Consider the following 138,593-nt stretch of genomic DNA (forward strand, 5'->3'; position numbering starts at 1 on the left):
GAATGCTATCCATGGGCGGCCAACCACCCAGTTGTCTCCAAATATGAAAAAATTAGAGTGTCAAGTGGACCTCCCAGAATTCAGACCCAAGATGGTACAGATGGAGATCCACAATTCATTCATGGATCATTCTGGAGTCTGAACACCAGTTACTTTCTCTCAAAAGAAACCCATCGTGTTTTGTTTTGTTTTGTTTTTTCTTTTCTTTCAGTTTCTTTTAATCTCTAATCCAATTTATTGGGGTTAAAATTTATTTTCTAACTTTGTTTTGGATTCAGAACAACTATATTCATGGTCTCTCCCAATTTTGAATTTGTTAGTTTTAATGAGGCACAGAAAATGATAGACTTTAGATGGAAGTGTCTTCAATTTTCACTTCAATATAGTCTCATGGGAAACAGAAGGCAGACGTTAGTGTATGGACTGGCAGTGAGATAAAACAGAAAAAAGTGCAGCGTGAAGGGGACAGAAAATAGTTAAGATTTAAGAATCAAGTTAATGTTCCTATCTTGGCTTTTCTTTGGATTTTTATAACCTAGGAGTTTCAGTGGCTGCATTTCCTGGCATAAAGGTATGGACACAGACTTTGGAGTTACACACTCCTGGGTTCAAATCTGGGTTTTGACATTTATTGGCTGATGAGTCTCGGGCAAGTTATTTATTCTCTTCTGGGTTTTTATTTCTTCACTAGTAATGGTGGATCATTTATTTGTAGGTGGTTTCTACTATTAAATGAATACTTGGCACAGCGCTTGGCATTTATGAGGTGCTCAGGAAGTGGTAGATCCTATTGTTTTAATCTCTCATGTTATTGTAACTTGTATCTCCCTAGGCATGTAATGTGTTTTGCATATAGTAGGTACTCTACAAATGTTTGATGAATCTCTACTTTGGACGGATAGGCAAGCTGGGCTTTCTCTATCCTGAAGGCACTCCTGGTAGGAAAATCTCCACTTCCCACTGTAGGTCGAAAAATCTGTTCTTCTGTGGGAACAACTTGAGCATTCTTATTTGGCTTCCTCTTAGTCTTAGACTTGTTCACCTTCAAAACGTTTAGCAGTTAGTACAATATACAGCAAGGAGGCCCCCCTTCCTCCCAGCAGAAAGTTACAGCAAAGGAAGTCTACAAAAACAACCAAGGGTGTTAAATTACTCATGTTTATTTATAACAGACCTTCAGCCAGTACAGTACAAAACTTACAGTAGTATATCTCCGTTACACAAATATTTACTTACAATATATTACATATACAAAATGCTTTGCAATAAGTCTCAAAAGCTAGTTTAACTCCCCTTGAGAAAGGAGAAAAACTCTTTAAAAAAGGGGGTTGGAGGAAACCAAAGGAAGAGGAGGAGGTGAAAGGGTAAGGTCCAAGGAGACACCAAGCATAGGCTACAAATGAAACCCTGGGAGAGAAAGAGAAGAGAGGTGGTATTGCACTTGCTTCTGTGTTTTATTTTTTTTTTTCTTTTTGTTCTTCATAACTTCTGATTAAAAATATATATAATATATATATATATTATGTACACAAAGAAAGAAGCTGCTGGAAGTATTACAAAATCCCATCCACAGCTTGGACACTGACACAAAAAAACAAAGGTCTGGAAAAGTGTCTATTTAGAAACTTTTTGTGTGTGGTGTTGGTTTTGAATATCAGTATAAAAGGAAAACACCTCTTTTCTCCATGTGGGTTTCAATGTGGGTTTTTTTTTCTTTTTCTTTACTTTTTTTTTTTTTTTTTTTTATGCAAAAGGAGCTGGGAGAGAGCATGAGGATGTTTGAGGTTCCAGAGTTGGAAGGCTCTGGAAAGTAGGATTTTGTACCTAAGACCCTGGTTAAAGTGCAGTGATGGTCTGGAGAGAGACAGAGTGCCCTTCTCTCCCCTCCTTAGCACCTGGTCTTGCCCTTCCAGTCTCTGCTCTCATGGGCTCAGAGTATAGCCTCAGAGCATAGTCCTTCATGTTCCAGGAGGTTACAGGTGCCAGAGCTGACTGGGGGAGGGGATGGGGGCACCCTAAGGCTCTGATACCTCAGAAGGGACTAGTCCTTATGAGGTGTCACCAAGTACACAGCAGACGCAGAAGAGGTGGTGAGGGGTAAGTTTAACAGGAAGGGGCTCAATAACCAGAACAGTTGAGGAGAACCCTAGATATTAATCTCAGCTCTGCTGCCATCCTGAAACAAGGAGCCAGTTCCCTAGGGTGCTGTTGAGAAGACTCTCCCCTTATCTAGAGACCACTCTCCTTCCAGTTAACTCCCCCATCCTCTGCCCTTGGCAGCATCTGTTTATTGCTACATTGGGAGGAACAATCAACCCACAATGCCCCTTCCTGACAATCTGGTTCTCTCAGGGAGACTACATAATGGGGGAGAAAAAGGAGGAAAAAGAGGAGAAGTTTTTCTAGGGTCTCCCTTCCCATAAGAGGGTAAGGTAGACTCTTCTTAGAGCCCTTTGGAGCCCCAATCCCAGGGTCTGTTCCTTAGCCAACCCTTCACCATCCCCCTAAATTATCCCTGATAGGGAGTGAGAAAAGTAGGAGGCAAAAGAGCCAATAAGGAAAGGACATATGGAAAGAAAGATGGAAGGGAAGAGAAAAGGAGAGAGAGAGAGGACCAAGGGTTACAACTTGTGAGGTGTTGTGTTTGGTTTTTACTTTCTTTTTTTTCTTTTTTTCTTTAAATATAGAAAAACAGCCTTTGGTTTGAATCTCAAGGAAGCAGAGAATGGGATAGCTGTGGCCTGGGGGCAGAAAACGCTTGTAGAAAGAGACCTCCACTTGCAGTAGAGCTATCTCCTCCTGCCCCCTTCTCACTAACTAGGTTACCCAAAAAGCCAGGGGGTCTCTGCTGTAGCCAGGAGGAGAGTGCCCCCTCCTGCCCTACATCTGGGAACTGAGTATAGAAGGGGGCAGTAAAGGATGACCCCCAGTTCAGTTGTGCCCATCCCATTCTTGCCGGGACAAGAATGGAATAAGGTGAGGGGCAAATGCCCTTCCTCATCCTGGGATAATTTTTTGGTTATACTGAAAATTAGAAGAGAGAAAAGAGACACCCTTTTCTCCCTGCCACTGATCTTAAGAACAGGGCCCAGAAGCCTGGGAATGAGGGTGAATCTTGCAGGGGGTTGCGGGGAGAAGAAGAAGGCAGCATGACTGAGGGGTTGAGATGCCCCTTGTCATCAGGCAGCAACCCACTAGTTTCTCATAGGACAAGGACTGTAGGAGCCCCTGAGAGCCTAGGAAGGTCACTAGAGTGAAGAAGTTTAGAGGTGGAAGAGAAAGAGAAGAATTTTAAACCACCCCCTTCCCATGCCCTGGTTCCCAATTAGGCACCTGTGGCTCCCAACGTGTCAGAGACAGGATTGCAGACCTAGCCTTGGCCCCTGAGAATATAAAATTGGGGCACTCCAAGGAGAGAAAAACCACCACTGAGTAGACGAGGAGGTTGAAGAGAGTAGCTGTGTTGGGGGTTGTTTGAGGAGAGAAGAGATAGATCACATCCCAGAGGGAGATTCCCGAATGTGGGCTTTGGGGAACTCACGTTACTAGGGGAACATCAAGAGGACCCTCAGTCCCACAGTGCCTGGGGAGAATTTCTTCAGCCCCTCCTACTTCCAAATGAGGAAAGCTTCATTTTTTCAAGCATAGTGCAAGCTGCCTAAAGTGAGAGGGCACAAGAGGTATGGAGTACCAGGTTGGAGGGTCCCAGAGAGGAGATATAATGCCACAGAGCAAACGGAGGGCCAGAGGGAGCTATCAGCATCAAAACTGAAGAATCAGATAAAGCAAAAGGTGAGGAATTAACACAAGAAGCTCAGAACTCTTAGGACTAAGAGGAGCTTCCTGCCCCTAGGGCTGTTAGAGAAAGCTGGATCAAAGAAAAAAAAATGAGGTCTAAAGTGGAAAGGGACTGTGGGCAGGAGGGTGGGGGAAGTGGCAAGCGACTGATACAAGTTAAGAGAAAAAAGCAAAAGAAACATCCACAAATTGTATTAATAAATAACTCTGAATATGCTGGGATGAGAGGAAAAGAGGAAAAGGAGAAATGTAAGCAAAAAAGCCTGTTTCATCACAATGCTTAAATCAGTCAGGGTAGAGGAGAATAGGTGAAGAGGGGTCAGGGTCAAGTATGAAGTCAGGTAGCCAGTGGTGGGGGCTACCGAGCAAAACTCCTTGGGATGTAGTGGGGACAGAGCTAGACTCGTGTAGGCAGGGCAGTGGAGTGGCGGACTGAGGGGAGGGCAGCAGGTGGCTAGCCCACCTTGTGCTCCCCCCGGACAATGTGAGAAGAGAATTCGTACCGGTCCTGGCTGTGGTAACCACAGATGTTACACTCGAAAGGGTCTCTGAAGCCATGGCAGCCCATGTGGATGGTGAACATGACATGGTCCAGAAAAAGGATTCGGCAGTGCTCACACTTGAAGGCTTTCACGGGCTCACCACTCTCGCCCACCACCCGGAGCACTTCCTTGGAGGGGCCTGGGGTGCCCCGTAGTAACCCCTCCTGTGGCTTGGGGTCCTCTTTGGCGTAGGCAGGACTGGGCCGGCCCACCACAATGGTGGGAGGTGGCTGGGGTGGGGGACCCTGAGGGAGGGATACCACCCCCCCAACCCGATCTTCGTGGTTGCTCTCTGTATCTGTGGAGTCTTGGCAGCCATTGCTGGGGGATGCCCCAGGGTCGGTCAGGGGGCCTCGGGCCCGGTAGAGGAGGGGACCTCCATCGGCCAGGTCCTCGGGTCCCTCACCTGCTTCTCGGGACCCTGGAAGCTCCAGTCGGCCGGGGAGGGGCTGCATCTGGGTGTAGACAGAGCTGATGACGGGTGTGAGTTCTGAGATGCAATTGGTAGGTGGAAGGCGGAGGGGACGCAGATGCTCTGCCCCCACAAAGGCCAGAGAACCTCCAAAGCCAGGCTCCAGGCCATGATGTGCTACCAACTCCACATCCTTCTCATAGCCACCCGAGTTCACATCATAGGGGATGTCTGAGAGGCTGAAACGCATCTGCTTTTCACCTGTGGAGAAGAGGACCTCAGCAGAGCTGGGTTTGGAGAATTCCCAAGCTCCTCCAGGATTACTTCTTTGTTTTCTTACCATGGGGATGGCTGTAATATTATTTACCACCCCTCATTTACTTCCCTCAAGGTCAGGTCCTCTTTGGGGCCACTCCCCAACTCCAGGCTATAATCTTAGGGAAGGACTCAGTCCCAGCCCACTGATCTTTAAAACTTCCTTCATTACTCTTTATAAAGCTAGAGAGTGAACAATCAAGGCCAGATGGGTGGACCCCACACTCACACCTCCTCCCTCTGACACTAAGAGTCATTCTCTCAGTTCCCACAGGCTGAAGTCCTTGCTATTCTCAGAACCTGTAAGAACCTGAGCTCCCTGACCCCTTCCTCTTACAACTACCACAAGACCCCTCAACACTGACCCCTCTCCACCCTCCTGAGGTACCTTCTCCCTCTTCACTCCCCTCCTGTTCTCTGGGGATGTTTTCTGAGCACCAGAGACTACCAGACCACTTTTCCAAATCAAATCTCCAGACCTAGCTGGTCAAATGGCTACCAGAGCTCAGATTTAGATGAGCTGTGGCTTAAAGCTGATGTCTTCTCTCCAACAGGATTCTTACCTACGAACTTCTGGGGGGTGGAACGCTTGCGTTTGGTGAGGCTGTTGGCCAGCCGATCAATGAAGGTTGGCCGCTCAGAGGATGAGTGCAACATGGAGTCTGGCACCATCTCCAGGTCACGTATCTCATCACCTGGGGAGAAGGAGGTGGAGATAAGTAATAGCTGAATGGGGGTAGCATTAGCCCAGCAGCCTTTGCCTGGAGAAAATCAGCAGGTCGGTAGCCAAGGAAGGTCATACCCGATACCTGGAAAACTAGGTTCTGCTCACTCCCCGCCCATCCAGAGCTCATCCTAGCAACATTTCAAGTAACTTGAGGACAATTATGTACATGTGACCCTTGATTTTATACTTCCTTGTGTTTTCTCTCTCCCATTACACTGAGGACATAGATCAAATCCTCTCTGACCCCTGGATCTCCCTGCAGCACCTACCACAGGGCTTTGCACCGACTGGAGGGCTTGGCAGATTTACTGAGGTAACTGTCCTTTTTCCACAGATCGCATCCCTTTGTGAAGAGGGGGTAGATGCTGGAATCATCCTGGTCCTGCACTCCCTCTGACCCAGCCCTCAACTCCCCCACAGGCCTGCCTACAGCCCTACCTGCTTGGCCAGCCAGAGCTTGGGCTTCAGTGCTGAGACTCTGTAGGTAGTTGTGGCACCGCTCTTTGTGCTCCTCCAGGGTACTCTGCTGTTTGTAGCTCCGGCCACAGTAGTTACACTTGTAGGGCTTGCCCACCGTGGGAGAGGAGACTGTGGAGGAGACGGGAGACGGATGGCATGAGTTACTTCTCCCTGTACCCTGGCTCTACAAAACCATCCAGGAGCAAAGGCTCATGGGCTTGAGGAGGAAGGGATGTCGCTCAGGTGAGTTCGGCTTGTCTTTCCTTCCCTGACTCCAGCTGCAAGCATGGACAGATAACCGAACTGTGGAGAAGAGGGCCAGTGCGCAGCTATGGGAGGACAGAGGGGAGCCAGGGCATATAGCTTTGGACTGCTGGTGGGCCTCACAATGGCCAAACTGCTGCTAAAAACGGAAGGGAGGACCCAGGGACTTTGTAGGGGATCGTCCCTGGCAGGCAGGCTGGCCCCACCCCAGGGTCTCAGATTCTGGGGCCCAGACTGTGGTTTAACCTTTCCATGTGGCAAGCGGGTGTAAGTGCTGTTTATCAGACAAGGGGATTTTTTGCTTATGAGTTATCTGCTTCGGTTTGAGGGAAATTGGTGACCTGGGGTGACAGAAATGAGAGCCCTTAGATCTGTCAATGGGGGGAGGGACAGTTCTCACTGACCTTTACTTATACTTTTACCTCCATCCTTAGCCTAGTTTTACTGCTTTTCTTCCTTTCTTTCTTCCTCCCTCCCCCCCACCCTCCCTTTCCCCCTCTCTTTCTTTCTTCCTCCCTCCCTCCCTTCCTCTCTCCCTCTCTCTCTCTCCCTCTCTTTCTTTCTTCCTTTCAGATTTTATTTTTAAGTAATCTGGGGCTAGAACTTACAGCCCCAAGATCAAGAGTCACATGCTTCACCAGCTGAGCCAGCCAGGCACCTCTACTGCTTATTTTTCTGTCCCTCTACACTGAGATACCAAGAGAGCCCCAGAACAACTATCACTGATAGAGAAATTCCGAGAAGAGAAAAAGAATAAAAGGACAGAGAGGAGAATAAAGGAGATGAGTAAAAGGAACAGAAACAACAACTTTGAGGGCCTTTAAAATTTTTTTAAAAATAAAGAACAAGTTATAAAGATTTTTTCTGGGGTGTCTGGCTGGCTTAGTTGGGAGAGCATGCGACCCTTCATCTCAGTGTTGTGAGTTCAAGCCCCATGGTGACTGTACAGATTACTTAAAGAAAAAAAAGAAGATTTTGTTTCTACTGAAGAAGTCAGGAAAACTGAGATGGACACTTCATTTAAAGACAACTTTTGAGAGATGATATTTGTGACAGGAGAAGGAAAGTGAGAGAAACAAGGTACTGTATATTTTATTTTATGTATCTTGCTACTATTGAGCAGGAAGATAGGAGGTGTCTCCAGGAGGCTGGTAATACTAGCCGCGCGGCCCTTACACACACACACTCACACACACACACACACACACACACACACACACACACACACCCCCATAAACTGGGCCTTGATTCAATCAGTCTAATGCCATTTTGACCTTTCTCTGTAAATCCTAGTATTTGGGAGATGAGGTGAATGCCATGGTCCCTGTCCACTCAAGACTTTGGGGGAAATGGTTTAACATCTGGGAGAGGAGCCCCTTTTTTCATTATAGTGTGGGTTATAACAGAAAGCATATCACAGAGATGGGACCCAGTGGTATACCTGCGTCTAATTCTGTCCCTAATAAGTCTCCTACAGAACAACATCCAAAATTTACCCAGCTGGCCTCATTGCTATTGGTTCAAGAATTCTAGGGAGAAGCCATCCTTGTTCCAAACCAGCAGGGGGAGCCGCCCCTTTTCTGAGGAAAAGGAGTAGGATTCTTTGACATAGAACATTTATAGGGGTCCAGGAAGGCTGCAGGATAGCTCTGTGACCAGCAAATCTTTTTTTTTCTTCCTTTCTTTCTCCCCCAGAGTTTCAGTATCCTTGTCAGCAAAACAAGGATAATGCCATCTACCTTAGAGGCGTTATGAGGATCACATGAAAAAACAAGCAAAATGCTTTGTGGATTATAAAGCCTGAATCAACGATGACCTTTCTCCCTGTTTCTCTACTCACCTCCAAGGTGAGAGAACCTAGAACACGGTAGGTGGCTGGGAAAAGGGTGATGAGGTGATTGCTCTGTCCCCTTACATCCTGGCCTGAGAGAGTTTGGGAAAAGAGAAAAACAGCAAGGAACATTTCCAAGGACAAATCCTACTAATTTTTTCCCTCTGCCCTTCTTCCAGCCTTTCCCCACTCTTGAGCTCCTCCTTCCTGCCAGCGTGACTCCCGGCCTCTTCACAAGGCCAAGTCAAAAACTTAAAATTTAGTAAGATGCTTCAAAAGTGCTATCTGTGCAGCTGATTCAGACAGATGTTGACTCAAACAGTCTTGGCTGGGGTAGGAAACCCGGGTAGTCTGGTTCGCTGGCACTGATCCAAACACTACCCTCTAGACACCCTCATGACTTGTTCTTGCCTCTGGGAAGGTGACAACCTCTTGGGATGGGGAACAGAGGTTTTTCCTAGGCTACCTTTCTCCCAGTTTGGAGGACCATGGCTATTTTCAGGAACCAGTAGGAAGTAAAGGAGAGGACAGAGAGTGGTTGTCCGAGACGTCTGGTATTCTGGAGGGAGGTGATGATGGTGATGAGTGTGGGGCCTCGAGCACAGGGGAGTATGAGGAAGGGTTTTCCTGATGCTTAGAATTATGTGTGTGTGGGGGGGTGACAAGGCACAGATGGTTCTGGCATTAGCACGAAACTTTAAAAAACAAAGGGCGAGTGACTGTTAAGAGCCAAGAAAATCACCCCTGCTCCTTTTGCTCCAAGTCACAGTGTGGCAGATGTAAAATACCTCACCAAAGAGTCCCCCAAATTCCCCATGGGGCCCTGCTGCCCAGACGAGGGGTGAGAGAGGCAGGGCCCTATCTGCTCTGTGAGTGCTCTGCCCTCCTCAGTGACAGACACTGTAACTCCCCAAATGTCAGAGAGGTCACTGAGCTCTATTTTCTGGGTGTACTGAGGTCCCACTCTTCCTTCCCCCTAAATAGGTAACTGACCCGAGTGTGTGCGGAGGTGGCCAGTGAGAGCATCGCGCCGGCGGCAGGCGTAGTTACAGAAGGGACATTTGAAAGGCTTCTCCCCAGAGTGAAGTTTGATGTGGCGCAGCAGGTTCCCCTTCTGGGTGAAGGAGGCGCCACACTGGTTGCAGTGGAAGGGCCTTTCACCTGCAAGAGAAAGAACAGATCTCTGAGGACTGCATGTGAGGAATTTTGAAGGCTGAACCTCTTCTGTCACCCTCTGCCCCACCCTGCCTAAGGGACGATGCTCAGAACAATTACTGAGAGGCAGAGCTGTGGCACGCACAGGAAATTCCTGCTTTCTAAAGATTCCCTTGGGAAGAGACTTACCCTGGGAAGGTGTGGATCAGGATGAATGGCAGGGCAAAGGGCACCAGGCCTGGAACTCTGGGCCAAAAGATCATTAACCCAAAACCGAGCCTTATAAGACCCACTCTGCCCCTGGAGCCCAAAGGCTGAGAAAGCTGAGAAGAGGCTTTTGTTTTCCTTTTCTTTGTTTGTGTATGTTTGTTTGTCTAAATCAACAGGGCCCAAACAGGGTCCTACCCCTGTTGGGCTGTAGGATTCATCCTGAGGCTACATCTACCTCTCCCTCACCTCCTGAGAAAAATACCAGTTTTTCTTTATAACAACAGCTGATGAGAGTGCCAAAGAAGTACAGTGTGGAGGGAATCCAAACGCCATCCCCCCTTTCTTTCATTGGCTAGAAAATGTGCTGGGAGAGACTCTTCCCTTTCTGAGGCTGTCCCACTGCATTGTGGGCCTCTGCTTTTCCAGCCTACCCTGGGAGCTCCTCCTCAACCCCCTGGCTTACTCACCCGTGTGGCTGCGCTTATGCACCATGAGCACATTGGGTCCGATACAGACCATGCCGCAGACATCACATTTGAGCTTGCCATTGGGCAGCCGGATGCCCCCGGGGGAGTGAGGCTCTGGCCCACTTCCATCACAGTAGCCCAGGGGCTCTGACAACGAGTCTTCCACGATCACACTGTCGTCCTTTTCTAGGAGCCGCTCATCTGGCCCCAGCAGTCTGCTCGACTCCTCATCGCTGTACATCTCCACCTTGATGGAGTTGGCTGAAGGGTGGGATGGTGTTTAGGACAGAGACAGGCAAAGGGGGGAACCTGCCCGCAGACCAGAATGTCACTCCCAATGTCCAGAAGGCTTTCTCCCGGCCCTGAGACACGTGGGCTTTAAAAGTGGCCAATACCCTCGGTATCCTCGGTGGTGATACGGCACTCCTGCTGGGACCTGAAACAACCTTTTCCTCCTATCTCACCACCCAGGCAAATAGGCTTCAAGAGAAAGAAGTTGGGGTACACTGGATGTCTTCTGTCCCACTGGGGAGAGGAGGAGGCTAAGGAGAGCCTTTTTCTCCACTCTCTTGTCATAAAGAAAGACGTCTGGCTTGGCCCTGGGCAGGAAGCCAGCAAGTAACAGTGGCGGGAAAATGGTCCTAGGAAGACCAAAGAGATGGCAGGCTAAAGAGAGAGCAAAACTGGAAGACAGACATGGCTCACATTATCCTCCCTCCCCATAAGAGTGAACCCCCTCTACTCCCCTCCATTAAAATCTGGAGAGGGGGATGAAGGAGGGAGGAGCCACTGAGGAGTAAGCTTTGGCTCTAGCTCTGACCTACATTCCTGGCTATTCCAACCATTTAGAGAATGTCACAGATCTAGGGCCAGCTAGAAGAGGCAGTAATGGGGACCCTGTCCGGGCAGGAGAATGGGGGTGGGGCTGGGTTGGTGGTGATGAGAAGATCCCTCTCATCTCTATTTCCTGACTGACTCTAGCTTGTGACCATTCCTATGTCCTTGCTTCTCCAACTCCAGGGTTTCTCTTTGGAGACTTTAGCTTAATCCCACCCGTGCTTCTTTTAATTCTACCCTTGTCTGGCAGAGACCATTCACTCTCCTTCCAGAAGTCAGAAGGACCCTAGATGCTGAACTCCTTAGTGTTTTAGAGGCTGTATGCAGGAAACCAGAGGGAGGCAGCAATGGGGAAATGGCTGCCAGTGGAGGGTGAACTGAGGGCCAAACACAAACAGGGTGCCTAGTGCCAGGGCAGGGCAGGAGATTGCACTTACCACTGAGTGAGCGGCTGGGAGAAGAGTGCTGGCTGTTGGGGGTGCTCACCGAGGGCCCCACCGGGGCCCCAAGGAACTCCTTCTCCAGAGATGAGTCCCCGCTACCTTGGAGGAGAGAATAAGAGGACAGGTGAAGCTGCAGCCGGGCCTTTTACTGTCCATTGCCTCACCTTTTCAAAATTCTGTTATGCTTTGCAAACACTCATCTTGTAGCCATGTACAAGGCAGTGTTATACGTTCAGCACCATACCTTGTGATGAAGTTTTGGGGTGATGGTGGGGTGGTCCAGAGCTGACGGCCAAGAAAGAATTCTTGAAGACGTCTTTGGTGCAAAAAGGTGATTTTATGAAAGCACGGGGACAGGACCCGTGGGCAGGAAGAGCTGCACTGGGGTTGCTACGGGTAACTGATTATATACCCTCAGATTGGGAGGGGGTTAGGGACAGAGTAAGTCTCCAAGGAATTTTGGAAGCAAGCTTTCCAGGACTTCAAGGGGCCAGCTACTGTTAGGAAAATGCCATTTATTACCATTTAGTAAAATCTCAGTCATGAGACCCTTCAGATGTATATCAGAGGACCATAAGCTTGGGGTATGATTGCCAGCATATATCTTGGGGGAGTTGAGATAAAGGAAGTTTCCAAAGGAATTTTTATATGTTAAAGTAGACTTACAGGATCCTGGGGGTTGGGATAATGTTAAGCTAAGATTCTCTTTTGCCCATAGCAAAGTGTCATCATCGAGGCAGCTGAGCTCTAGAGGAAGGTCACTCTGCCTGTTTCAAGGACTTGTCAATGGGCTGTAGGCAGTAAGGGAGTTTAATTTTTCATTTGCCTTTGTTTCCCACATCACCATGGTAAGCACTTAAGCCCCTTTCCTTTGTTCTTGGGTAGCCAGGAGTGTCTGAGGAATAGCACATATATTCCACCTGGGGTGGGGGGGAGTGGCCCAGGAGGCTAGCTTGTACTTTGTCCTCAGCTTAACTTATGCTCCCTCATCACCTTGTGCCCTTGTCAGCCTGGTGCCCAGTGCTGACTTCTGCAAGCTCAGTAGCTGCATCTTGTTCACTCTACCTTTTTCTAGGCCTGAGGGGAAGAGCATCACTGCCTGACATCTACAGGAAGGAAGGCTGAGGCTGGGCAGGCCAGGGTGGAGAGGAAAATGGGGGCCTCAAAAGGGAGGTGGTTCAGGACAGATGCTCTTCCCTATTGTTCCTCTCCGGAGCCCCCAGCACCAGGTTTGGGATCTGTAGGAAGGGCAGCTGGAATTGTCCCTGAGTCTAATTATAATAAAAGTGATCATAATGACAGCTGCTAACACTTATTGAGTGTTATTGAGTGCTTATTTTGTGCCAGGTATTGTTCTGTGCACTTTATGTGAACAACCCTGTTGAAGCAGGTGCCAATATTGTCTTAATTTTTCAGATGAGAAAACTGAGGCCCAAAAGAGGCTGTGTTTCTTGTCCAAGGTGACATAGCTGGTAGTGGTGGAACCCGGATGGAACATAAACAGTAAGCACTCATGTCCTTAGCCACCGTCTACACAGCCAGTTGAGAGTCATTGTTTCAGCAGAGGAGAGTTGGGCCCATTAGATCTTCTCTTCTGAAATCAGTAAAAATTTGACTACTCTAGAAAGCCTCCAATCTGATATGATTCCAAATACCTAAATACTACTTGATGTTCCCTTGACAGTGACATAAGTTTATTCTCAATATATTCATTGTTAACTTGTTGATAAATTGCTTTGTAAAAATGAGTTTTGAGAGTCTGGTTATGTCTTTAAAAAATAGTTAACATATCTGAAGATATGAATCATGTCTTTAAAAAAAAAAAAATCCCTCCTCCCCGCAATCTTTTGCACAAATTTATAGGTAAAAAAATCCACAAAAACAAATAAACAAAAATAACATACAAGTAGGTAAACATACACAGAAACACAGACATATACCACACATGTAGATACACATAAAGAGAACATACCTACGGGGGTAAACACACCCATAGCCTTCTACATTATCTGCTAACATGAACATGCATGGATGCGTACACACAAGCCTAAATACGGAAGAGAGAGAGAGAGAGAGAGAGAGAGAGAGAGAGAGAGAGACAAACCCTAAAATTCATCCCTAAAGTCCACCTATTAGTACTTTACCCAATTTCCCAGCTATGTACATACTTACTTTCACAAAATAAAGATTCCATTATAAAATGGTTGGAGTCTTGGGACTGAGGCAAGAAATCCGGAACACACCCTCCTGAGGGATCCCTCTCCAGCTTGGTCAGTGGGAAGAAAACAACCACTCAGGACTTTGGGACCATTTCCCATTCATATCCTCTTCTAAAAGTCCCATTTCCCCCATTCTATCCCATCAAAGCCTGAGGAAAATTTGTTCACTATCTATAGAAAATGCCTTATGGCATTTTCAGTTTTCCCAGCTGGGGCTCTTTAGATGAACCATGGTTATCTAGAAAAGTTGCCCAAGTCAGAACCACACGCATATCATCAAAGTGAGCATCTCAGGAGTTGTGGGTTGAGATGTGTAGACTCAGACCCAGTTTTACAATACGTCCTTTAACACAGTGTAGGGTTTACTATGGTTAAAAGGGCTAAAAGGAGTGTCTCCTTGTTCCTTTTCAGACATTAGTGCTAACTTGCCCTAAATCACTTGATATTTGTAATGGGGGAAGAACTGAGCTCTGGGCCCTGGTACTGAGCCCTGGACCCTAAAACAATGAGTGAACTTGCTGGAAATCCATCTCTAGTCCCAGCCTACTGGGCTTGATATATGGGGAAAATATGCTTAAAGGAATATTTAGGGACATTAAGAGGAAAATATCCTTTGTCCCTTCCTTATTAAGGCCTGGGAACAGGAGGAAGAGTAGGTGCCTCCACAGTCACACCGTTAGTCTGGGTGGGTCTTAGATGCCATTGCCCTCCCTAGGATAAAGGTAAGAGGGAAAACAGGTTCAAGTCTACTTTTGTGGCACTAATACATAAAAATGAATCTGTTTTAGGGGTCAGAAAGTCTTTATGGGGACCCTGGGATTTTGAGTTCTAGCCGGAGGGTGAAGGGGACTAGAGTCAGATTTAGGAAGTTCAGCAGTTCCTCTGTCAGTCCCAGAAACCCCAGTGAGGGAACTTCAAATGCCTGGGACTCCCAAGAAACCCCAGACTGTCAAAGCCAAGAATTAAGGCCACTCTCAGGTCTCAGATAAATTTTCTTGGTCAAAGTCATCATAGATTGGCTGAACCCCCAGAGGGCAAAGCCAAATCATGAGGTTGACATCAGAGGAACAAGGAGGCGGGTATGGGGCAGAAAAACAGGAGGGAGAGAGAGGAAATGGGGCAAGGTCCCACCAGCTAAATGTGTTTCACATGCTGAAGGAGACAAGCCCTCCACTCCTGCTGCCCTTCCTCGATCCCTTCAAAGAGTGGTTGCCTCTAGGGAACAGCCATGAGGTCTAAGAACCTCCACACTTATCAGCAAGGAATCTTATCCTAACTGCTTTCCCTGTCTTGACCATGGGCTCCAGGGTGGCAGGATGCTAGCCTGCTAGCAGGGAACAGTGGGTACAGGAGCAAAGAAAGACGCCCATCCCCAGCTCTATTGTGGGGAAGAGGCTGAGGGCCCTCGGATCTCTGTTCGAGGCTGAGGCTTCTGCTGCCAAGGCTCCTCTTTACCTAGATTCTATTACCCATTCCCACCCAGGCCTGTCTCGGCATTTCACCCAGGGCAGCTCTACATCTGTCCCCAAGGCCTAATCAAGATGTCACCACAATCTCCCACTGTCCAAGTCGCAGTCTTTGCTTAGCAACACCAAACACCCTTCCCATCCTCCGCAAGTGTAAGGAGGAACGCCCCCTCCCCCGCCACACACACACACACACACACACACACACACACACAGCCCCCATCCTTTCCCTCTCCTCAGGCTTGGGAGTTGTTACTGAATTGGCTCCCTAGCCCCGGCACCCCCCTTCCCCCTCCACTAGCCACCTTCTGCCTGAACTTACATTATCCTTCCCTTGCCGGTGAGACCCTGGGGTGCGAACGCGGCCGCCGCCTTGGAAACGGCGAGGGAGTGCGGGTGGTGTGTGCATGTCTGCGTCTCGGTGGCAGGCAGGGGTGAGCCCAGCCACTCACCTTCCAGGAAGCGTGGATTCCTGGAAGTGAGGGGAACCGCCGTCATTTCGCAGGCAGCGGCACGGTGAGCAGGGGCCCACGGCTGCAGCCAACAAGAAGAGCTCAGCCCAGGGTGTATGTGTGTGAGTGTGTGTGTGTGTGTGTGTGTGTGTGTGTGTGTGAGAGAGAGAGAGAGAGAGAGAGAGAGAGGGAGAGAGGGAGAGAGGGAGAGAGAGAGCAAGCGAGAGCACGCTTGGATGTGCTTGGGGAGGGGGCTGGAGAGAATGTATATGTGTGTCTGGTGGGGGGGATGCTAGGCTACAGCATCCCTTTCCCAAGCCAGTAAAGGGGTGGGGGTGGGGGGTGTGCACAGGGAGGGGGAGGCAGATGCCGTTGCCCTCGTGCCCAGCAGACAAAGAGGAACTGCACAACAAATGCCTGAGAGAGGCAAGAGTGTGTGCAAAAGAGAGAGAGAGAGAGATGGATGGGCCCTCAGGGTGGGAGGGAGAAAGGGGGGCCCCCAGGGAAGGCCCAATCCTCTGCCAGCTGGGGAAGCCAAGGCCCCAGAGGTCATGGGGCCCAGGACATGGGGCAGCTTCAAGGCTCTCAGATCGTCAGAAAGCCCCTCCCCCCACTAAACTCAGGCACTCAGATTCCCTCCTTTCCCTCCTCCTCCAGGAGGGAGGTTGCTCTTTAGATCTGGGGACTGACAGCCCCCTCCTTCCCAGCAGCGAGAAGGCCCAGCAGTCTGGTCTCAGGCTAGTGTTGCTCTGTGGCCCTGAGGCTTTTCAGATCCCAGGCAAAATCCTGGTATCTTCTCCCCACCTCCACTCCCCTCCCTCCTGTGCCCCTGGGGCCTGGGCGGCCGACAGCCCTGGATGAATCCGCCTTCTATCAAGACAAGGCCTCTGCTCCCTTCCCTTCCAGAGGAGCTGCTCACTGACGTGCTGACCTACTTTGGAGACTAGATTTTCTGATTCCAAGAATTTGGGGGTGGGAGGAGCTGTGAAACTTTGGGCTGCCTACCCCTGGATCCCTTTCGAAGGTTCCCTTAAACAGTTCACAGTCCCAGAAAACTTGTGAAAAGCACTGCTCAGTCAATTAATTGCATGAGCTGGGTTTGAGCAACTCAGTTTCCCCTGAAAGACAGGGAATGGAGGTGGGGAGAAAATCTGTGTGGTAAGTTAGTGGATCCCTTCTCTTCCCTCTCTCCCTCAGGAGGGACTGACCTGCACCTTTAGAAAGAGACAAAGGGAGAAAAGATGCATTTTCTGAATCAGGATCTGTGAGGTGGGAAAATCTCTTTAAAGAACAGGAGAGATACTCCCTTCATCAAGTGGCCAGGTGAGGGAAGGCCACCTGGTATGAAGACAGAAGAGCTGTGATGACCTTGAAGGGCCAAAGTGTGCTTTAGGAGGGGTCTACACAGCAGCCTTTCCCACTGCTTGCATATTGGCCCAGGAGAGATGGGTCATTTAGAGACTCTCAGATGCCCCTCAAATGGACTGTCTCAGCCATACCCATTCCTGCGGGGGCTACTTTTCAGAACTAATGTTAGCCCTGGCTTTCCCTTTTCCTTCTCTTTAATGTGGCTGCTGGCACCTAGAATTCTCGAAACACAGATGAGGGGTTTCTGGCCTCTACTTCCATTCAAAAACTATGCTGTGCAGAGGCTTCTCTTGTCTAGGAAATGTCAACCCGCTGAAAGCGGGGAAAATTTGGTTTCATAGCACAGTGAAGCAACCACCCTAGGGGCTTTCCTCTAATATCCAGCATTCTCCAGAGACAGAGCTCCATGGGATATTTCCCCAGCCACATTCTCAGTTTCTCATTTACCTACATTAGGGCAGGGACTGGTTTTTATCTGAGTGTTCCCCAGCAATAAAACAGCGTCCTGAGTGTGGTTGTTGTTCAGTAGTGGTTTTCTGAGTAGGCCTAACTGAGCAGGAGATAGAAGGACTGGGTGGTTCCTCAGAAGGGCCATGATTTTAGTTCCAACAAAATCTCTTTCAATTAAATCAGTCCACTTGATCCCTGTCACTGTGTCCAGCGTGTGGCAGGTATCGAATGCCTTAATCCATTCCAACTCCTTCCCCCTTAAATAAGAAAGGGGTCAGAGTCAGTGTCTTACCTTATGTTACCCACGTGCTGCCAATGACTCTTCTATGTGTGTCTGACCCACCTAGCTATCATCTTTGAATGTACCCATAATTCCATTGGTCCCACTTCAGGGTATAAAAAATAAAATGCTATGGGTCATTTCTACAATGGTGCTTGGATTTCTGATGGGCATACTCATCATGTCAAAACCCAAATCTGGCTCCCCTTATCTCTTATAATCATTCCCTGCCCTGACATTCTAATGATCCAAAAAAGGAGTCCTTGCGTCTTAGAGACAAACTCTGTCTTAGGCCCTTTTCTGCACCTTCAGAGAGAGGGCCAGAAAAATTCTGCATTTTTTTTTTCACCTTGTTGTTAAACTCTGAGAGGACCCTGATTACTCTCATATCTCTAGAAGCCGTTTGTAGTATAAGCAGTGATCTCTTCTGCCTCAGTAAGAGTATTTGGCAGGTATGAAAAGCCATAGCATGTTATGACCATGACAAAGGACTGGGGGAAATGAGAAGTGGGCTCTATATCGCTCCTTCAAAGGCTCTTCGTTGTTGGCCCACTGGCTGAATTCAGCCCATAGATAAGTTTGGCTTGCTCCATGGAACATTTTTTTAAAATATTGAGTCATTATTCTAAAATGGAGACATTTCACATAAAATATGGATTTCTGAATTCTGTTGAAAAATTGGAAGTTTTGGCCACACCAGATACACATTCTGGCATGGCAGTGACTGGTGGACACCGAGGAGCAGTTGCTCCTTGAGGTAGGACATGTGTTCTCTGTCCATGACAGTCCCCACATTCTCTTCGGCTCATTATCCCAACCCAGTTCACTCATTTACATACCCAACTGGCTCCTGCAGGCCTTTGAGGCTTGAAACGCTGCTCCACTGTCTACCTGGCTGGGATAGAATATCCTGTTTGGCTGGTGACCTCAGAGAACAGGAGAAGGAATCACATCTTCCTTCAATCTCTTTACTTTTAAATCATTCCTCTCTATTAGTCTCCACTCGTATTCCCCTCCTATTCCCTTCCCCTACCCTTATCCTCCAAGAAGTCTGGGAAGAGAATCACTATTTAGGGAATGTAAAATGACCAAAATAGATGCACACTACCAAGCAAACCAAGCATGAGTGGCAGCTCTGTGACGACTGGGGCACTCAGAGGTCCTGTGCTAGGCTGAAGGCTCTCCACTCTGCTCCACAGGCGAGTGTCTGCTCCCAGCCCCTTACAAACAGAATGCACAAGAGGGCATACCAGACATATAGGAGCGGCCATTGCAGTCTTCTATATCCATCTTAGAGTCTGCTGAAAGAGAAAATATCTGCTATCAGAAGCCAGATCTGGGAAGGGAGGAGGTTTCTAACATTCTGGAATTAGCAAGTGTGCTCTGACCCTATCCTAAAGATGAAAAACCTCATACTTTGTCCTGATGAGAAAGACAATGTACCCTGACTTACAGACCCCAGGGTCTTGTCCAACCCACAACTTCTACAGGCTTCCCCGGCCTCCGAAGTGGAAACAATGTCTTACTCCAGAGTGGTCCTGGTTGTGTGGTTTTGAGAGTAGACCCCTCCTCCTGTAGGTGGAGCTGATGCTGTGGGAAAGGAGACAGGTTACAGCCCAGCTTTCTGGAGGCACAGAAACCAGCTCCATAGAAGCTCTGTACCTTAAGGATGGGGTAGTAATAAAAGGAAGAAACAGGATTCTGTCTCAGGGGATTCTTTTTGTTGGGGGGGCGGTATGTGGGGGAGTGTGGGGGACAGGAAGGTAAATATGGAGGAGAGCAGCCCACCTCAGGTTCAGTGGAGTCCACTACTGAAGGTATAATAAACAAATTAAATCTTCAAGTGGCTTCTCCCCATATTCTTGTCACTTACGTTGCTATGTTTTATTTATTTATTTATTTTTTAGGGTGGGAACCCTGAATTTAAAATGCAGGTTAGTCTATTTGACAGAAGCAAGCAGTAATTGGCAGTGAGTATTAAACAAATCAAGAACTGAGAACAATTAAAAGTGATAATTTGTTGCAATGAATTCTCTCTTTAGGAGCCTGTGGGAGGAAGAAAAAAAAAATCTCTTTGGTAGAAATTTACATACCTCCAAAATTGATTTCACCAGTCACCTAATGAAAAATAAATACTCCAGGGGCAGATTTGAGGGCGCAAGAGTGGGGAAAGGAAACAGTTGGAGCTGCCACCAGGATTCCTGTCTCTTTGAAGGATCTCTCTGAGGTGGATGGATGAAAATTTGGTTTGCTTGTAATACTATACTGTTAAAGGCAAGGATTGGGGACTCTGGAGGATGCACAGGGGAAAAGTATCTATTACTCTGTCTCCCCCTTCCCCCAGGTCACTCTTGCGCCGAGAGACATCATACTCTTCTGAAAAGTCTCAAGACAAAGCCTGAAACATGGGCTTTCCTTCACTTCACAAAGCAGCTCTGCCTTAGATTTCATCAGAGAGTCCTAGTCTCACCCAGGAAACCTGGGTGTGGAAGAAAAATTTATCTAAATTTATTTTCAGTTCTTCTTTTCTTCACATCCTCCCTGAGATGGTCTCAGCTTTGGGATCAGACTGCTAGACCAAGCCACAATAATAAGTGGTTCCTTGAAGGTTCCCTTAGGGGTAATGATTAGAAGAGCCCAAGTCCACAGTGGTTAGCAAACTCATACCCCCTGGAACTAGCCATAGAACTGTGGTGGTCAGAGATTCAAAGAATGAGGAAGGGCGGTCTGGTACTCATGGGGCCCCTCTCATTTCTGAATCATTAGCTCCATAATTGCCTTTTAGGATTTTTCAAAACTACTGCAGAGCTAAGATGCCACATGTGACTTCCCTACACATACGCACTCATGCACACAAACAGAAGCAAGAATGGGCAAGATTTCCTCCATTTTCTGCTTGGAGAAACTGAGGCTCAGAGCAGTGACGTTACTTGTCTCTGGGCTCATGGTGAGACTGGAACAAAACAAAACAAAACAAAAGAACATAGGTCTCCTGAGCTGTGCTCTTCCCATTAAACCATCTTGTTTCTTTTATTTAAAAAAAAATTTTTTTAATGTTTATTTTTGAGAGAGAGAGAGAGAGAGAGAGAGAGAGAGAGAGAGAGCACAAGCAGGGGAAGGGCAGAGAGAGGGAGACACAGAATCTGAAGCAGGCTCCAGGCTCTGAGCTGTCAGCACAGAGCCCGACCCAGGGCTCGAACCCACAAACTGTGAGATCATGACCTGAGCCAAAGTCTGCCCCTTAACCGACCGAGCCACGCAGGTGCCCCACTGTCTTGTTTCTTTTGGAAAGTCAGAATACTCAAGGCCTTCATGGATCTTCTTGCTTTCCCCTGGTTCTAACATCAATTAAGGCATCTTTTCCTTTGGTATGACCTCCGTGGGAGTGGGGTCTGTTACTTAAAAAGGAGGAAAAGTAGAGCAGGCTCTACAGGGAGAAATAATGTAATGTGTGTGTGGTGTGTGTATGTGTGTGTGAGAGAGAGAGACAGAGAGAGAGAGACAGAGAGAGAGAACACGAAGGAACCAGGGGCTAGATAAGCACTAGGTAGGCAAAACAGTTGAAGCATAGCATTCAGCTAGCACTGGCTCAGGAAGTACATCTCATTCTTGGACACCTGCCCAAATGGTCCCAAAACAATTTCCAGAAGGGTCTGAAGGAGTTGTTTTCTGAGTTGGACTTTGTTCCTAGCAGTAAACTGAGCTCTTCTGCTTCTTAATTGCTCTTAACAGGTGCTCCATGACACATCTTGGGCAAAATCAGCATTTGGCTGCCTCTAACAGGTCTACATGCCAAGTTGGTAACCCTGGAAGTGAGAGGGGATCGAGATTCTGCTGTTCCCAATCTTGGTGCTCTGAGAGCCAGAAGCAAATCAGTAGATGTACTTCACTGTTTGTTCAAGTCTCCAGGCAGCACATCCCTCCCAACCTTCCCACTCCCCGCCCCTCAAAGCACCTCCTCCCCTGCCTGGCCAGGCAGGCAGATCTTAGTGTCTCCTTAGAGGAACTGGGTCAAATTAGGCACTGCCAATTGGAGACATACTGCAGGGGGAGGAGGCATAAAAAGAGAGAAGTTAGTTACACAAGACAGGTTTGGCTCAAAGATCTTGGAAAGAAACCGGCTTTATAGCAACATAGGCATCATTCAGTGATGGAGGTAGGCACATATGTACTGTAAATTCAGTTCAGTGAGCTGAATACAAAGCAACTAGAAATAGCTAGTCTCCTAATTCAAAAGGAAGCGTCTCTGTGAGGGAGGAAAGGTTGGTCATTGTAACCTCCGGAGACAAAGGTTTTCTTCCCTGTTCTTTTGAATCCACTTGGCACTGTAACAAGAGTCCTCCATGGCCCTGGCTTTCTCCCATCAACACAGTATCACATTTGAACAGGAATGGGCAGGAATGGACACTCCTTTTAGACAGAAGATTTCCCACCACACTTCCAGACAAGCACCAGGTCATGACCAATCCAAAGTCTGACTTCCAGGGGCAGGTCAGGCATCAGCTACCACCCCCAGCTTCTCATCTCCACAAAAACATCCCCACGGCTTTCACTATTGGGTGACAAAAATGTCAGAAAGTCAAGTTTTCTGTATGTGGTAGCTCTGAAAGCCTGAAATAAGATGGATATCACAAGTATTTAAAGCTCTTCAAATCCTTCAAAGAATCCTGTTTGATCCAGTGACACTCCAAAATTGGAATTTAAAATATACTCCATGTGGTCTAGGGTGTAGAAAGGTAGCAAGGAGGATATTGTTGGGAAAGAAAGTGGAGGTGGAGAGAGTGGCAAGGATTTGTGCCATCCTTTTGGTTATTGTTCCGGAACTGCAGCCGAGAATAGCAATCTTTTCTCTGGCCTCTCTTAGGACCTGGGACCTGAAGTGTAGCCCGGTGATTATTAGCAAGACAGGACTTTTCACCTGCCTGGGAGTGAGCAGTTCAGGTACTGCAAGTAAACCAAACCCACAGCATCATCCTCTCCTGTCTGTACCTCCATGAACTGAATGAAAGCGACACAAAAACATGTTGGAGTCACATAGCTGCTTCTGTGGTCTATCGGGGCTTTGCATAACTGGGGACAGGAAAAAAGTAAATGGTTGAGGGAAGAGATGGAATAAGGCATTGTCTGCAGCCTGACTACGTGCCCCTTTCCAGGAAACAGACCTTGACATTGAGCAATCTGCAGTTCTGAAATGATCTTTGGGTCAACCTAGTACTCTCTGAAGGAAACCCACCAACCTTTTCTCAGCTCATGTGTCTGTCTTTATAGCAGAAAGGTCTGACTCATTTTTTTCACCAAGCTGTAGATGATGACCTTCTGTCTACATATAAGACAGACGAAGACAGCTCAGCTTCATTATCCAAGTGCTTGGGGAGCAGTGCTGAGGGGATGAATTCCCAGGTAATCCTAGGAATGACCAGTCTCTAAAAAAAGAAGGGGTATGAGCTGGAAACACAACGTCTGGGGAGTGGGAAAATATCACCTCATTGTCTCCTTTTAGATCTCAGAAGGATGAATATTTTCTCTTGTTCTTTGCGCTTCCCTGTCCTCCCCATGTAGACTGCAGAAGAGAGAGAAGGCTAAGGTTTATAGATGGGAGGAGAAACAATCGTACCCCTCCCATGTCTCATTTTAAGACTTAAGAAACTATGGAGGGGCTAAACTAAACAGGTAAATCACTAGGTGATGCACACGAGCTGATACTCTCTGGGTTTGTGGTATACCCTGAAGTATTTGAGCCCTGTGTTTATAGAAAGGCCCCACAAAGTCACTGCTATTCAACTGTATGTTTGGGTAAAGGTGAGAAAAGTAGGCCAGCAGTGTTCGATTTGAGTTTCTTAATAATTAGTTTTGAAGCCAAAGATGCCCCTAACAAAGTTAGCTTAAGTGAAGTTTGAAATTATGTGGAAGGTTCAGTGAACTATCCTGACTGGTATAGAGTAGCAAAAAGGGGGAAGAGATGGGAACAATTGCCTTTGGTGGCAGTCCTGACCAGAAGTCTCTAATGCATGCTGATCAAAAGGGCTCACTGTTGTTTGGGCGGGACAGATATTTTCAGGCTCCTCTGCTAACAAAGAATCTTGCCCTGACAAGTAAGCCTCTCTTCTTGTGGAGGGCCTAGGGCAGGAATGTTGTAGGACCTGGGGAATCTTGCAGCTAGAATGGAGTTGAGAGATGATCTCCAATCTCTTGTTTTTTAACAGAAGAAGAAACTAAGCTGAGTCACCTATCTGGTTAGTGACAGAATTAAGACCAAATAGAACCCAGGTTATCAGTCTGGTAACCAGTCTTTCTACTACAGCCCAAAGTTAAATTTTGCCACAGTGGGAAGGTTTGGGACCACCCATGCTTACCTGCTTTCTCGGATGTTGAAATGAAAAATTTGGGGGTCTGCATCTTGTGGCTTAAATCCTTAAACTAGAAACACTGGTTTATGGATGGAAGAAAAAATAATCCTCTCCCTCCCATGTCTCTTTTTAGAGATTACGAGCCTGAGGGAAATGCCAACCGAGGCCCTTACTAGGTCTCTTTAAGGTAGAAACAGAGCTCCTTGGCTCAAGGATTACACCAGCATATGTATTCCAGCAGAGTCTACAAGGTTGATGCCACTCCCACTGGTGGGGTAGGAGGGGACAGGCCATTCATATCAGCACTATCCTTTCTTACATGCTTTTGTCAGATAAACCTTGAAATTATCTCCGTTTCCAATACAGAATCTACAACTCTTCTGAGAAGGAGGCAAATCAAACAGCTGGGAATTCAGAGCCTTCTTTAGGCAGGGTCATGACACCAACAAAGAAAGGGAGTCCCTCTGCCTGTAGCATTGTCTATACCCACAGAGCTCCACATTCTTATTTGTTCTTGTAGAGTAAAATGAGCCCAGAAATACCTGCCCTACAATAATTTGTCTTCATTTTTCCTTGGTTATTTTGTGTGTATGTTGAAGGAAAAAAGATGGCCAGTTTGGGAGAAAATAATTTCTTTGTGGATGTTAGTAGGAGGTAAAAGGTGGGATAATGTTCCTCCCACACTGGGAAGTACAAGCTGCAGATTTAAACTAGGAGAAAATAAAGAAGAAATGTTCAGTTGCATTTTCACTGGAAAAAAGTCAGGACTTCTTTCTGAGCCAAGTCCCAAAACATGCTTTGCCCTTAACCTACTAAGAGGAAGGGGATTGCCCAGAAGCTACAACTGAACTACCTGCACTCAGTGGGCAACAAAGACATTATATTCTGTGCTTGAGACATCAGCATCTATTGACTAGGGCAAGATATAATTCCGACCCTGCCAAATTGAGGGCAGCTCCCACCACCTGGGACCCACCCTAGAAGCTCCAGTGAGATCTATCCTGCTTCCCAATGGCTACACTATTTTCTTATTTTATTTTTTTAAATTTTCTCCTTTTAAGACTTTGTTTTTATCTCATGAGCCACTCTTCTGACAATTCTCATGATCCAGGGAGCTGTCTGGATTCTCTGGCTTTCGGGTGTTCAGGCAAGGCTGAAGTTCCCTACACCACAAAGCAATATTAACTGAACTACTGACAGACCAATGAGGAGATACTTCTACCAAACAAGAAGCTACAATTTCAACGATTGTTTGATTTGGACTTGTCCTGGTCTTGTCCTCAGAATCACAGTTATCTTAGGTGGAATTATTAGGTAGTCAGACACCTGTTTTTAATGCTTCCTAAGAATATCAACATGTACCTTCACACAGATAAAGTGAACAAATAGCAGTAAGGGGAAACAGCAGGCCTCAATTTTTTTTATTATACATTTTTTAAATGTTTATTTATTTTTGAGAGAGAGAGAGAGCATGAGCAGGGGAGAGCAGAGAGAGAGAGAGAGAGAGAGAGAGGGAGACAGAGAATCCAAAGCAGGCTCCAAGCTGTCAGCACAGAGCCTGATTCGGGGGTCAAACCCACAAACTGTGAGATCATGACCTGAGCCCAAGTGGGACAATTAACCAACTGAGCCACCCAGGTGCCCTGGCCTCAAATGGTCTTCTGCTTGGCCTTGATGGTGGAAGGCCTAGCGTTGATATGTGAGTGAGTCAGAAACTTTCTAAGCTCACCACTGATGCTTTAAGGGTTCAGGCGGGGTAGACTGGGAAACAGGTGGGGCTATGAAACATGTCAGTGGGGGACCTGTAAGAGTCACAACAGTTGGCAGTTTTGCTTATGAGAGAAAGGACTGAAATGAAAGAAGGTATGCAAAATTTGACACAATATAGTTGGTAATGCATCAAATCTTCCTGGAAGCAGAGTTAGTAAATTCTTGACCCTGGAGAAAGAAATGGGGTACTTTATTTCCTAAACATCTTATACCTAAAGATCTGTGTTCCATTAAAACCCAACTCATGACAGGACTCCAACTGGTCCTCATGACAGGACCGGTCACGATTAAAAAAATTTAAAAAGCGGGGCACCTGGATGGTTCAGTTGGTTAAGCAGGGGACTTTGGCTCAGGTCATGATCTTGTGGTTCATGAGTTCGAGCCCTGCATTGGGTTCTCTATTGTCAGCACAGAGCCTGACTGAGATCCTCTGTCTTGCTCTCTCTCTCAAAAATAAACATTAAAAATTTGAAAAAATTAAAAAGTAGAGAAGTCAAATGAAAATTTCAAAAGTGAGAATCTACAACTCTAGCAGACAAGGGGGAAGAAAATAACTGGGGATGGGTTGTGCGAAGAGGTACACGGAGGCCTATTTCAGTTTACAACTGCTTCCCAAAGTCTGTCTCTCCTTAGAGTCCTCAGACCCAGGGCTTCCTCTATTACATTTCTTTCTTAGGACTCATATGCAGTGAATCTCTTCCTTCCCAGCCCTGCTTCTCAGGTTCCCTAGACGTCTCACCCTACATGGTACCTTAGACCGCACTTTCCACTTGCACTCTAAGTTTCTTCTCTACTGTTTCTCTCATTCTGCTCATTGCCTCCCAGATCTTCCCACCGAGGCCTATGTCCTTCTCTCTAACCTTCTCGACAAACCGCCCCCCCCCCCCGCCCCGTCCTCTCGCTTTTTTGCCCAGGTACCCCCTCTGCTTCTCCTTTCTCACCCTCTTCTGTTCTACCCCAGCCGTACCCCACCAAGGAGCGCACCCAGCTCCTGGCTGTCTTGACCCGTCTCCCGCCTTTTTAGGACCCTTTGGCTCTCCGTTACCTTCCCCTCAACCTTGGAGCCTCGAGCCTAACTCCCCCACTAGCTGGGCCAGCTCCCTCCCCTCGGGTCACAGCCCAGGCCGCCACCCTCTTCCCGCCAGCCCCCAGTCCGGGTCTCCCCTTGCTTCACGCCCAAGCCCCTCAGGCCCCGCCCCCGGCGACCGAGGCCCCGCCCCCAGCGCTTCGCCCAAGCCCCGCCCCTCACTCACCTGAGGCAGCTCCGCGCGCGCGCAAGCTGGGGGGGGGGGGTGAGGGAGAGGGGACGGTGTTGGGGAAGAGGGGGGCGGGGCGGCGGGGGTCCCCCACTCTGGCCCGGGCGGCCCAGTGCGGGGGGAGTGGGGTCACTGAGGCGGCGGCAATCGGGCCGGACCCGGGACCCGGGCACTCAGCGGCGGCGGCGGCTCCATCTCCATCAGCGACTTCACCTGAGGAGGGACCGGCCCCCCCCAGCAACCCCCCCCACCACAGCCGTCCCCCCTCCCCCGAACAACTTCCGGTCCCACTACCAGGCGACAGGCGGCGTGGCCGAACACCGAGCGCCCCCAAGCCAGGGAGACTGCTGGGGAAAGGAAAAAGAGCTAGGGGAGAGTAGCCGAGCGCCGAAAGCTTCAAGTCGGAAAGGAGCGGTCGCGTGCGGAGGGTAACTCGATGACTGCCCCTGCATCTGCGTTTGATTTGTAAGCTAGGCGCACTTTGGATGCCCCCACCTGCCCTGGCATATCTGCCCCTAGTGCCAAGTTTTGCCCTGCCTCTGCTAAGGCAATATTGATTTTAGCTTCTTAGAATTCTTTGCTTTTCCTGCCAAGTGTTTAGAAATGGGGAGGGGCGGGAGGAGCTTAACAATGCCATTTAAAAAAATCTCTCTTGAGGGTATTCTTAGGTGAGTCACCTAAGCAACGCTACAGATACTGGCAGACCTCGGAGAAGGAAGCCCCACTTTTTGACTTCCCTACTTCCCTTTTCCCTCCCCCCCCCCCACCTTGTTTGGGATTATCTCACTACATATCCCAGTACCAGTGCACCTCCCTCCTGCAATATGCTCACGCTCCAGCCTCAAGAAGTCCCCAAAGTCATAATCTTTTCTTTTTTCAGAGTTGTGTCTTAAACAGATACTTTATTGATGTGTTTAGAAAAGTGGAACTATAAAGGGGCAGGATTGCACCTCTCACGACCCCTAGCAACCAGAAAGTCAGTAGAAAGTTGCATATACATTTTTTGTACACATATTCACACACATTCTCTGAAGACTCCCAAGAGGAAAAGCAAAATAAAGTGATGATAGACACTAGAAGTGGAGGTGGGGTAGGAGGAGAAGAGTGCTTGTTTACAGAAATTTCCCCACTTCTAGCCTCCATCTTCAACAGCTCTCAACTTCTGGCATAATAGGGATATGTAACATAGTGTCAAAGGAGAGCTGGTGTCTGGGTGGAAATGTGCAATGTGCATATCTGTGTGTGGTTTAGGAAGGCATAGTATAGGGTTGTGATCCAAGAAGTGGAGGTGGAAGGAAAGGTTTTCCTGTGGTAACAAAGCAAAAGGATGTGTGTGGAAAGGGGTTGAGATGATGATTCTGGGGAGTAGGTAATTCCATTTCACCTTCTTATGGGGCAACATGGACATGGACACGGTGCCAGGCATTGCTGAGCACACCTCGCAGGTTCCAGATTGGGGCCACGGTGTCTGGTTGCACATTGTAGCTGTCATCTACAGCTTTACAAACAATGTTCAATTCCTTTCTCCCAGCCGGCACAGGGGCTTGCAGCTGCCATAGTCGCCAGGCCCAGGCCTTTCTGGGACGCTGTTCCTCTCCATCCAGCTCTGCCACGTGCCAGGTTAGGCCCCCATCCAGAGACACATCCACCCTGACCACAGCCCTCCCACCACCACTCCATGCATAGCCCTTGATAGTCACCTCCCCTGATTGTACTGTCTCCCCATCCTTGGGTTCTGTGATGGCTGACTGGACAGGAAGTTCCTGAATAGATGGAGCTGAGTCAAAATCTACTGTGTCCCAGTCCACAGATGGAGAGAAGCCTTTATAATCCCGCCGCTGCCAGTGACTGTAACTTTCCTCTGGTTCCACACTCACTTTGCCCAGCCATTTGACATGGCGGGCACCCACCACACCAGGAACAACCACTCGCACAGGGAAGCCATGGTCACGAGGCAGAGGCTGCCCATTCATCTCGTATGCCAGCAGGACCTCAGCTTCAGGATCCATGGCCCGAGCCAGAGGGATGGATGCTCCATAGGCAGTCCCTGTGGGGTCTGAATCCAGTCCCTCAAAGCAGACGTGGGCCTCAGTTTCACAGAGTTGGTGACCAGCCTTGGCTAACACATCACAAAGGCGTGCCCCAGCCCAGCGTGCAGTGCTAATGGCCCCGATATTCCACTCCAGACCTCTCACTTCTTTGAACTGAGTCATTTCAGAGCGCCGGTTGCCAGCACACTGCAGAGTTACAGTGATCTCGTGTTTGGGGAACTTGTACAAGTCATCCAGGGATAGACACAGTGACTGACCCCCAGGTGGCCCTACTACATGCAGACGATAGGTTTCTGGGTCCAGGTTAGGTACAGGCAGATGGTTCCGGGTGAAGAAGATAGGGTTAGGTGTGATATAGTTTTCCGTCAGCAGTTCAGGGGGGGGGCTCTGCATTAAAGGGGCGCTGGCTGTTGACCTTCAGGGCTGGGTGACGTATGGGATCATCAATGTAGGGGTCAGAGGTCTTCAAGGTGGAAGGTACCTTGTCTTCAGGGCTCAGCTCCCCAATCTTGTACTGAGCCAGCATCTCACGCACATGGGGCTGGTTATGAACAGCATAGAGGGCCCAGAAGGGCTCTAGAGGACCCCCTGCTGCTAGCATCAGCTTTGATGGCCCCCCAGGGTGTAAGTCCACAAATTCTGTAACATCAAACACCTCATAGCCCAGAGTCACCCAGATCCTAGTCTCAGGGCTGCTGTGAGATCTCACTTCCTCTCTTGTGTATACGTGTGGTGACTCCTGAGTAGCCTGCAGACAACGCAGGGGTAAGGCAAAAAGAAACATAAACAGTAAGAAGGAATCACTCTTGCTTACCCTGACCCAAACCATAAAGTCATGGCCACTGTGAAAGAGAGGTAGCAGATTTCATCTTTACTCTGCATGAAGACAGTATCACCATGGGCTCTGTGGTAATAGCCTGGGTTGCCTGGGGAGCTTATTAGGGCCCCCTTGTTCTGACAGTGAAGTCCCTTTCTTCCCCACTTACCCTGCACCGGTGGTCATGATAGGCCAACACTGCACCCAGGCCTAGCAGAGTCCCCATGACTTTCCATCCCCCGGTGCTGGAGTTATCACCAGAAAAGGCAAGGCTGGGGCACTGGGGCTGAAGTGAATCATCTGTAGAGCAAGCCCGAATATAGAGCCTTGAGGGGGCTGACTTGAGTCTGGAAGAGAGAGAGGTCCTCTTAGCAGCACACTCCTGATCATAGGAAAGGGACAGTGAAGGCCTGAGGTTTACCAGGTTGGCCATTGGTTCCTTCAGTTGGGACTTAAGTTTCTCCAGGGTTGAGTGGAACAAGCAGGTGAGATATGGCTTTCCCTTTCCTCCTTAGTATCCAGTATTTCAACTATCTTATCTGGTAGATAAATGTCATAAAGATACTGGGGGTGGGGAATATGGGCTGAGACACAAGTTCTAGGATGCGATGGCCTACCTGCAGGCCTGTCGGAGATGGGGGATCACAGCCCTGTGCAGCAGCATTGTGACAGACCTGTGGGAAAAAGATTCCAGGATCAAGATAAGGAGTTCTGGGAGGGGATGATATTAGTGAAACTTGAGGAAATGAGTGGAAGGAAGACACAGAGGTCAGCAAGGTGCTCTCTGGGCAAATGAAGAGACTTTTTCTGTGGTAATGAGGCCAAAGGAAGGGACTATGTGTGGGGGGAGGTCCAAATGGGTCCTTAGAGAAAACATAAACGACTTCAAAGAGACTGTGCTGACAGGATGGAAGGGAATGGGGCAGTGGGTAGGGGGCTTCTAGAATCACCATCCTCCATTCTCTACTCTATCCACTACAGAGACCAATGTTCAGGGCCAAGGGCCTAAAGGTCAGAAGCCAAAATGTCGACTGTCCAGTTTGCTGGTTTATTATTTCCAAAGTCAGCAGAGGACAAATGAGAGGCAGACCAACTTAGGGACAAAAACATGAAAAAGGCAGTGGCAGCCTAACAGGGTGAACCAGCTCAGATTCTGGGGAGTCGAACTGTTTTGGGTTTGTGAAATGAGCCTTACCATTAACCAGCCCCATTTCCTGGGCAAAATACCAACTCACTCAGAACTTATGTCCTCATCTATGAAATGAGATCTGCCTAGCAGAGCGGCTGTGAGGAGCAAACACATAATAACATGGTTTTTGAAGGCCTTTCAGTCCCTTCCTTTCCTTCTACCAACCTTAGGAAAAAAGAAAATTGAACCTGGCTGGGAACTGGACTCCAACCTAGGGTTCTCACCCCTACCTTGTCTATGCCATTCCCGTGAACTCAGCAAATGGAGAAGTTAATGGCTTTGGTGTCAGGGAGTGGGCTAAAGAAGTAATTTTCCCCCTCTCTGCCCTGCAGCAGTTCGTTCCTCACAGCATTGAGCAGCTCACTGACCCCAGGAAGGCCAAATCCAGGAAGAGTAAGAAGAGTCCCAATTGCTGGCGAAATGCTAAAAAGGGGGGCAGGCCGAGAAACTGTGAAGGAGATAGGAACAGGAGCAGTCTGCATTTTACTCCTGGGCCATGGGATCCTCACTCTCCCTCCCACCTGCCCTCAGTCCCAGCAGCCCACTTGAACCAGATGGGAGTGGTCCAAGTAGGACTGACTTGTGGGTAAACTTGGTAAACCCAGTGTCCCAGGTTTGGGAGAAGCAGCCTTCTGCTCCAAAACAGACGCCACCTCCCTTTTGCGGGTGGTGACGCCTCACCCCCCGGGGGGCACTTTAGGTAGGAGGATATGTCCAACTCCAGAGCACAAGCACCCAGTCCAATGCCATTGCCCAGCAGCTGGCACAAGAGTGTCTCGTAGCCAACACACTGCGCTCCTAAGAGGAGCAGCGGGAGTGGAGGTGGTACTGGGTTTTTGTTCGAACCCATGGGGTTCGGAGCACCCCCGGGTCCCAAGGCCCTGGCCATCTCCCAGGTTACCAGTCGTTCCTACTCCTCCTCCTCCTCTTCCCACTCCCAGTCCCCAGCCCCCTTACCGGATTCGGGTTCGGCGTCCGGCGTCCGCAGGGTGGCTGGCTTACCCGCCCGGCTCCCAGAGACTGCTGGCGAAGGGGCGGGGCCAGCATCGTGACGTTGGGGCCGAGTGAAGGAGCACTCTCGCCTTTCTGTTCATCCCCCAGCTATTGGCTGGCCGCGCCTGCAAGCTGCTGTGCCCGCCTTCTGGAGGCGGAGGCAGGAGGGGTGCCACGAGGGCTCGGAGCTAAGACTGGCTGTTTTTTGTTTCCAATCCCTGCTCGACAAGGAATGGGACTCTCACTGTTGTCCAGAACTGGGCAGTGGAAGGTGACGAGGACTCCAAAGCTTGGGCGGAGAGGTGGGAGGTTTTGAGACGCCCCCGCACTGCCCCTACGGCTGTGACACAAGGTGCGTTCACTGAGAAGGCCTGGGAATCCAGCCGGCATTCTCCCGGCTGTGAGCTCCACCTCTACCCTGTTTTTGACAAACATCTGTGTTGCAACTAAAACAGCCCGGTTTGCCTTTTAGTGAAAACAAGGTCAAGCGCTCAATTCTCTTATATCCAAGAATAAATACAGAAACGAAGCTTAAATAGTGGTTCAAAGACTAGTTCCCTTGGACATGTCTATTTTCTTCCCAAAGTATAGAACAATACAAATACCGACTTTTTTTTTAGTTAAGCCAATTAAAAAATCATTGTCATAACTAGAACAATATTTTAATACCCCCAAGTATAAAGATTATAATCGCTCATAATCACACAGTGGAGAGCACTAAGAATACGTTTGCCATTATCCTTTCATCCTTTGGTGCAGTACTGAAAACTTACTTTGCTATTGGCTGGCTGTGAACCTGAGGCGAACGTATCCACACTGCCCTCTAGAGGCCAAAAGGTTGAACTACAACCTTACTAAGTGAAGGTCTTCATCTTTAATTTTGGAAGATCATTTCCTCTCCCTTTCTGCTCTCCTAAAGTGAACTAGAGCTTTTGTCAAGAATCATTGAGCCCTGGGGGGAGTACTAAGAGACAGAAGGAAAGGGGAATCGGCAGTGAAAAGGTGAGTTTGGCCCTGAGGGTTTTGGAAATCCCAGCTCAACCGTGTTCAATTAAATCATTGGAGAGGTCTGATGCCCAACCTATCCTACCAGCCTTGAAAATTGGGCTCAGCCCAAGAATACAGAGAAATCAGTTAGGGACTGTCTGAGACTGCAGGATAAGACTTCTCCATAATAACAGTGTCATCTTGTGTGCTCCACACATACTTTACACAATTGACCTTTGAACCTCAACTTTTCTTCATTTTACAGAAGAAGAAACTGAGGCAGAGAGCAGTTAAGTACCTAGGTCAAGGCCACAGCTGATAAGTTGGTAGATGGGATTGTAATGCCAGCTCTGTCTGGAACCAGTCCTTCTTCCTGTACTTCTGCAACCATACCTGATCTTTCTCTGTGTCATTCTCTCCCACCCACCTCCATTTAGACCGTGATGGACTGAAGGGCTTCAAGTACAGTAGCAAACAAGAACAGATCTAGGAGAAATTTTCCTGTTGGGGTGGAAATGATCAATTAAAAATACAAATTTAGTGCTTTCTTTAACCTTCTTTAGGTCACGGACCCCTCTAAGATACTAGCAAGGCAAGCAAAGCACATTTTCCCTGGAGAAATGCACATAAACTTTTGCAGAATACTTCAAAGGATTCACAAATACCTTTCCTTCCAGTCTCATCAATTGTTTGCCCAGAGGTCCACAGACCACACCCCCTACCCCACCCTGCCCAATATGTATTAAGAGGTCTATAAAAATAAGTTATGTCAGATTTGATGAGCTCTCTAGTGGCTTGGGAATAGGAGTGATTAAACAGCAATAAAGCAAATATTTTCCAAATTGGGCTATCTCACTATTCAAGAAAGATTAAAGGGAACTTATAAGGAAGTACGATGACGTAGGAGAGGGTATATTTCTGATTCACGAAAACATTGAATGCCCTTTCTTCCAAATTTCTAGTATCAAATAGCAAAAAAAAAAAAAAAAAAAGAAAAAAGAAAGAAAAAAGAAAAAAGAAGAAAAAGAAGCAACACTCCAATACACTTTTCTTTTTTGTTTTTTCCTTTTTTACTTACATTAAATACATCGGTAAATCAGCAGTCGCATTCTGTTACCACGATTGTTATGTTGGGAGAGGAAGAAAAGGGAAAAAAGGCAAATGCTTTCTTAGAAGAAAAAAAAGGACACCCCCCCACCCCCGCCTAAAAAAAAAACCAACTGATCAGAAGGGAAGAAAAAAAATGAAGAGCTGGGAAATAAAAACTAAGATCCCCAAGCCCAAGAAAGCTCAAAGGAAAGCAGAAGAACTGGTAGGAAGTAGAAGGACTGGTAGGAAGTAGAAGGAAAGCAGCAGATAGGCCTAAAAGCTAAGGCCAATCCTGTTCCTAAGGGGGCTGGGGAGGGGAGAAAAAGCCTGGAGAAATGGTTTCCCAGCCCCAAGGCAATGAACCACTTCACTCCCATTCCAGGGGGAAAGATGCACAGAGAAAAAAACAAACAAAAAAAAACCCTTCATTTCTAAGGAATTTAAGAGAGCGATCCTAGTTCTTCCACTTATAAGGATGCACTGGGTGCTTTGGGGGGCTAGTGGGTGCTGGGAAAGGAAGAGAAAAATATATGTGTTTCAGGGCCACGGGAACTAAGGCTGCCCCTGGAAAAGGAAGGGAATTGAGGCCTAAGTGGAAGAACCTAAGCTGGGTCCTTCGGAATCTCAGCTTCAAGGATTTCTCAGCTGCTCTGGGACAGAGGGCAGTCTGCAAATCAAAGGGTAGAAAGGTTCCAATCCTAGGTCACTGTGACCTTTCCTATCTTACTTCCCCCAATTTTCCCAAAATTCTGGGCTGGAACAAGGAGTTTAGAGCTCTCTCTTGCCTTGATGGCTTCACAAAGATATGCTAAAACACCGGATGAGAGAGGCCAAGAAGAGTGGCTAGAGATTTAGAAGGGACCAACATCCTCTGGTGACATGAGACAGCTGTGATGGACCTTCAGTGGCAGTTGTTCCCTGTCCACAGGAACAGGTGTTATGATTTGAGGGGCCCACAAGTAGGCCTGTGGTATTAACTTCTAGTGGTACATGGATTAAACCACTGGCTGGGGGTGAGTATGAGGGTAAGAATCGGGGGACTAAATGGAAGATACTAACAAAGGAGAAAAGAAACAGGGCCTGATTGATGGGAGGTGGAGGACAGAACAGACTGTACAATGGGAATAAAGATCATACCTATTTACAGGGAAGTAGAAAAGACACAGTAATGGTTGGATCAAATTGAATGTGAACCCTAGGAAAGGATAGAAAACTCCTCCCTCCTGCCTGACACCCCTCTTCACTCCCATACAATGGCCTAGGCTATCCCGAGACCACTCTCCAGTTGCTCAGTTAATTCCCCAGGAAAGGCAAACCTATACTTGAGAGCTAGGTTGGCAAGAATATAGGTTAAGAGTCAGAGCTGGAGGAAGCAAGCAATGGAGACTGGACTTGAGTAGCTGCCACTGGTCCTGTTCTCTACAGCCCCTCCCCAAACCTCATATATATACTACCTTGGGTTCCATTTAATTAAAAAGGTGAGAGGGCAGGTAAATCAATCAAAACCCCCATAAAACAAGTATCCCAACTGAACTACCACCAATTAAAGTGCAAACTGCAGGGGAATATAGTGGCTGGGGCTGAGGCCATCTAAAGGCCAGAGAAAAAAATGCATATGTATAAATCAGAGGATGGGATTCAGAAACTGGTCCCTCCTCTAATTAGATCACAGCAGAGCCAAAGATGCAGGCAACCAGTGAAGATTCTTTGGAGGACTCTGAGGTCCAGAGTCTCCCCCACTATGGGGGAGAAGCTACCTAAGAGGCTGGGTGAGGGGGAAATCAGGCCTTGGAACAGTTCCAGAGCCACAGGTGACACTGCATCTCCACCTCCTCTACCTCTGCCCAGTTAGCTAACAACACAACTCCCACCTGGTACCCGAGAGCTTGCCTTCCCGTTCTCATCTCTACCTAGAAACACCCTCCACAAGGCCAACTCATGGAGACTGCAGTGTTTTCAAATACGAGAAACTCCAACCAAATAAAAACAAAAAGGAAAGGTTTCCTTACTCCCTCCCGCTCTGAGCCTTACTCTCCCCCAGGGCCCTTTAATGTGACTGAACTGGAAACCTCCTTCCTCAGTTCCTGGGTTCACCACCTTCTCCATCCTGGGGAGAGGAGGAAAAGGGGATCAAGAACAGGGATTGACCAAAAGCAGAAGGGGAAGGGGCAGGAGACAAAAAAATGTTTTCTGGAAAAATGAGGAGGAGGAGGAAGAGGAAAGATAAGTAGGTCACTGTCTTGCACCTATAATACAAAGTGAAGAAAGTTTGTTTTGGAAGGTAAGTCCTGGGAGATCTGACCCCCAAGCCCCAGAGTAGGGGTAGGAGGCCAGTGGCAACAGCTGCCTGGTGTTGGTTGCTGAAGCGTTAAAAAGTGCCATGACGGAGCTGTCAGGAGGCAGCCCTTCGGAGCCAGGGCTCAGTGTGCTGTTACCGTAGGGGCTGTGTGCTGAGGGGTGGGGATGGAGGTTATTTCTTAGCTCTCGTGCTAGCTCCATACTTGTTTGCTGCTAGCCACCCCCTCAGTTGCTACAACACTGGCTCTTGTTCTGCTGGGACTGCTCATGGAGATCCACACCCCGGCTTCGGCCTGCTGCACCCCCCAGATTCTGGGGTTCACTCTTTGGCAGCTTCTTAGCTAGAGATAAAAAGAGAAGGGAAAAAAGTATGGTAGATTTTACTCATCTCTCCAAAAAGACTATTGGGTGGGGGAGTGATATGGGGAAAGGGGAAATGTGAGAGATTAAAAGAATGTTTTGAAGAGGGGAAGGTTCACTTTTGTAAACTACATTAAAGATGTGGGGGGATGGGGGCTAAAGCTGTAGCCAAAGGATGGAAGTCATAATGGAAAGTTATTTCCATACCTAGTTTTCACAGCAGGAGACACTCCCCTCTGTCTTTACAACTTGGGCTAGTGATCTTGCCAAGAGGCAAGGCAAAAAGACAGGAAGACCCCAGGCTGTTCTGACCTTACCTATTGCCAGGAAGAGGTCGTTCACGTTCATAGCTGTCTTGGCTGAAGTCTCCATAAACAATAAGCTGTTGTCATCTGCATACGCCTGGGCCTCCTGCAAGGGGTGGGTATACTGGTACTCAGAATGTAAGACAGGAACAAGTACTGTCTTTCCACTTCCATGTAGCACCAGAACTAGGTAGTATCCTAGGTTTAATTGCCCTCTGAGCCAGCTGGCTCTGGACTCATATTTTGGTGACGACTTCCTCAAGGATAACTCATGGTCTAGACCATTTAATCCAACAAGCAGATATCAGGAATCTTGATAATGAGGGAGAAGGTAAATTGGTTGGGGGCTTTTAGGTTGTGACACTTGAATAGTCCTTTACCTCAAATTCACCTGCTCCCTCTTTCCTGTTTTCACATTGATACCCCTATAGCTGGTACTCCCCTACGCCTCTGCTCTGAAGTTTTTTTCTGACTCCTCTAAAATCTCCTGGCTGTCATTAGGGTCACAGTATTGTTGTATTTAGCCTGGTGTGGAACTGGGGAATGGAGATGATAAATGTCCTCAGATGAGGTTTTCAGAGAGGGCAGGTTTGGGGACTGAAGTGCCCAAGTACAGAGGGAGGGTGTTACAGAGGGATTCTATGGGCCAACTTACTTCATACTCCACCATGCGCTTATTGGCCAGGTCAGCTTTGTTCCCCGCCAGGGCAATAACGATGCTAGGACTGGCCTGTCGCTGTAGTTCCTTTACCCATGTCTTCGCCCGGGCGAAGGTTTCCTAGGAAAACATGAGGAAGAGAAGGTAGGCTAGAATGACTGCCAATCTAGGCCCATCACCTTCTTTTTTTTTAACTTAAGATTTTATTAAGTAATTTCTACACCCAACGTGGGGCTTGAACCCACAAGCCCAAGATCAAGAGTCACATGTTCCACCGACTGAGCCAGCCAGGTGCCCCAGGCCCATCACCTTCAAAACCCTGTCTCAAAACTCACCTCTTCTAGGCAACCTTCCCTCACTGAAACCACTTGTGTCATTACCTCTGTCTTACCAGCACTTGGGAGTAGAATTTATACTCTTATTTTATTTTGCCATTTCAAGAACTTGTTTTTTCTTCCCCACCTAATTTAATTCCTATTAATAAAAGCAAGAAACTTCACAGCCCACTTACCTGATTAGTAATGTCATAAACCACAATGGCAGCTTGGGCACCTCTGTAGTACATGGGGGCCAAGCTATGGTATCGCTCCTGCCCAGCTGTGTCCCAAATCTCAAACTTGACTGTTGTGTCATCTAGACAAACAGACTGGGTGAGGAAGGCCGCTGTGGATGAGAGAATGGAGGGGAAGAAGTTGTAAGTAGGAGGATCAATGGGAAAATCCCAGCCCCCTTCATAATATCTCCATTCTCAGTCTAAGACCAGTTACCAACCAGGTCATTCAGCTAAGGAAAAGGTTTAGAGTTCCTCTCCTTATGTATAGGTCTTAGAACCAGGATTAAGACTGCCCTTGGCTAAGTCCTTCCTGCCAGAAGTTCCTCTAAGTAGTGGGGGCACATAAGCTATGAATGTTAGAGAGAGGAGCTGACACTTATCTCTCTTCTAACCAAAATAGAGGAATAAGGGATAGTGACAAAATAAGTTTCAAAGGTCACATCAATAATTAATTAGAAGATTTTAAAGACTGATGACAGATCCCACTATTAGCAATAAATTTGGCTGTTACTTTTTTATATAATCTTCTGCTGGTCCAAGAACACTGCATTTCCAAGGTTACTAGTAAAAGTAGGGAAGGTGTAACATGGGAGTTCTCATAAAAGATCTTTTACTGAATTACCGCCCTAGGGAGTAGTAGAAGGGAGAAGGTAGCAAAGGTGGGAAAGGCAGATGTCTTTTATCTTTTATATTTAGTTCCAGCCTCTTCTACAGAGCTTTTCCAAACATACATGTCTACACCTCCACCAAATTCACCCTACTTCCCATACTGATCAGTACATCTAGGGCAGGGCCCAAGCATGACAGGATAAAAATGTTCCCCAGGTGATTCTGATGTACACTTTTGATTATGAATCACTGCTTTAAGCCAACCCTGCTCAAGATGACACTCAACTAAACTTCAATTGGATTAAGAGGAAGTGAGAGGAAGAAGACAAACAGATTGAAAAAAAAATTAGTGATTTTCTTGGTGTGCAAAGGTCAACCTTTCTAATTTTCTTCTAGGAAGCAAGAAGACAAACATATCTATTTTTTGGCATTATGACAATTTTTTTTTCTTCTGTTTTATAAAGGATTTCTGTTCCAGAGAGCTAAAAACCAGCTCCACAATTAGGTCTCTAGATCTCCCTTCAAAAAAGCCTCACTACACACTGAACCTCCTCTTTCCCTGAGGTACTCACCTCCAATGGTGCTCTCCTGGTACTCATGAAACTGCCCTTTGACAAAACGTAATACCAGACTAGACTTCCCCACTGCAGATTCACCCAGCAGGACCAATTTGAACTGGCATATTTTGCTGGCCTGGGGCTGCCCATTGGGCCTGGCTGTGCTTCTGCTAGTCATGGCTAGATTATCCGAATGGGAAAGGGTGGAGGGAGGGGGGATGCCACAAAGCGGCAAAGGGGGAAGGGGGAAGGGGAGGGGACTTCAGGCTTCAACAGTCCTGCAAGAAAAAAAAAAGTGGGTAAAATTAAACACCGGGCCATTGCTGCTGCAATCAGTTTTAGAGAAAAGATAAATCTCCTAATTTCTTTGCTCCTATGAGGACTTAATAATTAAAATCAACCCCATTAACCCCATCAACCCCACGGAGAGGGTCCCAGGTAGCTGACACTCAGTGGTAAGAATGCGGAACAATAAAATAAAAATTGCATCGGAAGTGGAGTCTGCCCTACTACATAATCTCCAACTGCTAAGGGAGCTGAAATGGAGAGACTGAAAATGGTATGAAATAAGTTTATTTCCCATTACTTTTCCACCAGATCTTCAAATAGCAAATTGATCAATTTTTAGTTGGCCCGAAGAACACCCATATCTACCCACAAGTACCGTAGACCCCCAGTATCTCCTTGGTATCCCTGGTGCTGTCCTTCCCCTCACCCCCATCTTTTTTCTAGCTTTCAAAATGAGAGATGCACTCTAGGGGTGTGGGATGAGTCACCCCTCCCTAGGAGCAGAGGGGTAGCTTCTGGGTCCATATCCTTCATACACAACCAGTCTTCTTGATGTTTCTGAAACTCTAACCAGGGTCCATTTGCCAGAAAAATCTGTCCTTTATCATTTCTGGTCAAAGGTGAGTAGAGAAATAGACCATAGACAACTAACAAACCGCATTCAGCATCAACTCTTTCTTTTTGCTTCTGCCACCTCTCTGAGTCTGAGAATCTACCATGTCTAAGAATCAGTAGGCTTAACCTCTCAACTTGCAGCTGTCTTCCTGGTGCCTAGGGATTAGATTACTCTCCACACTAAATGGGCCTAACAGCTGTAGCCCTCCAAATTTGAAGCAGAGAAAGGTGTACCTTTTGACACAAGCAGGAGTCCAGAGGATGATGCAGGGATAAGTTTTCAAGTGATAAACATTTGATGAAAAGAAACTGAACCACCTTTTTTTTTTTTTAACCTCCCAAGGAGCTTGGAAAGCTGGTGGTTAAGAGGAGACAGAGACAGAAGTGGAGACTTCTGAGAGTCTAATCATCCAAGCCTGAATATATTTCATCATTCTGATTCTGAGGGGAAAGGAACTATAAGATTCAAAGGTGTTAGCATGATTAGAATATGCAAAACTTCTGTCCAAAACCTAAGCATTACTTTGGTTGTACTTTGTTCAAATTAATCTTTCTGTTCTCCAAGGCTGATTCTAATAACTCCATAAACATACTTTATGGCACGTGGGGAAACATTATTTTGTCACTATAGCAAGATGCTTTGGAGTCAAATCAGTGTTAACAATCTGTAATTCTAGTAAAGATAGAATAAAGATAGTAAAGAGAAAAATTATACAGGAGGCAGTGCAGAGGAACAAAGACTATGAAGTCTAATTCACTGGGTTTATTTTACAGTTTTGCTTACTACCTGTGAAGCTTTGGGCAGATTACTAAATCCATCTGTGCATTTCTTTCATCTGTAAAATGGGATAATAGTTTATGAGCTGCATAAAGCTGTTGTGAGGACTGAGATAACACAAATAAGTATTGACAGGGGCATCTGGGTGGCTCAGTTGGTTAAACTTCTGACTCTTTGATTTCAGCTCAGGTCATCATCTCATGGTCGTGAGATTGAGCCCTTCCTTGGGCTCCATGCTCAGTGTGGATCCTGCTTGGGATTCTTTCTCCCTCTTTCTCTGCCCCTCCCCAGCATGTGCATGTTCTCTCTCTCAAAATGAATAAACTTAAAAAATAAATATGCGGCAAAAAGTGCTTCATGAATATTAAACCACTAATCATTTTTTTTGAGTGTGCATGTGTGAGCTGGGGAGGGAGAGAGGAGAAAGAATCTCAAGCAGGCTTCACACCCAGTGTGGAGCAAAAGCTTGACATTCTATCTCTGGACCCCGAGATAATGACCTGAGCTGAAATCAAGAGTTGGATGCTTAACCGACTGAGCCATCCAGGCACTCCTCATTATTAACGACATGAAGAAATTTCTCTGAGCCTTTCCTTCCACCTTTATAAAATGGAAAAAACACCTAACTCACAGAGTAGCAATAAAGGTTAAGGAAAAGACATATTTAGCATAGTGCTAAAAAATAAGTATTGTTGGGGAGTCTGGGCAGCTCTGTCGGTTAAGCATCCAACTCCTGGTTTTGGCTTAGGTCGTGATCTCAGTCATGAAATCGCCCCCCCCCCCCCCGCTTTCTGCCCCTCTTCTGTTCGTACTCTCTCTCTCAAAATAAATAAACTTGAGGAAAAAAAGGTAAGTATTATTTAGTGGCCCTGATTTACAGAAAAGATCAATGAGAACTCCAAAAAGTCCCAAAGTAGACTAGATTAAGACAGAGGAATGTAAGAAATTACTCTGATTCTACTGGGTATTTTATATTCCCCAGGCCAGTGAGTCCTACGAATCCAGATACACACAGGCTATTTTGTGGTGTTTTCAGTGGTTCATGAGGAAATGGTAAAAATAAAGACGATATAGCAAGTTTTTCATAAAGCTAAATTTATTCAATTTAAAAGAATATTCTCTGTAACAAGACTTCTAACTTCTTACTTTCTTAGTATCAATTTCCTCTCAAAGGTAAATATGTATTATATAGAAAAACCTCTAACACCTATTGTTAAAAAGTTGTAGTACAAAACACATGGTTGGATCCTACATATGTAAAACAAAATTCTGCATATAAAACATTTTGGAAGAATACATACAAATTTGTTAACAATTTTGTTACCTCTCTCTGAGGAGAGTAGGATTGAGGAGGGTGTTATGTGAAGGACTTAAGAGTTTTTCATTCTACCAAATTCTTTTTTTTTTTTTAAGAGGAAATATATATTTTTTAATTATATTTTTAGGAAGCATTTTTTTAAAAGCTTTCTAAATAACTGTTTTAATGCTTTAAAAATATAATGGTGTTGATTGGCAATAGTAAGACTTCTAAATACCAGTATGTGGGAAAACAAAAACCCTCAAATTTAAATTAATTGGTCCACAAAATCCTAAATTCTGGGATCCAGTACTGCAAGAATCGGTATTAATTAGGTTCTTAGCCACTAGTCACAATGCTTTAGCTCTTTTTCAAACTGGGGGTTGTAAACCAATAATGACCTTGAAATCACTTGTGGATCATGATCAGTATATTAAAAAAAAAGCGGGGGGGGGGGGGGGGAGTGCCGGGGTGGTTCAGTTGGTTGAGCATCTGACTCTTGATTTTGCCTCAGGTCGTGACTTCGTGGTTCAAGAGGTTAAGCCCCATCCATGTCAGACTCTGTGCTAACAGTGTGGAGGCTGCTTGGGATTCTCTTTCTCCTCTCTCTCTCAAAATAAATAAATAAATGTTAAAAAAAAATTTTTTTAAAAGAAAAAAATAACAAGTATGTTGCAAACAAGAATCATTTTGTGAAAATGTTTCACTTTATGTACACACATTGAATTATGATGTAAAATGTTTTGTTTTATTAGGAGTCATGATTAAATTTTTTTTTTCAACGTTTATTTATTTGTGGGACAGAGAGAGACAGAGCATGAACGGGGGAGGGGCAGAGAGAGAGGGAGACACAGAATCGGAAACAGGCTCCAGGCTCTGAGCCATCAGCCCAGAGCCTGACGTGGGGCTCGAACTCACGGACCGCGAGATCGTGACCTGGCTGAAGTCGGACGCTTAACCGACTGCGCCACCCAGGCGCCCCAGGAGTCATGATTAAAAAAAAAAGTTTAAAAAACTGCTCTGGAGAGGCCTGACAAGTTAGGAGGGGTTAATAAGGATGGGAGGAAGTCTAGTCTCTCGCCAGCCTATAGGTTATGGTTACTGTTATAAAACTTCTAGATGAAATTAAGATGAGGGCTGACTATAGCTCTCCAGGGGTCAGAGGATTCTTCAACCCTGCTACTGAAGTTATGACACAATTATGAAAATGGGGAGTCAAATTAGACAGGGGCAGTCCCGTGTAATGCTGGTAACGGCTTTGGAATCAAGCAAGGTTGGGTTTTATACTCTGCTTTGCCAGTTAAAATCTACTGTGATCTTACGCTACTCCCTTTGCCTTTCTGAGCCCTGGCTTCCTTATCTATAAGGATCTTTGGGGAAGGAGGGGGTTGGAAAAAGTAGTAAAGAGTGAAATTTGAATTCACTTCCAAAGTTCTGGGTACATTTAAGAAATTCCTGGGGTGCCTGGGTGGTTTAGTCAGTTAAGCATCCAATTTCGGCTCAGGTCATGATCTCATGGTTCATGGGTTCAAGCCCTGTGTCAAGGCTCTGTGCTGACAGCTCAGAGCCTGGAGCCTGCTTCAGATTCTGTCTCCCTCTCTCTCTGACCCTCCCCTGCTTGCGCTCTGTCTCTCTCTCTCTCTCTCTCTCTCTCAAGAATAAACATTAATAATAATAATAATAATAATAATAATAATAAACATTAAAAAAAAGAAATTTCTTTCCCTTAGAGTTTCTCAGAATCTGTGAGGAATGATTTTTAAAAACATATTTATGTGGCACTTCATATACACTGTTTCATAAGAAAAGATAGGCCATCATAACTCTACACTTTAGAACAGAAAACAGATGACACAATAGGAAAAAACAGATGATAAGCTGATCAAGTTTCCTTTAGGTGACATACATATGCTATATTCTTTAAGACACAACAGGAAAAGTTACTAGATTCTTTGACTTATTTGCTCACCTTTTCTTTCTTTCCTTTTCCTTCCTTCCTTCCTTCCTTTCTTTCTTAAAGTAAGCTCTACATCCAAGATGGGTTGAACTCACAATCCCAAGATCAAGAGTTGCATGCTCTACCCGCTGAGCCAGCCAGGTGCCCCAATTATTTGCTTACATTTTCAACTATTTCAAAGCATGTGATCTAAGGGGCAGAACACTAAGCCTCAATGTTACTACTTTACAAGGAGAAAACATGGGAGTTAGAATTGACTGAATTTTCATAGGCACATGGCTCTAGGCCTGGGAAAATAGTAGTAGGGAGTAGGGGAAATGTGGAGATAGGAAACAGTCACAAGCACATTCAGGTTGCAAAACCCTTGTTACCCCCACAGACAAATCAGCAAACTTTCTTGCTACTAAGCAACCTTGGATTGTCACAGATTAGAAACTAGTGGGTTAGAAAAAACTACCTCCTACCCGATGTGTCACCTCAATAATATGTCTTACCTTCCCTGTTCACAGTAATTGATGGGCTGCCCATCACTGTGCCTTGATCTTCAACCCCAACATGTATATAAGGCTATTATGTTTTTTTATGCAATAGCTAGACTCTCAAAAGATCAGGGGTACAGATGTGAAATAATATACATAAGATTCAAATGATTCCTAGTGGTGACTTTTTTTTTCCTAAGAGTTGACAGTAGGCAAATGATCTGTTCAAAGACAAAACATAAACCACTGCCACCCAGCCAAGTGGTGTGATGATTACCTTCAAACCTGAGGCAAAAAAAAGGGAGGACAAGGAAGTTATTCTTCCCTTCAACCCTTTCAGACTGGGAGAGAAAAAATCAGATTTAACTTCCCTTAGAAGTGCAGCTCCACAAAAATGGTTTATCAAATGACCATTAACTAGGGAGGACTGAGGTTTGACCATGGCATCAGCCCACTGGGGAGGGGAAGGTGGAGGATGAAGGGGTCAGTTCATTAGTTTGGGTAGCTCCCCTAAACGCTCAGGAAAAGTATGCATAGGAAAGGTTTCTCAGTTTGCTGGTTCCAGCAGAGCAAGACTCTATTCTTCAGCCCCCCTTCCACTTGGTATCTTTGAGTGTCTGAGCCAAACACATTATGAAGCCTCTAGAAGACTATCACCTATTAACAGAGACTAACTTCCAGATACATTGCCACTGGAGTCTAGCCCACACTCAAATGTCAGTCCCATAAGGTCAGTTTGCCAGATAAGAGGCAGTCTAGAGGTCTAGTCCAGTCTCTGTATTTTACAGGTAAGGTAACTGAGGCACATAATATTAATCAACTTGCCAGGTGTTACCATACAGACAGCTATCACAAATAATATTAACTTGCCAGGTGTTATCATACAGACAGCTAAATCTCCTTTTGGTAAGTACTCCAAGTCATGTACTCTTGCTAGTAGTATACCACTATACCTCTTAAGGAAGCAGGAGATGCTAACTCTGAATTGAACCCTGAAGAGGGCACCAGGACTGGATGAAGAGCTTAGATTGGATAGTTTCTGCCTCTATTCAGTTTAGATAAGTACTTCCTTTGGGACTAAAACCAGGTAGACAGACCCAGGACTTCCCTGAGAACTAGAATCCAATTCTATATTCTTCTAACAGAATAATTCACTCATTACCATGCCTCTCTAGAAGGTGTTGACCAACCCTGCCAGGAAGGCTGAAATGGAAATAATTTAATGGAATAAATGATAGGGAAAGAGTGGTAACTTTTACAAGGGTCTGTGTGCTGGGGACTAATGTAAGAGATTTAATGATTAGGGAAGATAGGACAAAAGCCAGTGAATACCTTCAACTCTCAACTTCTTTTAGACCCCAAATTACTAAAATCTTGAACTGAGAGTTCTACTACTTGGCTCTTTCATTGTGTTGACCAATGTTAATTAATGAGTCACTGTCTTAAATGAGAGAGTCCTTCCACTTTCCCCCACTCTCCCTTCCATTTCCCTAAGAGGTAAAAAGCATACTTATCTCTTATCAGTATGGTAGTACAAACTCTATTGACCTAGGAAAGATTTGGAATGTCCTTCCCCACTTTGTGAGACCAGTAAACTCGTAATTTATCTTTTAAGGTCAAGCTTAAATGTCACCTTCTCTGTGAGACACCTTCTCACCCAGCAGAATTCATCAGTTTCCTCTGGGGTCCCCTAGAATTACGACGGTATTTCTATCACAGCATTTATTACATTATACGAGTTCATTGTGTGTGTTTGTTCTGCTGAACTATCAACCTCTCAAAAAGTGTTACTATTTTTTTTTATGTCATCTTGACTTTCCAGCACAATGCCTGGTCCCTAGTAGGTGTTCATTAAATGCTCTCTAAATTAATTAAGGCTAAAGCAGTCCTGCTTTCCTCCTTCATCTATTCTTCCCCTTTCTGTGCCACCTGGATAGCTTCTTACTCAGTTCCATTTGGGAATGTTTTTAATAGTCCTCAGAATACCAATTCTCTCCCTGGCCTCTTTGTGATCTCCCTTGGATGGAGGGCCCCCTTGAGACCCAGCCCACAAAGTACTGTTGCAACTCACATGGGCTAACTGCTTTTCCTGTCACCCGTTACTATGCTCAGATGGCCTAATCACACCCAATATGTGGCCCTCCCACCTTAACACTGAAGCAACTGTGGCTTAAAACAAGTTCCCTGAGTTTTCAGTTAATGTTAAGTGTTAAAAAAAACTTTGGGTCATTATCTCTATTAATTCCTGAACTTGAGAAACACAAGTTAAAAAAACAAAAAACAAAAAAACCCACCATCACACCACCACAGAGTTAGAGGACATTCTGAAAAGGTATCCACTGCCCCTAAACCAAAGCTACAGCCTGGCTCAGAAATCTGCATACACTTTGCCCACCTGGTTGGCTCCTTACTAAGCTCAGTTACTGTTCAATGACTAATTCTTTCCTAAAACACTCTTGGGAAGTGGGAGTGTACTGTGTAGGGTTTTAAGGTATCCTTCCTCCTTGAGGGCTGTTGCATTTCCTTATTTTGAGTTTACTGTCTTACACTTTGGTTACTTTCCAATCTGAAATGCTTTAGGATTAGGGAGCAGCCTACACACTTGCTTCTCCTAACTTATATATCCTCAGAAGTCAAATTCGTATCAATGCATACAAACAAGCAAACTACAGAAAAGCAATCCTTGCTCCTGGGCAAGGTGAGAGTTAGAAGATAGGAGGTATGACTTGAAGGACAATGGGAAAGCCCTCTTCTCCAAATACATTTTTATAATTCTGGATCTGTGTCAGATTGTTTCTTGAAGGTAGACTTGGATTAAAAAGAAGGTGGAAAAGACAAAAAAAAAAAAAAAAGTCTAGAAGAAAGGGACACGATACCACCAGAATGTAGAAAATGGCAAAGCCTGTAGAGGATTAAAACACACACATAGACACATATCCACACAATTTTCTCTAGGACTGGCTTTGCAGAAGGAAGAAAAACTCCTGGGGGACATAATTGAAGTTTCTGAGGGCACTGTACAAAGGCTGAGCACATTAGAGGGCTTCTAGAGCCAGTAAGAACAAATTCAAATAATAAGGTGGTAGTATGAAATGTCCTAGCTGTACTGAGGTTTAGAGGAAAACCAATTTCAAATCCAGAGAAACTTGAGAGCTTCTCACATCACTACAGAAAGACAGATACAGGGGCCCCTTAGGAGAGCCACTGTCTTCTTTTGGGTTAATGAAAAGATATTCAATGAATGTCTGAACACGCAGAGGCCATGAACCAGAAGACGGAGGTCTCAAATTCCTCACTTTAGCAAAGATGCCAATAATTCTCCCAAACAAAAAGATTTACCTCAATGCTTCTTTCCTGCCCATAAAAAAAGTATTGGCCATCTATTTGGGCATTTCCTAGGATAACTAATGCACAACTGGGAGATGCTGGGGATGGGAGGGGGGGGAGGTGCAGTGCTCTGTGTTTTAAGAAGGTGAGGAGGAATAACCCAAAGTATGCTCTCTGCTTGTATGAATTTGATAGAAGACAAAATGATCTGTGAAAGGAGCACAATAAATAAGAGAGTATCATTCCAGAAGAGAAAACTGGAAAGAATGAGAGACCAGAGTTTAGTGGGAACATGAAAACAGAATTGCCTTTGGTGGCACATCCCCCAAAGTAAGATTAGTCTGATCTGTTGTCTCTTATCTCTGACCTTTCTGGATAAAATGAGCGAAGTATGTATGTGAAGATTTACACTTTTTACACTTCTGTACAGCCTGAGTATTTAAAAATATGTACATATTACTTGTGTAATTAAGAAGAAATATAATCATAAAATACATTTGTATAAGAGGGTAAAAGGAGGAAGTATAAGGGAAAATCCAATAAACTCCAACTATAGGGGACTAAGGAGATCAGAAGACCATTAAAAATATATGGGGGGGTGGGGGGTGGAGAATGTGATTCCTGTGCCTTAGTAATCCATCTTTTTCTCTACTCACCCGTTCCTCATATGCCTCACTGTTTGACCCAACTTTTACCTGGGCTCCTGAAGAAGTAGACAAAGAATAGGGGTGATGCCAACCTTCTGGAATGGAATTTCTCACTCTTCCTCAAATCCCTTCCTCAGTGATATCACCTCATATTTCCAGGCTTGTTCCACCTAACCATTACCTGCCTGGGAAATACCCAAGTTGAAGTCCCATAAAAGTTTCACCAACTATGGTCAGAAGATTTGTGACTGGGGATCTCTTAAGCCCCTTTCCAGGGCGGATAATACAATCGCTGATCCCCTGCTTCTAGGTCAGAGATACTGTAACCACCATAGATCAGATTATTAAGTGAGAACAAACACCCCCCAAATCCAACTTCTTATTTCTTAGACAGCATTGCACCCTAACGCAGCTGAGGTTGGTAAGAAGAAACACAGACTGCACCTTAAACCAGTTGAAGCCAAGGAAAAGTGTAGGGAACAGTTGGAACAGCCAACAGTCACAATTTTATTTATTTTTTTTAACTTTTGTCATCATTCGCTACCCCGGGAGTACCAAAAAACTTCGAGTCACCACAACTCACCACCAAGAGGAACAAAAGAGTGGGTCCTTTCAAGACCCAGATCCTCCAGTCCACCCATGAGCATTCCCAGAAGCTCCCATAACTGATACCAGGCCCTGCTTCCACTTCTCCAACTAACTAGTCTTCTAGATTAGAAAAGCTTTCCTCCTTTGCCTCAGTTCTCCCTCAATGAACCCAAATCCCTCTCAGCTCAACTCAGAGCACCCTAGTTATTTTCATAATAGACACTTTCCCTGAAGAGAATGCCCCTTACCCAACTAAGATGCCTTCTCAGGCCCTTCCAACTAGACAGCTCGAAAGCCTCAGCCCCGGTTATCCTCGCGGCCCGGGCGTCTGGTTTGACCCCTCCGCACCTCCCGGCAAATGGGCTTACCTCACCCGTGGCCCCGTCCCTTTCCCCCAGCTCCTCCCTCCTCAGAGCTGCTCAATGAGGCCTTCCCCTGCCCTCACACAGCCCCGGGCCTCCCGCGCCGGCCCTCGGCCCCCGCAGGCCGCCAACACAACCCGGCCGCCTCCCGGCCTCACCAACTTCGGGCTCCCAGCCCGCCCGGCCCCCTCCTCAGCGCCCCCATTAGGCCTGCCGGGGCCCGGCCCCCTGCTCCCCTCTCCAGTGGGCCGCCCTGACCCCTCGCTGAGGTCCAGACCCGCCTCTGCTCTCAGGCCAGTCCGCTCTCCTCTCCTGGGCGCCTCCGCCCCTGCCCTTGTGGTCTCCATCAGCCCGGTACCTGGGGCTCCGTCTCCCCCGTCGGGCCCAAGCCTGTGTCGAACAGACAAACAGCTGCAGCTCAACCAAACCTCCTGCCCCTCCTCCTCCTCCTCCTCCTCCTCCTCCTCGCCTTGGGGTGGGGGCCCCAGCCAATAGCACGATTACCCGCCTACCACCAAGGGTGGGCGATGTGTGCACTAATCCGCCAATCCTCTGGAGAAAGGCGGGCCTCTTCCGGTGCCGTCACCAACGGGTACCAGCGAGGGACTGGACAGGCGGGGCTCCGGACCAATATAGAGAGGGAAACCTCGAAGATGGACGAGGTGTGGAGCCAGTAAAGAGCTAGCTTTCTGAGACAGGGGGCGGTTCATTGCTGACAGGCGTACATATCAACCAATAACATCTCGACGCCCTCATGACCCCGCCTTCTGACTCATAAACATCTAATCAGGTGAGTGATGGAGGCGGGTCCAAGTGAAGACTTAACCAGTACTGGGAAAATTCGGAACTTGAATGGCAGGCAAGGCGGGTTGAAAGTAGCCTTAGGAAGGCCGCTACTGACCTTCGCCCCTCCCCCCCGAATTTGGCGGGGGCTGACTCTAGCTCCCCGCCCTTTATGACAAATTGGCGGCGTAAAGAGAAATATCTCACCTAAGGACCCGGAGTCCGGGAATTAAAGTATAGCTCACGTCGGTGCGTCCTCCTTTTTGTGGGGCCCCAGAGACAGGAATTTTGCGGGTGGCTCGCGCCGGCGGTCTGAGATGTTTTTTGGTGGGGTTGAGACAGTGGCAACTCCCAGGAAGTGGTAGCTTGGGGGGACGTTAGCCCCCTTAATGATTTTTCATACAGACAATTTATATATTCTGAACTATATGTAAATGTGATTAAAGTATCTTTAGAAAACTGTGATACGCAACAAAAAGGAAAAACGACGAGGGGCGCCTGGGTGGTGCAGTCGGTTAAGCGTCCGACTTCAGCCAGGTCACGATCTCGCGGTCCGTGAGTTCGAGCCCCACGTCAGGCTCTGGGCTGATGGCTCAGAGCCTGGAGCCTGTTTCCGATTCTGTGTCTCCCTCTCTCTCTGCCCCTCCCCCGTTCATGCTCTGTCTCTCTCTGTCCCAAAAATAAATAAACGTTGAAAAAAAATAAAAAAAAAAAAAAAAAAAAAAGGAAAAACGACGAGCTTCCTGGGAAATGCAGTGTCAAGGCGAATTCCCACGGAGCCCACTTCCAACCACATTGCTGCTCCTAAGTCCCTCCTAAACCTCTGAAATCCAGGAACTGCCGCCCTGTATGTACATGTGTGTGGTAGGGGATGATTCAGGTTCGTGGGGAAAATGAAGTAGGCTTCCATTAACCCGGCCGTAAAATGGGGCAGTAATTCCCATTTTGTCCACCCTGGGCACTATCCCAATTGCATAATAGAAGCTAAACTGGGGTGATGGGGTGAGGTGGATAGCCCTGCACAGAGATTAGGAAGAGGGGAGCTCTGAAACCAACTATCACATATACACATTCATATTCTCTCTCACACATCATTCTTTGTGTAAATAAATACACCTAAGTAAAGGAGGAAAGAGATGAACTATAAAACTAGGAACTTTTGTTTTTAATGAATCACAAACTAAATTACAAATAATGTTAATAGCATGAACACTCGAAGACAAGAGGTGGGAGAAGGGAGACAAACATCAAAAAAAGAAAAAAAATACTTTCTTTAAAACATTTGCATTACAAAACCCCAAGGTGCACATGGCAACAAATCCACCCATTCCCACTTAAAAAACACTATAACCTGAAATATAAATATAATTGTTCATCCTTCTTTTAAAGAAAAAAATTTTCCCAATGCCCTCACTCAGTCACAGCCCTAAAAAAGCGTCAGCATTTTCAAAATGATGTCTAAACTCTAACTTCCACTCCTATGGGGGTAGCCTTCAGAGGAAGATGGGACCTGGCATGTGAAGAACCAAGAGTCTTAAAAGGAAGAGAAAAATTCAGACAACTTTTACTTGCCCCATAAGGCCACGGTGAAGTACAATCCCTGTCCTAGAGCCTCCCAGATACCTCTTGCCCATAGTTGGGACAGATAGAGGGACTAGGGGCAATTGTTTCTACTGCAGTCTCATCAAGACTGCAGAGACTGGGAGTCTTGAGTCTCCCAGACTGTTAGGTGAGATGAAACACTAAAATTAGGGTATAAACTGGTTGGATCTATTTTTTAACCTAATTCTTTAAAACAGGCCCCTCCCTCTGTTTTGTTTTGCTTGGTTTTCTAAAGTCCCAACTTAGGTTCTCTGCTATCAGTTGACCTTATAAACGCAGTGGCCGAGGCGAGGCTTGGGGTGTCTGTCATCCCGAACACAGGAAATAATAATTTTCAGGGCTTTCAGAGATTGGGATGGCAAGCCCTATGTGGAGGGCAGTCTTTTCTTTTCTTTTTAAATACCAGCCCTCCTCAGCAATGACTAAGAAGAGGGGGAGAGGGTGGTGGAGGGACTTAAGTGCATCTAATACTGAAGCTTCCTTTCATTTTCACCTATTTCTCTTCTCCACCCCTTATATCCTCAGAGTTGGCTGGCTAAGAGGGGGAGGTGTTAAGACAGCCAGACAAGATCAGAGGGTAAATAGCCCAGGGCCAAGGCAGATCAGGCCCCCACTGGAGGACAGGGTGAGACTGGGGTAGGACATCAGAGTCGAAGGTGGGGCACTGGCTTGGTCACATCCTGGAAGAAAGGGTGAGCCAGAGCTGCCTTTGCCGAAATCCGCTTGTTGGGGTCGTAGTGCAGCATTTGCTGGAGGGAAAGATGTATGCTGACTTCAGTGATGTGACATTGGACTAAATGGGCAGCAGGTGTTCCGAGAAATCAGGAAAGCAGAATTCCTTTTACCCAAGCAGGGTTCCCAATTCCCTCCTCCCTACATCTGAATGGGTGTGCCAACAGGGAGAGAGAAGCAGGGACTAAGGAAATGCCAAGACCCAGAGTCCAGGGTCTCATCCTTCCTACATCCTGGAAAAAAACCTGCCCTGGGGGAGTAAATGAGAGGAAATGGGTGCCCACCCCCAACTCTCACCGACAGCAAGCTCCGTCCATCTTCATCCAAGGGAGGAACAACTTTGCTAAAATCTTGCCGGGCCCACTTGGGGAAACTCGGCTTATAATCAGGCATAGAAGTAACTCCTGGCCAAACCACTTCATCTGGGGTCCCCAGAGTCCGGAAGATCCGGAAGAGTTGGTCGATTTCGGAATCTCCAGGAAATAGGGCTCGGCGGGTCACCTGAAAATGGGTAAAGAAAAAAGGCCAAGACCCGCACTGATGTCAGTCAAAGCTGCTCCCTGTGCACCGGAGGTTCCCACAGGCAGTGGAAGGTCAGGAGGGCCCCATGACTCCCTCCCCAGGGCCTTTCATGGGGTCAGTCACACAGAGCCTGAGACAATGAAGTCCCTTCATCTGTCTCCTCGCCCCCTCCTTCCTTCCCCCAACCATGCCTTTGCAGATCCCCAAGGCTGGGTAGGGCTGGGAGGGGGTGAATGTCTGGGGTGCCACTGACATGTAGCAAAGGGATCCCAAGCCACTCACGGGGTGTGGGGTAGACACTGCGGTCATCCCCCCTCCTTGTGATGCAGCCACTTCTAGATAGGAGCACAGCGGGCAGAGACTGTGTCTTCCATTTCTTCTGTGTTCCCCACAGCACCTAGCATGGTGCTGGGTACACACTAGGTGCTTAACAAATATTTTTTGATGAATTGAGAGAGGAATATGGGCAATTGTAAGGTAATGTATTGGGGGATAAATGCACATTTTATATATAGGTTAATGGTCTCCAAGCCCCCAGTTACAACCCAGATAAAGGACCATAAAACAAATTGCTGATTTGATTTGAAAACTCAGCCCACTCCACTGTTATATTAAAGAAAATGAGAGCTCCCAGAAAAGTCTGGGCCTCAGGGATCTTTCAAACTGAAAAGCCAGAGGTCGGGGAGGACATGATTTAAGCCCGCAGTTTAAATAAAAGTATGAGTAAGGTGAACATAGTTGACTTCATCATAATCCTGGAACCCTACAAGAAGGTCTACAGGCCAAATGAAGGAGGCAGTAAATTGGTACTCATTCTCCCAAGTATATGCAGACTAAAAACAGCTGCAGAAATAATTTCGCTCAATTCGGGTATAAGAGATGTGTATTGGATGCTAAGGCTGTTTGAGGATACACTAACATTGTGGTTGACATCAGGGACAACAGTCCTATCCTTTCCCCCTACCCACCTTGGTGCTACCCTAGAGAAGGAACCCTGTGATAATATAGAATGGCCATGAGTCTAGGCCAAGAAACAGTTCTGTTGTTCTTGAATGTGGGGGAGTGAGCTGGGTGGAACTCGGGCTTGCCTCCGTACCATCTCAGCAAAGATGCAGCCCAGGCTCCAGATATCTACAGCTGTGGAGTAGTACTTGCAGCCCAGAAGGATTTCAGGTGCTCGGTACCACAGGGTCACCACCTGGGGACAAGAGCAGGAAGGGGAAGGGCGGTGCGTGGGGCATGGTGATTCCCATATCTCAGCTTTTCAGTGTTACTCTGCTAACTCTCAGCCTGTTAACAAGCAGCCTCTCTCCCTCCATCTTTCCCATCTTTCTGACTTTCCCTAAGTATAGATGACTACATACAACTTCTTAGACCAGAGTTAGTCTCTGGGGACCATATTTTCTGAACCCAGAATTTACAACCTTCCTGGAAAACTTGAGAAAAGTGCTCATAATTTTAATAGTGTGCCATCCAGCTCTCCTGGCTTGGCATCTATCAAAGCCCAGTTAGCCCCACAACTGGAACTTGGTGCATACTCTAAAACCTCTTGGAGTGCCAGAGATACTTTCCGTGTAGTGAGAGAGAAACTGCTGGCCAGAGATGTTTAAAATTTTGTGAATGTTCTTGTTAACACCTCCCAGGAAGTTCAGAGAAGAAATGCAGAGAGGGTCTCACCTCATGGGTATAAGTACGAACAGGTACTCCAAAGGCTCTGGCTAGTCCAAAGTCTGCTAGCTTGATGGCCCCCTCTGCGTTGATAAGCAGATTCTGAGGTTTGAGGTCTCGGTGCAGAACCCGATGAGAATGGCAGAAGGCTAGGCCCTGGAGCAGCTGGAACAGATAGCTCTGACAAAGGAGAGAGAGAAAACTTTCTCTACCACAGTGAGCTACTAGATCTGCTCTGTGCCTGCAAAGCTCTACCAAAGCCTTTTACTATATTAGATTATAATTACATGTTTGTAAACTATATCTCCCATTGGACTATCAGTCTAGTGAAGATAAGGACCAGGTCTTCTTCTTCAGTTTTGCATCCCTTTTCCATATCCTGTACCTAATACATTGAAGGTGTTCAATAAATGTGCATTGAATAAACGTTTGTTGAGAGATTGAAAATAACTCGGGGAGTAAAGAACCCAGCCCTAAAACAGACAACAGAAACTCACTGGCTATTTCTCCTACCAAACAGGTGGAAGGGCTTCTTGGAGGAACCTACCAAGTGCCCTCAAGTCCCATTTATCTGAGTTTCATCTGACCTTCCACCTGAGCTATGAAGTTGACTCACTAGAGTTTCAACTTCTTTGATTCTCCTACCCAGCCCTAGGGTTAATAAACATAATGAGCAGTGGGAGAGCCACAAAAGAAAGGGGTGTGTGTGTTGTGTCTGTGTGTGCAGGGGGATGAGGGCTGGGAAGGAAGCCAAGATCACAAATCATCACTCAGTCTGCACAGCGTGCCTTCAGTCCCCCCAAAACATGCCCATGCTGGGGAGGAGTTAATGAGAAGGATTACCTTGATGAGGGGAAGAGGAATGCCAGTCAAAGCAGAGGCATCCATGAATTTCTTCAGATCCTGGTGCAGAAACTCAAAAACTAGGTAGAGTTTGTTTTCTGTGTGGATGACATCCAGCAGCCTAGGGAAGGGAGGTCCAGGAATGGAGGTGAGGAAGAATAATACCCAGGCTACACAGACAAGAACACCTCCTTTACTGTCAGAACACCTCCCAGATATACTTACTTGACAATGTTAGGGTGGTTAAGCTCCTTAAGCAGAGAAATCTCTCGTATAGCAGTACTGGGTACACCCTCTGTCTCACTTGGAGAGGTGGAGAAAGCAGAGATAGGAATGTGGTTACAAACACTCCTTTTCCCCCAGCTCAGTCATTCTTTTCTTCCCAATGAGACACCACCCCAGCATCCCCTAGGGAAGTGAGAGAAGAGAAAGGGTGCTGTAGGAGTTAATTCGCCTTTGGACAGGGGATATATTAAGGTCATTATTCTTCTTTTCCCAGCGGTAGGTGGGTACCTCCTGGTGGAGGTAAAGAAGAGAGAAGGAAACAGGGAAAAAAATAGGAGTAGCAGCACCCAGCCTCCCTAGAAGGGCCAGTGAGGTTCAACTGCCATTCTTTTGAAAGAGGTAGAGAATTCTAAGATGAGGGTGGGGTTGGGGCAGTCAGGAGGACTCTTCATTCAGAAAGGTGCTCTTCACTGGTTCCCACAAAACCCAACTCCACGGGGAGTCCTGGATCCCATCTCAGAGGCCTCCTTCCTCTTTCTGAGTCTTTCTGATTGCACATTTGGGGGCATCCCTCGACTTTGGGGAGGAAGTTTCCCATATAGTCTAAGTGCCCTACACTCTCCACCGGGAAACCCATCGCTGTCCTCCAACCCACCTCTCCACTTAAAAAGAAGTCCCTCCCTGCCACCTTCCGGTCCTTGGACTGCTACCCGCCTGTTGGGGTGGGGGCAGGGGGCACTCAAGGAGCTCCCGAGTTAGGAGTCCCGGGTACAGAGGCCACTCACGTGTCCAGGCGGATTTTTTTAAGCGCCACCACTTCTCCCGTCACCTTGTTTTTGGCTTTGTACACAACTCCGTACGTGCCCTCTCCGATCTTTTCCACTTTTTGGAAGTTCTCCATGAAGCGCTAGCGAGTCGGGTCAGCCCGGCCCTGGAGCGGGGGCCTGGGAAACCTGCAAAAGGCGGGCCCCGACTCTCGGGGGGTGGAGGAGGGGAAAACCGGGCCCAGCTCCGCGGCCCCAGGTCGGGATGGAACGCAGTGTATTTCTCGCTCTTGTCAATTTGTCCAACTTGAAACAATGTTGCCGCCTCCCCTCCAGTTCCCTACCGCCACCAGAGGCCCCGCCCCTCCTTCCCGCGTTTCCCTAGCTCCGCCCCCGGCCCTTCCTATTGGTTAACGTCAGAGCGGCGGGGGGCGAGCCCAGCGCGCCTAGCTGCAGCAAATGACCCCACCTCACGCAAGTTTATTAACGAGGATACTTAAGTTTCTGCCTCTGTGGGGAAGCAAAATGTCTTTTTCCAAGTACCTGATTTGGACTCGCGTTTCCTACCTGTGTCCTGAATCTGTAGGGATTTCCTGATCTCTAATTCGCCGTTTCACCACCTGTAGGGAAAATGTGTCTCTCCCTAAGATTAAATTCCACCTGGCCCAGGGAGCCTCCTTTGAAAAGCAGGAAATTGGGAGTCTCATTGTACGGGTTTTCTGGGCCCCGGAGATGCAGTTGCCTCCGCCCTCTGTCTATTCTATACTCTCTCTTTTGGGATGCAGAGTCTTTGTTTTTTTTGAAAGATTTCCTGATTTGATTAAAAAAAAACAAAAACAGATTGATTCACTCTCCTATGGTGAATCGTATGTGTTAGGTACATGTTATGCACCTGCCCTTCAGTCAATTCTTTCCCAGTCAAGAAGAGAGCGACCCAGTGAAACTAGAAACTGTGGTTGAGTAGCGGGATGTTCAGGGACCAGGATCCCTTGTCAGTTCTGCCTTTCTTCGTCCTCCTGCCCCTCCCAAGACTCCTCTGGATGGAGAGGAGGAAGGGCTATGCAAATGAGCACCCCTCTCCTATATAGGGGCTTGCCCTAGCCCCCCAGCGCCTTTGGTTGCTGGAAGAAAGAACAGGATGCATCTGGTGCTGAGAAAATGCCTTCTCCATGTGGTTATGATGAGTGCTCTTCTGGCTGTGGGGGTTACAGAAGGTGAGTGTGGGGAGTATTGCCATGAACAAGTGTGAATTTGGGGTTGCACACCTGCTCTGGTTTTTCCCCTCTTTATGGGAGATACCAGCAATATCTCAGGCTTCTCCCACCCATTTGAGTTAGTGAGGACATGGGCATCTGAGCTCCCTCCCTATGTGGAGATCTGGGACTGAGCCTGAGAATAATACCATCTGCTTGTAAGGGCACAAGGATAGTGGGTCTTTGTAGCCCTAATCCTGAGGCCCCTAGGGCAGTGAGTCCAAGTAGGGGCTTCAAAAGTGAAACGAGTGGGAGACTCTTTTAGGCAATGACTTAGGTACCTGGGATAGGGTATTTGAAGTGAGAAGTGAGAGAATGTGGTATTGGATTGAAAAAGTAAGGAGGTACCACCTCCCCTCTTTGAGATGGGGATGGGTGAACATAGCTCAGGCTTTTGTTCTGGGGCTGGAAGAGACAGGCAGAGGGGTCTCAGCTGAGCATCACATGAAAGGGCTCTGGGGGATTGGGGCCTCGTGACAGGAGCAAGGGGTGGGGGTGTGGGTGGTGAGAGGGTCTGGAATGTCCCGTGCTGCTCTGAGGAGGGAGGGTTGGGAATGAAGAAAGAATGGGGCATCTTATGATTCTCTTGCTCTAGTGGTAGGATGCTCTATGAAATGATTCCAGATCTCCCCTCCCCAAGCAGACTCAGCTAGGTATCCAGTAAACATTAGAAATGGAGCAAAGATAGTTTCTCCTGTGCTAAAATATAGATATCATGTCCCAGTCTCCCCTTTCTTTCTCTAGATCCTGGTCTCACAGACTTCTAGGAGCTTCTCCTTCATCTGACTTCCCTCATTTGTGCTGTAGTTTCAAGTCTTTTTCTTTTACTATGCTCCTAACTGTATTTTGGAAACATTCTGTTCATACTTGTCCACCTGACCCTCTTAAAAAGATTGTGCTTACTTTTTAGATATTGATTTTTTTAAATCATAAGACATGTTAGATATTCATGAAATTTTATATGAATTGGGTTTGATAATTGTGTCCAGTGTGAAATGACATTGTGCTGATTCAAGAAAATGTTCATATTTTTTTACAGATATATACTGAAATTGTAGGGTTAAAATAACAAGATGTCTGGGATTTACTTCTAAATACTTTAGCCAACAAATAAATAAACAACAATAACAAAGGATAGAAAAAGGATAGTTTTTGTATCTGGGTGAGGTATATGTAGATCCCTCATACCCCTTTTTCTCAGACCTTTCTCTTGGTCAGTTATAATAATTTTGTCTGCTTGGTCCTCACTCCCAACCTCTGCCTGCCTCTGATCCATCCTCTACATTGCTTGCTATAATGATCCTTCTAAAATACAGATCTGATCATATTAAAAAAGCTTCTGAAGGGTGAATTTTTTGGCATGGAAATTATATGTCAATGACACAAAATCTTCTGCCATGGTCTTGTCTACAGAATAAAAGCCAAACTCCTTTGCTTGGCATTCAGGGCCTCCACTTGTTTTCTTGGCCTCATCTCTTACAGTGTTCATCAACCACACTGGTAGTCCCTGTCATGCCTCATGCTAACATGCCTCCATGCATCTGCTCATGCTGGTCCTTCTGCTCAGAGTGTTCTATCCCACAGGCCAACTCGTCAAGCCGATGGTCTTTCCCAATTCACCAGAGAGGAACTAATCTTTTTCATCTGTCATTTTTTTTTTTTTAAAGGGTTTTTTTTTTTTTCAACGTTTATTTATTTTTGGGACAGAGAGAGACAGAGCATGAACGGGGGAGGGGCAGAGAGAGAGGGAGACACAGAATCGGAAACAGGCTCCAGGCTCTGAGCCATCAGCCCAGAGCCCGACGCGGGGCTCGAACTCCCGGACCGCGAGATCGTGACCTGGCTGAAGTCGGACGCTTAACCGACTGCGCCACCCAGGCGCCCCTCATCTGTCATTTTGTTGTACTTTGTGAATGTCTACAACATAGACATGTACTTTGTGAATGTCTACAACATTCACAATATGCGGGCATATTGAACAGTGCCTTCAATTATTATAATTTATGGATGTATCTATTTCCAATACTTTACCTTGAATCCCTTCAGGGTCATGTCTTGTTTGTTTTTGGTTTTGTTCTTGTTTTTTAATGTTTATTTGTTTTTGAGAGAGTGAGAGATAGAACATGAGCAGGGGAGGGGCAGAGAGAGAGGGAGACAGAATCTGAAGCGGGCTCCAGGCTCTGAACTGTCAGCACAGATCCCCACACAGGGCTTGAACTCACAAACCGTGAGATCATGACCCAAGCCAAAGTCGGATGCTTAACCGACTGAGCCACCCAGGTGCCCGTGTCTTATTCGTTCCTTAAGTCCTTTGTACCTATTACAGTGCCTGGTACGTTGTGGGTGTTTAGTAAATTAAGATGCACTTTGAATGTGAGAGTGAGTAGGGTGACATGGGACAGTGCTATTCCCTGACAAGGGACTGAGGCGTGATCCTAGGACCTTCACTGTACCTTCTTTTTAGGACCCAGAGACCAGGACTGGCTGGGTGTCTCAAGGCCGCTCACAACAAAACCCTGGAACAGGCAGCTGTATCCAGAGTGGACAGAAATCCAGGGGCCTGATTGCTGGAGAGGTGGGAACTTAGCAATTTCCAGGGAGGGCAGGGTGTGGGTAGAGGAGCAAGAACTGGGTTGAATGGAGCTTCGGAAGATAGGAAGGGGAAAGGTATAAGGGGAGAAAAAAACAAGGAGTCTCAGCTAATGCAGCTGTCCTTCCCAGGTGGCCAGGTGTCCTTGAAGGTCAGTAATGATGGCCCTACACTGGTCGGGGCAAATGCCTCCTTCTCTATCGCCCTGCACTTCCCTGAAAGCCAAAAGGTGCTGCCAGATGGGCAGGTCATCTGGGCCAACAACACCATCATCAATGGTGAGTACCTCTCTGCTCTAGGACCTTACTCTAAGGGCTCAGATTCCCTGGTGTCCCCAGTGAGCTCAAAAAGTATTCTCTTCCTTTCTACTTTTCTTAAAAAAATAAATTATATACATATTCTATAATATTTGTTGTAGAAAAAAATTTTAAACACAGATAAAGAAAAAAGAAAAAAAATACATAGCATGCAAAATTGCAGGCAGAAGACCTAGGGGACCTAGAATTTAGACAGACATGGATTTAAATTTGTAAATAATATGTGACCCTGGGCAAGTTACTTAATTGTTTTGTACTTCCATTCCCTTATCTGTAGAATGGGGATGATACCTACTTGAACAGTTGTTGTAAGGATTAAAATGTGATTGTATATAAAGAATTTAGCATAATGCCTGCCCTAGGCTAAGGCAAGGTTCAAAAAATGTTAGTTGGTGGCTCTTATTTTTGTTTTTATCCTACTAGCTAGAGCAAACCACTCTAAATATTTTGATATATGGCCTTCTAATTTCTTTCCTATGTCTGTCGTTAAGTACATATGAATCTTTAATTCCAGTTTCCATCCTTCCCGCTGCCACCCAAAAGGGTTATACCAAGGGGAATGTACTTTGTAGCTAAGGAGTATTCCCACAGCCCCTCTCTGGGAGCCATGTGAGGAGTTTTGGTGTACAGAAGGGAATGCCAGGGTTTGAGGGTGACTCTGTATTGATCTTTCAGGGAGCCAGGTGTGGGGAGGAGAGCCAGTGTATCCCCAGGTACCTGATGATACCTGCATCTTCCCTGATGGGAGGGCCTGCCCATCTGGCCCTGGGTCTCAGACACGAAGCTTTGTTTATGTCTGGAAGACCTGGGGTGAGTCATCCACACTTCGATTCACTTATTCTTACCTGATCCCCTTTTTGTTTTGCTGTGAATTTCCCTAACCTTTATTGCCCCCATGGTTCTTTCCTCTTCCACAGCACGTAGCCTGCTCCAACTCTCTCTACTATATTGTTTCTGGGGGCCCTTCCCGAATTGTTGTGCCATCCCATGGAACCCCTCATTAGGACTCCTTTCCTGACCCCTACTCAATACATCTCTCTCGACCTTCCTTCTGTACTGCCCTGTCTCTAATTCTTCCCCTCAGTTCCCTTGGATCAGTACCTCCCTGACCCTTGCTTTTCTTTTCAAAAACCTCAGGCCAGTACTGGCAAGTTCTGGGGGGCCCAGTGTCGGGACTGAGCATTGTGACAGGCAAGGCAATGCTGGGCACACATACCATGGAAGTGACTGTCTACCACCGCCGGGAGTCCCAGAGCTACGTGCCCCTTGCTCACTCCTGCTCAGCCTTCACCATTACTGGTAAGGGTTTAGGAATGGGCAAAGGAATAAGTCACAGAACAGTAAAAGATGGGGAGGGTTGGCCTGACCAGTAAGGGGAGAGGGGAAAGGGGAAATGGTATGTAACCTTAAAGGGGCAGAGCCAGGAAGACCTGGACAGAAGAAGGTGGGGCTTAGAGTCAGTGAAGGGCCAGTCAGCTTGAGTTTAGTTGGTGTGTAATGTTCCCTCGGCCCAGGTCTGGTTCTCACCTTTTCTGGCTCCTATCTCAGACCAGGTACCATTCTCTGTGAGCGTGTCCCAGCTGCAGGCCTTGGATGGAGGGAACAAGCACTTCCTGAGAAATCATCCTCTGACCTTTGCCCTCCGGCTTCATGACCCCAGTGGCTATTTGTCTGGGGCCGACCTCTCCTACACCTGGGACTTCGGAGATGATACTGGGACCCTGATCTCTCGGGCACTTGTGGTCACTCACACTTACTTAGAGTCTGGCCCAGTCACTGCCCAAGTGGTGTTACAGGCTGCGATTCCTCTCACTTCCTGTGGCTCCTCCCCAGTTCCAGTCACCACAGATGGGCATGGGCCAACAGCAGAGGCCCTTGGCACCACAGCTGGGGAAGTGCCTACTGCAGAAGTCATAGGTACTACATCTGGTCAGGTGCCAACTGCAGAACCTTCTGGAACCACAGCTGTGAAGATGCCAACCACGGAGGTCACAGGCACTACACCTGTACAGGTGCCAACTACAGAGGACATAGGTACTACAACTGAGCAGGTGCCGACCTCGGAGGTCATAGATACCACACCCGTAGAGATGCCCACTGCAGAGGCCATACGTACAACACCTGAAGTGGCAATCGCAGAGCCCTCTGGAACCACAGTTGTACAGGTAACAACTAGAGAGCTGGTGGAGCCCACAGCTGGAAAGGTACCCACCCGTGAGCCTGAGGGTCCAGATGCCCGCCCATTCGTGCCTACAGAAGGTATTACAGGTAAGAGGGTCAGTGTGAACGAGGTTCATTGAGGTGGGTTATTTGTCACTACTCTAAAGAGCTACTCTACTTACCCAGGCCCCAGATGTTACCCAATCCTTTGCTTAGCAATGGAGTTTCATCAGAGTTCTCACTGTTATTAAGCCCTCAAGTCCCTCTTAAGAACATGGAATCCATCTGGAGTTAAGAAAACCAGGGTCTGCCCCTCGGCCACTGGGAGAGAGCTTATTGCTTCTCTGTGTCTCAGGAGAGCTGTTCCCTGAGGCTTCTGCCAGGGAACAGACTGTGGTCATTTACATAGTAATTTGTATCTCTTTCTGTGCAAGTATAAATGCATAGGATTCCGTCTTAGATTCTGGCACCACTTACCACCCCTGGATTCCTTTCCCAAAGCAGGTCAACCTGAAATTGTGGTAGGAACACTGAAAAGGTAGGAATGACCTGGTGGCACGTGGAAGAGTTAACTTTTGTCGAGTGTCTAGATCAGGACCCAGCACAGTGTGGAGTATGATAAGCATTTGGGGTTTCTTAAAACTCCAGTGCTACTCCTAATTGTGTGGCTCTGGGGTGCTCGTTCCTCCTCTGGGGCTTCAGTTTCCTTATCTGTAAAATGAGATTTTCCAGGCCTTGCCTGATGCCAAGCCCGGGTGCAATAGCTCTGGCTGTACCTGGAAAAATGCTTGCGTGGCCTCTACTTCCAGGTGAGTCATTTGTCTCTTGACTTTGCCTCTTCAATCCTCTCCTGCCAGGCTCCCAGAGCCCCCTGCCGGATGGTGCAGCTACCTTAATCCTGGTAAAGCGACAAACCCCCCTGGATTGTGTGCTGTATCGATATGGCTCCTTTTCTCTCACCCTGGACATTGTCCGTGAGTCTTGACTACTTTGGGGGCTGGTGGAGGGAGGTGTGTACCGCCTAAGACTGACCAGTGGAAGCATACCTTGGAAGGAGTTACTCACCTGGACAAGAATATCCAGATCCCAGGGTTTTTATCTTGAAGGCATGAGGATGGGATTGGGGAAGTAGCCCTAGGGCTTTCCTGTCTGTGGGCCTTTGGGGAGGCCTGGTAGAGGAATCCCACATTGTACCCAGACTTAAAATCTTGCAACTTTGCAGAGGGTATTGAGAGTGCTGAGATCCTGCAGGCTGTGCCATCCAGTGAAGGAGATGCATTTGAGCTGACCGTGTCTTGCCAAGGCGGGTGAGTGTCCCACTGGTTATCCTGAGAACTCTTGGGTTGACTGTTGCCCCACTCTCTGGTGTCTAATGTTCCCTCCCAGTTGCCCTGACCTAAGCTGACACCTTTCGCAGGCTGCCCAAGGAAGCCTGTATGGACATCTCATCTCCAGGGTGCCAGCCCCCTGCCCAGCGGCTATGTCAGCCTGTGCCACCCAGCCCAGCCTGCCAGCTAGTTTTGCACCAAGCACTGAAGGGTGGCTCAGGGACCTACTGCCTCAATGTGTCTTTGGCTGATGCTAACAGCCTCGCGATGGTCAGCACGCAGCTTGTAATGCCCGGTATGTACTTGGATAAGAAGTAGGGAGAAGGGGGGAACAGGAAGAGGCTATCTGGTAGGGAGCAGACACTGACGGAAACTGTGCCTGGGATTCTGTTCATAGGTCGAGAAGCAGGCCTTGGACAGGCTCCCCTGTTCGTGGGCATCTTGCTGGTGTTGATGGCTATGGTGCTTGTATCTCTGATATATAGGTGAGGGCCCCACCATCTAGCTCACACCTCCTTATCCCTTATTACCACCACTCATTCTTCCTCAAGAGGAGAGGGAACTACCACTTTTTTTGAAGAAGCCTGGTATCCAGGAAAGAGCCCAGACTTGGAAGTTAAACAGACCCAGGCTGCAGTCTTGCTGGTGGGACCTTGGGAAAGTAGCTTAATGTCTCTGAGCCTCTGAAAAATAGGAAAACTAATACCTGCCCTATGGGGCTGTTGTCAGGATTAGAGACAATGGTGGTAAAGCACCCAGTTCTGAAGCGAGAGTGCAATAAATGATGATACTGATGACTGTTGTTATTAATAATATCAAGAGTGGAGGAAACTGGGTGAACTGAGTCCTCTACCTGTGAGAAGGGCAGATCCCCAGGCCTGGAGTGCCAAGGTCCTCAAAAGCACTTCAAGGTCCTTCAAAGCACTGAAGCTTGCAGTGTGAGAAAGGAATGGACAGAGGTTACCATAAAAACAAGATAAGATGAACCCTATTGGTGAGAAGGGGAGGGTCCTTGGGTCAAGGCCCAGTAAACTTGGGATATGGGTGTGTCCTCTTTTTTGGAGAAGCACAGGTAGGTTTCCCTTGTCCATTGCTAATCAGTTTCTTCTTTTTCTCCCAAATCAGGCGAAGACTTCTGAAGCAGGGCTCAGCCCTCCCCCTTCCCCAGCTGCCACGTGGTAGCACCCACTGGCTGCGGCTGCCCAGGGTCTTCCGCTCTTGCCCCATTGGTGAGAACAGGCCCCTCCTCAGTGGGCAGCAGCAGGTCTGAGTACTCTTATGTGATGCTGTGATTTGCCAAGGGTGGACAGCAATGCCTATCTTTTCTCAGTCCTCCCTTGGAAACTACCATTAACTGAAATAAATACTCAGAACCTGGTGCTGTTTTATGTTCTTGCTTCTGGGAGAATCTATATCATTTACAGAGTGGAGGTATACAGAAAGGAGGTGTACCATTTACTTAACAGATATCCCAGTGGGGGGAAAAAGTCATTTTATTTAGATGAGGCACTTTCAATGTATGTGTTTGTGGTGGTGGTAGTGGGGTGTGTGTGTGTGTGTGTGTGTGTGTGTGTGTGTGTGCACGCACATGTGCATGGTGAATAGTGGAAGTGGTGCAGGATAATAAATATTTTGAGGGTGAAGGAACACTCTCCTGAGCTGGCAGGAGGGTGCGGCAGCAATGTACAGAGCCTAGGAGTAGAGTCCAGGGATGAAGAGGTGGGTTCAAGGCTGGCTTGGAGGCTGAGGTGTCCCCTTCAGCACAAGAAGCCAAAGAAATTGGAGGAGCGAGGGGGTGGGCCCACAAGCATGGGCATCTGGTTCTTGTGGGTGATCTTGATCTGGAAGGGAAGGGGCATGTTCAGAGGTAGGACCTGGTTCTTTGGGGCTGGAGCAGTAGAGATTTTGGGGAAAATCTATGGAGTTCAGAGGGGTTACCAGGGTCCTAGAGAGGCCATGGCAGGAAGGCCAGGGGCTAAGAAATCAGGATTTGGGAGGAATGGTTCACAGGGGAACTTCAGACATTGGGAAAGGGTAGAGAAGCGATGGAATGGAGATTTAGGATCCATGAAGCCTGAGGGTTCAATTCTGAGCAGGCATAGGTAATACTCACTGTACAGGGTGTCTGCATCCAGGGTTCTCCATCAATTTGCATGGGAAGGGTTTTTGTGGTGCTGTGGGAGGCCAAGGCAGATTGGTGGAGATTTCTTTACCAACTGAATACCAAAACTTTCTTGGCTTGGTTTTGAGACCCTTTGTTACTGAGGAAAATCTCCTAGTACAGCTCCTCCCTACCATCCCCATGACCCTTCTGCTCTCCTGGCCCTACTCCTTCCCTCAGAGCCCCTGGCCAGAGTTTTCCTTACTGGAAGGTGATTTCAGAGCACTTGGCCAGCCGATGTCCAGCATTCTTGAGCTTGGTATAAATCTGGCCCATCTCAATTGCACCCTCCAGCCCTACCACTTCCAGCCGCTTGTCGCTTAGGTCTGGAGGTGGGAAGCAAGGAGATAAGGTTTGCAGAAGCAGGGTGCCTCCAAAGGGAGCCACACCTTCCTCTGGGTCCTGCCCACTCAGTTCCCAAGGCTGCTCCTCTCACCTGGTACACAGGTTTTCAGGATATCAGGGTCGGTGATGACTTTAGCTGCAGCGCCCAAGGCCTGGTTGATCCCATGGATATCTCCATGGGGTTTCTTCGTATCACCCCAGAGATTGGAACCACCATGCATGCTAGGGATGTTCAGCACTGCAATGCCTTCTAGGGACAGGTTGCTCAGATCCAGTGGTTTCCCACAGATCTGAGAAGGGGGAGAGCACAAATCATGGCATAATCATGGATGTGAGCCCTCCCTCCACCAGATGACAAACTGCGAAGGCCAGGAGTTGGAGGTTTACAAAGGGTGGCAGGAAATAGGCACCACCATGCATGTGCCTGGTGGCACATGCCACCTGGGAAATCGGGATTGGACAGCTGGGAGGTCAAAGTACATGTTCAAGAATAGGGGAAGTTTCTGAAGGTTCCTGTGGAGGGGGAAACAAAGTTATAAGAAGCTGAAAAGCATGTAGGATCGGGTCTCATCACACCTACCTCAACTGTTAAAGACTCCTCCAGCCTTTTGCATGTTGAGAAGATGGATTCAGAAGTGGCGAATTCGAAATACCATAGCTTGTTCTTCATTCTGTATCAGACCCAAAAGAAGGCCCAATAGGGAAAGGACAAGTTACACAAGTGTTGGCAGAAGAAGGCTAAGAGACAGGGAAAGACATCAACCTCTCAGGGAAAGGATGGCCTTGGTTGAGCAGCTTCCTAGAGGTGCCACTGCCTATCTAAGTGCTCTGAGTCAAACTTGGCCAGGAGCACCCAAGTGGTTCAGTCAATTAAGCATCCTACTTTGGCTCAGGTCATGATCTTGTGGTCCGTGAGTTTGAGCCTCACATCAGCCTCTGTGCTGACAGCTCAGAGCCTGGAGCCTGCTTCGGATTCTGTGTCTCCCTCTCTCTCTGCCCCTTCCCAACTTGCACTCTGTCTGTCTCTCTCAAAAATAAATAAACACTAAAAAATAAATTAAAAAAAAAACAAAAACAAAACCATGGAGTGCCTGGGTGGCTCAGGTGGTTAAGAGTCTGACTTTGGCTCAGGCCATGATCTTACAGTTTTCGAGTTGGAGCCCCAGGTGGGGCTCTAAGTTAGGCTCTGTGCTGAGAGCTCAGAGCCTAGAACTTGCTTCAGATTCTGTGTCTCCCTCTCTCTCTCTCCCCCTCCCCTCCCTCACGCTCTCTCTCTCCTTCAAAAATAAATAAACATTAAAAAAATTAAAAACAAAAAAAACCAAAAAAACTTGGCCATAACCTGGTCCCTGCCACTGTGGATGACCGCACCCACCCCCCTTTCCCTTACCTGCTGTTGAACTTCTCAGGATATTTCTCTCGCATGATGTGGAATCGGTGAGCAATAGAGGCATCCTGGGGGGAATTCAGGGCATGTAAGATCAGAGGCCTGCCTCTTCTCTCAGCACAGAATACTCTCTCTTTAACTTCCCCATTTGGCAGCAGTATGTCCCATGTTCTTTTCTTGCAGCTCACACCACTGTACCCCACCCCTCATTTCCCTGTGTCACAGCCCCTTTAACTTCTACCTTCTCTTTCTAACTAGCTCTGGCCTTTCCCTTCTTAACCCCTACTTCCTCCCTAGCCCCCATACCCCACTCCACTGACCACACCAATGGAGAAGTAGTTATTGATGATTTGAAAGGGGACTGGGTCACTCTTTTCTTCAGTTTGTTGAGGTATCACCTCCACGGACCACCGATCCATATGTACCACCTTACTCATCTCTAAATCCTTGAGGATCTTCCCCAAATTCTGTCCCTCATATCCTAAGGATGGGGAAGAAGATAGGTTAGTACTGAGCCCTGGGTCTCAGAGGGCCCTCTTCTTAGCTCCCAGCCCCACAACTTCCCAGAGATCCTCTGCCCTAGTTCTGCAGACCCTCCTAGCTCTAGCCAGTGAAGGGGCAGGGTGCTTGGTCAGAGCTCCCATGGGCCATTCTCTCTCTTTTTCTTTTTATGTAAGCTCTTCACCCAATGTGGGGCTCAAACTCATGACCCTAAGACCAAGAGTCGCATGCTCTATTGGCTGATCCAGCCAGATACCCCTCCCATGGACCAATCTTAAGGTCAGCCCCTTGCTGGCCCTTTTCTCCACACTGTCATGGAGAGTGAATCTTGCCAATGTATATATGCATCTAACAATAACATCAAATTAGGGGTGCCTGGGTGGCTCAGTCAGTTAAGCATCTGACTTTGGCTCAGGTCATGATCTCACCATTTGTGAGTTTGAGTCCCATGTCAGGCTATGTGCTGACAGCTCAGAGCCTGGAGCCTGCTTTGGATTTTGTGTCTCCCTGTCTCTCTGCTTCTCCCCTGCTCATGCTCTGTCTCTCTCTCTCTCTCTCAAAAATAAATAAACATTAAAAAATTAAAAAAAGCAATAACACCAAATTCATCTGAAAGATTCATAAAACAGCCAAGAAAATACAAACTTCTGGGGCTCCTGGGTGGCTCAGTCAGTTAGGTGTCCAACTTCGGCTCAGGTCATGATCTCATGGTTTGTGAGTTCGAGCCCCATGTCGGGCTCTGTGCTGACAGCTCAGAGTATGGAGCCTGCTTTGGATTCTGTGTCTCCCTCTCTCTCTGCCTCTCCCCCACTTGTACTCTGTCTCTGTCTCTCTGTCTGTCTCTCTTTCAAAAATAAAGAAAATGTAAAAAAAAAAAATAAAAAAAAAGGAAATATAAACTGCTGAAAAAGATGAGTGATGAATAAGGATTCTCTTTCTCTCTCTCATGCTTCCTTTCCCTATTCTACCAGAGAGAACACAATATGAAGCAGTGGCATTTAAACACTGTGATACTGACACAGTGAATAGAATAAAAAGTTCAATAGTAAAGAACAGAGTGTCCAGAAATAGACTCAAGTATATAAGTGAATTTAGTATATGATTACATTTCAAAGACATGGGAGAAAAGATAGACTATTCAATAAAAAAAGGTGCTGGATTGGGGCACCTGAGTGGCTCAGTCATTTGGGCATCCAACTCTTGATTTCGGCTCAGGTCATGATCTTACGGTCACAGGGTCAAGCCCTGCCTCATGCTCTGCACTGAGCTCATGCAGAGCCTGCTTGGGATTCTCTCTTTCCCTCTGCCCCTCTCCCCTGCTCTCTCTCTCTCTCTCTCTCTCTCTCTCTCTCTCTAAGATTAAAAAAAATAAGGTGCTGGATGTAGATGTCACTCTTTACACCAAAATTAATTCAAGATGGGTCAAAGAATTTATTTAAAATTTTTTATAATGTTTATGTATTTTTGAGAGAGAGAGAAAGAATGTAAGCAGAGCAGGGACAGAGAGAACAAGTGACACAGAATTTGAAGCAGGCATCAGGCTCTGAGCTGTTAGTGCAGAGCCCATGGGCTCGAACTCACCAACTGTGAGATCATGACCTGAGCCGAAGTCAGATGCTCAACCGACTGAATGACCCAGGTGCCCCAAGACAGGTCAAAGAATTTAAATGTAAAAAACAATGCCTGGGTGGCTCAGTTGGTTGAGCGTCAGACTTCAGGTCATGACAGCTCCAAGTCTGGAGTCTGCTTCAGATTCTGTATCTCCCCCTCTCTCTGCCCCTCCCCTGCTTGCACTCTGTCTCTCAAAAATGCATAAACATGAAAAAAAATTTAAATGTAAAAAAATGAAGCCGAATTTGTTCTAGCAGAAAACATGAGTGAATGTTTTTGTCCTCTTTGAGTGGAAAAGTCCTTTCTAAAGCATAATACAAAACAGGGAGCCAAAAAAGTCGAAGACTGATAAATTATATTAAAATTTAAAACTTCTGTATGGTTAAATAAACACACACCGAAAAAAAGATACAAACTGGGGAAAAATATCTACAGCACATATAACAGACTAACTTCCCCAACATTCAAAAAAAAAAACTTATAAATCACTAAATCTAAAAAGTTAGTAGAATATGGGCAAATAACACAAATAAGCCAATCACAGAAGAAATACAAATGACCAATATGCACACTAAAGGCACTCAGTATTGCTAATAATTAAAAGAAATGTAAATTAAAACAATTAGTTAACTTTTGTTGCCTATCAAATTGACAAAATGTATAGAGACTGAGAACACCAAGTGTTAATGATTATGAATAAGCCAGCACTCTTATTTGCTGTTAGTTGGAGCATAAATTGATCTTTATTTTTGGAAGGCAATTTGGCAATTTTTATCCAAATGTTATCCAATTTTATGAAAATACTTTGATGCAGCAATTTCACTTTTAGGATTTCTCTTATAGAAACAAACACACATGTGAACAGAGATGTGTGTACAAGGGTGTTTGCTGAGGTACTAAGACAGCACAAAATTGGAAACAATCTAAATGTCCTTCAGCAGGGGAAGGTTATATAAATTTTGGCAAATTCATGCCAAGAAATAATGTGTAGCCATTGAATATAAAATGTAATCTGTGTGTACTAACATGGAAAGATCCCAAGACATATTATTTAATGAAAAAAGAAGTCCCAGAACAATCTCTGTAGTATGATCCCATTTATGTTTGTTTAAAAGTTGTGTGTGTATGTGTGTATGTGCGTGTGTATGCATGCATGTAAAAACAGGAAAATGAGTGCAAGAAAAGAAACAGTGGTTATCTCTGGGGAGGCACATGGAATTTGGTGGGGAGTAGGGGGAGGAGACCTATATGTGAAAACATACATTTTACTTTTAAAGTCTTTTACAATGAGAATGTACTGATATATTATTTGTGTAACTTTTATTTTTTTGTGTGTGTTTATATATTTATTTTTGAAAGAAAAAGAGAAAAGCAGAGAGAGAGGGAGACAGAGAATCCCAAGCAGGTTCTGCACTGTCAGCTCACAGCCCCATGCGGGGCTTGAACTCACAAACTGTGAAATCATGACCTAAATTGAAATCAAGAGTCTAATGCTTAACCGACTAAGACACCCAGGTGACCCTCATTTGTGTAAGTTTTAAAAAGAAAATACTAGTAAAATGTAAAATGTTCATACTCTTTGAGCTGGCAATTCTACTTCTAGAAATATTTCCTAGAGAAATGGAATGCTACTCTGTAATAAAAAGAGTGAGGTAAACCTGACTATATTGAAATATAAGGATAACCACGATGAATGGGTTAGTTAAAACAAAGAAGAAAAACATCATCAATAGAAAGATCTTTTTAAGTACATATGAGTATGTCTGGAAAGAAAAACATGGAAGAATAGATTCCAAAACTTTAGGAAGTAGATTACAGGGAACTTTCTTGGCATGTATATCTGAAATGTTTGAATTGTTTTTTTACCACAATCATGTATTATTTTTGTAATCAGGGGAAAAAAACAATTAAAAAAAGTAAGTATCCACTTCCTCACATTCCACTGATAGTTCAGTTCACTGTAATTTGCCTTTCCCAATGCCACCCTGCTGAAACTGTTTTGGCAAAGATTGTCAATAATTCCTGCCAAAACCAACAGTATATCTTTAGTTCTCATTTTTAACTCATGAAACTCCTCACTTGGCCTCTAAAATACAATTCTCTAAGCTACAGAGGACCCTCTCTGACTGTTTCTTCTTAGTGTCTGTGGCAGGCAGAATAATGGTCCCTCAAATATGTCTGAATCCTTTTTCTTTTTTAAAGATTTTATGTATGTATATATGTATGAACATATATATGTATGAACATATATATGTATGTATGTAGTTGCTACACCCAATGTGGGGCTTAAAACTACAACCCTGAGATCAAGGTTGCATGCTTTACTGACTGAGCCAGCCAGGCGCCCCAAAGATGTCCACATTCTAATCTCTGGAATCTGTGAACATGTTGCCTTACAAAGCAAAAGAGACTTTGCCAATGGGATTAAATTAAGTTTTTTTTTTTTTTTTTTTAAGTAAGCTCTGCACCCAACATGGGGCTTAAACTCATGACCTGGAGATCAAGAGTTGCATGCTGTACCAACTGAACCACCCAGGTGCCCCTAAATTAAGGATTTTTAAATGGGGGAGATTATCCTCGATTATCTGGGCAAGACCAATATAATCACAGGGATCCTTCTAAGTGAAAGAGGAAGGCGAGAAAGAAGACTCATGGAAAGGGATGTGACAATGGAAGCAGAGGTTGGAGTGATAACGTTGCTGGTTGGAAGCCAGGCCATGAACCCAGGAATACAGGCAGCTTCTAGAAACTGGAAAAGTCAAGGCAAAGAATTCTCTCCTAGAGCTTCTAGAAAAAACACAACCTTTGCCAATCAATACCTTGATTCTAGTGCAGTGGGACCTATTTGGATTTCTGACCTCCAGAACTGTAAGATGATAAACCTGTGTTGTTTTAAGCCACTGCTCATGGTGATTTGTTGCAGCAACAATAGTACATGAACACAGACTTCTTTAATAATGCATCTTCCTCTGCTTAACTGTTAAATAGGATGTTTTACTAGGGTGTTCCATCCTTGTCCATCTTCTCTTTTCACCTCTTTCCTCAGGTAACTCATCTACTCTCAGGATGTCAATTACCTCCTAGAAACAGATGATTCTCAAATGTGTATCTTCCTAACATCTGTTTGTAACTACCCACCACACATCTCCATCTCCTCCACATGCTCCACTGACACCTCAAGTTAACGTGCCCAAACTGAATTGATCTTCCTTAAACTGGTCCTCCTCCTGTATTCTCTATGTTAAATGGCATCCCACATGCTCAGTTCACAAACCTAGAAAATGTCCTAAGACTCCTCCACAACCCATTAGTTACAAGTACTGTGGTTTCTACCTCATGAACTGCACTGCTGTTGCCTTTGCTTTGGTGTTCAGCATCTCTTGACCAGACTATTGCAATGTAGGTAATTTTTTATCCTGATTCCTTCCTCCAATCCATCCTCCACAGAGCTCCCACTGTGGTACTTCTTTCATCTCTTCTTCTTCGAGTCTTATGATTTTTTTCAATATCAACACAAATTTTCATTAGTGTGGTATTTATATCATTATTTCATGATTTAAATGAATTGCCAGAAACTTCTATGAGAGTCTCATTTGCAGAACACACAGTGAAGACCCCAAATATACAATTTCAGAGGGTCTAATATTGTAAGTAAAACCAAAGTTAGATATTGAAGATTTAAAAACTGGCTTGGGGTGCCTGGCTGGCTCAGGTGGTAGAGCGTGCAACTCTTTGTCTCGGGGTTGTAAGTTTCAGCTCTACATTGGGTGTAGAGATTGCTTAAAAATACAATCTTTAAACATAAAATAAAATAAAATATAAAATAAAATAAAAACTGGCTCCCAAAGCTGGTCATATAGTTTATATACAAGATTTAGATTATTATATACACTCAGAGAGGGGCGCCTGGCTGGCTCAGTTAGAGGGCATGCCACTCTTGGTCACGGGGTTGTGAGTTTGAGCCCCACGTTGGGTGTAGAGATTGCTTAAATAGATAAAACTTTAAAAAATAGAAATGTAAAAAACAGTATGCACTCAGAGATATTTTTACATTCTGAAATAATATTTTATATACACAGGAATTTTTATTATATAGAGAGAATGTAATTTATAGATATACCTATTTTCTCTTTGAGTTACATTTTTCATGAGTTCAAGTGTTCCCCATGGTTCAGGGTTTGCACATTCAAATGCCTCAGTGGCTAGAAAGGTAAAGTGAATGAGTGAATAGCAGGGAGCTAAAAAGTGGTGAACTGAAGAACATATGACCTCAGAAATAACCAAAGTTTAAAAAATTTAACACACTTCCAGGCAAGCTATGGAAAACAATATTAATCGTTTCTGTAGGCCATCTGCTCTCAGTCTCTGGCAGGGTAAAATTAAAAACTTCTCAGCACAGCATTCATGACCCTCCATAATCTGCACCCTATTCAACTCAGTGTTTCCCTTCCCCATTCCCCACCTTGCACTGCATGTCCCAGTCATAATCAATGACTCACACTTTCCTTGATGGAGGCACTACCATGCTATTTGGTGGCTCTTCTGGTCTTACACAACTCCTTCCACCTAGAATGCCTTTCACTGTCCTTAGCAGTCCCCTATTCCAGAATCTTCTGCATGATCTCAGAGCTGGACTCTGAATCCAATAGCCTCAAACCAAGACACCTCAAACTCAACCTGTCCCACCCTGGCCTCTTTATCTACCAATATCATCCCTCAAACTCTTTCTGTTTGAACGGAAAAAGAGACTAGAAATCAAAGACTATATTTAAGAGACTGTTGCAATTGACTTGGGAAGAAATGATTATGAATGAACGAATGACCTCTGATTAATTGGTTGATTGATTGAATGAATCATGGCCAAGTTCCCTGCTAGCTCCATCACTAAGCATCTGACTTAGCTCTTATACAATCTTTCTTATTCCCACATTGTTCTCCCCTACCTCCATATTCCTTGATTCTCTGAGTTCTAAAAGTTGGTTGGGAGAAACAGAAGGATATTTTTAGGTATACAGGGAAGGGGACTGTCACCCCTGACCCTTCTAGGTTCAGACTGTGGTCCTTGCTTCTTCCAAAGCTTTCTTCCCTTGGGACAATCCACTTTGGTAACATCCCATCTGTGCCTCTCTTCTTCCCCAACACTCTTTCTACAACAGATGCCTAGACACCTTATCCATGTGCTTTTTTCTTCCTACCCAACTCCCCCTAATTCCCGGGAAAACAATTTCTAATCACTTACCTCCTCCCCATCTTAGGCAACGAGCCAGATCATTTCCAGTGCCCAGGGGCAACACGGCAACAGGGGGCACAACTGGTAAGTTGGCTTTGTCTAGGGAGGCAGGTCAGGAGATGGATGGAGGGAGTTAGCTCTAGAAGGCTAATGCCCCGGTACCCTTCCCAGAGCCTCTCCCTGCACTGACCTATGGTCTCTAGAATCCAGCCTACTGTGCCATCTCCACCACACACCAAAATCCGGTAACCAGGAACATCTCTGAAGAATCTGAGCCTGAGATAAAAGGTAAGAGAGAAGATGAGGAAGGACAATAGGACCGAGGCTACCAACTCCTGGATGGGCAGATTACTTCTTATCTTTCATTCCTTATGACCCCCTTTCCCTTTGTCAAAAGACTTGTTTCTATTAAGGGCAGAGAAAAAATACAATGGGGAAAGTTATAGACACTCCCCAGTGGTTAGGGAGAAACTGGTACCTATTTTGTTTTTAACATTTGTTAATGTTTATTTATTTTGAGAGAGAGAGAGCAAGCCGGGGAGGAGCAGAGAGAGAGGGAGACAGAGAACCTCAAGCAGGCTCTGTTGCTGTCAGCACAAAGCCCAACATGGGGCTCAAACCCATGAACTGTGAGATCATGACCTGAGCTGAAACCAAGAGTTGGAGGCTTAACCTACTGAGCCACCTTTATGTTTTGAGAGCAGAGCAAAGATTAACCAGGGAAGTCAGAGATGGGGGATACCCAGTGATGCTAATAAAGGCAGCATTCTGAATTCTGGTTTCTTGAGGTCCCCTAGCCCTGCCCTTCCAACATGTACTCTTTTCTGCTCTCCCCCAACATACACAAGCAGACACATACAAACACTGTGATATAGCCCCTAACCTATACTCACCCTGGCTCAGGACCATCTTTTAGGAGGTTGAACACCTGTCGAGGGTTTAGTAGGTACTGGAATTTCCAAAGCACCCTGTGTGAGGGAGAATGGAAAGTTCAAGGTGGGGGATGGATATTCTGTACTCTACCCTTTTGATGTCCTCCTCAAGTACATCCCCTCCATATACACAGAATTCCCAACCTCTGTCGGTCCTCCTTCCCCATCTTAGAAGACCCAGTATATCTCTTCTCACCTCTCCCCCTGCTTCCCGCCACTCTTAGGGTTGACAAAGACCAGAAGTGGGTGGGTGTTAGAAACAGGGTCAATCTGAATTTGGGGAAAAAACAAAGATAAGGAAAACAGGATTTTGTCAGAGTTAAGATAGACCCTGGAGACAGGGGCAGAAGGCTGACATTCCCCCACAATGCTTGCCCCTCCCCTACCACGGTGGGGCTTCTGGAGAACAGGCACCATTCCCCAGGTTTCCCACTTAATTTCCTCCCATGAGGGCTCCAGCCAAGAAAAACCCACCCCCAACATGTACCCGCAGAGCCTCAAAGGTGCTCAAACTTAAATCATCTGTGGTCTTCTGGCTTGCTTTGTTAATTTTACGCTCCTGTCCAGAGGCCTAGAAAGGGAGGGAAGCAAAGGGAAGGAAAACTGGATTGTGTGTGAATCCCTAAACAGATGAGAGTCTGACTTGAATCCTAAAAGGTATAGGCTCTCTGCTCTAAACGGCATGGTATGTGTGTGTGGGGGGGGGGAGGGCTTAAATCAGGGAAGGACCCTTCCTGCCCCCTCCTAGGCACTGCCCAAGGGTCTCACCAGGACGCTGGGATAGATGGACGATGGAGGCAGGATGTGATCCCGGAGCAGCCCACAGTCACACTCATGACCCATGGTTTGCAGGCAGTCATCATGAATCTGAAAGACAAGGTGGGCATGCAGACATCATGGAGAGAACCCCAACACCTCTCAACTTGAGGGCCTAGTGCTGGAAAGAGAGCCCTTGGGAGCAAGGGCAACGGTGGCTGCCAGGAAGATGCAGTCAGGGAGGCCAGTGCAGAGAGGGCAGTTTAGGAAGGGGCCCCAAGGCATAGGCTGGAGGACAGCTCCCAAACTGACCTCTAGGTGGCACCACACACAATGCAGTCCGACCAGACTGTGGTAAATGCGGATCTTTTTCTGACAGCGGTCACATCGGCCAGACTCACAGCCTCCTCTCACCCACACATGTGATTGGACCTTGGGGAGAAAGGCAATCCCTTGTCTGAGAGAGTCTGAGCAGAGACTAGTGGAAGGGCCTGAGGGCAGCAAGTGGCCAAGGCCTAGGGCAAGGGCCAGGATGCAGGTGGTAATGGGGTGGTTATGGGATCACTCACACCAATGTCCTTCCGGGACTTGGCATAGGTGCTGACTTCACAAGGCAAGGCCTTCATGGCACACTGGTCATGAACGACGTACTTACAGACTGGGCAAGAAGGAAGAAGGTCAGAGCCTTAGCTGTAGCCCCTCCCTCTATTTCCTCCTTACCTGGGTGTAAGGCGGGATCATTCACTGAAACAAGACGTATAACCCTTGCTGTGAGACGGTGGTAGAGAATTAAAGTTTGAGGTGGGGGCTCACCTCCGAGACCCGTGCCTTTTTCCCACTCTTCCCCATAAAAGAGCAATTGCTACCACATGCCTACCCCCACTCTTTCCAAATGCCAGGAACTCAGCTGAAAGATGCAAAGGAGGCCCAGATTTAATAATAATAATAATAATAATAATAATAATAATAATAATAGCAGCTAATTTTTACTGTAGACTCAATAATATGTACACGCACCTTGTGAACTACTCTTCGTGCATCAACTTATGTAATGCTCACAATTACCTCATTTTTAGTTTAAAACCTCATTTTAAATTGAGGCTTAAAGAAGTTATGTGGCTATGTTGTACACCTTAAACTAATGTAACATTATGTGTCAACTGTATTTCAAGAAAGAAAGAAAAAGAAGGAAAGAAAGAAAGAAAGAAAGAGGAAGTGTATGGCTTTCCCACATAACTAGTCAATGTCAGAACCCAGGATTCAAACCCAGCTCTCTCTAAGTTCAAAGCACCATGTCCTGCAGATAGCCAGGGTGCCCCTCTGCTCCCACACTCCCAGGCCCCATCACTCACGGTTACAGCTCAACCCCTGTTTGCCAAGACCAATGCTTGACTCGCACAGGTTGCAGTAGACTGGTCGGGGGAACCTCTTGGGTCTCCACATGTGTTGCCCATTGTCCTTCAGAGTCTGGGAGGGCACAACAGATGTAAGGAGTGTCTAAGCCCTTAGAGGGCCAGCCTCTGGCAAACACATCCCAGAGCAGCTATCCTACCCATCCTCACAAGTCTCTCCTACTCACCATCTCCAGACCCAGTAGCACTAGCAGTGGCACGGTGGTGGCCCCAGCCCGGAGCCACTCAGCTAGGGAGACAGAGCCGCTGCCATCATAGTCAATCTCTTTCATCATCTCCTGAAGAATCTGAGCAGAGAATGGAGGGGACTTTTAGTGTGAATGGCCTCTCAGATCTGACACCTCTCGGTGCTGCCCCCTAGGCAATCCAGCCCACTGCTATCCTAGCCCAGGGAACCGAGCTGCCTGTCAGAAAAGGGGTAAGGTAGATATAGGACTCACCAGGGAATAGGCACAAGGAGGGACATTAAGGAAAAACCGCCTTACCGGCCTCAGCTCAGACACATCCCAATCCAGGTATTCAGCTACTCGCATCATCTGTATGATGATTCTGTCCACTTCCTGGGGGCCAAAAGGTAAGAGCCACAGCCATATCCCACCTCCTTACCACCATTCAACTCTTCTCTAGAAATCAGGGTTCCTGGGTTCCACCCCGAGAGCCACCTCTCATTCTCAGGTGTCTCTGCCAAGTAAACGAGTGTCTATGTGTTTTGGTATGTTTGCAAGGCAGCCCCCAATTCATGTCTCTAGCCTCTACTTTTAGGAGGCAGGAGCTGGGGACCCACTCCCAAATTTAGTCCTGGAGGATTTGACTTATCCCTCTAGCTTCCTCTGCTTCTTAAGGATCTTGGAAGAGTTGGGACAGGAGGGCACAGACAAATGGACACATACTCCCTTGGCCAGCATTCAGGTCCCCCAACTCACTGAGCTGTCCAGGATCCCATTTCTGTCCGTGTCGTACAGCTTGAAGGTGACTGTGGGGTGTTTTAGGGGGGCCAGGGTCAGTTTGTGAGGGATACCCAAAAAATTAATAACAGAATACAGGAATAATAAAGACATGGGAGAGAACTTTTAGATGAAGAGCCCAGAGCCTGGTGCTGGGACTGAGAAAGGAGACAAAAAAGGAGGGGAAACAGGCCTGGATTCCACTCTTGGTGAATCTAATTGGGGAGACAACACGCACCTCCCACAACCCAAGAACACCCCCAGGATACCCACATTAAAACATACAGGACATGGGAACTGGGATAACTATGATAGATGGCATTAGGTATAGGAGTCTGGGGGAACAGAGGAAATGGGTCCATTCTCTGGCCCCATCTTTGTCTGGCCCCATCAGCCCTTAGGAATCCTGAAAAGATAGGGGAAAGAAGGCTGGAGAACACCTCCTCTTCCCTCTCCTTTCTTCCCCTCTTCCAGTCCAGGATTACAACTCACATTCTAGCTTGTCTTCTGGCCGGCCACCCTCCAGAAGGGAAAAGTAGCAGGAGACATCACTGAGACATACCAGATCTGGTTACAGAAAGTACAGCATTTCTGAGGCTGGGGCTCTCTCCACCGTGGCTCTTCTCTTTGCCTTTGTTCCAACTCTTCCCTTTAACTTTCCTCCCTCCAGTTCCCAGACCAGCATGGCTATCCTCTACCTCTCTTCCCCAACCCTGCCCCCAACACGTGACTCAGTTCAACTCTCACCCCGACACTCATACTAATTTCAGTTTTCTTTTGGAAGCCCAGCCCTGTCCCACCTACATGATCATACCATTTTTCACAGTGTCTTCTAAACAGTGACCCGTCTTGAAGGATTCAAACAGTGCCAGACTTAGGTGATTGGGAACATTATCTGCTTCCAGATAGACTTTCAAAAATTGCTGGAATCCCTTGTACCCAATGGCCTATGATGAGAACAAGCATTACCCTAGGAAGTATGCAGGATGGGAGTTGAGGACTGAAGAATCAGGAGTAGTGAGGACAGAGACAGTAAGTTGCAGAGCCAAGAAGCATCCAAGGCAGAAATATAGTTTCTTCTCAAGGCTGAGTACTGAATCAGAATCTCTTGCTTTGTCCTATAGCAATAGCTGTAGTAACAGTGGACACAGGGGTATCTAGAGGGAGGATAGCAAGGGGTGGGCCCAGAATAATCACTGGAAATTGGGGATCCCAGTGGGATAACAAAATCAAAGATGGGAGGGGTTGGTCAAGGAGAGGATTTCCCAGATGTCACTCACATCTCCTTGGAGATATTCAGCCATTTCGCCATCCTCAAAGAGCTTTAGGACATCACTGACCTTTTGGGTGGAGTCTAGGGTGTGAAGAGGATGAAAGAAGTGCATTAGTCTGGTTTGGTTCTCCCTGCCCTCTGCCAGAGTCCCACCCAGACATCCAACAGGAAAAAAAGAGTCAAGTAAGATAAAGAAAGAAGAATTCCAAGAAGAAACACAGAAATGCACAGAGAAATACCGCGAGGATAACATTTCAGATGCTCCAGAGTGGTACCTCTCTTTACATCTTTTCTCTGAGACTTGGGGCAGGCTGTTAAGGTTCAGAGAAAGTGGGTAGAAAGCTGAGACTGCAGATGTCTCCCCATCTCTCTCTCCCCCCTTTCCCATGCCTATGGCTGGCTTTGGGCTGCTGGGGAAACTCGGGGAAGCAGGGATGTGGAGCAGGGATTCTCTGGGGTAAGTCTGCTGAACTTGAGGACTGAGAGGAAGACTCACATTCCATGTACTTCTGCAGCTGGGCAAAATCACTGGGGCTTATTTGGCCCCTCTCCTTGGCCATCTTTCTTTTATTCTGAAGGAGGGCCACAAAGATGACTTGGTAATACCTCTGCCTGGACCTCTGCTTCCAAGGGTAACTCTGGAGGGAGAAGGCAAGAGTATGTGGTGGGAAGAGCCAGCCGTCTTCGTCTTTGCTTCTGTCTGCTCCGTTCATTGTCCACTCCTACTCTTATTTCTGTTCTTTCCTTTTCTCTGAGTCCCTCCCCAGTCTCTTCCTTTCCCCGTGTACCTCTCCCATGTGTCTGTCTCTCCCTTACAGAGTCTGTCCTATGTCTCTGTTTCTCTGACTCATCTCTGACTCTTTCCCCTCCATTTCTGGATCCTTCTCCAGCTTTCTGATTTCTCCCCCAATCTGTCCCAATCCATCTCCCACTCTCCCCACCCTCCCCAACTCCCACTCCTCCACCCCCCCCCATCGCTTTCCCAGTCTATGTATGTCTCTGTGGGTGTGTCCCTGTCCCTCTCCTGTTTCTACCCTTTCTCCCACCACCCCCAGTCTTTGCAGTCCCTTCCGAGCCCGCTCCCTCTCCCATCTCGCATCCCTCAGTCCCGGCCCTTCTGCCTTTCCAGCCGGTCCCGCAGCGGCTGTGGCACGCCTCCCCGGCCACGATCCCATCTTGCTCCGCCTCCGCCTCGGGCCTCGGTCCTCAGCACTACTCAGCCGCCCACTTCCCGAACCACCCACGCCCCTCAACGACCTCTAGCGCTTTTGACGCGCGACACAGAACCAGCTCTGGCCGTGTCCCCAGCCCTGGCCCCGCCTCGCCTGAGTCCCGCAGAGCTCTATTGGGGAAGGGCGGGGACCCCAGGCTGGCGCGCGACTGGAAGGAGGTAGGAGAAGTCTCTGAACATCTATCCGTCTGGCCTCCCAGTTCTAGGAGGATTGAGCTGAGTGCAGGAGTCTCAGTTTCAGGTTTTTCCTTACACCCTGCTAGATTACCAGTGTTTAGGGAGCCCTAACTTACAGCCTTGGGACCCAGGGACCCTCACGCTGATCATGCTGACCACTGACAACAAGGGCCAAGTCGCAGAGGGCAACTTGGCTTGAAGGTTCAATAACAGTAATAACAATTATATCTTACATTAGTATAGTATAGCACTGTCTAGGAGTCAAGCAAAACTAGGGTTAGTCATATCTGGGTCCCATCCTTAGATCTGATACTGCTGTGTGATTTGGACAAATTATATCTGTAAAATGGGAAGAATGATACCTATCTGTCACAGTTGTGAGTATGAAGTTAAATCCTGTATGAAAAGTACCAGTGTAACACCTGCATATAGAAGGCCTACAAGAAATGGTAGTTCTCACTGCACTAACAATTATAATCAAATCCCATGAGATAAGAAATTACTGGCAGAGCCATTCCACACACGAAGAAACTGGAGTTTGAAGACGTTGGGACTTCCCAAGGCAGGTGGTAAGTGGAGGAGTCAAAGCTCTACCCCAAGAACCACATGATGGGGCCCCTGCCTCTCCCTGTCCTCCTCTTGTTCTACTCTCCCCTCCACATACTGCCTTCTTCTAATCTCACTGCCCTCCTTTCTGTTCCTTAAGCCAAGTTCTTCCCTGCTCAGGGCCATGAGACTTACTGTTCTCTCTGCCTAGAACATCCTTTCCCTTCTTGGCAGAGCTGACTTCTTTGCCTAAGCTGAAATGTCAGCTTCTTCAAGAGACCTTCCCTGATCATTCTCTCCTAAAGTAGCCCCCCTCCTTTGCAACAGCACTCTCCTTTGTTCCCTTCATAGTACTTATTGCACACAGAAATTATCTTGCTAATTTATTTGCTTCTTTGTTTACTGTTCGCCTTCCACAAGGGCAAGAACTTGTAAATTCCACAAGGGCAGGCACTTGTCAGTGTTGTTCACCACTATGTCCCCAATACCTTGACCGGCACTCAGCATGTTGTAGGTGCTCCATATTGGTTGTACAAATAGTAGTATAAAGTTAGGGAGCCATATGTTGGAAATGCTAGTCCAAATATGGTTAAATGGGATTCCATAGTGTCCGTCCTGACAGGGGAATATGAAACAATTTGGAACACATTTAGGAGGTGCTTGGTAGATATTTGTTAAATGAACGAATGATGCTAAAAAGCACTTATTGTGGCACTCCATCTAGGGCTCCTGCCTCCCCTTTGCCCACTTGTTTAGGGTTAGTTGGGTAAGGCTCAAGGAGGCAGTTAGGGCCTACAAGAATTTCCTTTCTGATGGTGCAAGAATCTTCTCTGCAGCCTCTGCCCTTGGGACATCTCTGCTGTCCCTTTCTATGTAGTATACCATTCCTGTTCTGAGGTTCTCTGGGAACAATAAGAAGGGAGTTCTGGGACGCTGATTTTCTGTGGAAAAGGACTCCACCCATCTGGCTCTTTTCAATGACTATAATCCAACTTCTATTGCCAACAGATCTAATGAATACATAATAGTGTTAGGGTTAATTGGGCCTGTATGGCTTAATTAGCCTCTCTGATTACCCCTGGGGATTCTTAAATGGCTCCAAGATTCTAGGAAATGAAATCTGAGAGAGAAAGTGACAAGGAGAGAGCAAAGGAGGGATGATGAACAGGAAAGAGGACATGTCTCTCTTTTCGCAATGACCCTTCCTAGCCCCCCCCCCCCCCATCTTACATGTAGTTTTTAGTACAGCTTAAGAGAATGGATGTTTTAATTATACAGGCATGGATTAGAATCCTAGCTCTTGGGTGAGTTATTTCATCTTCCTGAACCTGTTTCCTCATTGGTAAAATGGGTACATAGAGAAATCAGTCACAGCATGGAGATTAAGTAAGATAATACATGCAATATACTTAGCAAACGGCATGGCACAGAAGAAGAACTCAGTAAATGTTAGCTATTCTTGTTGTCGTTGCTGTTATTGTTGTTGTTGTAGTTATATGAGGGTGGTACACAGAAAAACACATCTGGAAATTAGGAAAAATGATGTCTTTGACACAGGAAGGCATAAATTCTAAGGACTCCCAGCAGCAGTGAAGCCCAGTTGTACACTTGCCCTTATTGTGTCATTTCAGGCACAGACATGTAGTATTAGGATACTGCACTTTGCCTTTGGGAGGGTGAGGAGGTGGCGAGAAACTAGACCATCAGGGTCCAAGGATACCTCTGGGCTGGGACCTTGGACATAAGGGCTCCTGGTATCTTTTCAGTTGTCCCCTTGACTTCCCTCACTGAAAGTTTGGCTGCCCCTGTTGCCGAATCGCAATAAAGTATAGGATCCTGGACCCTAGAGCTGGAACAAATCCAATTTTGTCCTACCTGCTCCATACTAACCCTGAGGCTATAACCTGGGCTAGTCTAGGCGAATGCCAGGGCTGGGAGGGTGGGGTCGGTCTGCTGCCCGCCTGCCAGCTCTTTGTGACTCACCCTTCCCTTCCCTCCCCTGGATTCCCTGCCCGCCCCTACCAACCTGGGGTGAGAAAGTAAGCTGACTTGGAGGCAGAGAATCCTAGAACATCTTCAGAGTTGGGAGGTACCAACTCTCACATTTTACAGAGCAAGAAACTGAGGCCCAGTCAGAGAGCCACTCTCGCAGGGACACCCAGACTCTAGACCTCCATTAAATCTCAGAGCCTCTGTTTTCTAGATCTTATTTTAAACAGTAAACACTAAAATTGCTGGTAACCAAGAGGTACATATGATTTCCAAGGCCAGTGCAAACATTTAAAATTTCCTTTTTCACTTCAACATTCATCACTCCCATTTCAAGTCATATAGATTTACCATTACTGAAGAATGAGCTATGTCCCCAGAACATTCAGGCTGACCCAGCAAGGAACCCCAAGCAGCAAGCCCAGGCCTGATTACCTAGACTTCTGAATCCCTTAACCACACCAGGGCCTGCACCCTCCTCCTCTTTCCCAGGACTGACGGAGGGTCTATTCTTTCCTGCCCATCTCTGCTACAAGTCAGTGCCCCCTGCCCCCCAAGGAATCATTTGGCTTGAAGTCCCGAAATTCGGTAAGCCTACATACATCTTGCAGATGGGAGTGTTGCCTGATTAAGGGGTGGTGTGTGTGTGTGTGTGTGTGTGTGTGTGTGTGTGTGTGTGTACACACCCGCGCGGGAGCCCGCATGTGTCAATGTGTAGTACAGGAGGAAGTTACGATGTTGGCATGGTTGGGGGATGTGGGCTCAAACGTTCTGAGGCTGAGGAGATGCCCAGTAATAATCACATTTCTTCCTCAGTGAGGTTCATTTCCCCCCATTTAAAGGTGAAAAGTGGGATTCAGATCCAGGTAGTTTCAGAAACTTCCCGGTGACAGGTGTGGAAAGGACGGGGTGGGAAGTTGGGGACCAGGAGGCCAAACAAGAATCCTTCTGCACCCATGCAGTGTTGTGAAGGTTCCAAAACGGACTTTGCTTCCATTCGGGTCCCCAGGAGCCGAGCTTCACCATCCCTCCGAATGAGCAGGAGGGATGGAGGGGAAGGTCTGGGGGAGACGCTGCCTGCGGGGCTCTGGCCCATTCTCCCGCTGCCCCCCGAGTCCTGGCGCAAACCCTTCTAGCTACCCGCTCCAGCTGTCAGGCTTCCTCCTTCTCGGCCCAGCAGCCCTACCCCAGCCCGAGCAGCGGCCCCTCCCGCGGCCCCCGCCCCCTTCTGCTCCAGTGGGAGGGAGGGAGGCGCGGGGGGTTCGCGGGGTCTCTACCTTGCCTGCGGAGGGCGCGCGGTGGGAGCTGAAGCGCGGCGCGGGAGCTGGAGCCCGAGCTGGGCTGGAGGGGACGGACCAGGCAGGCGCGGCTGCCGCGAGGCCGCCCCGTTCCTGACGACACAGCTGCCCGCCCCCGACCCCGGCCGGCCCGCCTGCGCCCAATCCCGGCGCCCCCAACTCCGGGAACTCCAGTCTGGAGACGTCCCTGTTTCCAGCTCGCCAAGCCTGATCTTCCCACCTCCCCAATATCTGTAGGGCTCTGGTCTGCGCCACTTTCTCCACATCCTGCGCTTCTCATCTTCCCGCCTCGGGACAGCTCGGTTTCTATCCATCTGCCCTTTTTTCTAATCATTCACAGCCTCTCCCCTCATCCCAACCCTGGGAGGCCAAGATAGGGGGCGGGGCCGATGATGGCACAGCTTGGCAGCGGCACACCTAGGCGACGTCTAACCCTCTCCCAGTTGCTGCCATCTGGGGGACTTCCCTTCCCGACTCTTCTCCATCCTCCATTGACCGAATTCATACTCAAAAGATCCCACAGCAGCAAGCCCAGAGTCCCAGACTCTACATCCTGACACACAAACGCCCCCCTCCTCCCATGGGCTCTGCACTGCTTAACAGTGTTTGAGGCCTACCTTTACCTCTAGTTTCCTCACCTCCCTAAAACCCAAACCCCAGATGGCTCAGACTTGTTTTCCCCAATGTAAGTACACCTCCTTGTCTCAAGACTCACGGCCTTCCCTTAATTCTGGGGTGGTTTAGGTGCAAAGAGAACTCTGGTCTGTGTCCACTCTTTCTCCATGCCCTAACCCTCCCATTTTACCTGTTGGCCCTGGCAGGTGGTGTAGAAGGCCCTGGCCAAACGTAAGGTTGAAAGAAGATCCTTTCAGCAGTTCCTGTCTGGAAACGTCTGAAGTTAAGGCTCTTAGGGCAGCATGGATGATGGTGAGGCTGGTAGTGCAAGGGAGATAGACAGAGGCCTAGGACTAACTGGTAGGAACTGGGGACCCAGGCATCCTGCTCCTTGGCCCCGCCCCAACCCAGGCTAACCCCTCCTAACCCTCATTGAAGTAGGGCACAGTAACAAGGGCTTGATTTCCTGGAATCTTTCCTTTTAACAGCTGGTGGTAGAAGAGAGGGGGAGGGGAAAGCTCTGACTGGAAGCCTGTGCGTGTGTGGTGTATATATGTTGTGTATGTGCGCGGGCGCGCGCGCGTGCGCGCGCGCACACACACACACACACACACACACACACAGTATATACATACTTTTGGTGGGGGTTGGAGAGGAGAAGGAATGAATATGAGGCCCTCTAGTGGAAACAGAGGGATCTAAGCAGTTCTTGCTTGTTTCCAGACAGGCTTGTTGGAAGAGAGTCCTCCATTTTTATCAGAAATATAGCTGCTGAGTAATAGGGTTTGGGAGTACTGTTGCATCTGAAAATCTGAGGGAGATGAAAGGGATTGGAGAAAGTCTGTCTCTCTGCTCCTGACTCCCAGTCTTAAAAAGACAAGGGGCCTGCCACTCCCCATCCTTTATCCACCCCCCCTTTTTTTTCAATATTTTATTTTTAACTAATCTCCACACCCAATGTGGGACTTGAATTTACAACCCCAAGACCAAATGTTGCATGCTCCACCCACTGAGCCAGCGAAGCACCCCTATCTCCCCTTCTTATATGACCTCTTTAGTCATAAAGAGTCAAGAGCACTTTTGAAGGCCCATTATGCACCAGGTCCTGTACTTAGTTCTGTAGGACAGCCAAAGACACAGCCCAGCTTAAGGACTGCACCAATGAGTAGCTTGGGTGTGTGTGTGTGTGTGTGTGTGTGTGTGTATGTAAAGCCTTACGACTCTAAGCCATCATAAACAAACAATATAAGAAAGCACAAGTCCCATACTACCTTTTCCAGTTTTCTGCTCCTGGACCCTTCATCTAGAAATTCTGGAATGATACCAAGCCTAAGGCACTCAGCTTTCCTTGCAAATATCACTAGCAGTGATACCATCCTACATATGACCTGTGTTTTTCATTCCATCATCCTCAGTTATGTCCTTGTTTGAAGTTAAATTGTTCCTCTAAAGACCTCTTTTTTTCTGAGACTTCAAAGTGGAGCATAGGGTGATCTCTAATAAGGAATAAAGTGAAACAGTCATACTCTAGGCTTCTTTGTGTCTTCTTTAGGATCTCTACTCCATCATACCTCGTCAGTTATTGGTGGGGATGGGAGGGGAAGAAAGGCCCAGAAACTTCTAAGGAGGAGGCGTATAATGCCTACTGTTCCAGGTGCTCATTTCTTTAACCAACCACATCATAAAAATCAGAAAGAAAGAAACCGCAATGAACAAAGGAAAAGGAAAAAACAACAGCTTTGTTCTCCCCAGGCTCTTCTTTCTCCTCTTCCTTCTTAGGGTGTATGTATGTGTGTGGGGGGGGGAGGGGGGCACATCCGGGGCCCAGGGCTGGGTCCTAGGCAGGTTTGCCCGGCAGACAACTGAGTTTCACTTCCTGTCAACCCCAGAGCTGAGGCAAGACATCAGGGGGCATGGTGGGGGTTGGGGGGGGGTTGTGCTGGGTAGTCAACTGGGGCCACTTTAGGATTCCATTCATTGAGCAGCCTACTACTACTAGTTCTAGTTCTCAGGTAGTCAGGACCAATACATCCCTCTAGTTTTTAAAGGCTTCCTCCCACATTCTCACCTCTAATAATCATTAGTAACAAGGCTAAGGACAGGATGCTGATCCTGTGAGGCTGAAGCACAATTGTTGAAAGAGAGCAGGGGTTAAGGATGGCAGCGTTACAACACCTGCAATGTTGTGTACTGAATGCAAATCAATTTTTAAAGGAGTCTCTTTGAGACCTTCTGAGTTGGGCCTCTGGTGGAAGTCAGGAAGGTGGAACATAGACTAGAAGACAAGCTGAGACCTGAGAAAACTTCAAAAGTTTCATGTCAACCCTTTAGGAAGTTCCTAGTCCGTCATTGCTCTCACTTTTTTTTCCTTTTCTCACCTTTTTTGTTTTTTAAGTAGGCACACAGCCTAGTGTTGGAGATCGTAATATTTGCCCCTCTCTACGGGTTCCAGAGGTACAGTTGGACATGAACCTAAACCAAAATGGGGGATTTGGAGGAAGGTAAAAGAGTCCATAAGGAAAGAACAGCGTGGAGAGGGCAGAGCCAACACCTGAGGAGAGGAACCTGAAGTCGGTCCCTCCCAGGCTGCAGGGGAAACGAGTTTAGCAGGATTTAGCCCTCAAGGATCAACGGCTGCTGCAAAGAACGGGGGAGGGAAAACATTTGGGTACATCTAAAGAGTAGGGAGGCAAGGGGCAGGGCAGGACTGCAAAGGGAGTGACCGTACAAGCCCGGACCATTGGCGAGTTGCCCGGGGCTTTGGATCCTCAGTGCCCAGACCTACACGAGGTTAATTAGAATATTAACTGGCTCCGCCCAGAAGCGTTCACCCTGCCCTCCGACCCTGGGGCCCAGCCTAAGGAGGCTCCCGGGGTCGAAGGCCAGAGCAAACTTGGGCCATCGTCTTTTCGCCGCCTGAATCCTCCGGGCCGCCCCAGGGGCAGGGCCAGCCAGGGCTGCCCGCCCAACCCGGCCCGCCGCCTCCTCGGTCGTGGAATTCGCCGGCAGCCCTTAGGCTGCGGGGACAGGTGACCGGACAGCAGCACCCCCTGCCTTGCACGCCCCTTTCGCGGATCTGACCCGAGGGTTGAGCTGGGTAGCCGAGGGCAATCGACACGCGATTTCGACCTCTCCACCTTCTAAGAGAGGGTCAGTTGGGGGTCTTCCATTCGTCCCTGACAAGATTGGTGCGTTACCGGAGTTTGGCCGCCCCATGTCCCGAAGCCGCTCTGGGACCTGGGTGCAGGCTAGGGCCTGAATACTCTAACTCATTTATCAGCCCCACTTTCGGGGTGCAGGTGGGCCTTGCCCCCTTTTCCCTCGAAGGTCCTGGACGGAGAGGAGCCGTGCCCCAGAACTTCTCTCGGTGCCCAGAGGACTGTTTTACACGGAGCAGACGCCCAATATTGGATTCAGTGGCAGTACTAGAGTCTGCGGCTTTTATTTTATGAAAGTCTTTAGCTTCTACTCTCTTCCTCCTCCGTTCACGAAACGGTGTACTCTCCCTTTAAGACTAAAATGGTGGCTGGCTACGATCAGGACTCCACTTCCGGTGGGGAGGGGGCGGGACCCCAGCCCGCTCACGCCGGAAGTGGTTTGCGTTTTCAAGATGGCGACTCCCTATGTAACTGACGAGACCGGCGGTGAGTGCGGGAGGCGCGGAGCCGCTTCTCCCCGGGCTCTCGGGGCAGGGGTTCGGACTTGGAAAGGGGTCTGTGCCCCGCCCATCCCGGGGCCCCTCCTTTGCCCCGCCCTCCGGACCGCCTTCCCCATTCATTCTCTCCTGTGGGGTGTCACCTGCGCCCCCTTCTGGTCTCGTGTTTGGGGGTCTCCGCTTCCGGTCACCCAAGCCCTGGGGTCCTCCAGTGCAGGTTCCTGCTCCAGGACCCTCACAGGCCCTTACCTTTTCTTCAGCAGCTGGAGATCTCGTATCTCTTTTGGCTTCTCCAGGCTTGGGAGCTCTTAACACTCTCGGTTCCCTCCAATTCCTGCTTTTCTCCTGTTCCCCTCCCCCATCTTTCAGCGGTACCTGCCTTCTGCCCTACCCCAGCCCCATTTTAATTCCTATTCTTGAAGCTGTATCTGTTGAAGACTTCCTCATTGCTTTTGTGTAGACTTCCTGCATAATGCTTTTTCCATTCTCTCCCACATCTTCATTGTTGGGTTACTGAGGTTCAGAGGTGTGAATGGAACAGTAACCTAGTATAACTTTAAACTTGAGTTTTCTTTTTGATGGCACCACCTTGCTGTACTTTTCTGGTGGTGATGGTGATAAAAGTTGAGGGATCTGAGGTGGAAGAAGGCAAACGAGGTGTCTAATGGCCTCTCAAGCCCTCTGACAAGTTCATAGAACCCACTATAAATTCTGCCTAGAGAAGAATTTCCAGCCTGGCTGATTGAGATGAAGTGTCCACTGTGTATGGAGGTTTCTGTGTTGAAAACTGAGAGTCAATATTTTCATTTTGATTTTGTCCCATCCTTATTTCCTCATCTGTAGAAACATGGGCATAGTGATATCTACCTAGTGACCATTAAATAAGGTAGCGTATGTGCAAGCAATTTATAAAATGCTGTGCAAGGCAAGGTGTTAATGTTTTTTGTAGCCTTCACTGTGTATGTGTAGTCTTCTGTAGAAGTGACACTGTGTATACTGTGGTTGGTACATACAGTCTGTTTTAAAAATGTGCCCTTTATTTGTTGCTTTGCTGCTTTCCATGTTCCTTACATCTCAGTCCACCTCTCCTATGGTATCCTATGGCAAGCCAGGTCTCTCTGCTACTTCTCCTCAGCCTCACATTTCAAAGTGGTACACAGAACTTCTGTTTTCTATTCAGTAGGTCCTTCTTCTACCAGCTCCTTTAATACGTGCTTCGAAAATATTGCTCATCGTCCACTACACTTTTCTTTATTCTTAACGATTTTCTTTAAACACGTATCTTCTGTTCTCTGTGACTATGTAGAAGAGAAGGAATCACACTGCTTTTTTTTCTTTCCCCTACTACTTCCAGATCATTGACCTACCACCGTCACTCTAATCTCTGTGAAGGTATTGCCATGCAGTTAGAGCATTGTCTCTAAAACTTCAGGGCCATCATTTATTGCCCACAAGGACCCAGACCTATTGCATCATACTTTTTTTCTCCACTGTTTCTTGCTCTTATTCTCAGTGTCTCCAGCATCTTTGAAATACTGATCTTATAGTTCCTCAGCACAAGACAGTTGACTTTCCTTTGTTTTTTTTTTTTTTCCAACGTTTTTATTTATTTTTGGGACAGAGAGAGACAGCATGAACGGGGGAGGGGCAGAGAGAGAAGGAGACACAGAATCGGAAACAGGCTCCAGGCTCCGAGCCATCAGCCCAGAGCCTGACGCGGGGCTCGAACTCATGGTCCGCGAGATCGTGACCTGGCTGAAGCCGGACGCTTAACCGACTGCGCCACCCAGGCGCCCCCCTTTGTATTTTTAAAGTAGCTACACGTCAGATCACTACAACCTGGACCTATTACGCTACTTCCCCTTCAGGTGCTCTTTATCACTTTAGCCTCCTTACTAGTTACCTTTTTCACTCCTTCCCATCCACAGATTCCACTTTTTGCCCTTCTGAGGTTCTTAACTTTTCCCATTTCATTGAGTCTACCAGTACCTTCATGACTATCTTTGATGCTGCTCTGCTAGACCTTAGTGACCAGCCACTTTGATACTATCTTCATTGTTTGCTTCATTCATTTTGATCTTCTGTATTTGGCAAGCACTTCTGTTATCTTGAATCATACTCATCACCTATTTTTTTGGCTTCCGTGTCTAGACCACCCACAGCACATGGCTAGTGAAAAAGTGGCAAAACCTGTACATTCAGTGTAATATAACTTAGTGTTAACTTCTGCCAACATCATGGCTTCTCTCAAATTCTTTTTTCTTGGTTTGCTTACATTCTACCATGGCTTTTCCCCAACCTTTTCCAGCACTCTGTGACCTCCCTTTTAATTCCCCCCTCTTGTAGCAGATGTCTTCACTTTCTATTTCATGGAAAAGTCAAGGCCTAGCCTTTGTTTCTTTCCTGTTCACAGCCCGATTTCTTGAATATCAGGTCTACCCATACTGTTTTCATTTTCTCACTCTTATTTGTCCTTTAGCTTTTTACAGTTTTGTTTCTAGCACCAACCTCTCTCCTTAGTTGCTATTTCCCTTTTCTAATAGATTGGTGAATAACTTTTATTCTTGAATATACTGTCACACCTTAAATTCAATCTGCCCAAAATCAATATCATTTTTTCCTTATTTTGTTAATGGCATCCTCGTCCTAGCCAACCCAAGATCCATTTTTTGTACCATCTCTTTTTAATTTTAAATAGACTTTATTTTTTAGAACAATTTTAGATTTATAGAAAACTTGAGAAAATGATAGACAATTCCCATATATTCAGTTTCCCTTATTATTAACATCTTACATTAGTATGGTACCATTATTGCAGTTAATGAACCAATATTGATGCCATTATTATTGACTAAAGTCCATACATCATTCAGATTTCCTTATATTTTAAAGATTTCATTTTATTTAAAAATTATTTTTATTTATTTTTCAAAAAATTTTTAACGTTTCTTTATTACTGAGAGACAGAGACAGAGCATGAGCATGGGAGGGGCAGAGAGAGGAGGAGACACAGACTTTGAAGCACGCTCCAGGCTCTGAGCACAGAGCCCGACACGGGGCTTGAACTCACAAACGGGGAGATCATGACCTGAGCCAAAGTCGGACGCTCAACTGACTGAGCCATCCAGGCGCCCCTTTTATTTTTATTTTTCTTATTTAAAAAAAATGTTTATTTTGAGAGAGAGAGTGCACCCGTGTGCACACACATGTGTGCACACATAGTGTGTGCAAGCAGGGGAGGGGCAGAGAGGGAGAGAGATGATCCCAAGCTGGCTTCACTCTGTCAGCACAGAGTTCAACACAAGGCTCTATCCAACAAACCGTGAGATCTGACCTGAGCTGAAATCAAGAGTCAGACACCTAACCGACTGAGTCACCCAGGTGTCCCTATTTATTTTTAGAGCGTGAGCTGGGGAGAGAGGCAGAGGGAAAACGAGAGAATATGAAGCAGGCTCCATCCTCAGCACGGAGCCTGATGCGGGGTTCAATCTCAGGACAGTGAGATCATGACCTGAGCTGAAGTCAAGAGTCAGATGCTTAATCGACTGAGCTAGCCAAGTGCCCCAAGATTTTATTTTTAAGTAATTTCCACACCCAACGTAGGTCTCAAACTTAACAGCTCTGAGATCAAAAGTTGCATGCTCTTCCCATTGAGCCAGCCAGGTGTCCCAGATTTCCTTAGTTTTTACCTAATTTTTTTTTTTTCTGTTCCAAGATCCCATCCTGGTTACCCTATTACTTTTAGTTCTCATGTCTCCTTAAGCTCCCATTAGCTGTGATAGTTTCTCAGATTTTCATTGTTTTTGATGAGGAATTTTGAGGAGTGCTAATCAAGTATTTTATAGGATGCCTCTCTATTGGAATTTATCTGATGTTTTTCTCATGATTAGATTGGGGTTATGTGTTTTTTGGGGATAATCACAGAGGAAAAGTGACATTTTCATCATATCAAGGGTACAATATCATAATGTTTTTACTGTTGATATTGACCATGATTGTGGTCACCTGGCTGAAGTCGTATTTGTAAGCTTTCTCCAGTATAAAGTTATCCTTTTTTCCTTCTCTTTTCCATACTATAGTCTTTAGAAGAAAGTGTCTATTCACAGCCTATACTTACGTTTCCTTCCTTAAGGATGGAGTATTTACATATGTTATTTGGAATATTTCTGCAGATTTGTCTCTTCTCCATTTATTCAGTCATTTACTTATATCAATATGGACTTTGGGTTATAATCTAATACTATTTATTTTATTGCTCTAAATGTTCCAGCTTTGGACATTGGGAGCTCTTTTAGTTGGCTCTGTGTCCCTTTGACATACCCCCACCAGTGTAGGTTTTTGTTTTTGTGTTTGTTTTTAGCTCTTCTTTACTTTCTTGTGTCTAGAATATGCTCCAGGCTCATCTTTTATCTTTCCTATCCCAGTCCTAGAATCAGACATTTCTCCAAGGAGCCCTTGTTCCTGTTACTGAAGAATAGTCTCAAGAAACCAAGATGCGAGCACTAGATATTGTTATATTTGTGGTATCATCTTTTATTCCTCTCTTGTTCCCCATCCTCCACCACATACCAATTGTCAAAATATCATTCTATTCCTACTGCTATTATCCTTATCTCATCTTCAGTACTTGTTAGGTATATGGCCTTGGGGAATTTTTTTTTTTTTTATGTTTATTATTTTTGAGAGAGAGGGGACACAGAATCCGAAGTGGGCTCCGGGCTCTGAGCTGTCAGTACAGAGCCTGATGTGGGGCTCGAATTCACGGACCACAAGATCATGACCTGAGCCGAAGTCGGACACTTAACCGACTGAGCCACCCAGGTGACCTGGCAATTTTTTTTGTAAAGAAGGTATTTTATTTATCTGTATATCTATTTGTTTTTGAGTTTATTTATTTTGAGAGAGAGAAAAAGAGAGAGGGGGTGGGGAGAGGCAGAGAGAGAGGGACTGAGGATTTGAAGCAGACTCTGCGCTGAGAGCAGAGAGCCCAATGTGGAGCTCGAACTCACGAAGTGTGAGATCATGACCTGGGTGGAAGTCTGACACTTAACCAACTGAGCCACTCAGGCACCCCAGGCCTTGGGAATTTTAAGACTTGGGAAACTAAGCCTTAGTTTTCTCATCAATGAATTCGGAGTAATGACTCCTACAACATAGGATTATTGAGAGAATTAAAATTTAAATGAAATAATGTATATGTTTGGCACATAGAAAGTACCTGGCAAATAGTTCTGTAATAATTACTGTTATATAAGGATTATTATATGGATTAGAAGAGATAAATGCAAAATATCAAGCATAGTACTTGGGTCATTCTGCCTGCCTGATCAAATTCCATTTTCCTTTATCCTGCAAATATTGCTGTGACCTCCTAAATACTTGTCCTGTCTCCAGACTCTGTTCCAGTTCATTTGGCACACTGTTGCCAGATTACTGTTCCTTAAGTATAGATTTACTTATGTAATATTTGCTCAATATAATTCATCCACCCAGAGTCTACTGTTTACTTTGGCACATATCTTTCTGATCTTTATTTTTTCTGTACATTTTTAAAACGTTTTTGAATTTGATGGTGTATACACCTACATTTTGCCTATTCATTTAACCTTATGACATAAATATTTTTTCTTGTTATTAAAAACTCTAAATATTTTTAAAAATATTGGCAGAGTTTTACTGTTTGGGCATGTACCCTCTCATGTTTCATCTGTCAGTGGACTTTTATTTTTTAATTTTTTTAAGTTTATTTATTTATTTTGAGAGAGTGGGGGAGGGGCAGAGAGAGACAGAGAGAGAGAGGGAGAGGGAGAAGGAGAATCCTAAGCAGGCTCTGTGCTGTCATCACAGAGCCTGATGCGGGACTTGAACTCACAAACTGTGAGATCATGACCTCAGCCGAGGCCACGAGTCAGACACTCAACTGACTGAGCCACCCAGGTGCCTCTGTTACTGGGCTTTTAGATTGTTTCCAGAATTTTTGTTACAAGAACTCCATGAACATTTTTGTGCATAAATTTTTGCCTGCATTTAGGTCATTTTCTTAGGATTGAGTTCCCAGAAGTAGAATTACTGGGTTGGGGGGGTTCAAACATTTATTTATTAATTCATGTTGATTGTAGCTAACTTGGAAAATGTTTTTGTAAGTAGTATAAAATAGAAGTCACATGCATGTTTGGAAATTCCAGAACCCAAAGATAACTACAGTTACACTTCTTTTTAGTTTTTCTGTCTGTGTACATATGTAGCATATCTATATTTTACATAATTGGGATCATACCAAATGGCTGTTTCCCAAAATATGATTCTCAGAATGCTTAGTAGTCTTGTGAGATGTACTGCAAAATAAGTAAACACAAAATAACAAAATAAAAATAAGGTTCCTTTGGTCAAATAAATTTGGGAAATACTGTGGATCACATTCCCATTGTGGATACTCACACGAATAAGAACACATTAACTCCTCATTTAAGTCCTGCCAATAAGAACAAATTTTCTTTTTCTTTCTTTCTTTCTTCCTTCCTTCCTTCCTTCCTTCCTTCCTTCCTTCCTTCCTTCCTTCCTCCTTCCCTCCCTCCCTCCCTCCCTCCCTCCCTTCCCTTCCTCTTTCTTTTCCTTTTCTTTCTTTCTTTCTTTCTTTCTTTCTTTCTTTCTTTCTTTCTTTCTTTTCTTTTCTTTTCTTTTCTTTTCTTTTTTCTTTTTCTTTTTTTCTTTCTTTCTTTCTAAGAGAGAGAGAGAGAGGGAGAGCACAAGCAGGGGAGGAGGGACAGAGAGAGGAAGAAAATCCCAAGCAGGTTCTTTGCTGTCAGCACAGAGCCTGACAGCTCAATCCCATGAGCTGTGGGATCGTGACCTGAGCTGAGATCAAGAGTTGATGCTTAACCAACTGAGCCACCCGGGTGTCCCCCTTTTTTTCTATGTTTAACCCAGAATTGCCCACTTATTTAACAATTTTTTTGGGTAACTCTTGTTACTATCTTATGGAAGTGTTTTCCAGAAGTGTCTTGTATAACAAAAGCTTTGGGAAATGCTGGTAAAAGATAGGATTACCTTATGTTATCTTGCTATGTTAAGCCAAATTGCTTTCTAAAGACTTTTACGACCAATAATATATGACTATGCTGGTTTAACCACATCTTTGACTGCATTGCTATTATCATCTCCAAAAATTTTACTACTTTGACAGATGAAAATTATATTTTATATTTATATTTTCTTTATTAGTATGGTTGGCCTTTTTTGTATTTTTTGTTTGTTTATAACACAGTATGCAATAACAGTGTAAAATGCACAACCTTTGGAACAAACCTACAGCCTGGGTTTGAATTCTGCAGTTTGCTGACTTTTTAACTTTGGGCAGGCTATTAAATTTCTCATCATCTCTAAAACTAGAATAATCCAGGGGCACCTGGGTGGCTCAGTCAGGTAAGCATATGACTCTTGGTTTCAGCTCAGGTCATGATCTCACAGTTTGTGAGTTCAAGCCCCACACCGAGCTCTGTGATGACAGCATGGAACCTCCTTGGGATTCTCTCCCTTTCTCTCTCTCTTTCAGAATAAATAAATAAACTTTATTAAAACTAGAATAATCCTTCATGGAGTTATGAAAGTGAAATAAGTCATGTATATAAACACAGCCCTGTCCTGAGCATTAAGGAGGCACACAATGGTAGCTGCTACTCTCTTTTTGGAATTGACTGTGAAATTCACATATGTACCATTAGCTTAGATACTACTCTTTAATATGAGCACAAACCACTTTTCAGTATAGTATCACCACATACTAGGTCTCTGCTTATAACTCCCAGTGAAACTGGACTATGTAGTATAAGGTGGAATAGTATTGTGCATTTGTGGTCTTGGACATATATTTAACTTCTTAAAGACTCTTGACCTCAGTTAGAGATGGTAATACCTACCCATTGTCTAGATTCAATAAGGTAATGTATGTAAAGTTCTTATTGCAATTATTATTATTAATAAATGCTCTTTCCTAACTGTTCTCAGCATACTGTGGGTTTTCCACTGCTATGATTTTATTTGTTGTTACTCTTAGAAGGCCCTTTCCCTTCCTTTCTCTGTCTGCAGAAATATCAGCCACTGATTTGTTACTGTTATTGTTACTACTTCTATTGTTACTACTTCTACCTAGTATTTAATGTCAAATCCCTAAGATTTTCTTGATTTTTTGTTACCTTCCCCCATCAAACAGGATGTGATTATTTATTCTCTTGAAATTTGTTACCAGTATGTATCAGTGTCTCTTAAGATACCTAAGACATTTATATTTTTGTTTTATTCTTTGTTTGCCTAACTTGCCTACCCTTCTCCTTACTTAGACTGTAAATTTCTTGAAAGTAGGGACCCTTTTACTCAATCTTGATAATCCCTGTATCACTTAGTAGGGTACTTGTGTGTCCTAGGAGGCTTCCAGTGTTTATTACATTTCATTAACTTGTACTTTTCTGAGGCTATATTCTTGGAGATAACTAGAAAGTGCAAATCGCCAACATCAGTATCTTTTTCTTCTCAGTTCTCCTTTTCCTTAATCTCTGTGCACTATTCAATACTGTTTACCACCTGCCCTTAAAACTCTTTTGGTCTTCATGGCATAACACTCTCCTGGTTCTTTTCTAGAATTATTATTTTCTGTTGCTGCTGACACCTTTTCCTTGTTGAGGAAGATGATCATGACTGTTTTTCCAGGCTCATTCCTCCAAATTGGATCTTCTTTTTCTATATTTTCTCTAGGTGTTAGAAACCACATCTAGGCGTTATAATAATTGTTGACCCTGAGATTACCCCTAGGCTCAGCTCTGTGTTGTAGATCTCCTTTCTTATTTGATTCAACACACCTTTAACAGTCACTTCCACATAACCCCTTAGAGTTCTCCCAGCAAGCCTTGCTTGCTGTCCTGTCTCTTCACTGTCTTCCTGCCACCCCTGAGAACAAGGCCCTTTACAGTTTAAGGCAACAGATTAAGGATTACCAAATAGCAAATGTGAGAAAGTAAGTTTACCAAGTTCTTATAGCAATCTCTAATCTGTAGTTTCTGACTTTCTCAAGGGGGTTACCTGAAAATCCTGATATTCTGCCCTTGTTTTTTATTTCTATGGGTAGGAATCTCCAAACCACTCCCTTCTTTTTGACTTTACCTTTGGATACCGTGAAGGCCAGAGAATGGAACCAAGAGAACATAAAATAGATGCTTCTTTGTGACAGTTGGCTGTTTGGATCGCAGGGCTTCCAGTTAGGATGGCCATTCAAGAAACTTCTGACCTGTTTTTCCTCATTTTCCATCTTTATTAATCTTGTCTTCAGCTATAATCTTTGTGCATTTTTCTTAAATATGTTTCGAGCATTGTCCTTTTCTCCTTAATTTCATGTAAGACACTGCCTGTCTAGAATTGAATTAGTTATTTTCACAAAGTTGTCATCTTCTCTGGTCTTCGTGTGTGTTTTTTTTAAATTCCAGTATAATTAACATACAGTGTTATATTAGTTTCAGGTGTTGGGGTTTCTTCATATCAGTGATTTTTATTCTCTAAATTTTGCACATTCAAGAGTGATACTGTAATTATTTATTTGTGTTCTTATTTATTACCTTTCTTCCTCACTAGAATGTATGCTACAAAAAGGCAAGACCATTTTCTTTATTCATTGTTGTATCCCTAGCTCCTGTTACAGTGCCTGGCACAACACCCAAGTGGCTCAATAAACATTTAAAATCCATGTGTGAAGAAATATTATTACCGTATGCCCTATTTACCCACAGGTATGTTGTGAAAATAAGAGCATACATGTGAAAAGCACCAGATCAAACCCATGGTGGCACTGTTTCAATTATTTCGTCTAATTCATATCTTGGCAGTCAAATCTCAACAGTCTTCAAGTCTGTTGACTTGTTCTTCACAATGAATTTCTCTTTCATTTTCCTTTCAATACCCACAGAGACCATCTAAATCAGTTTTTCTTTATTTTAGCTATTTTCATTTTTTCTACCTTTAGTTTATATTACACATTTTGAGGTTAATCTGAAAGCATTGCTTTGAGCATATCGTCTGTACTCTGTTTTTGGCCTTCAGTGCTCTTCTACGGTCTGAAGCTTAAGTCCAAACTTCAGAGAAGATTGGTTACTTTTCATATTCTGACTAATTTACTTCTAGTCTCTTTGCCCATTACATGTGCTTTTTGCCCAAAATATTCTAGGTTCTTGTTCTCTAATATGATACTTAAATTTACTTACTTATTTAAAATATTTTTTAAAGATTTTACTTATTTTTTAATATTTATCTTTAATATTTATTTTTTGAGAGAGAGAGAGAGAATACAAGTGGGGGGAGGGGCAGAGAGAGAGACGGAGAAAGAATCCCAAGTAGATTCCGCACTGTCAGTGCAAAGCCTGACATGGGGCTCAAATCCATGAACAGTGATATCATGACCTGAGCTGAAACTAAGAATTGGATGCTCAACCAACTGAGCCATCCAGGTGCCAATAAAGATTTTATTTTAATTTTTTTAAAGTTTATTTATTTTGAGAGAGCATGGGGAAAGGGTAAAGAGTAAGGGAGGGAGAGAGAGAATCCCAAGCAGGCTCTGCACTCAGTATGGAGCCTGATGTGGGGCTCGAACCTTGAGATCATGACCTGAGGTGAAGTCGGAGGCTGAACTGACTGAGCCACCCAGGGGTCCTGAAAATGTTATTTTTAAGTAATCTCTTAATCTGTACACCCAATGTGGGGCTTGAATTTACAACCCTGAGATCAAGAGTCACACGCTTTACCAACCAAGCCAGCCAGGAACCCCTATTTATTTATTAATTTGACTTAATTACAGTCTTCTATGCGCCAGGCCCTTTGCTTCAGAGATCAAAGACAAAGTCCCAGTGCTCAAGGAAGTACACAATTATGTTAAACATCAGAGCATGATAAAGGCCCAAACAGGTGTTGTATACCTGGGGTGGGAAGGAGGAACTGAATTGGAGTTTATACTTGAACTTGACCTTTAAAGACCAACAGGAATTAACTAAGATAAGAATCAAGGAAAGCCTGTTCCAGGCCAAAGGAAGCAAAAGCAAAAAGGCATAGAAAATAGAGACACAGGTCTGGTGAGATTTGTGAGTATTTCAGTCAGCTGGAGCAGATTGTGAGTGACTAGTGGCTGAGAGGATTGGCCTTTTGTGTGTAGTCCCGTCCTCCGTGTAAATACCCTGAGGACAATAGGAATCCAGAAAGAATTTTTAGCAGGGTCTTGACTAGTCTCATTTGTCCCTTTGCGTATATTGTCCCATATTCCTGAAATACTTCCCTTTCTTTTCTTGTAACCACACTCCCCACCTCCACCTGTCTAAATCCTGCTTATGTTCCAAAGATTACAACAGATCTGTGTCTTCCACAAAATCTTTATAATAATTACCAGGTCAAAAGTATTTTCACTCTCATTGTGTACCCATTCTCCAACCCATTCAGGTTTGAAACCTAAAATTTGATCTTTTTTAAAGATTTTATTAAAAATTTTTCTTTTAATGTTTTAATTTTTGAGAGCAAGAGAAAGAGACGGAGTGTGAGCGGGGGAGGGGCAGAGAGAGAGGGAGACACAGAATCTAAAGCAGGTTCCAGGCTCTGAGCTGTCGGCGCGGGGACCGAACTCGTGAACCTCGAGATCATGACTTGAGCTGAAGTTGGACGCTTAACCGACTGAGCCACCCAGGTGCCCCTAAAGATTTTATTTTTAATGGGACGCCTGGGTGGCTCAGTCGGTTAAGTGTCCAGCTCTTGGTTTTGACTCAGATCATGATCTCATGGTTCTTGAGATTGAGCCCAACGTCAGGCTCAACGCTCAGTGTGGAGCCTGCTTGGGATTCTCTCTGTGCCCCTCCCTTGCTAGTTCATGCTCTCTCTCTCTCAAACAAATATTTAAAAATATGCATAACATTTAATAATTGAAATCATAGTATATTTATTAATTTCATTATGGTTTACATTATGTCACATTACATGATTTAAAATTTTATTATCATTTTTAAGAATTATATCCTGTCTCTTTAAAGATTATTTATTTATTTATTTATTTTTTCAACGTTTATTTATTTTGGGGACAGAGAGAGACAGAGCATGAACGGGGGAGGAGCAGAGAGAGAGGGAGACACAGAATCGGAAGCAGGCTCCAGGCTCCGAGCCATCAGCCCCAGAGCCTGACGCGGGGCTCGAACTCACGGACCGCGAGATCGTGACCTGGCTGAAGTCGGGCGCTTAACCGACTGCGCCACCCAGGCGCCCCTAAAGATTATTTATTTTTAAGTAATCTGTACACTAAACGTGGGGCTCTAACTCTTGACCCTGAGATCAAGGGTTGTACACTCTACTGAATGAGCCAGCCAGGCGACCCTGTTATCATTTGCAATGGATGTGTTGTACACCATTCGTATATAACTGGACTTGAAGCTTGTTTTTAATTTTTAGCTCTTTTTAGATAATGCCATAATTTTCACTGTCAGTTCCTTTTTTTCCTTTTTGTTTTTTTTTCCTGTTGGAGGTATTTCCTTATGCTAAATTCTCAAGGTTAGAATTACTAAAATAACGTGTTGAATTATTTTTTTAAGAGGTTTTTTTTTTAATGTTTATTTTTGAGAGAGAGAGTGTGCATAAGCGAGGGAGGGGCGGAAAGAGAGGGAGACAGAGGTTGCCAAGCAGGCCCCATGCTGCCAGTACGGTCCATGGGTTTGCAGCTCAAACCCATGAACCATGAGATCACGACCTGAGCCAAAGTTGGACACTTAACAGACTGAGCCACCCAGGAGCCCCAAATTATTTTTTACTTTAACCCTTTACCCCTCTCCCATCAGCAAATTCCCAAATGTTGATTCTTTGATAATGGATTTGGCATAAGTCTCTTCCTTTCTCACTGTTTCAGCCAATTCTATCACATGCCAAGGTTATTGCACCTTTTTTCCCCCTGATTTTCCACGTCTCCAGTGTTTCCACTTTCTAATTCACCTTTTCATCCTGCCAGATTAATTGTCCTAAAACACTGCTTTGAATTCATTCATTAACAAGTATTTACTGAATGTGTGCCACCTGCCAGATATTAAACTCCTTAACTGGCGTTTCAGGGTCTGAACATTCTCCCCTCATTTACTTAAAAAAAATTAAAAAAAAGTATTTTTTTTAACGCTTGTTTATTTTTGAGACAGAGACAAAGCATGAACGGGGGAGGGTCACAGAGAGGGAGACACAGAATCTGAAACAGGCTACAGGCTCTGAGCTGTCAGCACAGAGCCCGACTCAGGACTCGAACTCACGGACCGCGAGATCATGACCTGAGCCGAAGTCGGCTGCTTAACCCAACTGAGCCACCCAGGTGCCCCCCCCCCCAAATTTTTTTTAGTGTTTATTTATTTTTGAGAGAGAGAGGGAGAGAGAGAGAGAGAGCACACATGCGAGCTGGGAATGGGCAGAGGGAGATGGAGATAAAGAATCCGAAGAAGTCTAGGCTCTGAGCTGTCAGCACAGAGCCCGATGTGGGGCTCAAACTCATAACTGTGAGATCATGACCTGAACCAAACTCTGATGCTTAACTGGAGCCACCAGGCGCCCCTCCTCTCATTTACTTTATATCAGCCCTCTCACCCACCATCTCCTGATCATGCCATTTCCATTCCCATGTGTGACATTTTGTTTTAGAATGAGCTTCTATTTAGAATTCAATCTGCCTCCTTTTTCATTTCCTTTAGTTTGACTCTTTAAAGCCCAGGTTCGGTCTCAGTCTTCCCTCCATGAAACCTCAGTTTTTTGATTCTTCAATTTATACTCTTGTGTTTAAACTGTTGGATTTAAGCAAGCAGTATCCTCAAGTGGCTCTCGTTTTATTCACCAGATAAACTTCAAATTCCTTGACCTTTTGTTTAACGCTTTCCAAGATCTGGCCCCATTTTTTAGTACCTAACATGAGCTGTCTGACTTACCTAGACTCCTCTACTTTTTATTCTTTAAATACCCCAACCCCCTTCCCACATCCATGCTTTTTTTTGCTTTTTTGTTCTTTGTCCCATCTTTTCTACCTTTCAAATCTTAACCATTTTCTTTAACAGTTTTTTTGCTTTTAGTTTAATTTTATTAATGACATTTGCATTTTGAACAGAAAGCCAATTCAGGGGTCCCTAGTTAAACATCGACTTTTGATTTCTGCTCAGGTTATGATCTCAGTTTGTGAGATCTCACAGTTTGGGTTGGGCTCTGTGCTGACAGTGCAGAGCCTGCTTGGGATTCTCTCTCTGCCTCTCCCCCAGTCCCAATAAATAAGTAAACATTAAAAAAAAAAAAAAAAAGCCAATTCATGGAACAATATATAATCTGTGTGGAAGGCCCCAGACTTAACTTTTTACTTTTCTTTTACAAATCTTTCTTTCTTTTTATAAAAGTAATGCTTAAAAAAAAAAAAAAAAAGATAATACATGAGGCATCTGACTGTCTCAGTCTGTAGAGCATGCAATTTTTGCTCTCAGGGTTGTGGGTTCAAGCCTCATGTTGGATGTGGAGCCTACTTAAGAAAAAAAAAGTAATACAAGATATGTATGTATATATAAGATTTTTAAAAACAAATTATAAAAATAAAGATATCTATAGGGGCAAAAAGTATATATCCTAATGGTTAATGGTTTCTATTACCTCTTCTTCCAGGTTATCCCTCTTAAAATAACCAGCATTAAAGGCTTGGTATCTTGGTATGTGTCCTTCCACACCTTTCTCTTTGCCCCTGTGCCCAGACTGTATGGACTACTAAGTGCTGCTCCTTTTGCCCCAACAAAATCGGGAGCATACCCTACACCAGCAGTTCTCAGAATGTCCAGGATCTCTGCGGGTTCCCTAAGACACTTTAAGGACGTCTGCAAGCATAACTGGTTTTATTATAGACTAAGGTGTTCATTGTCTTTTTTTGCTGGGTTGACATTTCCTCTGAGGGTGCAAAAGCCATGGTGGGGAAAACCGCTGGCCCCTTAGCACTAATCAAGGTGGTTGCATCAAACGACCAGTCATTGTGTTCTTTGCCGCCACATGGTTGCAGTAAATAAGGCCAGTTTCACTTAAGAATATCCTTGATTATGCAATAAGATTTGCTAATTTTATTAAAACCTGGCCCTTGAATACACCTCTTTTTACTTATTTTTTTTCCAGCTCTATTGAAATATAATTGACATATAACATTGTGTAGGTTTCAGGAGTGCAGTGTGATTTGATGCATGTATATATTGTGAAATGTTTACACAATAAGGTTAGTTAACACATCCTTCACTTCACGGAATCGCCATCCATCTTGTTGTTAAAACTGTACTCTCATAGCAACTTTCAAGAATACAATACAGTTCTGTTAATAATGGTTATCATGCTGTACTTTAGATTCCTCACAACTTAACTCATTTTGTAACTGGAAGTTACTCATCTCTTTCATGTTCTCTGTGGACTAATTGGGAAGTAAGGATGAAACACTACCGCACACTGGAGTAAGGTGGTGTCTTAAGGAAAAGCACTGGCGCAATTGTCTGCAAGTCACAAGCTAAACAGCTTCCTTTTCATGGAACACCATTTTTACTTAAAAGAACCACTGACAAACCAGTAATTCAGAACTGGGAATCTGATTGGCATTTTCCTGAAAATGAAGGAAGTGAACCCGTCATTTCAAGGAAAACAACTGACAGTATTTGTTGCCGATGGTAAAATTCAAGTCTTCAAGTAAAAATCAGAATTTTGGAAAAGTTATATTTGCCACTGCCAGCTTGGCAGCTTCCCAGTAAAGACTTTTCTGAGGATATTAGCGAATATGGTTTTTAAAAAAATATTGCATGGTGAAATGGATAATATTGCAAAATAAGAGCAGAAGGAAGATCCTGAAATAAAAAAACTTGGAGGATAACTACTCTATATGTTATCCTGCAACTTGCTTTTTCACTTAGTGTATCATGAACACCATTCAAGCCAAAGTCAATGCGTTTATTTATTTTTTATTGTGTTTTCAATGTGTATTGATAGATGCAACTATATAAAATCAGGGCATGAACATGACTTGATAAAGTAAGTAGACTTAATTTCAATTCTATAATAAGAGGGACCAATTCAGATTCTCACCATTTGTTTCACACCCACAAAACCACTTCAGGGGCATTAACGATCCGTCAAAACTGATCAGTTTTGTGCAAGTAAACCATGTTTGTTTTTTAAAGACTTGTGTACTTGCCCAGGCACAAGGATATTAAAATCTAGCACATAAAGCTCATTAATAGAGGTAGAAATACAGGCAATATACTATTACAGCAACAGCCATCATTACAGTTAAGAATTTTTCTGTAACAACCAAATGGATAATCAAATATTGCAACAACTCAAGTATTACTGAGCAAAGTGCATTTCTAGTGTTCAGTGTTGCTGTTCATTTTTTCTAACAACAGCGTATAACTGGCAGCAAAGAAAGTCAGTGCATTTATATCTGACATTCTTTTTTCATAAGAGCATGGTCTTCCATCCTGTGGATGATCCACATGTATTCGATTGTTCATTTATTGGTGGTCATTCAAGTTGCCTCAGTTTTTGCTGTTTTAAATTTTTTTTTTCAACGTTTATTTATTTTTGGGACAGAGAGAGACAGAGCATGAACGGGGGAGGGGCAGAGAGAGAGGGAGACACAGAATCGGAAACAGGCTCCAGGCTCTGAGCCATCAGCCCAGAGCCCGACGCGGGGCTCGAACTCCCGGACCGCGAGATCGTGACCTGGCTGAAGTCGGACGCTTAACCGACTGCGCCACCCAGGCGCCCCAGTTTTTGCTGTTTTAAATAATGTAGCAACAAACATCCTTTACAAATATCCTTGTGTACTGGTGCTTTTATATCTATAGTATGGATTCTTAAAAGTTGACCTGTTTTTCATGACCCATCTTAATAAAGCTTCCCCTGTCTACATCTTCTCTCGTCATTTCTCCTTGCTACGGTTCTTGTTTTTGCCCCCTTTTGGCCCCTTTTTCAGTTATTGCCTTTTGATGCCCCAATGCTATTATTGTCTTGTGTTTTTTTTTTTTTAAACTCTTCCTCTGTGCCTGTCCTCTTGCCAACTAGATTAAAAATAGAAAATAGTGTAAAAATAGAAACTCCTGAGGGCAGGGATGGTGTATTATACCTCAGTAAATAATGCGCACTCAGCTATTATGCACTCAGCTAAATGGCTGCATTTAATAGACAGATGGGTGCCCAGGGAAGCTGCATACATTCACTCATGTTTTCAAATTGGGAACTATTTGAAAGTTAGAGTAACTGTCTAACTTAATTCTCTCATTGCAGGCAAATACATTGCCTCAACACAACGACCCGACGGGACCTGGCGGAAGCAGCGGAGGGTGAAAGAAGGCTATGTGCCCCAGGAGGAGGTCCCAGTGTGCGTGGTTAGGCGTGAGGAGGGGGTATTTAATGGAATCCACAGAAAAGAAGAATCTCCTGATCCCAATATCTCATGAAATGCGAGGAGGGAGCAACTATATGAGAAAGAAGAGGAGAGGGGGCTGGGATACAGCGATGAGTGAGGGTTACAAGTGACTAGTTCTGTTCCTGTTGGCCTCTGTTTATCAGAATCTCCAAACAGCATTCAGGATATGGAACTATGAGTCCTAGAGACCTTCCCACAGCCTGCAGAACAGAAGAAAATTGGGGAGGGACCATAGGAGAGGAAGGAAGCGAGAGAATGAAAAGAGTGGATTGATTTGGAAGGTTAAGAAAAGGGCTCCAGAAGTTAGTGCTTCTTTGAAACTGATGGCATCTCTTCCCTGCAGGTATGAGAACAAGTATGTGAAGTTTTTCAAGAGTAAACCCGAACTGCCCCCAGGTCTGAGCCCCGAGGCCACTGCTCCTGCCACCCCATCCAGGCCAGAAGGTGGCGAACCAGGCCTCTCCAAGACAGCCAAACGCAACCTGAAGCGGAAGGAGAAGCGGCGGCAGCAGCAAGAGAAAGGGGAGGCAGAGGCCTTAAGCCGGACTCTCGATAAGGTGTCCCTGGGAGAGACTGCCCCACTCTCCAGCGCTCCGCAGGGCTCCCGGGCAGCCCCTGCAGCTGCCTCTGACCAGCCTGACTCAGCCGTCACCACCGAGAAGGCCAAGAAGATAAAGAACCTAAAGAAGAAGCTTCGGCAGGTGGAAGAGCTGCAGCAACGGATCCAGGCTGGGGAAATCAGCCAACCCAGCAAAGAGCAGCTGGAGAAGCTAGCGCGGAGGAGGGCGCTAGAGGAGGAGCTCGAGGACTTGGAGCTGGGCCTGTGAGGCCTTTGGGGAGCAGGGAATGGACTGCAGAAAAAACCATGGGGCTCTCTGGGGTCCTGGGGAATGTGGGCAGCAGCAGTCAGGGGGGTACCCCCTCCCTACTGACTCACTTCCACTTCTCGTGGCCCAACTCCGTCCTCCGGAGCCTAGCCTCGCCGTCATTCCTTCCCTCTTCTTCCCAACTCCTATTTTTTGGACTTTTCTCCTTCCCATTCCCAGTGTTCAAAATCTCAGTGATTACCCCAGGTACCTTTGCTGCTGATTTGGGTGTCTTGTTTAAAAGAAAATTGGGCGGGTGGGAATGTCTTAGAGAACTGAGGTTGAGGGTAGGGGGAGTACACTCAAGTCGGAGTCTTGGTTCCTGTTCACAGTGTTTATGGGTTATTTCCCCCGCCATCCCTCACCGTTTTTTTTTTTGTTGTTGTTGTTGTTTTGTTTTTTTGTTTTTTGTTTTTTGTTTTTTTTTTAAAGAACAGAATAAACTCAAGTAGACAACATGTCTGGCTTTGTCCCTCTTTCCAGCTTCCAGTAGGTGTATTATGTCCTCCAGTTTGGTACAGGATGACAAATATTGAGAGTAATATTCCTTTTTTTTTTCTTTTTCAAGTAGGCTGCATGCTCAGTGTGGAGCCCAACACCGGGCTTGAACCCACGATCCTGCGATCAAGATCAAGACCTAAACTGAGATCAAGAGTCAGATGCTCAATAACTGAGCCACCCAGGTTCCCTTCCTCCCCCCCCCCCCCCCCCCCCCCCCCCCCCCCCCATTAACTATTTTGAGAGAGGGAGAGAAAGCATTCGGGAGCATGTGAACAGGGGGAGGGGGCAGAGAGAGAGAGAGAGAGAGAGAAAATGAGAATCTCAGGCAGGCTCCATGCCCAGTGTGGAGCCCCAGGCAGGGCTCAATCTCATGAACTGTGAGATCATGACCTGAGCTGAAATCAAGAGTCAGCTGCTTAACCAGCTGAGCCACCCAGGCGCCCCCTATTCCTTTTAATTTTTAAAAATTGTGAGTGTATGACCAAATTAGTGACCCTGATTTCTGTACCTGTTTGCTCAGACTTCAGTGAATAGTAATTAGGTTATAATAAAAGGAAACTTAGAACAAATTGAATTTGACATGTTAATTTACATGTGTCATTACTATCCTGCTGCATAACAGTGGGGCCTTTGTACCTTCCTTACTGTTTCTTTCCACAAATAATCCACTTCACAGCATCACTGGGGCAGCTCTTCTGAAATTTTACTTTCTTAGATGCTACCCCAAGATGGCATTGTCTGACAAACTAATACAAGAAGAGGCATTTAGAGCTGTCACTTAATTTTTGCATATCTGATTCCCACACCCTCACCACAATCTTTCTTTCTAGCCAGCTGCTAGTGTAGAGACCAATGGAAGGGAAGTCAACTGTAATGAACTGCCTCCGTTGTTCAGAGTTTTTAGCCTGACCCATAAGGTCCCATACAATCTAGCCTCATTTTTTGCCATTCTTCAGCTCTGGTCAAAATGTGCTCCCGAGTGCACTGACTACTTTCTATTAAAAGAGCCATATTCTCTCTCAGCCTCAGAGAGGCTTTGTCCTTTCTGATCCCTCTGCTTATAATATTCTTGCTGACCCCTTCTGCCTCGTCAACTCTTAGCCTTTGAATCTCAGTGTTATCCTCTCTAGGAAGACTTCCATTAGCTTCAAATATTAATTTAGATGCCTCTCTGAACTTGCTTCCTTACTTAGGTTTGTGATGGGATTTATTATATTATGTTATGCTCGGTTCCGTGTTAGCCCTCCTCCTTGTTAGATCATTGCACTCATCCAGCCCTGGGACTGTTTATCATTGCATCACACTACCCCAAATAGTAAATTCTCAAATACTTAATGAATAAGGCCACAAGCCATGTATAGAAACAGAAGACGAGGGATAATTTGTGCCTCAAATGGCTGAGCTCATTAGTAAGGACTTGCCTGGGCACCTCAGTGTGAGACTAAAAGCCTGAGTTTCCTTCTGTAGGACCCCTGCACAATTACGAAAATTTTATAAATAAGGCTTAATTGGCTTATGTATATAGATATTTGATATTTTATAAGTTCAGATGTTTTAGAGGAATCATACTTAACTATTACTAGGGAGAGATTAAGTGCTTTGCAAAAGGATTTACCTCAGTAAATCTTTGAATTTCCTGGATCTTTATTTTATTTTTAAAATTATTTTTAAAATGTATTTCTTAATGTTTTTAATTATTTTTGAGAGAGAGCGCACAAGTGGGTTAGGGACGGGGGCGGGGGGAGGGGTGGGCAGAGGATCTGAAGTGGGCTTTGCTCTGACAGCAGCAACGATGTAGGGCTCGAACTCATGAATTGTGAGATCATGACCTGAGCCGAAGTTGGATACTTAACCAACTGAGCCACCCAGGTGCTTCTAAATTTTCTGGATCTTAAGTAGTTTTATACAAGTTTATTTTGATATTTGTTGGGCCCTGTTAGTCATTGTGCCAATCTGGAGGGATGCAATTATGAATACAGGGATGCAATTATGAGTATGTAGAACCTTCATTTAAGGAAGCTATAAGTTGTGTAAATCACTAATTGAGTACTAGGCACATTAATTAAGTGCTAGGGTAGAGGTACCAGCACTGTTTTGAGGGAGAACTAAGAGAGAAATAATTTCTTCTGATTGGAGGAATGGAAAGACTTAATGATGGCGTTGGATTTTGAAGAAGATTATGACTCATATCTCAACAAAGGCAGGTAGGGGAGAGCAACTGTGCACAAAGGCTTGGCAGCATGGAAGAGATATGGTGAATTTGGTTTCAATTCTGTAGGGGCACTTTTCCTTAGCAAAACACCAGTGTTGATATAGGATGAAAATTTACACATAGACTGGCTAGTGTTTTTCAAAATGTGAGTCATGAAATCAATTTAGAAAGTTCTGGCCAGTAGGATGTTGGGGTTTTTTTTCTTCAAGGTTTTAAGTATTTTCTGCATCAAGTATGGGCCTTGAACTTACAACCCCAAGATCAAGAGTCATATGCTCTACTGACTGAGCCAGCCAAGCACCCTACTAGTGGTGTTTCTAAGTGGAGTAGACTAGAAAATAGCAGAGACTGATGCTTAATAAGGATAAATATGTCTCATGATAATTTTGTTTCCAGTGTTGAGTGAGGATATAAAATGTATTCCTTACCTTGGTTTGCAGAAAAATACATTTGAAAGCCACTGATAAAATCAATACCAAGGGGCTGGGGCATCACACATTCTCTCTCTGGTCTCTCTCTTTGGGATGGTTGGGGTAGAAGGTTATTAGTTTAATTATTTCCCCAATGGGCCCTTATAGCTTATGGCAAAGTAAATTAGCTCCTTGCTTTTTTTATACTCTTGAAGCTATATTACTATTTATTTGGCAATTCTTTCCCCTTTGCTGATGATTCCTCCTAATGTGTAAATAGCAAAGATTCTAGAGATCTGAAAGTGAGTTAATTTAGAATTGGCCATTTACCTTCATGGTCTCAGAGCCCTTATTTTATTTTATTTTATTTTACTTTATTTTATTTTATTATTTCATTTCATTTTTATATATTTTTTCATTTTTTCTATCGTGTCATGTGATGTCATGTCATATCCTATCCTATCCTATCCTATCCTATCCTATCCTATCTTATCCTTTTATAGAAACAGAGTGCAAGTGGGGGAGAGGGGCAGAGGAAGAGAGAACGAGAATCCCAGGCAGGCTCCATGCTCAGCCCAGGGCAGGGATCCATCCCAGGATCGTGGGACCGTGACCTGAGCCAAAATAAAAGAGTTTGTGTGGCTCAAGGGGCTGAGCCACCCAGACACTCCGTGTTAGTTTCTTTTTATCCACTAGGTGGTGCTGTGAGGGGCTGGTATTTGCAAGTTAGCCTGTCTCTAGACTCCAGCTTGTTTTGAAATTAGCGGATAGGGTTACTTAATCAGAAAATCTTTTCTCTTCAAGTTCCCAGGCATTCCATCACAGGGCATATAGATCTCCCTTTCCTCTCCAACTATAACTTCCTTTTACAAATTGAGGAGGTTAGAGAATCTGGGATCAAGAAGGTAAAATTTTTTGTCAGTATTGCCATCTCTCAAAAGAGATCAGAAATGGTTTCCATTCCCCCCTAGAGATCAAAGAAGATGCTGAACTGCAGTGGAAAAAGGTGGAGGTTACACCCCAAAAAGAATAACTGGTTTATGGGGCAACAGAATTGGCTGAGAGGAGGGAAGGGAGGAGATACTAAAGGATATCTTCCTTGGGAAAGCAACAAATCGTAGAATCTGATTATATTCAGCAAACATTTTTCAAGAGCTTTCTATAGGCCAGGAGAACACGAGTTGAGTAAGTTTAAGTACCTGGGGTGCCTCGGTGGCTCAGTCAGTTAAGTGTCTGACTCTTGATTTCAGCTCAGGTCATGATCTCACAGTTTCATAAATTTGAGTCCCACATCCAGCTCTGCGCTGACCCTGCAGAGTCTGCTTGGGGTTCCCCCCCCTCCGCCCCTCCCCTCCTCATGCTCTTTCTGTCTCTCTCAAAATAAATAGATAAACTTTAAAAATTTTTATTAAAAAAATTTTTGGTACTTGCTTGGAGCGCCTCGGTCGCTTAGTCGGTTAAACAACCGACTTTGACTCAGGTCATGATCTCACAGCTCATGAATTCAAGCTCCGTGTGTTGGGCTCTGTGCTGACAGCTCAGAGCCTGGAAGGCAGCTATGCTCACCACTATACCACCAACGCTGCACAGCATACAGCTCAGAGCCTGAAGCTCCATTTGGATTCTATGTCTCCCTCTCTCTCTGCCCCACCCCCTTACGCCCTGTCTCTCTTTCTCTCAAAAATAAACATTAAAAATTAAAAAAAAAAAAAATTTAGAACCTGCTTTCTAGAAGCTCAAGGAAAAGAGGAAACACTCAACAATAATACAGTGTGATAAATAGGGGCATACACAGGGCTCTGTGGAAGCAGAGAAAGGACCCCTAAGTCAGTAGTGGTGGGGGGGGCCAGGGAGATGGTGATCAGGGAAGGTTTCCTAGAAGAGATGACACCTAGGCTTTCATTCTGGAAGGATAAATAGGAGCCTTCCAATATCCTAGAAATCCACAAGTCTCCCCTGGTGACTTCATTTACTCCTATTATTTCAACAATTACCTCTGTGCTAATAACTCTCAATGTTTCCCTAGCCCTGTCATCTCCAAAACCTGCCCATCCAGTACCTCCTATTTGAATGTTATTGTTCAAATTCAACTTGTCTAAAACAAAGCACTGAAAGAGGATCAAGGCTTTTGATTTTTATGGTAATCATATAATTTTTATCCTTATTCAATATATGGGTGGATATCACTTCCTGTATGAATTACTGCAAAAGTATACTAGCTGGTCTCCAACTTAGATCTCTCTCTACCACCCATTTCTCCAGTCTGTCCTATACACTTAGATCTTCAACAAGATTTATCTTCCCAATGTTTATGGTATTGAAAATCAACCTTTAGGGGCACCTGGGTGGCTCAGTCGGTTAAGCATCCGACTTCGGCTCAGGTCATGATCTCGAGGTCCATGAGTTCAAGCACCGCGTCAGGCTCTGGGCTGACAGCTCAGAGCCTGGAGCCTGTTTCAGATTCTGTGTCTCCCTCTCTCTCTGACCCTCCCCCGTTTATGCTGTCTCTCCCTGTCTCAAAAATAAATAAATGTTAAAAAGAAATTAAAAAAAAAAAAAGAAAAAAAAGAAAATCAACCTTTAGAGGTTCCCTTTGGTCTACCCAATGGAGACCAGGCTCCTTTATCCAATAGTCAAGTCCGTTGCCATGGTTTGAATGTGCCCCACCCCCACACCCTATTCATGTTGAAATCCTAACCCCCAAAGGTGATAGTATTAATAAGTGGGGACTTTGAGAGGTGATTAGGATTTGATAGTGGAGCCCTCCTGAGTGGGATTAATGCTTTTATTAAAGAGACCCCACAGAGCTTCCTAGACTCTTACACCACGTGAGGTTACAAGAAGTCTGTCACCTGAAGTAGGGCCTTCTCCTGGCCATGCTGGCACCCTGATCTTGGACTTCAGCCTCCAGAACTGTGAACAATAAATGTCTCTTGTTTATTAGTTACCCAGTCTGTGGTATTTTATTATAGCAGCCTGAACGGTTTAAGACAGCATTCTATGTTCTGGTCCTGAATGACTCTTCCTATTTTTATATGGTGTGATTCCCTAAAATGCCTTTTATAGACAAACTCTTCTACTCAATGTTTATTTCCCAAATATAGCTTATGCTTTTCTACCTCAGTGTCTAAGTTTATACTCTTCTCATATTTCTTGTCAAAACGCTATTTACGTTTGGAAGGGGAAGGTTTCCTAAAGATAACATCAAAGGCAGAAAACATACATGACGTGATTTATATTTTAATATGTAAAGAGCTCTTGCAAATCAACAAGAAAAGACAACCACTGTAATAGAAAAAAATGGCAAAATGCATAAAGAGACAATTTTAATTGATGTGGTTGGATTAAAATCTACCACCATGCTGTTTTATATTTGTCTTATCTATTTTTGTTCCTGTTTTCCTGCTGATCTTTGAGTATTTTTGGTATTTCATTTATCTCCTCTTATTAACTATATATATTTTTTCAATAGTTGCACTAAGGCTTACCATATGCATCTTTAACTTACCACAGACTACCTTCAAATATTATATGACTTCATGTGTAATGTAAAAACTGTACAAAAGTATACTTCCATTTTCCTTTCGCTCATCCTTTTTGTTATTGTTGTCATACGTTTTACTTCTACATATATCCCACTGTATATTATTACTATTTTTGTCTTAAAACATCAGTTATCTTCTTTTTAGATTTTATTTTATTATTTTTGTAAATGTTTATTTTTGAGAGAGAGACAGAGTGCAGGCAGGGGAGGGGCAGAGAGAGAGGGAGACACAGAATCTGAAGCAGGCTCCAGGCTCTGAGTTGTTAGCATGTGGGCTTGAACTCATGAACCGTGAGATCATGACCTGAGCTGAAGTTGGAGGCTTAATCAACTGAGCCACCCAGCCACCCTTTTTAGATTTTATTTTTAATCTCTACACCAAATGCAGGGCTTGAACTCACAACCCTAAGATCAAGAGTTGCATGCTCTTAATGACTGAGCCAGCCAGGTACCCCAAAGAGTCAGTTATCTTTTAAACAACTTTTTAATTTATTATTATTATAATTTTTTAATGTTTATTTATTGGGGCACCTGGGTGACTCAGTTGGTTGGGTGTCTGACTTTGGCTCAGGTCTTGATCTCGCAGTTCACGAGTTTGAGCCCTGCATCAGGCTCTGTGCGGACAGCTCAGAGCCTGGAGCCTGCTTCAGATTCTGTATCTCTCTCTCTGCCCCTCCCCTGCTCGTGCAATTTCTCTCTCTCTCTCTCTCAAAATAAATAAATTGTATTTATTAAAAGTTTATTTAGTTGTTTTGAGAGAGAGAGAGAGAGAGGGAGAGAGAGAGAGAATTCCAAGCAGTCTCCACATTGTCAGTGCAGAGCTGACTTGGGGCACAAACCTACCAACCATAAGATCATGATCTGAGCCGAAACCAAGTGTCTGGACACTTAACTGACTGAACCACCCAGGTTCCCCTTAAAGAACCTTTTTAAAGTGTCTTTTAGGGGCGCCTGGGTGGCTCAGTCGGTTGAGCGTCCAACTTCGGCTCAGGTCATGATCTCACAGTCTGTGAGTTTGAGCCCCGCGTCGGGCTCTGTGCTGATGGCTCAGAGCCTAGAGCCTGCTTCTGATTCTGTGTCTCCTTCTCTCTGCCCCTTCCCTGCTCATGCTCTGTCTCTCTCTGTCTCAAAAATAAATAAAAACATTAAGAAAAAAATTTTTTTTAAAAAATAAAAAGTGTCTTTTATATTTACCCACAAATTTACTATTTCCATTCCCTTTATTTGTGTTCATCTGAGTTTTCACTTGATATCATCTTTCTTCCATCTGAAGAACCTCCTGTAGCATTTCTTATCAGTGATAACTTTTTTCAGCTCTTATTTGTCTTAAAATGTCTTTTTTGTCTTCATTTTTACATCCACTGGAAATACTATCCTAGGCTGGCATTTTTTTTTTTTCATTTAGCACTTTAAGGGTGTTATTCCATTATCTTCTGTCTTGCACTGTTTCTGATGAGAAGTTAATGCTTATACTTAACCTTTGCTTCAGTCTATGCCATATATCTTTCTCTCTGTCTTCTTTTCAGATTTATTTTTTATCATCGGTGCTCAGCAATTTGGTTATGCTGTGTCTAGGTATAATTTTCTTTGTGTTTATCCTGCATGAGGTTCATCAGTTTATTTGGATCTGGGTGTTAATATTTTTTTCATGAAATCTGGTGAATTTTTTGCCATAATTTCTGCAAATATTCTTTCCTGCTCCCTTGTTTTCCAGTACTCTAGATTATGTGTGTGGTAGAATGCTTGATATCATCCAACTGGTCGCTGAGGCTTGCTTATTTCCCCTCCATCTTCCTCTTCTCTCTGTGCTTCAGTTTACGTTGTTCTTACTTCTGCATCTTCAAGTTCACTGACCTTTTCAACTTTATCATCTAATTTTCTCTAAAGGTCATAAAATGGTATTTTTCATTTCTTTTTTTTAGTCTCCATTTATTTCCTCATTGGATTTATGGTTTTCTTGGACTGTTTGAACTTATATCAAGATGTTTTGAAGTCTTTACCTATTAATTGCATAATTTCTTTCATTTCTGGGTCTGTTCTTATTAAGTTTTCTCCCAGCTAGAGATCACATTTTCTTTTTTTCTTTTACTTATTTATCTATTTATTTATTTGGTGGTTGGAGGGAGTATGTTTATTAGATGCTGGACATTGTAAATGTTACATCATCGAATTTCTGGATTTTATTGTCTTTCTTTAAGCTTTGTTCTGGCAGGCAGCTAATTACTTGCATATCAGCTTGATTCATTTGAGGCAAGTTTTTAAACTTTGTGAGGGAAGGTCTAGAGTAACTTTACTCTTGGGCTAGTAGGAGTCTACTCCTAAGACAGCTTTTTCAAGGTATCTAATGAATGCTCTGAATATTTGATGCAGTCTCTCCAGTCTGACTGGTTGGAACTCTAATTTCTTCCATTCCTGTGTGAACTCCAGTAATTATTCACTTTATAATTCCCCAGCAGTTGTTCTTTACCTGGTAGTTGATTTTTGGTCAGTTTCAAGAAGTCTCCTCTGTCATGCTACGCACATGTAGCCTGCTATTCAGCCAAAGACACTGGACCACTATGCAAATTTGTGGAGCTCTTTCTTTGCATAGCTCTCTTCTCTCTAGGACTTTCTCATAGAATCTAGCCTCCTCAGCCTCCCCAAAATCTAATCTCTGTCTCCTCAGCTCAACAAAACCCCTGTACTCTTGTTGGGTTTCCCATCCCTGTGCTATAGTGTGAAGAGTATTTATGGGCAGGTAGTTGGGATAATTGGAAGGTGCACACAATTTTTCTTTCCTTTTCCCTCAGGGATTACAACCCTATGCTGCCTTTGCCCAATATCTTAAAACAATTGTTTCATATATTTTGGGCAGTTTTCTAGGTGTGTGTGTGTGTGTGTGTGTGTGTGTGTGTGATGGGAGGACTAGTCTGATACCAGTTACTTTGTCATAGTCAGAAATAAGATGACTCAATTTTCACTTGGTATAGAATTATAGGTTGACATTTTTTTCTTTCAGTACTTCAAAGACGTCATTCCATTTTCTTCTGAATTATATTGTCATCTTTGTGCCCCTATATGCAGTGTGTCTTTATCAGAAATGAAAAGTAAAACAACCAGATACAATTTACTCTTATGTTATTAAAAAAAAAAAATCTCAGCGTGGTTATCAGGGAAATGGGTATACTCATATTTCTGGTGGTGTAAATTGTCTAAGTGTTCTTGTGGAGACAGTTTGAACCTAAGATACTAATCATCTAACATATTTTTCCTGTAGAGGCTCCCGGTTGTCTCAGTCAGTTAAGCCTATAGGGGCACCTTGGGTGGCTCATTCGGTTAAGCATCAGACTGTTGGTTTTGGCTCAGACCATGATCTCAGGGTTAGTGAGATCAAGCCCTGCCTCCAGCTCTGCCTGCTTGAGATTCTTTCTCTCTCCCTCTATCCCTCTGCCCTGCTCTCATGTGCTGTCTCTCATTCTCTCTCTCTCAGATAAATAAATAAATAAATATAAAAATAATAATAAAATAAAAAATGCTAAAATATTTTCTAGGCATATAGGAGAATAGAGAAGAGGTTTTTTTTTTAATTAAAGTTTATTTATTTAGAGAGAGACAGAGAGAGAGAGAGAGAGAGAGAGAACGAGTGGAAGAGGGGTAGAGAGAGAGGGAGAGAGAGAAAATCCCAAGCAGGCTCCGTGTAACCGAGAGATAATGACCTGAGACAAAATCAAGAGTTGGACGCTTAACCATCTGAGCCACCCAGGTGCCCCAGAGAGCTTTTTAATTTAAAAGAAATCAGAGTCCACTCCCAAACATCTGGGATTCAAAGTGTCGCACCAGGACCCCCAAACTAAGCCCTCCAACCCCAATAAACCGCACCCCACCCCATCTTCTTTGCTGTGGACATTGGAGGGGAGCAAATTGGTCGAACTGTCCTAGAATTGTTTGCAGATGTTGTAGTCAAGACTGCAGAAAAATTTTGAATATTGCATACAGAAGAAAAAGGCATTAGACATACTACTGGGAAACCTCTCCATTTCAAAGGGTGCCCTTTCCATCAAATTATTAAGAAATTTATGATTCAGGGTGGAGACTTCTCACATCGAAATGGGGCAGGTAGAGAAAGTATTGATGGTAAAAAATGTGAAGATGAAAATTTCTATTATTGAGCATGACAAATGCGGGCTGCAATACAAATGGTTCTCAGTTCTTAATCACAATGGTTTGCACTCCTCATTTGGATGGGGAACATGTGGTATTTGGCACAAGTAATTAAAGGAATGGGTATGGCAAGGATATTGGAAAATGTAGAAGTGAAAGGTGAAAACCTCGCCAAATTATGCATTATTGCAGAATACAGAGAACTAAAGGAAGGGGATGATATTCCCAAAAGATGGTTCTGGTGACAGTCATCCAGATTTCCCTGAGGATGCAGATATATAGATTTAAAAGATGCAGATAAAATTTTACTAATAACAGAAGTCTTAACAAAAATTGGAAATATTTTTTTTTCAAATCCAGAAGTGGGAGATGGCTATTAAAAATATACAAAAGTGTTTTTTTAATGTTTATTTATTTATTTTGAGAGAGAGCAAGCAGAGGAAGGACAGATAGGGAGGGAGAGAGAGAGAGAATCCCAAGCAGGCTCTGCTCTGACAGCACATGGGGCTTGATCCCATGAACTGTGAGATCATGACCTAAGGTGAAATCAAGAGTTGGTCGCTCAACCAACTGAACCACCCAGGCACCCCCCAAAATATACAAAAGTTTTAAGATATATGGAAGGTTCAAACGCTGTTATTGAGAAAACGGACAGATAGAAGCTGCAACCTATAGCTTTAAGCTGCATGCTGAATGTTGGTGCTGATAAACTGAAGATGCCAAATTGTCAGGGAGCAATTGACAGCTGTTTGGAGGCTCTTGAAATAGACCCATTAAATACCAAAGCATTGTACTGTGAGCTCAAGGATGGCAAGGATTAAAGGAATATGATCGAGCATGGGCTGATCTTGAGAAAGCTCAGGAGACAGCACTGGAAGATAAAACTATCTAGACAGAATTGTTGAAAGTTAAACAAAAGATAAAGGCACAGAAAGATGGAGAGAAGGCAGCGTATGCAAAAATGTTTGCCTAATAAAGGTTTCAGTTATTTCAGTTTTACTTAAATATTATGCATTGATTGTATAAAGGCAATAAGAAAATTTAAAGGTTATTGTCTGTAATATATGAGATATATATATATATATATATATATATATATATATATATGTAACATATGACCCCTGATGTGTATCCTTTGATACTTCAGTTTCCCATTGTTTACAGTTTAGGAATACTGAAAATGTTCTTTTTTTTTTTTAATGTTTGTTTATTTTTGAGAGAAAGAGAGACAGAGTGTGAGTGGGGGAGGGGCAGAGAGAAGGAGACAGAATCTGAAGCAGGCTCCGGGCTCTGAACTGTCAGTCAGAGCCTGACTCGGGGCTTGATATCACAATGATATCACTTGACCTGAGCTCAAGTCGGATGTTTAACCGACTGAGCCACCCAAGTGCCTCCAAAAATAGTTCACTCTTAATAAAACAGTGTTACAGGGCCTGGGTGGCTCAGCCAGTTAAGTGTCTGACTTTGGCTCAGGTCATGATTTCACCATTTGTGAGTTTGAGCTCCATGTGGGGCTCTGTGCTGACAGCTCACAGCCTGGAGCCTGCTTCAGATTCTGTGTGTCTCCCTCTATCTCTGCCCCTCTCCAGCTCACACTCAATGTCTCTCTCTCTCTTTCAAAAATAAATATTAAAAAAAATATTTTTTAAAAAAAGTGTTACAATGACAACAACAAGACAAAAAAACCAAAGCACAAATAAAAAACCCAAACCAACAGAAAAAGAAATCATGCTGATTACACTTATATAAATTCAGTAATAAGTAAGACCAATTATTACTGTTAGAAGTTAGGATGGTGGAAAGGGGCTCAGTCGGTTAAATGTCCGACTCTTGGTTTTGGCTCATGTCATGATCTCAAGGTTTGTGAGTTCAAGCACTGAGTCAGGCTGTGTGCTGGTGGCATGGAGCCTGCTTGGGATTCTCTCTCTCTCCCTCTCTCTCTGCTCCTCCACCCACCCTCTCTCTCTCTTTCTCTTAAAATAAATAAATGAACTTAAAAAGAAAAGAAGTTAGGATGGTGGTTACATTTGGAGGTAGTGACTGAAGGGGACACAAAGGAAATTTTTGGGATGCTTGATATATTTTTATATTTATATAAATATAATATATATATTTTAATTTTATTTTTTATGTTTTTGAATTTACATCCAGACTAGTTAGCATATAGTGCAACAATGATTTCAGGAGTATATTCCTTAGTGCCCCTTACCCATTTAGCCGATCCCCCCTCCCACAACCCCTCCAGTAACCCTCAGTCTGTTCTCCATATTTATGAGTCTCTTCTGTTTTGTCCCCCTCCCTGTTTTTATATTCTTTTTGTTTCCCTTCCCTTATGTTCATCTGTTTTGTCTCTTAAAGTCCTCATATGAGTGAAGTCATCTGATTTTTGTCTTTCTCTGACTGACTAATTTCACTTAGCATAATACCCTCCAGTTCCATCCACGTAGTTGCAAATGGCAAGATTTCATTCTTTTTGATTGCCGAGTAATACTCCATTGTATATATATACCACATCTTCTTTATCCATTCATCCATCGATGGACATTTGGGCTCTTTCCATACTTTGGCTATTGTTGCTAGTGCTGCTATAAACATGGGGGTGCATGTGCCCCTTTGAAACAGCACACCTGTATCCCTTGATAAATACTTAGTAGTGCAATCCTGGGTCATAGGGTAGTTCTATTTTTAGTTTTTTGAGGAACCTCCATACTGTTTTCCAGAGTGGCTGCACCAGCTTGCATTCCCATAATATATATACTTTAATCCATGATTTTGTAATTATATCTTAAAAACCCTGAAACAAACAAAGAAAAACTTGGTCACTTTTAGAGGTTTTCTATGTTACTAACTAAATAGTCCTAAAAATTTATAAATAGAAGTAAGAATAAAACATATCCTGACATGTAAAGGAATGTATTTCAGGGTTACCTAATAATTAATAAGGGAAATTTCTTTCTTTCTTTCTTTCTTTCTTTCTTTCTTTTTTTTTTTTTTTTAGAAAAATCACAGATAATAAGATCAGAAGGAATTATGGAATTATAAAATCACCAGCAGGGGAGATATAGGTTTTATAAGGTTGAAGTTTGTGCATTTTGAGAGAACCTCTTACATAGAATACATACTTTTGGAAAAAATTAGTTAGAGCACCTTGGAAAGGATTCACTTAGATGAAGGAGCCTGAAGTTTAAAATTCATTAGCTTCACAGTAAGTCTACTTCAGCCAATTTCTGCTAGGCCTGATTCTTCTTACAGCCTCCAATGATCTCTCAGTAAAATCTTTCACAAGATCACATGTCTTAGATAATCTATTGATTCCATTTTTTTTTTTTTTTTCATAGTGACATCCTCTGGAACCTACCTCTGTGCCTATTAGTCTGGACTGGTTGCTGTCTGGGCCTGCTACATAGTTGAGATCCTGGGACTTCCATTTGTCCTCATCCTGGGAATGATTGTCAACTGTCTCATGTATAAATTCTTGTGTCCTTGATCTCAGGTCATCCTCTTCCTTGGCTTCATCTTTTTGGTGGAGAACACCTTACTGAGAAAAGGCACATAGAAGATAAATTGTTTGAGAGCTTACATTAATGAAGATTCTTTTATTCTACTCTCACACTTAGTTTGTTGTTTGGCTGGGTATTAAATTCTAGATTGAAAAGAATTTTCTTCAGAATTTTGAAGGCATTGTTTCTTTATTTTCTGGCTTCAATTTTTTTTGTTGTTGTTTTGTTGTTTTGTTTTGTGTTTTTTTTTTAAAGAAAATTTACTTTATGGGGTGCCTGGGTGGCTCAGTCAGTTAATTGTCCAACTTTGGCTCACATCATGATTTTGTGGTTCATGAGTTTGAGCCCTGTGTCAGGCTCTGTGCTGACAGCTCAGAGCCTGGAGCCTGCTTCAGATTCTGTGTGTCTCCCTCTCTCTCTGCGCCTCCCCATCTCCTGCTCTGTCTCTGTCTCTCTTAAAAATAAAAAAATAAACGGGGCGCCTGGGTGGTGCAGTCGGTTAAGCGTCCGACTTCAGCCAGGTCACAATCTCGCGGTCTGTGAGTTCGAGCCCCGCGTCGGGCTCTGGGCTGATGGCTCAGAGCCTGGAGCCTGTTTCCGATTCTGTGTCTCCCTCTCTCTCTGCCCCTCCCCCGTTCATGCTATGTCTCTCTCTGTCCCAAAAATAAATAAACGTTGAAAAAAAATTAAAATAAAAAAATAAAAACATTTAAAGAAAATATACTTTATTTAGAAAGCATATATACTATGTCCCATGATATAAAATTCTAAACAGAGTATATTTTAAAAACAGCATAATGAAAAATATAAATATCAATATTCTGTTCCTATGTATACCTTTTATGCACTTACTGTCCTTTCCTAGGTTTGCATTTTTCTTTATTTTACAATTTGATTCATACTTCCAGTAAAAACATTTTAAATATCATAGATAGGTATAAAGCAAAAAGCAGAAATTCCCTTCTCTTCATCCCCTCCTCAGATATTGGTAAATATCCTTCCACACTGTCAAACAGCTGGATATATTTTTGTTTTTTGCATAGATGATTTCACATTATACATGTTCTGTAACTTACCTTTTTTAAGAAAAATGTTTATTTGCTTTGGTGGGGAGGGGCAGAGAAAGAGGGAGAGGGAGAGGGAGAATCCCAAGTAGGTTCCATGTTCATTGCAGAGCCCAACACAGGGCTCAATCTCACTACCTCAAGATCATGACCATGAGATCGTGACCTGAGCTGAAACAGGAGCCAGATGCTCAATCAATTGAGCCACCCATGCAATCCATGCAGCTTACTTTTTTCACTGAATGCTGTAGTGGAAACCATTCATGATAGTACATATAGAGCTACTTCATTCTTTTTAATGCTTTTATTTTATTCTTTTATGTATCAATATCTATCTAGCCAGTTCCCTCATGATGGCTATTCAAGATATTTCCAACATTTTATTAATAAAAACAAGGCTGCAGCAAACATGTTGACAGCTTATTTAGACAAATGCCATTAATATATTTACTTACATATCCCTACACCTCCTTTTAAAAACTAGATGTTTTTTGGGGTACCTGGGTGGCTCAGTCAGTTAAGCATCTGACTTTGCTCAGTTCATGATCTCAAGGTACATGAGTTGGAGCCCTGCATCGAGCTCTGCTAACAGCTCAGAGCCTGCAGCCTGCTTTGGATTCTAAGTCTCCCTCTCTCTCTCTGCCCTTCCCCCTGCTCGTGCCCTCTCTCTCTCTCTCTCTTTCAAAAATAAATAAACATTTAAAAAATAAGATGTTTTTAATGAAAGTTAAAGTATTGAAAATGAGTAATGGAATATGTGGTAATATGTGAATTGAAAGGGAAAGAATCAGCGTTTCTGCAATCCTATTTTCATTAAGTAATATTCACATCAACAAACCAGAAAGCCATGTAAAACTAACTCAATTTATTTATTTAAGTTTATTTTTGAGAGAGAGAGAGCACGAGCAAGCGGGGGAAGTACAGAGAGAGAGAGAGGGAGACTGAGGATCCCAAGTGGGCTCTGTGCTGCCAGCAGAGAGCTGGATGCAGGGCTTGAACTCACAAACCGTGAGATCGTGACCTGAGCCAAAGTCAGACGCTTAACCAACTGAGGCAACCAGCTGCCCCCAAACTAACTCTTTTTAAAGACTGTGACTGAGTTGGTGAGATGGAGGATTATCTAGATTAAGGCTGCTTTCTTATTATGGAATTTCTTGATGGCTCAGCTTAATTCCCTAAACACATCCTTTTTGTTCCATGCTCAGAAGCCGCCTGGTTTATTTCAGTTCACTTTTCACTTTCAAACCCGTTTGGCAGCAGGTGCTGTACATTTTTTAAGATGTTTGTATCAAAAGAAAATTTTAAAGACTTTATTATTTTTTTAATGTTTCTTTTTATTTTTGAGAGAGAGAGAGACACAGAGTGCGAATGGGAGAGGGGCAGAGAGAGAGGGAGACACAGAATCTGAAGGAGGCTCGGGCTCTGAGCTGTTAGCACAGGACCCCATGCAGAGCTCAAACTCAGGAACTGTGTGATCATGACCTGAGCCAAAGTCAATGGCTTAATCGACTGAGCCACCCAGGCTCCCCTCTTCTTCTTCTTCTTTTTTTTTTTTAAGTGCCCCTCTTCTTTTTTTTGTTTTTTGGTTTTTTTTTTATAATTTTTTTTTCAACGTTTATTTATTTTTGGGACAGAGAGAGACAGAGCATGAACGGGGGAGGGGCAGAGAGAGAGGGAGACACAGAATCGGAAACAGGCTCCAGGCTCCGAGCCATCAGCCCAGAGCCCGACGCGGGGCTCGAACTCCCGGACCGTGAGATCGTGACCTGGCTGAAGTCAGACGCTTAACCGACTGCGCCCCCCAGGCGCCCCCTTTTTTTTTGTTTTTATTAAAAAAATTTTTTTTAACATTTATTCATTTTTAAGAGAGAACAGAGCATGAGCAGGGAAGGGGTAGAGAAAGAGGGAGACAGAATCCAAAGCAGGCCCCAGGCTCTGAGCTGTCTGCACAGACCCCGACGAGGGGCTGGAACTCACTGACCGAGGAACTCACTGACAACGAGATCATGACCTGAGCCAAAGTCGGACACTCAACCAACTGAGCCACCCAGGGACCCCTTCTTTTATTTTTTAAAAATAGTGTCCTGTACTTGTTTCATAGTATTATTTTATTTTTATCTCTCTGAAGATGTACATTATATATATATTTTAAAATCTTTTCCTGTTGACCTCTCTGACCTCAGCCGTAGCAATCTCTTACTCGACACATCCCCAAAGGCAAGGGAATTAAAAGCAAAAGTGAATTACTGGGACCTTATGAAGATAAAAAGCTTCTGCACAGCAAAGGAAACAACCAACAAAACTAAAAGGCAACCAACGGAATGGGAAAAGATATTTGCAAATGACATATCGGACAAAGGGCTAGTATCCAAAATCTATAAAGAGCTCACCAAACTCCACACCCGAAAAGCAAATAACCCAGTGAAGAAATGGGAAGAAAACATGAATAGACACTTCTCTAAAGAAGACATCCAGATGGCCAACAGGCACATGAAAAGATGTTCAGCGTCGCTCCTTATCAGGGAAATACAAATCAAAACCACACTCAGATATCACCTCACGCCAGTCAGAGTGGCCAAAATGAACAGATCAGGAGACTATAGATGCTGGAGAGGATGTGGAGAAACGGGAACCCTCTTGCACTGTTGGTGGGAATGCAAATTGGTGCAGCCGCTCTGGAAAGCAGTGTGGAGGTTCCTCAGAAAATTAAAAATAGACCTACCCTATGACCCAGCAGTAGCACTGCTAGGAATTTATCCAAGGGACACAGGAGTACTGATGCATAGGGGCACTTGTACCCCAATGTTCATAGCAGCACTCTCAACAATAGCCAAATTATGGAAAGAGCCTAAATGTCCATCAACTGATGAATGGATAAAGAAATTGTGGTTTATATACACTATGGAATACTACGTGGCAATGAGAAAAAATGAAATATGGCCTTTTGTAGCAACGTGGATGGAACTGGAGAGTGTGATGCTAAGTGAAATAAGCCATACAGAGAAAGACAGATACCATATGGTTTCACTCTTATGTGGATCCTGAGAAACTTAACAGGAACCCATGGGGGAGGGGAAGGAAAAAAAAAAAAGAGGTTAGAGTGGGAGAGAGCCAAAGCATAAGAGACTGTTGAGAACTGAGAGCAAACTGAGGGTTGATGGGGGGTGGGAGGGAGGAGAGGGTGGGTGATGGGTATTGAGGAGGGCACCTTTTGGGATGAGCACTGGGTGTTGTATGGAAACCAATTTGACAATAAATTTCATATATAAATAAAAAATAAAAATAAAAAATAAATAAAATCTTTTCCTGTTGCTTAGTCTCTTTGTTTTCTCCAAGCCCCACCCCTCCTTTTTTGTTTGTTTGTTTTAGTCTGAGTTTTCCCTATTGGAAGCCTTTCTTGGATTATTCTGCAGACTGTGACTGTTCCTTTATATGTGAGAGTGTGAAACCAAAAAAACTGATTAGAAGCCCTGTGTTTCAGAGAGGTATGTTGATAGATGAGTTTCACTGTGGGGAGAAGCAGGCAGTGAGTTGGATTTTTGTTGGGGGGTACCCAAGTATCAGTAGCTGTAAGTCTCTCTGGAGCTGTTCAGTCTCTCCAGAGAAGAACATTCCAGTTTTCTGTGAGGCGGGTGAAATTCTGGATGCTAGCATGCTAGTGGCTGGGAAGGAAAAGGGGTCTGTCTCGTTCTTCGGTGTAGCAACTGTGGTAGGCACACACACAAAAAAATGCACACCCCCACCAAAGATATATGCACTGTCTAATCCCCAGAATCCGTGAATATTATATAGCAAAAGAATGACTATTTCCATGTATGGAAAGATGTGATCAAGTTAATGATCTAAAGAAAAGTTAGTTTATCCTGGATTATCTGGGTGGATCCTAAATGTAATTATATATATCCTTATAGGAGAGAGGCAGGGGAAGATTAGATGGAGGTCCACACAGAGGAGAAGGCAATGTGAAGCTGGAGTCAGAAATCTGAGTGATGTGGCCATAAGCCAAGGAACATCTAGAGCCACCAGAAGCTGGAAGAGGCAAGGCACAGATTCTCCCCTAGGGCTTTTGGAATGCATGTGACTCTGCTGATACTTTGCTTTTGAACTTTTGGTCTCTAGACAATGAGAGGATAAATCTCTATTGCTTTAATGCCACCAAATTTATGGTAATTTGATAGCACCGCTATGGGAAACTAATACAGGGACTTTCACTTAAACTCCTGTTCTCATTCTGATTTAGTGCCCTGGTCTCCTCTGGGTCCTCTGGCTCACTTTCTCTGGAGAAGAAACTTCATATTTCCTTCTGGGAAGTTATCTGAAGAAGTTACCTGGCCGGGGAAGCATGGGAATGGGGATCTTATATAAACTATACAAACTGTCCCTTTCTCTTGCAACCTGAGGGACTTGTGCCTCCAAGTTCTGAGGCTTCTGGAATGAGGGGATGGGGCAGGGTTGTAAATTGGCATGCTTCTTATGGGTTTCACCCACTATGGGCATTTAGGCTTCATCTTGCACCAAACTGTGAAGTTATCACTCCTCCATTTGATTTCCTTCTTCCAAAATGTGTTATCTCCTATCTACTGTTGACTTCTTTCCAGTTCTCTTTGCCCTTTTAGGTTTATTTACTTTTTTATTCTTTTACTAGCATTTTAGAGGAGAGAGTGTTCCATTTGCCTGTTTAACTGGACTTTTTTTTTTAACTTTTCAAACTTTTAAAAATGTTTATTTGATCATAATGGCGTCTGGATTTTGCCCGATGCTTTAGAAATAAATACCTTTTTTTAAATTTAAAAACATTAAAAACATTAAAACATTATTTTTGACATAGAGAGAGAAACAGAGAGAGAGCATGAGCAGGGGAGGAGCAGAGAGAGAGGGAGACACAGAATCTGAAGCAGGATCCAGGTTCCGGGCTGTCAGCACAGAGCCTAATGTGGGGCTCAAACCCGCAAGCAGTGAGATCATGACCTGAGCCGAAGTCAGAGTCTCAACTGACTGAGCCACCCAGGTGCCCCAGAGATAAATACCTTTTAAAAATAATTTTATGTGTGGTGCCTGGGTGGCACAGTTGGCTAAGTGTCTGACTTCAGTTCAGTTCATGATCTCACATGGGAAGCATGGGAATGGGGATCTTATATAAGCTATATAAGATTGTGCTCTATCTCTTTTAAAAATAAAAATAATATATTAAAAATACTTTTATGGTTCATTAATTTACAGTTCTTCTTTTTTTTAAGTTTATTTATTTATTTATTTATTTACTTTGAGAGAGAGAGAATCCTAAGCACGCTCTGCACTGGCAGCACAGAGCCCAATGCAGGGCTCAAATCCACGAACCGTGAGATCAAGACCTGAGTGGAAAACAAGAGTCTGGTAGATTAACCGACTGAGCCCTCAGGGAGCCCCCAGTAATTTACATTTCGATCACTGTTTGGTCTGCAATTTATTTCAGTTCATTTAATGACATAAGATCTAGCTTTTTCTTTCTTTTTTTTAAATTAAATTTAATTTAACTTATTATTTTTTGTAATGTTTATTTATTTTAGAGAGAGAGAGAATGACAAGGCATGAGCAGGGGAGGGGCAGAGAGAGGAGACACAGAATCACAAGTAGTCTCCAGCCTCTGAGCTGTCAGCACAGAGCCTGATGCTGGGCTCGAACCCACCCACGAGCAGTGGGATGATGACTTGAGCCAAAGTCAGATGCTTGACTGACTGAGCCACCCAGACACCCTGCTTTTTTTAATGTTAGAGAGAGAGCACATGGGGGAGAGGAGCAGAGGAAAAGAGAGAGAGAATCTTAAGTAGGCTCCACACTTAGCACAGAGTTTGAAGCAGGGCTCCATCCCACAACCCTGGGATCATGACCTGAGCTGAAATCAAGAGTCAGAGGCTGAACTGACTGAGCCACCCAGACGCCCTTTGATTTTCTTTTTTAATGACAAATAATTGCCTTAATTCTGTTCATTGAAAAATCTACTCTTTCCTCACTGACCTGAAATACCCTATTTATTATATGTGCTAAATTAAAAAAAAAAAGTTGTTTCTTTGATTAATGGGTAATATTATTTCTAACTTTGGAAAGGTTGTTTTATTTTTGTTCCCATATATACACTAGTAATTTTTTTAATTAATAAACTTTATTTTTTAGAGCAGTTTTAGGTTCACAGAAAGATTAATCAGGTACAGAGAGTTCTCATATACTCCCTGTCCCCACACATGCAAAACCTCCCCCACTATTTACATCCCACATTACATTTTTACTGTATCTGTAGTTTTGCCTTTCCAGAATGTCATATGTAACATTTCCTGATTGGCTTTCAGTTAGCGATATGCTAACATGGTTCCTCCATGTGTTTTCATGGTTTGATAGCTCTTTTTATTTTCAACACAGAATAATATTCCAGGGGCACCTGGGTGGCTCAGTGGGTTAGGTGTCCAACTCTTGGTTTCAGCTCAGGTCATGATCTTGTGGTCCCTGTGATTTAGCCCTGTGTTGGGCTCTGCATAGACAGCTAGAGGACTGCTGGGGATTCTCTTCCCCCACCTCTGCCTCTCCCCCACTTGCACACGCTCTCTCTCTCTCTTTCTCAAAATAAACAAACTTGAAAAAAAAATAATATTCCACAGTCTGGATGCACTACAATTTATTTATCCACTCACTTACTGAAGGATGTGTTGATTGCTCCTAAGTTTAGGCAACTATGCGTGAAGCTGCTATAAACAAGCATTCACGTGCAGGTTTTTGTGTGGACACAAGTTTTGGCTCATTTGAGTAAATACCAAGGAGGGTGGTTGCAGGATTTTATGGTAAGAATATGTTGAGTTATGTAAGAAACTGCCAAACTGTCTTCCAAAATGGCTATACCATTTTGAATTCCCACCAGCGATGAATGAGATTTCTTATTGCTCCACGTCCTTGGCAGCATTTGGTGTTGTCAGCGTTTTAGATTTTGACCATTCTAACTGGTGTGTAGTGATAACTCATTGTTGTTTGTAATTTGCGGCTCCATAATGATATAGGATGTTGAACATGTTTTCATATGTTTACTTGCTATCTGTATACCTTCTTTGACAAGATGTCCAGGTCATTTGGCCATTTTAAAAAGTCAGATTGTTCATTTTCCTATTACTGAGTATTTTTGAATTTTAAATTAAATTAAATTTCATGAGATTCTGCTTGTTTTAACCTTTTTTTTCTGAGAGAGAGAGAGAGAGCCCAAGAGAGGGAGTGACAGAGGGAGAGGGAGAGAATCTTTTTTTTTTTTTTTAAGTTTATTTATTTTTGAGAGAGAGAGAGAATGAGCAGGGAAGGAGCAGAGAGAGGGAGAGAGAGAATCCCAAGCAGGCTCTGAGCTGTCAGCATGGAGCCTGACATGGGGCTTGACCCCAGGAACCATGAGATCATGGCCTGAGCCAAAATCAAGAGTCAGATGCTTAACTGACTGAGTCACCCCAGGCACCCCGGGAGAGAGAGAATCTTAAGTGGGCTCCACACCCAGCTTGGAGCCCAATGCAGGACTCAATCTCACCACCATGAGATCATGACCTAAGCCAAATTCAAGTTAGGTTCTCAACAAACTGATCCTTCCAGGCGGCCCTCTTATTATGAATTATTAAGAGTTCTTTGTATATTTTGGATACCAGTCCTTTATCAGATGTGTCTTCTGCAAATATTTTCTTCCAACCTGTGGCATGTCTTCTCATTCTCTTGACATTGTCTTTCTCACAGCAAAAGTTTCTAATTTTACTGAAGTCCAGCTTATTAATTGTTTTTTTCATGGCTCGTGCCTTTGGTATTGTCTCTGAAATTCTTTGTCATGCTCAAGGTCATCTACGTTTTCTCCTAGCAGTTGTTTTTAAGTTTTTTATTTTTTTTGAGAGAGAGAGCGTGAGTGAGTGGGCACAAGCAGGGAGGGGCAGAGAGGGAGAGAGAGGATCCAAAGCAGGCTCTGCACCACCAGCATGGAGCCTGATGAAGGGCTTGAACCCACAAACCGTGAGATCATTACCTGAGCCAAAATCAAGAGGTGGACACTTAACCTATTGGGCCACCCAGGCGCCCCTCTCCCAGGAACTTCATAGTTTTATGTTTACATTTAGGTCTATAATCCATTTTGAGTTAATTTTTGTGAACAGTATAAAGTGTATGTCTAGATTCATTTTTTTGCACGTGAATATCCCCACAGCAAGATCCTTAATCGCATCTGTAAAGCCCCCCCTTTTTTTAAAAATATTTTTATTTTTGAGAGAGAGAGGGAGAGAGTGTGTGTGTGAAGTGGGGAGGGGGAGAGAGAGAGGAAGACACAGAATCCAAAGCAGGCTCCAGGCTCCGAGCTGTCAGCACAGAGCCCGATGCGGGGCCTGAACTCACAAACTGTGAGATCATGACCTGAGACTAAGTCAGATGCTTAACCAGCTGAGCTACCCAGGCGCCCCTGTAAAGCCCTTTTTGACATGCAAGGTAACATATATAGAGGTTCTGGGGATTAGGACATGGACATGTTTGGGGGCCATTATTCAGCATAGCTCTGTGTTACAAAGAACCAAGAGCAAGGATGCATCTGTTCTTGTGGAACCAGAAGAGAAGCTATCATGAGCCCAGGTGTGTTCTTCCCGTCTCTCCTCTCCTTTTGCCTCCAACCTTCTGTTTTTTGTTTCTTTCCTAGCAATAGGCTTCCTCTCGTTTTTGTCCTGAGAGGCGGAAAATAGCCACAACTTACTGCCTGAGCTTTACATGTTTCAGATCCAGTCACATAAAGAGATAAATGTATTTCTTTTTCAGACCCAACTCCTGGGGGATTGGGAGGAATAAAACTGCTTGACTCTGTTGTCTATCTCTGGTTCACTTAGCAGGTCTGAAGGACAGAGTTTTACATAGCATAAATATGGCTGCTTGCAGTCACCCATTTGACCATGTGGAAGGGGGACAGAGAAGAGGTAATCATTGTGAGATGGACAAATTTCCCACCATATTTACATACATATACCTTTAACCTCTAAGCATGTATTTTCATAATCTACTTGGGGAATTTTGGTAGAAATTTTAAGAAACACCAATAGATTCAGTAAGTGAAGCAGCAAATGACAAATTAATACAATTTTTGCCAATGGTCAGTTCTTTTATTTGCAAGGGTACAGTTGATTAGTCAGAAAAACAACTCTTTCTACTTGCCCTCAAATAAATGCCCTTAATCCAAGCTAGGATTCTTAGAATCCTTGAGTTCTCACCCTTTTACTTGTTTCTTTTTCACTCTCTTTTGTCTCTGGCCACCACCATTGGCCTCATATCAGAGGGTTAACATGCTTGCTTATCAATTTTATCTGATTTTATTGATCACCATGGATACTCTGGTCAGTGGCCAGCCTTAATTTGTGGCCAGTGATCAACTAGATATTTTTCTATCTGTTCCAGCTCCTGTTTCTTTTCTTTTTAAAAATTTTTAATGTTTTTATTTATTTTTGAGACAGAGAGAGACAGAGCACGAGCAGGGGAGGGGCAGAGAGAGAGGGAGACACAGAATCTGAGGCAGGCTCCAGGCTCCAAGCTGTCAGCACAGAGCCTGACACGGGGCTCGAACTCATGGATTTTGAGATCATGACCTGAGCCGATGTCGGACGCTCAACTGACTGGGCCACCCACGCACCCCACCAGCTTCTGTTTCTAAATATCTCCAAATCTTTCCTCCCAGTGTGCTCCTATCCCGCTAATATCTGGCTTCCTTTTTGTTTTGTTTTGTTAAGTTTGTTTGTTTGTTTATTTATTTTGAGAGACGGGGGGGGGGGGGAGAGCATGAGCCAGGGAGGGGCAGAGAGAGGGACAGAGAGAATCTCAAGCAGGCTCCACGCTGATAGTGTGTGGCTTGAACCCATGAACTATGAGATCATGACCTGAGTCAAAGTTGGACAACTGACTGAGCCACCCATGCACCCCTGGCTTCCTTTTTGAAAGCAGGAAGTTATGTATCATCTCAAGTTTTTACAACATGGAGCATCACTCCTATAATAACACACACACACACACACGCACACATGCACAGACACGCTAAGGAGTGTTACAAAAACGGGCAACAGGCAAATGCACACATCATTAAGAATAGCTTCTGGATTAAAAAAAAAAATCTGAGAATACAGCCTTCTTTAGGATCCACAGTCTTCTTTTTCCATTATCTTTTTCTATTTCCCATTTTTTTAAAGTTTGTTTTCATTTATTTTGAGAGGGAGAGAGCAAGTGGGGGAGGGACAGAGGGGGGAGAAGGAGAATCCCAAGCAGGCTCCGCATTGCCAGTGCAGGGCTCAACGCGGGGCTTGAACCTATGAACTGTGAGATCATGACCTGAGCTGAAATCAAGACTCAGATGCTCAACCAACTGAGCCACCAAGGCGCCCCTATAGTTCCCATTTTGAAAATTTCTTTCGCAGCTGAGGGGTAGTGCTCATTATGCCAAAGCTGCCTGCTGCTCAAACTGGAACTTTGACCCTTTGACACTTTAAAATCCTTTAGCACTTTCTTCCTCACTATCTGCAGGACATACTTCCCCCATTGTCAATTAATGAATTCACTAAAAAATAAAAACAGAACCAGACTGGTGAACCCTCCAGTATCCTTCTTAAGTAAGTTAGGAACAAAACATGGGCTGCAAAGGAGAGCCTGCTCCCTTCATGCCTCGCCCATCAAGCACAGCCTTCTTACCCTGCCCTCCCCACCCCCAGCCCTCTCTGCGGTTGCTGGCCTGGTGGATGCAGAACTGGGTTATCCCTGGGTCTCCTTTCCCCCATCTAGTTACTACCCTCTTCAAAGGGGGAAGTCAGTGCTGAAGTCCTTCCTTTGCCAAACCCCTATCAGAGCTTTTTGCCAATACATAAGGGAGCCAAACATGAACTTTCCAGGCCCATGACAGTCCCCAAACATTACAACAGATCTGTTTCCTGGGATCACAAAGTGAGAACAGGAGGCCAGAGTGTTTCCCCATATCCTACTGCCCTTGCAAAAAACAATAAAAATTAGTTTGGTTTTCATTAAGGAAAAAATAGTCATTCCCAGAAGGAGCAAAAATCCTTTGTGATATCATCATTTCGTTATAATCCTAGATGCTGAAAGAACACTTAAGCTTTTTTTCCCCTTTAATTTAGTCACTTCAAAAAGAAAAAGTAAACTTGAGGGGCACCTGGACGGCTCATTTGGTTAAGTGTCTGAACCTTGATTTCGGCTCAGGTCATGATCTCACGGTTTATGGGTTCTCACTAGCAGTGCAGACCCTGCTTGCGATTCTCTCTCTCTCCACCCCTTCCCTGTTCATGGTTGCTCTTTCTAAATAAATAAATAAATAAATAAATAAATAAATAAAAATAAATAAACTTAAAAAGAAAAGTAAACTCTATACCCAATGTGGGGCTTGCATTCAGGACCCCAGGATCAAGAGTGTATGTTCTATAGGGATGCCTGGGTGGCTCAGTCCGTTAAGTGTCTGACTTCGGCTCAGGTCATGATCTCACAGCTCATGAGTTCAAGCTCCGTGTTGAGCTCTGTGCTAACAGCTCAGATCCTAGAGCCCGCTTCTGATTCTGTGTCTCTGTCTCTCTCTCTACCCCTCCCTTGCTCTTGTTCTGTCTCTCTCTCTCTCTCAAGGATAAATAAACATAAAAAAAAAAGAGTGTATGCTGTACTGATTGAACTAGCCAGGTGCTCCCACTTAAGCTTTTTATTCCTCTACTCCCCTCCTTATTCTGGAGGCTAGCATTGATCCCTTCATGCATCCTTTTGGCACTGTCCTGGGTAATGGTATAACCAGCAGAAGCCTCCAGCAATCTCCAGGGGAGTGCTGTGGGATAATATTTTCTTCTGTGAATTGGGGTCAAGGAGCAGATCTTGGTCTCCCTCACAGGAACTAAAGAACTTAAGGATTTGGGTCTGATGTCCTCTCAGCTGAGCCAGTTCAGGCCAGTGCCCCAGTGGGTACATGTTTGAAGAGCTATGGGTGGGTGGGAATGCCCACGATAGGGGAATGTTTGTAGGGTTCTGAGGAAGTCTGGAGCATCCTGGGAACAGAATGAGCTGGCCCAGGCCATGAGCCATCTCCAAACCCCTCCCACGTCTCCTGTCACTAACCAGTTCCAGCTGTGCACGATCTAGCCCATTGCTTCCCATCTGGCTTCTAGGAACTCATGACTAATTAAAGGAGTGTGTGTTGGGGGGGGTGGGGAGGTCCGCTTAAAAACAGAGGTTTCCAGGGTAACAGCTTGGAAACCTCAATCCCATTCAGCCAGGGAAAGTTCCTTCTCTCCTGATTCCCTCTGGGCTCAGGGGAAACAGGCCAGAGGCTAACACCACATTTCTCTAAATCAAGAGCAGTATCTGTGCCTGTGAGTTATAGCTTATGTTTTTCTCACCTCCAGTTTCCAGTTTCAGTTCCCAGACTTACCCTTATACCAGGATGTCCAGCCCTAGGAGCCACCCCATTCGGGTAAGGGTAGCTGTCGGAGAGGGTGGGTGGTGGTTTACACATTGGCTTCTCTTGGATTTAGAGACTTCTGCAAACTTTTGCCCCATGGCCCCTGATCACTAGAAAATACTCTCAGAATCTAACCTACTTCCTCCTGCTACCGTTTCAAATATTTTAATTAATAATATTTCTATACAAACTCTTCCACCACAATTTGTGGGCAGAGAGGGAAACTAGTTTGCAGGAAGGGAGCAAGCAAGCCAAAGAACTTGGGAGTTCTTTCTCTCAGACTCCTGTTCTCTTTTGGGGGCAGGCAGACCACATGTCCTAACCCTTTGCACACATCCCCATATCTCCCCCAGTGAGAGATGACAAATTCAGAGGCAAAAAGAGCTGGCCAGCCTGGCTCAGGGGGTGGGGGCTGGCGGAAGGGGTGGTCACCATGCCATTATGGGAAGAGTTAGTCATGCAATCCTTGACCACATGCCCCGCCTGCAGCTCCTGGCTCTGTAGGGGGGTTTTGTTTGGGTGCGTGTGGAAACTCTTGGGAAGCTGCGCACATCATCATAGCTTGAGCCTGAGCCTCTGCTGCTTCCTGGCTGTGTGACCCGAAGTAACCTACTAGACACTCGGTTTCCTTTTCTGTAAGAAGGTGATAATACCAGCCTGGTTGTTGAGATTTAAACGAGGTAAATTATTTGGCAGCTTTTACTAGTTTACTCTATTCTCTCCTGGCTCCTTAGCATCTAGAATGTGGTTTCATTCCCCCGGGGCCTTCCAAGGCAGGCCAGAGTGAGCACCTACCTTTCATAATAATAATCATCTCACTAACATGCTGTCACGCAGTCTTAAGCGTCTGCCCTGTTCTGTTTGTTTTTGTCTTTGTTTTCGTTTTTGTTTTTTACTTCTGTGAGAGAGGAGAGAGTAGTCTGCTATCACATTCATCTCCTTTCTTTCATATCCTCCTGCCTGTGTCCTCCTCTCTCCCCACCACCCTCAGCTCCTGTTCCTCCTCCATTATTTTTACTATTTCTTACCACTTTTTCTTCCATCCCAGCCCCAGTCTCCAGGGGCGGAGTCTGGGCAGGCGGAGCTAGAGCTGAACCACGGAGTTTCAAGTAAATGAGTCAAAATGTTGCTAGTGACTCTCTTCTGGGTAGAAGCGTAGAATTTAGTGGTGGTTTTCGTGTTCTTCCTTGCTTATTTTGGTATTTTCCAAATTTACGACGACGAGCAAAGGATAGCTTTTATTCAGAAAAAAGAGCAAAAACTTTAATCAGAAAGAAATTATAATATTTAATTGGACCATGTCCTGTTCTCAAAAAAAGAGGGAGTGAGGGGTGGAGGGTGGAAAGCAGGAGAGAAGGGCAAGGTTGAGAAAGAACCCTGCGGGGGGGCTGAATGGGAGCTGGTTCCTAAACTCTGTCATTTCCTGGGGACATCAGCCTTGGCGATGGCTTCAGTCATGGCCTTTGTCACTCATCAGTCAGAAGCTCTCTGTTCTTCCTGGCCTGTCACTGGCCATTTGGGACTTAGTCAGCTGATTGTTACCCAGTTGAGGGTTGGATGGGTCAGGGGGATCAGCGTCATCAAAGGAAACAATATGACTCAGGCGTCTCCCCCACCTCAACCCTGGAGTGTGAAGTGTACCCCTGTAGCCTGCCAGCCTTATAGCCTAGGGTGTGGGGAAGGGCTCAGAATTGGGATCCTACTGAGAACATGAGTTCA

General features: G+C 45.0%; 7 protein-coding genes, 2 long non-coding RNA genes and 1 pseudogene across 33 annotated transcripts; 5 read left to right on the forward strand and 5 right to left on the reverse strand.

Annotated features, from left to right (window-relative positions):
* Positions 1–1,140: 1,140 nt before the first annotated feature.
* Positions 1,141–27,329, reverse strand: IKZF4 (IKAROS family zinc finger 4). 15 transcript variants are annotated; one of them, XM_040491763.1, is made up of 10 exons: positions 27,066–27,081; positions 18,946–18,993; positions 15,468–15,617; positions 13,633–13,726; positions 11,455–11,559; positions 10,181–10,441; positions 9,342–9,509; positions 6,233–6,382; positions 5,631–5,762; positions 1,141–5,013 (listed from the first exon to the last, which is right to left on the reverse strand). In XM_040491763.1, exons 3-10 carry the CDS (start codon positions 15,552–15,554, stop codon positions 4,253–4,255), a joined length of 1,758 nt encoding a protein of 585 aa, XP_040347697.1. In that variant the 5' UTR covers positions 15,555–15,617; positions 18,946–18,993; positions 27,066–27,081; the 3' UTR covers positions 1,141–4,252. The 15 variants fall into 15 exon arrangements, with proteins under 15 accessions (XP_040347697.1, XP_040347700.1, XP_040347699.1 ...); XM_040491766.1 differs by lacking the exon at positions 15,468–15,617 and having other exon boundaries at positions 27,066–27,148; XM_040491765.1 differs by lacking the exon at positions 15,468–15,617 and having other exon boundaries at positions 18,946–18,996; positions 27,066–27,139.
* LOC121040949 (uncharacterized) lies at positions 5,633–13,208 on the forward strand. Of its 4 annotated transcripts, none has more exons than XR_005795503.1 (5): positions 5,633–5,745; positions 6,129–6,496; positions 7,091–7,597; positions 8,213–8,384; positions 12,877–13,208. It is a non-coding gene; the product is annotated as an uncharacterized LOC121040949 (long non-coding RNA). The 4 variants fall into 4 exon arrangements; XR_005795502.1 differs by having other exon boundaries at positions 8,213–8,364; XR_005795504.1 differs by lacking the exon at positions 12,877–13,208 and adding an exon at positions 9,333–9,854 and having other exon boundaries at positions 8,213–8,364.
* Positions 15,578–22,717, forward strand: LOC121040951 (uncharacterized). The gene is made up of 2 exons (XR_005795506.1): positions 15,578–15,661; positions 22,560–22,717. It is a non-coding gene; the product is annotated as an uncharacterized LOC121040951 (long non-coding RNA).
* A 621-nt stretch (positions 27,330–27,950) lies between the features above and the next one.
* SUOX (sulfite oxidase) lies at positions 27,951–33,832 on the reverse strand. Its single transcript, XM_040491776.1, is given in 6 exon segments — positions 27,951–29,503; positions 29,505–29,867; positions 30,106–30,283; positions 30,554–30,610; positions 31,356–31,548; positions 32,083–33,832. Coding segments are annotated over 4 exon segments (1,635 nt in total). The 5' UTR covers positions 30,601–30,610; positions 31,356–31,548; positions 32,083–33,832; the 3' UTR covers positions 27,951–28,456.
* Positions 33,833–34,163: 331 nt separating this feature from the next.
* On the reverse strand, positions 34,164–50,337 carry RAB5B (RAB5B, member RAS oncogene family). Of its 2 annotated transcripts, none has more exons than XM_040491777.1 (6): positions 50,231–50,337; positions 39,550–39,812; positions 38,327–38,478; positions 37,813–37,935; positions 37,170–37,263; positions 34,164–36,833 (listed from the first exon to the last, which is right to left on the reverse strand). In XM_040491777.1, exons 2-6 carry the CDS (start codon positions 39,710–39,712, stop codon positions 36,718–36,720), a joined length of 648 nt encoding a protein of 215 aa, XP_040347711.1. In that variant the 5' UTR covers positions 39,713–39,812; positions 50,231–50,337; the 3' UTR covers positions 34,164–36,717. The 2 variants fall into 2 exon arrangements, with proteins under 2 accessions (XP_040347711.1, XP_040347712.1); XM_040491778.1 differs by lacking the exon at positions 50,231–50,337 and adding an exon at positions 40,672–40,791.
* A 1,457-nt stretch (positions 50,338–51,794) lies between these two features.
* CDK2 (cyclin dependent kinase 2) lies at positions 51,795–57,368 on the reverse strand. 3 transcript variants are annotated; one of them, XM_040491779.1, is made up of 8 exons: positions 57,033–57,368; positions 56,248–56,325; positions 56,023–56,143; positions 55,189–55,359; positions 54,608–54,709; positions 53,794–53,937; positions 53,287–53,490; positions 51,795–53,006 (listed from the first exon to the last, which is right to left on the reverse strand). In XM_040491779.1, the coding sequence occupies exons 1-8, from the start codon at positions 57,146–57,148 to the stop codon at positions 52,902–52,904; spliced, it is 1,041 nt and encodes a 346-aa protein (XP_040347713.1). In that variant the 5' UTR covers positions 57,149–57,368; the 3' UTR covers positions 51,795–52,901. The 3 variants fall into 3 exon arrangements, with proteins under 3 accessions (XP_040347713.1, XP_040347714.1, XP_040347715.1); XM_040491780.1 differs by lacking the exon at positions 53,794–53,937 and having other exon boundaries at positions 57,033–57,367; XM_040491781.1 differs by lacking the exons at positions 53,794–53,937; positions 54,608–54,709 and having other exon boundaries at positions 57,033–57,367.
* A 731-nt stretch (positions 57,369–58,099) lies between these two features.
* Positions 58,100–66,037, forward strand: PMEL (premelanosome protein). Of its 2 annotated transcripts, XM_040491786.1 has the most exons (11): positions 58,100–58,225; positions 60,729–60,839; positions 60,986–61,132; positions 61,847–61,981; positions 62,309–62,470; positions 62,720–63,439; positions 64,189–64,305; positions 64,554–64,638; positions 64,749–64,954; positions 65,057–65,144; positions 65,785–66,037. In XM_040491786.1, exons 1-11 carry the CDS (start codon positions 58,150–58,152, stop codon positions 65,927–65,929), a joined length of 1,992 nt encoding a protein of 663 aa, XP_040347720.1. In that variant the 5' UTR covers positions 58,100–58,149; the 3' UTR covers positions 65,930–66,037. The 2 variants fall into 2 exon arrangements, with proteins under 2 accessions (XP_040347720.1, XP_040347721.1); XM_040491787.1 differs by lacking the exon at positions 65,057–65,144 and having other exon boundaries at positions 65,785–65,924.
* A 76-nt stretch (positions 66,038–66,113) lies between these two features.
* Positions 66,114–87,433, reverse strand: DGKA (diacylglycerol kinase alpha). Of its 4 annotated transcripts, XM_040491785.1 has the most exons (25): positions 86,432–86,498; positions 84,575–84,688; positions 81,708–81,849; positions 81,219–81,292; positions 80,753–80,885; positions 80,431–80,505; positions 79,918–79,967; positions 79,480–79,554; positions 79,162–79,281; positions 78,935–79,049; positions 78,152–78,240; positions 77,895–78,014; positions 77,595–77,693; positions 77,314–77,397; positions 77,023–77,096; positions 76,788–76,862; positions 76,085–76,170; positions 75,904–75,993; positions 68,873–69,033; positions 68,556–68,620; positions 67,746–67,836; positions 67,257–67,455; positions 67,026–67,146; positions 66,773–66,833; positions 66,114–66,500 (listed from the first exon to the last, which is right to left on the reverse strand). In XM_040491785.1, the coding sequence occupies exons 3-25, from the start codon at positions 81,769–81,771 to the stop codon at positions 66,417–66,419; spliced, it is 2,205 nt and encodes a 734-aa protein (XP_040347719.1). In that variant the 5' UTR covers positions 81,772–81,849; positions 84,575–84,688; positions 86,432–86,498; the 3' UTR covers positions 66,114–66,416. The 4 variants fall into 4 exon arrangements, with proteins under 4 accessions (XP_040347719.1, XP_040347717.1, XP_040347716.1 ...); XM_040491783.1 differs by lacking the exons at positions 84,575–84,688; positions 86,432–86,498 and adding an exon at positions 87,258–87,433; XM_040491782.1 differs by lacking the exon at positions 84,575–84,688 and having other exon boundaries at positions 86,432–86,542.
* A 2,834-nt stretch (positions 87,434–90,267) lies between these two features.
* On the forward strand, positions 90,268–109,482 carry PYM1 (PYM1 exon junction complex associated factor). The gene is made up of 3 exons (XM_040491788.1): positions 90,268–90,711; positions 108,045–108,138; positions 108,530–109,482. The coding sequence occupies exons 1-3, from the start codon at positions 90,516–90,518 to the stop codon at positions 109,011–109,013; spliced, it is 774 nt and encodes a 257-aa protein (XP_040347722.1). The 5' UTR covers positions 90,268–90,515; the 3' UTR covers positions 109,014–109,482.
* A 2,225-nt stretch (positions 109,483–111,707) lies between these two features.
* LOC121040086 (peptidyl-prolyl cis-trans isomerase D-like) lies at positions 111,708–120,832 on the forward strand (annotated as a pseudogene).
* The last annotated feature ends 17,761 nt before the right edge of the window (positions 120,833–138,593 follow it).

Source organism: Herpailurus yagouaroundi, unplaced genomic scaffold (assembly GCF_014898765.1).
Source record: "Herpailurus yagouaroundi ecotype Mexico unplaced genomic scaffold, PumYag 182, whole genome shotgun sequence".
Classification (NCBI taxonomy): Eukaryota; Metazoa; Chordata; class Mammalia; order Carnivora; family Felidae; genus Herpailurus; species Herpailurus yagouaroundi.

What these genes read in the sequence shown, in the direction of transcription:
- IKZF4 (XM_040491763.1), bottom strand. Translation starts at nt 15,554, where the DNA reads ATGCACACACCACCCGCACTCCCTCGCCGTTTCCAAGGCGGCGGCCGC. An exon ending in GCATAAGCGCAGCCACACGG is followed by an intron (nt 9,510 to 10,180) that starts GTGAGTAAGCCA and finishes TTTCTCTTGCAG; the next exon opens with GTGAAAGGCCCTTCCACTGC. An exon ending in CACCCCCCAGAAGTTCGTAG is followed by an intron (nt 5,014 to 5,630) that starts GTAAGAATCCTG and finishes TCTTCTCCACAG; the next exon opens with GTGAAAAGCAGATGCGTTTC.
- RAB5B (XM_040491777.1), bottom strand. Translation starts at nt 39,712, where the DNA reads ATGACTAGCAGAAGCACAGCCAGGCCCAATGGGCAGCCCCAGGCCAGC. An exon ending in CCAGGAGAGCACCATTGGAG is followed by an intron (nt 38,479 to 39,549) that starts GTGAGTACCTCA and finishes TCTCATCCACAG; the next exon opens with CGGCCTTCCTCACCCAGTCT. An exon ending in CGACCTCTTCCTGGCAATAG is followed by an intron (nt 36,834 to 37,169) that starts GTAAGGTCAGAA and finishes TTTTATCTCTAG; the next exon opens with CTAAGAAGCTGCCAAAGAGT.
- CDK2 (XM_040491779.1), bottom strand. Translation starts at nt 57,148, where the DNA reads ATGGAGAACTTCCAAAAAGTGGAAAAGATCGGAGAGGGCACGTACGGA. An exon ending in AAAAAAATCCGCCTGGACAC is followed by an intron (nt 56,326 to 57,032) that starts GTGAGTGGCCTC and finishes CACCTCTCCAAG; the next exon opens with TGAGACAGAGGGTGTACCCA. An exon ending in CAGTGTCTACCCCACACCCC is followed by an intron (nt 53,491 to 53,793) that starts GTGAGTGGCTTG and finishes ACCCATTTTCAG; the next exon opens with GTGACCCGCCGAGCCCTATT.
- PMEL (XM_040491786.1), top strand. Translation starts at nt 58,150, where the DNA reads ATGCATCTGGTGCTGAGAAAATGCCTTCTCCATGTGGTTATGATGAGT. An exon ending in CAACAACACCATCATCAATG is followed by an intron (nt 61,133 to 61,846) that starts GTGAGTACCTCT and finishes TTGATCTTTCAG; the next exon opens with GGAGCCAGGTGTGGGGAGGA. An exon ending in TTATGTCTGGAAGACCTGGG is followed by an intron (nt 61,982 to 62,308) that starts GTGAGTCATCCA and finishes CAAAAACCTCAG; the next exon opens with GCCAGTACTGGCAAGTTCTG.
- DGKA (XM_040491783.1), bottom strand. Translation starts at nt 81,771, where the DNA reads ATGGCCAAGGAGAGGGGCCAAATAAGCCCCAGTGATTTTGCCCAGCTG. An exon ending in AGAAGACACTGTGAAAAATG is followed by an intron (nt 80,506 to 80,752) that starts GTATGATCATGT and finishes TTCTGTAACCAG; the next exon opens with ATCTGGTATGTCTCAGTGAT. An exon ending in TGCTCTGAAATCACCTTCCA is followed by an intron (nt 66,834 to 67,025) that starts GTAAGGAAAACT and finishes GGCCTCCCACAG; the next exon opens with CACCACAAAAACCCTTCCCA.
- PYM1 (XM_040491788.1), top strand. Translation starts at nt 90,516, where the DNA reads ATGAAAGTCTTTAGCTTCTACTCTCTTCCTCCTCCGTTCACGAAACGG. An exon ending in TGTAACTGACGAGACCGGCG is followed by an intron (nt 90,712 to 108,044) that starts GTGAGTGCGGGA and finishes CTCTCATTGCAG; the next exon opens with GCAAATACATTGCCTCAACA. An exon ending in CCCCAGGAGGAGGTCCCAGT is followed by an intron (nt 108,139 to 108,529) that starts GTGCGTGGTTAG and finishes TCTTCCCTGCAG; the next exon opens with GTATGAGAACAAGTATGTGA.